Genomic DNA, 144,179 nt, shown 5'->3' with positions numbered 1-144,179 from the left:
AGCCGGATTCGGGAATGGAGAAGTGCTGCCTCCTTGTGGCCCTTTCCCACAACACCAGCTTTAAACCCAGTGCTAATGGTCACTAAATATTCACAATCATTGCAGGCATGTAAATGGCACCTGCTCAAAACAAATTCTGCCGTCGAAAATCGACCACAGAATTCAAACGAGGGCAACTTTCCAAGTAGGCAATTTCAAGAGATATATTGTACTCACACTTTTTTTTTTTAACCGAAAAGAAAGAGGCGTGGAAAGATGCTGAATATTAGGAATTTTTACACATGCAAACCCAGATTACAAAAACCTATGAGGTCACAGCAGTCAGAATGGCATTTAGCAAACATGCTGCGAACAATAAATGCTGAAGGGACTGTGAAGAAATGCGTACCCTCAGTTCTAAGGGGGACGTGGTAAGAGCCACTAATGAAAACAAAATGGAGGTGCTTTGAAAAGGTAAACATTGACCTACTAGTCAATCAGTCACACCCACTGCTGGGCCTATCACCTGAGAAAATGAGAACCAAAAAGTCACAGGCTGGCAATCTTGCACTCCAGCAATATTTAATATAGCCAACACTTGAAAGCAAGGAAAATGTCCATCAACAGAGGAATGCACCAAGAAGTGGTCCATATATATGATGGAATATTACTCCAATAAAAATATAAATTAGGGTTTTCCTTGTAGCGCAGTGGTTGAGAGTCCGCCTGCCGATGCAGGAAACACTTGTTCGTGCCCCGGTCTGGAAGGATCCCACATGCAACGGAGGGGCTTAGCCTGTGAGCCATGGCCGCTGAGCCTGCACGTCTGGAGCCTGTGCTCCGCAACGGAAGAGGCCAGAACAGTGAGAGGCCCGCGTACCGCAAAAAATTAAAAATATAAATTAAATTTAAAAAACAGGGCTCCCCTGGTGGCGCAATGGTTGAGAGTCTGCCTGCCGATGCACGGGACGCGGGTTCGTGCCCCGGTCCGGGAAGATCTCACGTGCCACGGAGCGGCTGCACCTGTGAGCCATGGCCGCTGAGCCTGCGCGCCCGGAGCCTGTTGCTCCACAGCGGGAGAGGCCACAACACTGACAGGTCTGCGTACCGCAAGAAAAAAAAATTTTTAAGAAGAAACAAAAGTAAGGAGACATCAGCTTTTGGGGGTTTATCCGGGCACATTCCAATGTAATTTATAACTGAGGAAGACCGCTGGCCGGAAGGTCTGTTTCCCTAGTACCAGCATGGGGAATGAAGAAACGCTACCACACTCTGGCCTTTACCTGCAAAAGCAGCTTTGAAGTCTGTGCTAATGGTCTCTTTATGTGAACAAGTACTACAGGGCTGTAAATGAAACCTGCCCTCAAAATGTCTTGAGGGAGGTAATGGCCAATAAATTTCAAAATGTGACACAAACTTTAAAAAAACACTTTGAAGAACTAAGCTGTAATCACAGTCTGAAAAATAAAAAGCACATGCCTTAAAGCTCAATCTCAACGGATTATGAGTCACATGAAAATTCAGCCACAAAGAGGTATCAGCTCACAACAGCCAGAATATCCATCAGCAAGAAAACTACAAACATTAAATGCTGAAGCAGTTGTGGAGAAATGCATACCCTCAACTTTAAGTGGGATGTAACCTGGAAAGAGCCACTAATGAGAACAGAATCATAGCGCCTTTAAAAGGTAAACCCTGAGAAACCATGTGATACAGGAGGTCCACTCCTGGGCCTATAACATAAAAAGACAGAACTGGAAAGACACAGGCAGGCAAATGTGCATTGCAGCAGTATTACAATAGCCAAGACATGGAAGCAACCAAAAAGTCCATCAAGAGGTGAGTGAACAAAGAAGAACTGGTACATGTACAGATGGAATATTAGCCAAGGAAAAAAATAGCACAATGCCATTTGCAGCACCATACATGAGTCTAGAGGTCATCACGCAACTTGTAGTAAGTGAGAAAGCAAAAGGCACATATCCTATCATATCACTTATAGGTGTTACCTAAAAATTGATACCAGTGAAGATATTTCCACACAGAAAGGCAATCACATATTCATTAAACAAACTTATGGTTCATCAGTGGAAAGGTGTGAGGATTGGATACATTAGGATATTGGGTTTAACAGAGATACACAAACACAGGTGAAATATATAATCACCAGAGACCTACAGAATACCAAGAGAAGACTACTCAACATTGTGTCATAACCTACATGAGAAAACGATCTGAAGAAGTACAGGTACATGTATATGTGTAAAAGAACCACATCTTGGGCTTCCCTGGTGGTGCAGTGGTTGAGAGTCCGCCTGCTGATGCAGGGGACACGGGTTCGTGCCCCGGTCTGGGAGGATCCCACATGCCGCAGAGCGGCTGGGCCCGTGAGCCATGGCCGCTGAGCCTGCGCGTCCGGAGCCTGTGCTCCGCAATGGGAGAGGCCACAGCGGTGAGAGGCCCGCGTACAGCAAAAAAAAAAAAAAAAAAAAGAACCACATCTTGCACACCTAGAACAAACAAAACATTTTAATCAAATTTGCTCTGGTAAAAAATTAAATTAAAAAATGAACAAGAAGTAATGAGACATACACTTAAGGGGCTTTTTGCTGGCACATTGCATTCTAATTTACAACCAGAACACGACTTCCATTAAAGCTCTGTCATCACTAATAAAACAGCTTTATAAGCAATGTTGAAGGTAGCTTAAAAGAAGTCTCACTAATTATTGACAGTAACAAGAAAACAAACAAAAGTAAAAATCTCACTGCAAAAAGTATACATAGAGTAAGGGTAGTAGATCAAACACTTATTAAACTTCTGTCAAGAATAAAGACAACACTAGTATGTTTTTTTAAAAAGACAGGGCCCAAATAAAACAGAAGTGAAAGAGATGATGTTACAACAGCCACCACAGAAATACAAAGTATCCTAAGATACACACAGGGTAACTCAGGGCTCAGACTGGACAGAGTCCAGTCTCCATTCCCCTGTACATGACTTACAGGAGCCTCAGGAACTGAGGAGGTGGTCCGTGAGGAGAGGCACAAAATAGAAGATGTTAGGCATTAACATGACTGCATTCATCTTAAACGTGCCTGAACTACATTCACATGAGATTATTTTGTCCATTGGCACCTCTGTACATTGGCACCTCTAGTCAGAACTGCAGATCTTTGGCTTCACCACCTCTACTGACAGCATTAGCTTCACCTGCTGTGGACAGTCTCCTATAGAATTTCTAGAACCACAAAGGATCGAAGCTTCACAGGATCCAGAGTCTGTGTGACTCCACTCTGAGTGTCAGTGTCTCAACTGCACTCAGAGACTCAGAGTCTCAACAGAGACTCCACTCTTGGAGGGCACATACAAGGTAGTCTGCACATCAGGACCTAGGGGAAGGAGCCGTCACCCCACAGGCGAAACACCAGACCTACCTGCTAGTTTTGGAGGGTCTCCTGCAGAGGTGTGGTGTGGCTGTGGCTCACCATGCGGACAACGACACTGGCAGCAGAAGTTCTGGGAAATATTTCTTGGCGTGAGCCCTCCCAGAGAGTCCGCCATTAGCCCCACCGAGAGCAAGGTAGGCTCCAGTGCTAGGTCGCCTCAGGCAAAACAACCAACAGGGAGGGAACGCAGCCCCATGAATCAGCAGATAAGTGGATTAAACATTTTATTAAAGTTTTACTTAATCCACAGACAAGCAGATTAAAGCTCTGCCCACTAGAGCAACACCCAGGTCTACCCACCACCAGTCCCTCCCGTAAGAAAGCTTGCACAAGACTCTAAGATAGATTCATCCACTGGAGAGCAGACAGCAGAAGCAAGAAGAACTACAATTCTGCAGCCTGTGGAAGGAAAACCACATTCACAGAAAGATAGAGAAAATGAAAAGGCAGAGGACTTTATACCAGATCAAGGAACAAGATAAATCCCCACAAAAACAACGAAATGAGGTGGGGATAGGCAACCTTCCAGTAAAAGAATTTGGAATAATGATAGTGAAGATGATGCAAGACCTTGAAAAAAGAATGGAGGCAAAGATCAAGAAGATGCAAGAAATGCTTAACAAAGACCTAGAAGAATTAAGGAACAAACACCTAGAAGAATTAAAGAACAAACAGAGATGAACAATACAATAACTGAAATGAAAATACACTAGAAGGAGTCAGTAGCAAAATAACTGTGGCAGAAGAATGGATAAGTGACCTGGAAGACACAAAGGTGGAAATCACTGCCATGGAACAGAATAAAGAAAAAGAATGAAAATAAATGAAGACACCCTAAGAGACATCTGGGACAACATTAAACACAACAACATTTGCATTATAGGGGTCCAGATGGAGAAGAGAGAGAGAAAGGACCCAAGAAAATATTTGAAGAGATTATGGTCGAAAACTTCCCTAGCATGGGAAAAGAAAAAGCCACTGAAGTCCACGACATGCAGAGAGTCCCAGGCAGGATAAACCAAAGGAGAAAAATGCCGAGACACATAGTAATCAAAGTGACAAAAATTAAAGACAAAGAAAAATTATTGAAAGCAACAAGGGAAAAATGACAAATAACATACAACGGAACTCCCATAAGGTTAACAGCTGATTTCTCAGCAGAAAATCTACAAGCCAGAAGGGAGTGGCATGATAAATTTAAAGTGATGAAAGGGAAGAACCTACAACCAAGAGTACTCCACCTCGCAAGGATCTGATTCAGATTTGATGGGGAAATCAAAAGCTTTACAGACAAACAAAAGCTAAGAGCATTCAACACCACGAAACCAGCTCTACAACAAATGCTAAAGGAACTTCTCTAAGTGGGAAACACAATAGAAAAGGACCCACCAAGACAAACCCATAACAATTCAGAAAATAGTAATAGGAAGATACATATTGATAATTACCTTACACGTGAATGGATTAAATGCTCCAACCAAAAGATACACGCTCGCTAAATGGATACAAACACAAGACCCATATATATGCTGTCTACAAGAGACCCATTTCAAACCTACGGACACATACAGAGAGAAAGTGAGGGGATGGAAAAATATATTCCATGCAAATGAAAATCAAAAGAAAGCTGGAGTAGCAATACTCATATCACATAAAATAGATTTTAAAATAAAGAATGTTACAAGAGACAAGGAAGGACACTACATAATGATCAATAGATCAGGAAATTTAAGAAAACTGAAATAATATCAAGCAGCTGTTCTGATCACAATACTAAGAGATTAGAAATCAATTACAGGGTAAAAAATGTAAAAAGCAGAAACACATGGAGGCTAAACAATACGTTACTAAATAACCAAGAGATCACTGAAGAAATAAAAGAGGAAATCAAAAACTACCTAGAGACAAATGACAACAAGAACACAATGATCCAAAACCTATGGGATGCAGCAACAGCAGTTCTAAGAGAGAAGTTTATACCAATACAAGCCTACCTCAAGAAACAAGAAAAATTTCAAATAAGCATCTAACCTTACACCTAAAGGAACTAGAGAAAGAAGAACAAAACCCAAAGTTAGTAGAAGGAAAGAAATCATAAAGATCAGAGCATAAATAAATGAAAAGAAACAAAGAAAACAATAGCAAAGATCAATAAAACTTAAAGCTGGTTCTTTGAGAAGATAAACAAAAATGATAAACTTTAGCCAGACGCAAGAAAAAGAGGGAGAGGGTTTCCCTGGTGGCACAGTGGTTGAGAGTCCACCTGCCAATTTGGGGACATGGGTTCCAATAAGGGACATGGGTTCGTGCCCCAGTCTGGGAAGACCCCCCATGCTGCAGAGCGGCTGAGTCTGTGAGCCATGGCCAATGAGCCTGCACGTCCAGAGCCTGTGCTCCACAATGGGAGAGGCCACAACAGTGAGAGGCCAGAGTATCCCAAAAAAAAAAAAAGAGAAAAAGGGGGAGAGAACTCAAATCAATAAAATTAGAAATGAAAAAGGAGAAGTTGCAACAGACACCACAGAAATACAAAGCATCCTAAGGGACTACTACAAGCATCTCTATGCCAGTAAAATGGACAACCTGGAAGAAATGGACAAATTCTTAGAAAGGTATAACCTTCCGAGACTGAACCAGGAAGAAGTAGAAAATATGAACAGACAAATCACAAGTAACGAAATTGAAACTGTGATTAAAAATCTCCCAACAAACAAAAGTCCAGAACCAGATTGCAACAGAGATGAATTCTATCAAACATTTAGACCAGAGCTAACACCCAACCTTCTCAAACTCTTCAAAAATTTGCAGGGGAAGGAACACTCCCAAATTCATTCTATGAGGCCACCATCACCCTGATATGAAAACCAGACAAAGATACTACAGAAAAAGAAAATTAGAGACCAATATCACTGATGAATATAGATGTAAAAATCCTCAGCAAAATACTAGGAAACAGAATTGAACAACACATTAAAAGGATCATACACCATGATCAAGTGGGATTTATCCCAGGGATGCAAGGATTCTTCAATATACACAAATCGATCAATGTGATACACCATATTAACAAATTGTAGAATAAAAATATGATCGTCCCAATAGATGCAGGAAAAGCTTTTGACAAAATTCAACCCACATTTATGATAAAAATTCTCCAAAAAGTGGGCATAGAGATAATCTACCTCAACATAATAAAGGCCATATAAGACAAACCCACAGCAAGCATCATTATCAATGGTGAAAACTAAAAGCATTTCCTCTAAGATCAGGAGCAAGACAAGGATGTCCACTCTCACCACTATTACTCAACATAGTTATGGAAGTCCTACACATAGCAATCAGAGAAGAAAAGGAAATAAAAGGAATATAAATTGGAAAAGAAGAAGTAAAATTGTCACTGTTTGCAAATGACACGATATTATACATAGTGAATCCTAAAGATGTCACCAGAAAACTACTAGAGCTAATCAATGAATTTGGTAAAGTTGCAGGATGCAAAATTAATGCACAGAAATCTCTTGCATTCCTATACACTAACAATGAAAGATCAGAAAGAGAAATTAAGGAAACAATCCCATTCACCATTGCAACAAAAAGAATAAAATACGTAGGAATGAACCTACCTAAGGAGGTAAAAGACCTGTACTCAGAAAACTATAAGACACTGCTGAAAGAAATCAAACATGATATAAACAGATGGAGGTATAAACCATGTTCCTGGGTTAGAAGTATCAATATTGTGAAAATGACTATACTACCCAAAGCAATCTACAGATTCAATGCAATCCCTATCAAATTACCAGTGGCATTCTCTACAGAACTAGAACAAAAAAACCTTAAAATTTGTATGGAGACACAAAAGATCCCAAATAGCCAAAGCAGTCTTGAGGGAAATTAAAAGAGCTGGAGGAATCAGACTTCCTGACTTCAGACTATACTACAAAGCTACAGTAATCAAGACTATATAGTAGGGCTTCCCTGGTGGCGCAGTGGTTGAGAGTCCGCCTGCTGATGCAGGGGACGCGGGTTTGTGCCCTGGTCCGGGAAGATCCCACATGCCGCGGAGCGGCTGGGCCCATGAGCCATGGCCACTGAGCCTGCGCTCCTCAACGGGAGAGGCCACAACAGTGAGAGGCCCGCGTACTGCCAAAAAAAAGACTATATAGTACTGGCACAAAAACAGTAATATAGATCAACGGAACAGCATAGAAAGCCCAGAGATAAACCTACATACCTATGGCTAACTCATCTAAGACAAAGGAGGCAAGGATATACAATGGAGAAAAGACAGCCTCTTCATTAAGTGGTGCTGGGAAAACTGGACAGCTACACGTAAAAGAATGAAACTAGAACACTCCATAACACCATACACAAAAATAAACTCAAAATGGATTAGAGATCTAAATGTAAGGCCAGACACTATAAAACTCTTAGAGGAAAACATAGGCAGAACACAACACTCTATGACATAAATCACAGAAAGATCCTTTTTGACCCACCTCCTAGAGAAATGGAAATAAAAACAAAAATAAACAAATGGCACCTAACGAAACTTAAAAGCTTTTGCACAGCAAAGGAAAACATAAACAAGATGAAAAGACAACCCTCAGAATGGGAGAAAATATTTTCAAATGACAAAGGATTAACCTCCAAAATTTACAAGCAGCTCATGTACCTCAATATCACAAAAACAGCCCAATCCAAAAATGGGCAGAAGACCTAAACAGACATTTCTCCAAATACGATATACAGATTGCCAACAAACACATGAAAGGATGCTGAACATCACTAATTATTAGAGGAATGCAAATCAAAGCTACAGTGAGGGGCTTCCCTGGTAGCGCAGTGGTTGAGAATCTGCCTGCTAATGCAGGGGACACGGGTTCAAGCCCTGGTCTGGGAGGATCCCACATGCCACCGGGCAACTAGGCCCATGAGCCACAACTACTGAGCCTGCGCATCTGGAGCCTGTGCTACTCAACAAGAAAGGGCGCGATAGTGAGAGGCCTGCGCACCGTGATGAAGAATGGCCCCCGCTTGCCACAACTGGAGATAGCCCTCGCACAGAAACAAACACCCAACACAGCAAAAATAAATTAATTAATTAATAAACTCCTACCCCCAACATCAAAAAAAAAAAGAAACAATTTCTCATGTGACTCATAAAAAAAAAAAAAAACACCTAAGTGAGCTATCACCTCACAGCAGTCAGAATGGCAACCATGAAAAAATCTACAAACAATAAATGCTGGAGAGGCATTTACTGGAGAAAAGGGAACCCTCTTACACTGTTGGTGGGAATATAAATTGATATAGCCACTAGGGAGAACAGTATGGAGGTTCCTTAAAAACCTAAAAATAGGGGCTTACCTGGTGGCGCAGTGGTTGATTGTCCACCTGCCAATGCAGGGGACACGGGTTCGTGCCCCAGTCTGGGAAGATCCCACATGCCGCAGAGCGGCTAGGTCCGTGAGCCATGGCCGCTGAGCCTGTGCATCCGGAGCCTGTGCTCTGCAATGGCAGAGGTTACAACAGTGAGAGCCCTGTGTACAGCAAAAAAAAAAAAAAAAAAAAAACAACTAAAAATAGAAGTACCATACGACCCAGCAATCCAACTACTGGGCATTTACCCTGAGAAAACCATAATTCAAAAACAGTTATATACAGAAATGTTCACTGCAGCTCTATTTACAACAGCCAGGACATGGAAGCAACCCAAGTGTCCATCGACAGATGAATGGATAAAGAAGATCTGGCACATATATAGAATGGAATATTACTCAGCCATAAAAAGAAACAAAACTGAGTTATTTGTAGTGAGGTGGATGGCCTTAGAGTCTGTCCTACACAGTGAAGTAAGTCAGAAAGAGAAAAACAAATACCGTATGCTAACAGAGATATACAGAATCTAAAGAAAAAAGAAAGTTTATGAAGAACATAGGGGCAGGACAGGATTAAGGACACAGACGTAGAGAAAAGACTTGAGGACACGGGGAGGGGGAAGTATAAGCTGGGACGAAGTGAGAGAGTGGCATGGACATATATACATTACCAAATGTAACATCAATAGCTACTGCAAAGCAGCCACATAGCACAGGGTGGTCAGCTCGGTGCTTTGTGACCACCTAAAGGGGTGGGATACGGAGGGTAGGAGGGAGATGCAAGAGGGAAGGGATATGGTGATATATGTATAGCTAATTGACTTTGTTATACAGCAGAAACTAACACTCCACTGTAAAGCAATTATACTCCAATAAAGGTGTAAAAGCAAAAAAAAAAAAAGAGAGCCCAGAGATAAACCTATACACCTATGGTCAACTAATCTATGACAAAGGAGGCAAGACTATACAATGGAGTAAAGACAGTCTCTTCAATCAGTGGTGCTGGGTAAAATGGGCAACTACATGTAAAAGAATGAAATTAGAACACTCCCTAACACCAAACACAAAAATAAATTCAAAATGGATTAGAGACCTTAATGTAATACAAGACAGTATAAAACTCTTAGAGGTAAACATAGGAAGAATACTCTGACATAAATCACAGCAAGATCTTTTTTAATCCACGTCCTAGTGTAATGCAATAAAAAGAAAAATAAACAAATGGGACCTAATGAAACGTAAAAGCTTTACAAACCAAAGGAAACTACAAACTAGACGAAAAGACAACCCTCAGAATGGGAGAAAATATTTGCAAATGAATCAATGGACAAAGGATTAATCTCCAATAAACAGCTCATGCAGCTCAATATTAAAAAAAACAAAAACCCAATACAAAAACGGGCAGAATATCTAAATAGACATTTCTTCCAAGAAGACATAAAGATGGCCAAGAAACACATGAAAAGCTGCTCAACATCACTAATTATTAGAGAAATGCAAATCAAAGCTACAATGAGATATCACCTAACACCTGTTAGAATGGGCATCATCAGAAAATCTAAAAACAACAAATGCTGGAGAGGGTGTGGAGAAAAGGAACCCTCTTCCACTATTGGTGGGAATGTAAATTGCTACAGTCACTATGGAGATCAGTATAGAGGTTCCTTAAAAAACTAAAAATAGAATTACCATATGATCCACCAATCCCACTACTGGGCATATACCCAGAGAAAACCATAAATCAAAAAGACACATTCAGAGCTTCCCTGGTGGTGCAGTGGTTGAGAGTCCGCCTGCCAATGCAGGGGACACAGGTTCGTGCCCCGGTCTGGGAAGATCCCACATGTCGCAGAGCGGCTAGGCCCGTGAGCCATGGCCGCTAATCCTGCGCGTCCAGAGCCTGTGCTCCACAACGGGAGAGGCCACAACACTGAGAGGCCCGCGTACCGCAAAAAAAAAAAAAAAAAAAAAAAAACAGACACATTCACCACAATATTCATTGCAGCACTCTTTACAATAGCCAGGTAATGGAAGCAACGTAAATGCCCACAGACAGACAGATGGAATATTACTCAGCCATAAAAAGGAATGAAATTGGGTCATTTGTAGAGATGTTGATGGGTCTAGGGACTGTCATACAGAGTGCAGTAAGTCAGAAAGAGAAAAACAAATATTGTATATTAATGCATACATGTGGAAACAAGAAAAATGGTAGAGATGAATCGGTTTGCAGGGCAGAAAAAAGAGACACAGATGTAGAGAACAAACGTATGGACCCCAAGGGGGGAAAGCTGTGGGGGGATGGTGGTGGGATGAATTGGGAGATTGGGATTGACATGTATACACTTATATGTATAAAATAGATAGCCAATAAGAACCTTCTGTATAAAAAAATAAAATAAAATTCACAAATTAAAAAATAAATAAAATTTTAAAAATAAAACAGGAAAAAAGTTCTTCCCTTTGCATAGATGTATTTATATGAATCAATTATTTCCATGCTTATATCTCTAAATACAAAAAACAGGAATAATATCTACCTTGAACCAAAAAAGAACCCACCAGTTATACAGAGGAAAACCCTATCAGGGCACTTGCTTCAGTGATAAACAATTCTGAAGTTGGTCAGAGGTAGTGAATCGTCTCCCATGCAGCCAGCAGCACCCCCGCAAGGAGCGTCCTCAGTGCAAAGCTGGGGGACCATGCCAAGGCGTTTCTGAGTAAACTTGAGCTGAGCCCCAGGCCAGCTGCTGCTGAACTTTTCCCACCCTTCCCAAGTAAAGCACCTGAATGTGTGCAAGGACTTGAAAGCCTAGAGGAAGGGCCGTGGAGCCACCCCAGCGACAGCACACAGGCCGATTTGGTGCCTGCAGGCCAGCCAGGAAGGTCCTGCCCCCGGGCGCTCTTCTGGAAGCTTTCCATTTCCCTGCCTGAGATACCCCTCCTGTTGCGGCCCCCAATGCTTTTTTCCTTCCTCACCTCTGCCCGAGGAGAAATTCCAGCAGCAGGTATGAGTGACACATCCTCTTCTTTAGCAGGTGGCAGCCTGGCAACTGCTGCAGAAAGTCCAGCAGAGCCCCACTCACACTGGGCCACCCACAAAGCCGTGGCCCCTCACTCCCTCCCACCAGCCCAGCCCCGAGACTGCTGACGGGGCAGAGAATATGGCGTCAGTCACAGCTGCAAGGGCTCTTGCTGCCTGGAGCGGTGTTTATATCTACCTCAACCCAGGCACACCTGGGGAGGGCGGGCTGGCAGGGTCAGGCTGCCCAGGTCAGGCAATACTCGCCCCTCAGGGGCTCACAGCTGCAGAAAATGTACCTTGTTGAAACGGCCAGGTCCAAGGAAAAGGTGTGGCATCCTGAGGGTCAGGATAGACAAGAGGCTGCCAGCCCTGGCTTGTTTTCTAATCATTTTATCTAGCCCATGAGTGGGGGACAATTTCAAGACCCTCTCCTAATGAGAGGACCACAGGAGTCAGGGAGAGGAGGGGTGGTGGGTGGATAGAGAGGCCTGGTGTCCCAGCTGCAGTGGAAGTCTCTGGAACACCAGGCAGAGGGGTCCGCACAGAGTGACGCCCAGGGTCACAGACCTGTCGGAGCTGCTGTTTGTTAGTTCAAGTCCTGCTCTGAGGTGCTTTGTGTCAGCTCTTACCGAAGGTGAGCTGGGGGAGCTCTGCAATGAGGGCTATGTGAACGGTTCCTGTGTGCCCAGGCTTGCTGGGTGCCTGCCCAGGTGAGCTCCATATCCTGGGAGAGGCCTGACCACGAGAGCCCCAGGGGCTGCTGGGTAGCTACACAGGTGAGCTCCATATCCTGGGAGGGTCCAGACCATGAGAGCCCCGTGGACTGCTGGGGACCTGCACAGGTGAGCTCCAAATCCTGGGAGGGGCGTGACCACAAGATCCCCATTGGCTGCTGGGGACCTGCCCAGGTGAGCTCCGTATCTTGGGAGGGGCCTGACCACGAGAGCCCCGTGGGCTGCTGGGGACCTGGTAAAGGATGTTAGGACAGTCATTGAAGCCACCGTGGATATACATCCAGTAGTTCCTAATTCCTACACCCTGCTTGTCATTCTACCATCCACCAGGACATGGTATTCTGTATTAGACTTCAATGATGCCTTCTTCTGTATTCCATTAGTCCCAAAGTCACAAGAAATTTTGGCTTGTGAGTAGCAGGACTCAACATATAACAAAAACAATACTGCTGGGACGTCCTGCCCCAAGGGTTCAAAAATTCCCACACCATCTTTGGGAAACGTTAGCTAAAGACCTAAAAGTTCTACCTCTGGAAAAGGGAACGCTCCTTCAATAAGCAGACGACATTCTGGTCTCCAGCCCTACTAGGGAGGCCTCTGAACTACCTAGCCAATAAAGGATAGAAGGTGTCCAAGAAAAATATCACAGACTAAGGTGACCTGCCTGGGCTTCATTCTCACAGAAGGTTGGAGAAGCCCATCCCAGGAAAGGGAAGAACCCATTTGCAGCCTTACCCCTTCTAAAACTTGAAGACAGCTTAAGGGTTCCTGGGGAGGCCGGGGTTTGCTGCATCTGGATCCCTAACTACAGTCTAATAGCTGGGCCTCTATATGAAACATTGAAAGGAAAAGATGATGATCCTTTCGAATAGAATCCAGAAGCGGCCTTTCAAGAATGCAAAGAGCAGTCAATTCAGACCCTTGCCCTGGAACTCCCTCATTTAGCTAAACCCTTTGACCTTTACATCCCCATAGAAGGTGAATCGCCCTTGGAGTATTAGTGCAAAAACTGGGACCACTCGAAATGGAACAACGCAAGAATGCCCTCCAGGTAGGATAAACTATGGTCACCAAGGGATTGGCCAGCCGCCCCATCTGGCCAGGGTACAGGGGGTATCTAAGAACCTGGAAATCAGCAGCCCGCAAGGCCAGCTCCCTCCTAAGGGAAAAGGACCCCACGTGGTGATCCTAACCACCCACCATGCCGTGAAGTTGCAGGGGTCGCTCCGTGGGCACGCTGACCTCGGTTGAGGAGGCCCTCCAACTCCAACCTCCAGAGAGACAACCGGGGGCAACGGGCCCCCATGATGACTCGTGTGACCATCACGTGACCTGGAGCTTCTCTGAGAAAACAGAAAGTGTGTGCCCCAAAGGAGCAGACTACTGCTTGCAGGACTTACTGCACCCAGAGGGGAGCTAATAAGCTTGGCGGGGGAACCGTATATCACGCTGTCACCATAGAAAAGCCTACAGACACCGCGGTGATGGCGGCCAATAAGACCGGCTGGACTCCTGTTTACTTCAAAAGGCCGTTGACTCAGTGGTCGTCATGGTCCTGGATCACCACCGGCCCTGGACTGTCTGGGAGTTGAGGGGGCAGGGTTCTGACACCTGGTGCTGTTTGTACATTAATTCAGGGGCCTAACTGAAGAAAGTGCAGACTACTGGTCTGAGCATCTAGGCTGGCAGAAACCATCAGGCTAAGGTGGCCGAGTAAATGTGGAGCGGGGTAAAACCGGAACCCCCAGCGTCTCTGCGCCTCTCTTTCCTGGACCCTTAAAGGTCATTAGAATGTATAACGCTTCCAATGCTGGTGCTCCGGCGGACGAGCAGGGAGGCAGGAGGCCTAGGGACAATCAACCTCACATGGAGGCTGCTGGGGAGAAGTTCTGCCCCTCCCCACCCCCCGGGTATGAGGACTCCCAACTCAGCACGAAGCAGTTACAGAAGAGGGGTCTGCACCCTCAGTGCCCCAAGAATGAGGAACGGGACAAAAGGCAGAGGAGGGGTTTGTTATCGGCAAAGCCCATGAAAACTTCCTGGGAGATAAAAATAGAATCTGGGCAAAAACATAAAGTCTAACCTTTTTTTCCTTTGTGTTTTGTCTAATTTCACGTGCTCCTAGGGTTCCGCATGCAGAGATCCCACACCTGGCACTTTAGACCCGATTTCCTAGTGCAAAATGGCTGGGTCGACACCTCCGCTCGTGGGGCCCCGTGCAGAGTCCACGACATAGAGCCTGAGCTACAGCCAACCCGGCCCTCGAGAGCTCCGCCCCCTCCCTTCCGCTGATGCTGCTGGGATCCCTACAGAGCAGTCCGGCCCACAGCCCGCGGGGGACCGCACGCTCTCACCTCTCTATTCTTTGAACCAAATATAAAGTTTCCTTTGCTTCTGAACCAAACCCAGTCTCGATCTGTTGGCTCCAATGACACTGGGCAGGGGGACCCTTGTTGGGGCCCACTCTGGAGGATCAGTAAGAGAAATTGAGAACATTGTAACTTCAATGAACAGATGTGTGAGCCAAACTGTAATTAACACAGAACAGTGTATAAGGCTCGGGTAAAATAAGATGTTTCTAACACTTCCATTTGATATTTCCATCACTTTATTATAAGCAAGTTCAGTGAAGAGATTTGTCTTATTTGTCAGGTCAACTGTAGAGAAATGAAGTGATTTCTTTCCAAGGATGTACATCTAATAATCTTGGCTAAAGCTTCAATCTTGTTTAGAATGCTTTTCCAGTGAAAATGCTACCTCTCTTTCAGCTCCCCCATTTCTGAGAAGTATAAAATCTTATAATTTATTATTACCAAAGGAGAAAGGTGGGAGGAGGGATAAATTAACAGTTTGGGATTAACACATACACACTGCTATGTATAAAATCGATCATCAACAAGGAACTACTGTATAGCACAGGGAACTACACTCAATATTTTGCAATAACCTATAAGGGGAAATAATCTGAAAAAGAATAGATATTTTTATTGACATCATCTATCAACGACAGATAAAATGTAACCTAAGGGAAGACGATGGTGAGCGCTTCTGACCCTGAACACTTCAATCATCTAACGTACGGACTCTGCCTACTTCCCAAGGCCTTTAATGAACATACGTGGAGCCGTAGCTTAAAAATTCCCCAGTTTGGGGTTCGGTGAGACACTGATATAGAAAAATCCCTGGTGTTCTCCTTACATGCACGGGACATTTCCTACAGCTAAAACATGCCTGTGACACCCAGAAGATGGTACACCGTTTGATCGGGAAGAGTTTGGAAAAGGCATCTCATCTCCTCATCTCCTGGTGCTCGGGTTCACCCCTCCAGCGTCTTTACTAACAGTCTCCCCACTTGGAGATGTCAGCACCGTCAACATCCTGTTGCACACAGTGTGGAATTTGTCCAGAGGATGAAGCGGAAGGAGGAGGAACAATGAGAGACAAGTCCTAGGTGTTCGGACAGGCACATGTCACTCTAATTTCCAATCAGGAAGACGAATTGACCAAAGGCTAGGGTTGCCCATGGAAACAGAATAGGGCTTGAGGAAATCCCGCTGCTTTGTGGCCAGTTCCCATAAACACAAGTTGAAAAATGGAACTCAGGGGCACTAAAATTCACGAAACTGAAGAGCTGAAAATATCTATCGTCGAAAAATGTCTTGAGGTAAGTCACTGAAAAGGACTTGTAAGCAAGGGAGGATGGCAGGAAAGGGATTTGAAGAGGTAGAAAGGACTCGCCATTAAAGCACAAGAAAAGGGGCTGAACATCGCCAACGATGCTGTTGGCCAAAAAGGGCGTATGCGTTTTTTCTGAATATATTCAAGAAAAGGGCATATGCCCTTTTTAGCCAACCAAGCAGGTGGGCACTGGAAATCAATACTACAAAAGGTATCACTTCACATCAGTCAGAAGAGCCATCCTCATAAAGTGTAAACACCAGAAATGCAGGACAGGGCGAGGAGAAAAGGGAGCCCTGTGAGGCTGATAGTGGAAATGTAAATTGCCAATGGCCACTCTGGAAAAGTGTATTGTGTTTACTAAAACATCTAAAAAATGAGCTACAGAGCATAGGGCACTTGCACTCATGGGCGTATATCTTGGGAAAAGCAAAAATCGACAGGACACAGGCACCCCAACATTTACTGCCTCTCTGTTTAAAAGAGCCTCAATTTGGATACAACCTAAATGTCCCTGGAAGGAAAAAATGGATAAAAGAGATGTGGCACTTATGTTGAGTGGAATATTACTCAGTCAGGAAATCAATGAAATAAAGCCAGTTGCAACAACTCGGGAGGAGTTACGTATGATCATTCTAAGTGACATAAGTAAGAAAAAAAAAGACACATATCATATCACTTAAAGGTGGAATCAAAAATGGCTACACATGAAATAAATTACAAAACAGAAACATAGTGAAATATGTAGAAAACAAGGCTGCTAAAGGGGAAAGGTGGGGAGGGGTGAGGCATTATCCAGGAGGTTGAAATTAGCGAAGATACCGTTCCAAATACCAAACTGATAATCGAAAAGGCCTACACGGTACCTCAAAGAATGGCGCTCAGCACACTCAAGTCACCGAAAAAGAATATATACGACTGTTAAGAATCTGAAGAAGAATTTATTGATGTCTCTCTGTACGTCAATCAAGTGGAAATACAGCAGCAAGAAACAGAGCACTGAAAATCAGCTGTAACCAATATAATAATAAATTAAAAAGAAAAATAAAAGACAGTGAGAGAGAGAAAAATTCTTACAACTTTTGCTCAGGGGCAGTGATGCAACATGGATTGAACACATCTAGACCGGCAGCAGGATGAGACATAAGGCTGGAAACTGTTTGGGCTAAGAGGATTAGTGAGGTTGGGTGAGCAAATGGAGACCCTTTAAAGTAATACTGCCTGGTACCCATTCCATGGGTCCCAAATCTACAGGTTCAAGGGAATCTTAATACAGCTAAAACATGCATGGGAAACCCAGAGGACTGTACACAGTGTGAGCGGAAAAGGTTTCTAAAACGCACCTCATTTTTCATCTGCTGGTGCTCGGGTTCGCCATCCCAGCCGCTTTACTAACAATCTCCCCACTTGGAGAAGCAGCACCTTTAAACTCCTGTTTCGTACAGTCTGCAAATTCTCTGGACAATGAACGGGAAGAGAGGGAACTAATGAGAGACTAGATCTAGGTGTTTGGACAGGCACATGTCACTCTAATTTCCAATCAGGAAGCAGAATTAACCAAAGACTCAGCCTGCCGCCCCGCAAACAGAAGAGGGCCTGAAGGAATCCTGCGATTTTGTGGCCAGCTCACAGAAAAGCGAGTTGAGAAATGGAGCTCAGGAGCACTGCAATTCACAAACCAGCAGGGTTATAAGTGATAACTATAGTCCAAAAATATCTTGAGGTAAGGCAACGAAGAGGATTTGAAAGGAAGGAAGAATTGCAGGAAACAGTTCTCAGGAGGTAGATGGGAGTCGCCTTTAAAGCACATGAAAAGCGGCAGACCTTCGACAATGATGCAGTTGGCCAAAAAGGGCATATGAGTTTTTTCTTAAATATAATCAGGAAAAAACGCATACAGCCCTTTCTGGCAAAGCAAACAAGCAGGAAATGCAAATCCGAACTACAAAGAAGTCTCACTACACATCAGTCAAAAGGGCCTTCCAGAAAATGTGTAAAAACCACAAATGCAGGACAAGCCATGGAGAAAAGGGCGCCGTGTTACGCTGATAGGCCGTATGTAAATTGCCAATAACCACTCTGAAAAAGTGTATGGTGTTTCCTAAAACACCTAAAAAACAGAGCTACAGAGCATAGGGTACTTCCAACATGGGCGTATACCTTGGGAAAACCAAAAAATCGACAGGACACAGGCACCCCAAAGTCTAGGGCTGCTCTGTTTACAAGAATTTCGACTCGGGTACAACTTCAATAACCCACGAAAGAGAAAAATGGATAAACAAGTTGCGGTACTTACGTACAATGGAATATCACTCAGCGAGGAAATCAATGTCATCAGGCCAGTAGCCGCATAATGTGTGGATTTAGGTGATGATTCTAAGTGAAATAAGTCACACAGAAAAAGAAACTTGTCATAAGATATCACTTATACAGGGAATGTAAACATGGCTACACATGAACTGAATTACAAAACAGAACAGAATCACACATTTAGAAATCACACTTATGGCTGCTTAAGGGGAAAGGTGAGGTGGGGTGATGCATAAAACAAGAGTTTGAAATTAGCACAGATACCATGCCATCAACCAAATATGTAATAGACGACACCTACTCATTGCTCAATGAACTGGACTCAACACACCCTATTTGCCGCAGAATAATATATATGTGTAGTAAGAATCTTAAAAATATTTATTGATATTTCTCTGTAAGTGTATCAAGTGGGTGTGAAGCAGCATAAACACAGCATCAAAAATCAGCTAAACCCCATTATAAACATAAATTACAAAAAAAAAAAGAAACATAGTGAAATAGAGAGAAACTCGTACAAAATTCTTTCAGGAGTGGTGATGCAACCTGGATTGACCACATCTACACCCACAGCTGCAAGACACATAAAGTTGGAAACTCTTGGGTCTGAGAGGATTGGTGAGGTTGGGTGAGCAAATGCCAACCCATTAAAGTAATACTGCGTGATACCCATTCCATGGGTCCCAACTCTCCAGTATGAAGGAAATCTTCCTACAGCTAAAACATGCATGGGAAACCCAAAGGATGGTACACCCTGTGATCCGGAAAGGTTTCTAAAACGCACCTCATTTTTCATCTACTGGTGCTCGGGTTCGCCATTCCAGCCGCTTTACTAACAGCCTCCCCCACTTGGAGAATCAGCACCTTTAACCTCCTGTTTCGCACAGTTTGGAATGTGTACGGAGGATGAACGGGAAGAGAGGGAACGACTGAGAGACTAGCTGTAGGTGTTTGGACAGGCACATGTCATGCTATTTCCCATCAGGAAGAAGAATTAACCAAAGGCTCAGCCTGCCACCCCTGAACCAGAATAGGGCCTGTAGCAATCCTGCGGTTTTGTGGCCAGCTCACAAAAAAGCGAGTTGAAAAATGGAGCTCAGGGGCACTGCAATTCACAAACCTGCAGAGTTATAAAGGACAACTATTGTCTTAAAATATATTGAGGTAAGGCAAAGAAGAGGCTGTGAAACCAACGCAGAATTGCAGGAAACAGGTGTCAAGAGGTAGATTGGAATCTCCTTTAAAGTACGAAAAGCAGCAGAACTTCAAAAGATTGAAAGATTGGAAAAGATTCAACCTCCTCAGGGCTTTGTGGATGCTGAGCAGGAGGCTCGTGCTGGGGTGAAGATTCAGCCTCCTCAGTGAGCTCTGGATGAGGATTTTGGCCTCCTGCTGGGATGGAGAAATTTCAGCTTCCTCTGGGGGCTCCATAGTTTTATCTGGGCTCCCGAAAAAATCCCTAGGTAGGCTCTCCTCAGGTTAAATGGCATCCATACTGGGATCTAAATAATCATCCTGAAACTGTTTTTCTAGACCCTGAGTGTATTTTTTGAAATTGGCCTGTAGTTCCAACAACTTTGGCAAGCTGTTGATGCTGAACTAGATCTTTCTTCAGGTTTGTGGGTGAACCAATAAACTTCACTGGTTTTGAGCTCTTACTACCTAGAGGTGGAAGAAGTATTTCAAATGATTGGTGACCTTCAGCCTCATCTACAGCTATGTGTTTAGTCTTACTTTTGTGTCGAGAAGGGAGAACCAAGGACTGATTCTGATCCCAGTCGAGCACTGGAACTGCCTCTGGGAGCTTTTGATGTTGGGTTTGCTTGTTATTCAGATCCTGATGTGGAACAGGAAACTGATCTGACCCTGTAGGCAGCTCTCCAACCGAATCCGTGTCCGGGTATGGAACCTCAGTCTCCGTCAACTCCTGATGAGGCGGGGCCAACATCTGCACTGGAGACACCGACGTTAAGTAGTTAAAGCCCACGGCTTCTGCCAGGGGTGTAAGAGCATGGGACTATTTGAGAGGGGTTCTGAGGCTTGTGAAGACTAAGCCTCTGTGAGCCGTGGGGGGTTGGGGGTCACCTGCACGGGGCCCAGGGCCCACTCCGGAGGCTGAACTGCCTGGACTAGAAGCCACCGTCCTTGCCATGTGAGGAAGAACCGTGGCAAACAATGGCACAGCCAGGACATAACAGGCGGCGGCTCCAGGGGCAGTGACCCAGGCCAGTGAGGAGCCGGAGCCACATCCTGCGTCCGAGCTGAACCGCTATGCCAGCGCCTACGTGACAACTCACGTTAGCAACCGCGCGCCCCGCCCCCGCCTAACGTCCCACCCGTTATTTATGAGGTCTTTAGTTATGCCACCGTTATTAGGCTCATGTGGAGATCCAATCCGCGCCACCACAGTGGAACTTTTTCGCAGATTCTCCAGGGCGCAAGCCATCCTTCCCCTTGCAAAGGTGACAATTACCTCCTGCCGGGCCCTCTTCCCAACCGCGCCCTGCGCTCCCTGGCCCCAAACAATGAGGCGGGATTTGGGCTGCAGAACCGAGTGGCCCCAAACTCCAGCATCCCAGGGGTGCAGGGGGGATGGGAAGGATTCACACCTTCCCGAGGAAACCACAGGACCTGGCATTCTGGGAAATTCAAAAGTGCTAGTCCAGTTCTGGCAATCTGAACTCTTCCTCCTCAAAGCTGAAGTCTGAGAGACATTCTTGCTCCCTTTGGCCACAGGGCTGACAAGAAAAGTAGCTGACCTGCAAAATGAGCACCAGTTAGGGTGGCGGGAGGGGAATACACCTTATAATTATTTGAAATTGTTGCCATTTCCTGCAAACTCTCAGTATTCACGTCTCATTATTCATTCCCCACTCTGTTTTTAGGGGTCACTACTGAATCAGGGATGACTCCAGAACTTCTGTAGAAGAGCTTTGGGGCAGGTGAGCAATTCATTCTGGGAAAGAGAGTCTAAAATCACGTGAATGGCCCTTTACATTAGCATGGGAAAACTTCCCCCATCCCACCTTGTCTCAACAGCGCCATTAATCTAGAAAAAACTACAGTGTCACTTTTCAGAGGTCTACCCTGTGTGCACACATGGAGAAGACACTTAGAATGTTAAAGTCAGCATGTTAAGTAATTTTCTTGAAACACTGGAACTAGCACCCAGTTTAATTTCTTCACAGTCCTTTTCATAATCTATTTAATTTTACTCCTTTTTAATTGTCTGGTACACCTTTAACACCTAAACTCCAAGAGAGAAGGAGCTTCACCTTATTTCCAGTGCCTAGCACATAATGGTTTCTAAATGGAACTGATTCCAAGATTGGCCTCATTTAAGAGTGGATCTGTTGTTATAATCAGGTTTCCAAAATCTTTACTGTCAATACGGAACCCTTTCCTCTCACATTTCATAGGAAACTAGACTTCTGAAAGCCCCAACATGGATACGTTTCAAGTTCCCTTGACTGATTTAAATTGAATTAAAATAATTATTTTGTACAGGAAAAAACTTTCAAAATTTTTCCATTTTTCAAAACATAACCACCTTTTCTTTCTCTACTTTCTTTCCTTCCAAACAAACATTGGGGTGAGTTAAGTAATCAGAAATCTAGCCAAAAATTAGCTCTCAATGACATGAAACACATATTTTGCTCCTTTTAAATAAAAATCCTATATGTAGTACATTAATGTTTTCTTTCAGAAATTACATTGACAACTTAAGCCCTAATTCGAGATATCCATATAACTGGTTTACAGAAAGGTTCTTTGGCAAAATATTTAACACAAGATATATATGAGATGCTGAGATCTGGGTAATATACCTTACTTGAAAGGCATGAATAGTTTTTAAATAGTGTAGCATAATCACACTTAAGACCATAGTCACTTTGTTTCCAAATCCCTGCAATTCTATTTGAGGGGATTTCTAAAAGTCCTGTGTCTTCTCCTGTGTCCACAACCATAGACGTACACTGGTGGCCCTCAATCCTGCTCTCCAAACTTCAAGCAAGAGGCCAGAGCCAAGGCGCTGGACTTGGAAAAGTCCTAGAAATTCCCTGCCTCAAAAGCAGTTTCAGAGTTTCACCTTTTCCTAAGGAAGACAGAACTGAATAGATATGCTGAAGTCTTCCAAATCCTGCTGGTTGTTTTGAATTATGGCTCCACTGGCTGTGTACCCCTTGAGCTTTTTTCTCCACATACTTGAAATAAATCCTGTAGTTCCTCTTCGGTTCCAGCATCTGTGACTTCTTCACAGGGTCTATATGCCACACTTCTTTTACCACTTTCTGAAATAAAGTTAACAAGGATCAATTCAGAAGTTTTTTTGTTCTAAAACTTCCTTTATACAATGGTAGCACCGAATAATTAGACATTCTTTTGATTTCTAAAAGCAGAAAATAAGAGCATTTTCCTAGAAGTTCCCTCATCTGACACTTGTTTTTCTTATAATTATTTGTGAAAACATATATAAGAAGTGTCAACTTTGGTCCAAAACCTATATGATCTTAGAAATAATAACTAAGGAATAAGGACATAGAAATTCAAAGCTGTGGAAACAAAAACATTCAATCACAATACAATTAAATAGGAAGGTATTAGGTGGGGATCAAAATGAGTTCAAACCTGGGAGAGATACCACTGGACTGTAATAGATACTTCCTATTAGAAGCAAGGCAAGTGCCTACTCCTTGGGACCAAAATTCTACCAGATACAATGAACAAAGCTTTGGAGACAGAGACAGAGAGAGTATTTGAACACTCTACTGGTAGAAACTGGCCCATGTACCATTTGGACACTACAGCTTTCCTCAAGGCAAGCTAGAGCCACCAGGCTTTTTTGTCTAAGGAATTTTGGGTACATATAAGGAGTACCTTGGCATATTAGGCACAAACAACCCAGTCATTTAGTTTGGTTCTTAAAGGTTGTTACCCAGAGTTGACAGCGGATGGAGATTGTGCCCGATGACCAGGGAAGTCAAACTTCACTTGGAAGGACTACCCAGGCTGGAAGGCCAAGACCAATCCAGGGTCAACTCTTACAAGCAAATAAGGTCTCTGACAACTTAGCTAGGATTTATCAGTCTCTAAGCCTGCAGGGCTGTGAAGCAGGGGAGCAATTCTGTTCTGGGAATCTACTAATCATAAAGTTTCCTTTGGGCACAGCCTGTGACATTCTCACTGCTGTATAACTCGATAGGGAACACAATCAACGCTATTCAATAGCGTGACCAGTTTCAAGGCTCACAAAAACGTAGCCGATTATTATATAAGAATCATATTCACCCAATATATCAGAAATGAAAACTGAAATTAAACTGATTCCAAAAACATAGTCTAATAAACTCTTCAACAAGAAAACAGCAGTAATACTAACAGTCAATATGTTTTGTCTGCTTACTATGTTTCAGGCATAGTTCTAAGCTTTTTACATTCATCATCTCATTTACTCTTATAATATCCCCCATTTGGTGGTAAGCTCAACTACTAACCCTATATGCAGATAAAGAAATTGCAGCTTAGAGATATTAAATACCTACAAATGTCTCTGGCTAGAAAAACCTAAAATTGCAACAACAACAACAACAAAATCTAAGAGACAAAGTTAGGACTCAAACACAGGTGTCCAAGGCTTATAATCACTACACTATTCTGTATGAGAAGCAAGCAATTGAGGACGAAGTGGATCAAACACTTTCTGTATGAACTAAGGCAAGTCACTCTACATCTAAACACTGGGGAAAATAACATTTGCTGTCGTTCTTCTCATAAATGTCACAAAGAACAAATTTAAGACTGCTGCTGTGAAAGCATATGGTGAATGAAAGAATATGTAATGTTTTAGATAACCATTATTTTCATCCAATTAACTTTTCAAATAAGTTTATTTGCTCACTGAAACTGAAGCACTTCAACGACAATCAAAAAGGTCTTACCTAGAACCACAATCAGCAGTTTCTGGATGCATCTGTCATAGCTTTCTGAATAGCAAGCTTCTGGGTTACTTTCCTTCCCATAAGGAATGATAATGACCCTAAATCTAACCAAAACAGATGAATTTAAAATGCCTATATGAATAACTGATTTCTAGGTTATATGTTTAAAACTAAAAATGCATCTGTGATTCTTAGATCATAACCTTAGTGATTAAGGGCAGGCACAACACTGGGGTACGGGTGAATGTCTCTGTTGTAGGTATACCCTGGAAAGGCACATTTTACTGCTCAGATCTATTCTGGAAGTTCCTAAAATACTAGACGGGAAATGCAAACCAAAAACGTGGCACAAATCTCATATTACTCACAGATTTCAAATGGACAAGCTGAGGCTACACTGCTACAGACCCTGCTCTCGTGTGTATAAAGGGCTGGATTCATACAGTGAGATACATTTGGTTGTAGTGCAGATGATCTGGCCGCTCCTCAACCATCACCCACTCAGGAGAATGGTGGAGGCTCCACCACCCCATTCGCTAACAGCCCTGCCTCTGACTTAAAACCCTAAGCCCAAGTGCCATGGATTCTAGGAATAAACTCACTACCAATCGGAATCCCCTTTCTAGGGATCTACATTTACTTTTTCCGCTGAGGCCATTCTATAAGAGGCAAAGGACTGAACATTTACACATGAGTTTTTTTCAATCTTCAGACAATGATTTTGTTGGGATAACTGAAAGCCAGAAGACATGTGTATTTGAAGGATTATTTTAGCACAAATCAAATTATTAACCAAAAAAACCACTAATTTACCCTCCTCCTAAGCTTCTTGGCAGGCAGTCAGTTCTAAAATTCTAAAGTTTAAGGTGCTGTCAGGTATTGCCTAAGATGAAAACCTATATTGTCAGGCAGAAAAATTCTGCCCAGGGCTTTAGTTGCTTAGCAAAGGTGATGATGTATCTGAAAAGTGGAGTTTCAGAAAGAAAGGAAAAAAGAGAAATCCCACTCCCTCACCTCCCCACACACATACATACTGGAAAACAGACCTTCCTCCAACTTACCCAAAGGTTCCTCAGCCATGCCAACTCCAGGACTCCTGCACTCGTGGGAGGGAAACACCACCTCTAAAGCACAAAAGAACTTCAGGCTTTGCTTCTGAAGTGGTGGCACAGTATCTTCATTTTCCCTTTCTTCAAGGTTAGAAAGTTCCTGAACCTGTTAGGATTTTGAATTAAAGGCTAGACTTCAAAATATTCTGTTGTTAGAAATAAAAACTAAACTCCAGCAATCCCAGGTAATAGTTTAGGTATGCTATAGCTTCAAAATCAAGTGAGACTTGCAAATGAATGACTAGATATGGACAACTATTTTTTATTATATGCCATACAAATACTGGAGAAAATTATGGACACCACCATCCAAGTCATTGAGATTATCACTAATTCTAGGTGGCAGGCCAATGCTCAGATACTTCTATGTGGAAGCCTCCCACATCTCCTCCCCATAGCCCTGTTCTATTCTTCTCTCTAAAGTCTAGGAGTTCAGTGTTGAAAAGAGTCTGGTTAGTCAAAGCAAATCTACAGAGTTTACCTTGATGATCCTTTGGACCACCCATGGAAACCAAAAAAGCAATTTGCCAATTCTTGGCATCTGGAGCTGTTTAGGGCAAGCGTATTATGATGAACCACCTTCTCTCTGGTGCCAAGACAAACCCAAAGACATAAAAGACCTAAAAATATCACAACGCTACATAGAGACTTATTTTGGATATACCTAAGATTTATCAATACCAATTTCATAGAGTGTTTGTGAAGATTAAGTAGGACATTTTAAGCAATGAGTTCACAGTGATCCCTAAATAAATGTTATTATTTTTTTTAACTTTCCAGGTATTTTCATTTATTAAAAGTTTCATTACAGTTCTCAGAAACTCAGACGTATTTATTCCAACATTTTAATCTCTCAGAGTCTTTGCTAGCTCACAGGATGACAATATAAGAACAGGAAAATGTTCCTGTACAGTCTTGGCAAAGGCAAAGATCTGCACATACAACATCAGAAGTCTAATTCCTCCCCAGACCATATTCAATTATAGTTGCTTGGAATTCAGCAATATCATTGTCTGCTTTTAGCAAACCTCCCTCTTTTTCTACTCTGGCCATGCGGCTGGGATGACTAAGAGTGAAAACGGCATTCCTAATCAGTTATAACATGACTGGTTGTTAAATATTTTCCTAATTGTTGTCCCCAGGAGGCAATGATGCCAGTTCTGGAATGTTTAACTTGGAGTTTATTATTTTTAAGTCAGTACTTTTCTGCATCATTTCCAGGGCCCCTGATTAACCAGAAGGTTCTCTGACCTCCGGTGGTGAAAGTGATGACGAAAGCATCCGAGGAGGCCCAGCAGAAGCCTATTATGGGGCTGAGGGTAAGCAAAGGAATGGACTGTTTTACTCGTTTCATCCTGTAGCTCCTGCTTGAAAATATGACCTGAAGAGGAGACAAGATGCACCTGCCACTGAATTAGGACGTTAATCTGTAGCAAGCCCTCCCCAAGTTACTAACCCCTGTTAGAACAGGGAATATGTATACCTCTATAAATGTAAATAAAGCAACCAAAAGAATTAGAGATTCATCTGCATTAACAAGCTTCTTTGAGAGTGCAAATATTTGCAGTCTTAACTCTCTAAAGAACTTACATAATACTGTGGATTTTTTACATCACTACTTCTTTCTTAAATGTCTATTTCCATTTTGAACAGGGTGTAGTATATAAATTTAGTCATAAAAATTCAAATAATACAAATAAAATCAAAGCATTGTTAATTCTTTATTGATTTGTTTGTGTATCTTCCTGTCACTAGTTTATGAGCTCCTTATGTGCTTGAAGGAACCATATATTATTCTTCCCTTGTTACCAGAAATAAGCATAGATCATGGCATACAATAGAGGAGTGATGGTCTGTTGACTGAGTGAATGAATGAGTACATAAGAAAATGAAATTACTTTCTCCAACTGAAGCTGCCTGCTGGGAAGGAGAAATGAAGACTAATTTTTAAATATTGAGTGTCGCATGGGAGGCTAGGTCCTGTGCGGTGAGTCATAATGGAGCTGTCCTGGACAATTAGGAAGCTTCAGAAGGGCTCTGAGCCCCTGGGTAACAGAGACATCTGGGATAACCTTGACAATTAGGAAGCTTCAGAAGGGCTCTGAGCCCCTGGGTAACAGAGACATCTGGGATAACCTTGCCACAGTTCTTGCTGGCAAACCTTTCCCTTCATGCTACTTAGAAAAATTCAGATACATTAGGCCTTTCCTTCATTTTATTTTAAGATGTTATTCTCTTTTCTGTATTTATAAAAAACATAGGGGATAAAAGATAGGAAGATACCTGCCAATGAATAAAATAACACATAATTGGAACTTCCGTGCTGGTGCAGTGGTTAACATTCCGTCATCCCAATGCAGGGGGTGCAGGTTCGATCCCTGGTCAGGGAACCAGGTCTCACGTGCATGTTGCAACTAAGAGTTCACACACCACATTTAAGGAGCCTTCAAGCCAAAACTAAAGGAGCCTGCCTGCTGCAACTGGGGAGCCCACATGCCACAACTGGCAAGCCCTTGAGCCGCAACTAAGGAGCCCACCTGCTGCAACTGAGCCCCGGTGCAAGCAAGCAAATAAATAAATAAATAAAATTGAAAAAGAACGCATAAGTAAAGTAGGGAAAAATTTCGGGGCTGTGGGTAGTAAACTAAAGCTCTGCATTAAATAAAGAAATCTAATACGAATGCCCTTTCCTATCAACTCTATAGTGACTTGGAGAACATTTTCTTCATTACTCTATCAGTGCCGGGCTTTATGCTGTGAAAATCTCACAACCTACGCTTATGGAATGGTCTTAATGTCCAATATAAGAAAAGAACGCACAACTGATACCAAGTAACTGTTTCACAATCTTTCCAGGACCATCTGTAATATCTGAGTGGTTATGTGAAATGGTCGCAGGGCCCGCAAATTAAAGAATGTCTGACACAAAATCATTTCAATCCCAGGGAGTACAGCCAGGATTGAAGAGGGTGTTAAACAGGGTACAGAAGTGGGAGGTAGTGTACCTGGAGTCCCATCTGAGGAGAGTTCTCAGATTCAATAAAGGTGAAATCAGTGAGTAAAGAAATATGGGTGAGAAGAGGCAGCAAGGTCAGTAGGAAGTAGCCAGAGCAAGAAGCCAATCAGAGAAGACACACAATTATAAAGGGAAAGGTCTGGGAAACCTAAGCCTCACTCACGTATTCAGAGGAATTGAAAATGTCCTTAACATAATGAAATGTTAATTCTGGGGAAGTAAAATTGGATGGCATGTTAATATGGAATAAGGTTTCTACAATGCATTAAAGAATATTTAACCATTTTCTGGAATCTGAAGTGAGTTCTTAATAGGCAGTTTGAGAGTGATGATGATGATGAAGCCTCCTTTATCTTACATCTGGCAAAAGTTTGTCAAGCTCGGGACTTCCCTGTTGGCCCACTGGTTAAGAGTCTGGGTGCCAATGCAGGTGACACGGGTTCTATCCTTGTCCGGGAAGATGCTACATGCCGCAGAGCAACTAAGCCCGTATGCCACAACTACTGAGCCTGTGCTCTAGAGCCCGTGAGGCACAACTACTGAAGCCCGCGTGCCTAGAACCCGTGCAACGAGAAGCCATCGCGATAAGAAGCCCACGCACCGCAACGAAGAGCAAACTCCGCACGCCGCAAATAGAGAAAGCCAGCAACAAGACCCAACGGAGCCAAAAATAAATAAATAAATTCATTAATTAATTAAAAAAAAATTTGCCACCCTCACACATTTAAAATCCACATAAATGTATATATAAGGAAGATTCTTGTGAAGATTTCTTAAATTAAGGGTCAGCATAAAATGACATGGGTTTAACATCAGTTAAGTTATGGTTTGGCCTCTAGTTTCCACATTTACTGTCATGAACCTTAAGAAAGTCACTTAACCGTCCTGAGTTCAAGTTTCTTCACCTAAAAAAAAAAGAAAGAAACAACTGGGGAAAGGGGAGTTCAGTGGAGCAGTGCACCTGAGAGGATTCGGTACACCACAGTGCTGTACAAACGGTGGCCGTTTTTTTTTGTTTTGTTTTGTTTTTTTTTTTCACCCTGGGATCTTAGTTTCCAGACCAGGGATTGAACCCGGGCCCTCAGCAGTGAAAGTGCAGAGTCCTAACCACTGGACGGCTAAGGAATTCCCGATGGCCTATTAGTTTTAAATTCAGCACTTCATCCCAGTAGAGTGAGGAATTCCACATTTAGACCCACCTTCTCTGGAGATGTGTGAAACAGCTGCTTCTGGTCGCACGCCTTTTGGGATCTGTGGGCATCCCTTGCTGAATAAAACTTGATGATGGCATAGAACCCAAGACCACCCACTGCTGCGTTTGGGAAGACTCGGACCGAATACAGAACGCAAAACTGTGAGAAGACTGTGAACAGAGAATGCTGTAGGGTGGTCCCACGCTAAGTAAGTGCAGGAAATTTCAGGCCCAGGAAACCAAACCGCCCATTCCCTTATATTCCCCCAGCCCTTTGCCACAGGTAACTGTGGTGAGGCTGCAACTCCAAACACTTCTCATTTCATGAACAAGTTTCCCTCTGAAATCCTAAGCTTCGAGAAGCATTAGGAGGCAATGCCTTTCGTTGGGGACTAACTCTCAAAAATCTATGGGGGCGAGCTGACTGCTCAGGTCGTCTCTAGAACTAAGATTCCTCTCAGCGGAGACCACAGGCAAATGAGGTACTGAAGCAGTACCCCGGGGCGCCCAGTTACTGGGGCGCGGGGCGGCTTCCTCCACCCAGCCCTCCGCTCCGGCTCGTCTCACTTGCAAGTCCTCCGCCGTGGGTCCAGAACTCAGCTCCCACACCAGCAAGGATTTGTCACCCCCGATGGTAACCGCAAAAAGTACCAACTGCACCATCCCACCGTCACCGCACGTGCGCTGCTCGGGGCGCAAGCGGACTACGCTTGCACATGCGCACCCGTGCTTTTTAAATACTTAGTGCCGATAAATCTAATATATAGAAAAATAGTTGAAAGGCCCTGAGTGTTTTGTGGATAGAAAAGCTTGACATTCAGAGCAAGTTCAGAGCTTGACAGTCAAAGAATAAACTAGCTCTCCATTCCATTAGAAGGGCTAGGTAGCAGCTTCTGGTTATGGAACCAGAAACTCTCAGGCTCCAAACAGGACATAAAACAGCATCACTTGTACTCTTTATAAAATTGCAGAAACAAACAAAATAAACAAAAATATATTTACACTTGTCCTATAAGACAAAGGGTACTTGAGACCTAATTTATATAAAATCAGTTTACAAACTGTGAGGCACTATATCAATAAGTTCTCATTTGCAGAGAGCACAGCATAGGATATGAGGCCAGTAATGTTAATTCCCTTCCCCCATCCATTCCTTTCTCTTGTTCCTTTATGTATGCGGATCAGTTACATTATTAAGCTGACAATGTAACTGAGCTATTATTAGCTTAATAATGTAACCAAGAATCTGATTTTTAGCAAGGGGGTAGTTCTTAGAAACTTAGGGAGCTGGAACTCTGAATGTATGGATTAAAATAATGCAATTACATCATGAATTTTAAAATTTATCATCATTGATTAAAAATTAAAATATTAAATTAAAAATTTATTTTCCCGCAATTGAGACTCACCACAACATGTGACGTCTGTCAGGCATTCACTGTCACAATGTAGCTTGAATGTCTTACAGACAACCTCAATAATATTTTTAAATTGGCAGAGGCAGCAGGCCATACGGCTAGGTAAGATCCTATAAATGGAAACACAGGTAATTAAATTCGTGGTAAAAGAGTTACTTGAGTATGTAGAAGAGGTAGGCCAAGGCCACCACAGACGTGTGCAAAAAGGAGTTCTTGGGGCATATGGACTGCAGAACTGGATAGGGGCCGGTTGGACAATTGCTGCTCTTGACTGTTGTAAAGAAATATAGAGGAGGAGAGAGGTGTCCAACAGAAGGATTAGAATGGCAGTAGATATGGTATGCCTAGAAAAAAGGGAATAGGGATTAGAATTGGGTGACACTGATCTGTAGTATAAATCCGAAGTATCTCCTTCCAACCCGAAAGCCTCACTTTGGGTTGAGAGTACACAGGAAGAAGGCAGACTTCTAAGAAGAGTCTGAATAAGGCCGCACCTTCTGGAATCCCTTTCTCAGTTCCTATTTGTGAGTAGTAATATATTAGAAATTATTCTAGTAATAAAAAAGCATCTTGCGGTTAAACAATAACAGAGGTCACTTTGGTCAAATATGGACAAAAGGAACATTCCAAAGAATAACATATCATTATAATAAGGTATAACAGTTAATTTTTTAAAAAAGCACATGAGTTCATAATGATACTCAAAATGAAAAGTGGGGGAGGAGCTCTTCTTTATAGAATAATGTCAGCTAATAAATGCAAAAGGAATGATAGAATTAGGAAAGTGTCATTTTGCATCTAACAATGTAATAATCGATTCAGACAAGGATTATCATTGATGCACAGTTGGGTGAAGAGTTGTTTGAAAGTAGGATCTTCACTGATCCCATACTATCACCCCACGTATTATTTTTCAATTACCAAGGGGAAAATAACTTTACAATGGAGATATATGGAAGATACCACCTTAGTCAAGTGATCAGACTTAGCACTGGGCCACCTGAAGTAATGAAGTATGAAGAATACATCACCTATATAGTATTCTTCCCCAAAATATTTACTTTGAATCTAATGAGGAAACGGACAAAACCAGATTCTGGGGCAATTTACAAGACAACTGGCTTAGACTCTTCAAAACTCCCAATGTCATAAAAGACCAAGAAAAAAAATAGCAGGGAAATACTGTAGATTAAAGGAAACAAAGATAAGACAGGCAATTGAAGGTTAAAAAAAAATCATTGGGCTTCCCTGGTGGTGCAGTAGTTGAGAGTCTGCCTGCCGATGCAGGAGACACTCAGGTTTGTGCCCCGGTCCGGGAAGATCCCACATGCTGCAGAGCGGCTGGGCCCGTGAGCCATGGCCGCTGAGCCTGCGCGTCTGGAGCCTGTGCTCTGCAACGGGAGAGGCCACAACAGTGAGAGGCCCGTACCCGGCAAAAAAAAAAAAAAAAAATCATTTTCTGTCTTTACCCATAAATCACTCTAAGAATCTGTAAAACATTCTTTCATTGGGAACTACCCAGGTCTCTAGATGATAAAGTGGAGAAGAAAAACAGACAAAAAAATAGAAAAAAAGTAGCTAGCAAAGAAAAAATATGCCAAAGAACTTTTCAGGTTAAAAACCCAAGAAGTGACTATGCTGGTAGGAAGCCCTTGCTCTGTAAAAAAAAAGTACAATTTCTAGTGTCCTCCATAATTCAAGGTGTTTTTCTTTCATCTCTACAAATTTTTTAAAATTTCATGATTTAAACTACACAGTTAAAGACAAAAATAGGGCTAATTCCTTGGTTCTGGAGCCAAAGAAGGAGAGATAAATCCAAGAGGAACTGGTGAAAGCCATACTCCCATCACATAGTACCATGTGTATTCTTCTATCATAGCCTTTGATACTGTGTATGTAATCACCTGTTTACTTGTCAGTCCCCTAGATTGTCAGCAGCTTGAGAGCAGGGACCACACTTTATTGTCATTATTATTCCTGTGCCTGACACAGTGCCTAATATTTACTAGGTATTTAATAAAGATTTGCTGAATAAATAAATAACATTTTGTTTATATATCAATAAAATAAACAAATTTTGGGGAACAAAATTTTATTCCAAAATGCTGGAATAGATTGTCTTCTTATTTCTTTCTTTCTTTCTTTTTTTTTCTTAGTTCTTTAAAACAAATAGGGGAAAAAAGACCAAAAGAAACAGGAAGGAAGAAAAGAATATCTAACTTTAGGTTAACTCTACTCAAGAATTATTAGCGTATTTTTGAAGAATATTATAAAGATAATTACCAAAACTAATATCTTTTGGGTTGCCAGGCATCTGTGATCAGCATTTAACAGTCAATCCTCACGGTAACCTTATGTGATAGATATATTACCCCATTGTACAAATGAGGAAACTGAGGCACAGAGAAGTTACATAACTTGTCCTAAGTCATCAAGCTACTAAGAAGCAGAGCTGGAATTTGAACTCAGTTCTGACTGTAAAGCCTGTGTTTAACCTGAATGAAAAAAAAAGTGGGGGTGTGTTAAACATCTGTTAATTTAACCTTAATTTTCAGAGCACTAAATATAGAAATACCTTTTCAATCTTCATCTACCCATCTGGGAAAGACTCTATGAGAATTATAATTTCTCTTTTTATTTAGTATTTATCTTTTTATTTATTTTTTTCTTAATCATCTCCCATGACAAATATTTAATTAGCCTATGGTCATTGAGACTTTAGAGATTTTAAAAAAAACATTGCAGGAAAATCAGTAAAAATGAAGGAGGAAGGACATCTGAAAATGCATCCCTCCATAGAAGCAACAATACCAGTAACAACAACTACAAAACTGGCAAAAATGGTCAGAATCAACTTCTTCTGAACTCTGGAGATTTAACCAACAGGATTATTGCACATTGGGGAGCAATTTATTCAAGGAAAACAAATTAATTTCTGTAAGAACAATGAGATCTGTGTTGCTTGAATTTGTCCTTGACCTTTGCTCTCCATGCCAGTGGTAGCCTTGAAAAACTGGCCACATCCCTGGTACCAGAAGGAGCAGCATGGACTGGGAGGGCCTTCAAAGCCTCATTACCAAAGAACTGTCATTGTTTTACATGTCTGGTGGTCCCCTGGAAGACATCACTTGAAAGGCTTGCCCTTTGACCTGAGAGCTGTCTAGTGAGAAAAGCCATTCCTCAGGTTGCATTTCTGGAAAACATTTTCAAGCAAATATTTTAACATGGCGGTTGCATGAGGCAATGGATAACAGTTTGGGGCAATAAACAGCCCAATCGAAAAGCTTAAAAAGAAAAGCTGAGGAATGAGATGTCCACAGAGACTTTGAAATGTGCCAATATATTCCTGGGAAACTGGAAGACCACAAGACATATTCCTGGGAACCTAGGAAAATAACTGTTAGCATTAATAAAAGAATTCATCAAGGTTGTAGGATATAAGATCAATATTATTTCTACACACCAGCAATGAGTAATCAAAAAATGAAAATAAGAAAACAATTCCATGTGTAACAGCATCAAAAGAAATAAAATATTTAGGGAAAAATTTAACCAAGTAAGTGCAAAATTCACACTGAAAAGTACAAAACTGTTGAAAGAAATTGAAGAAGATCTAAATAAATATAAAGACATGCTGGATTCATGGACTGGAAGTTAATCTTATTAAAATGTCACTAATTCCCTAATCAACTTATGGTTCCATTGCCAATTCCTATCAAAATCCCAGCTGATATCTTTCCAGAAATTGCCAAGCTAATTCTAAAATTCATGTGGCAATCAAGGAAACAGAATAACCAAAACAATGTTGGTAAAGAACAAAGTGGGAGGACTCACACATCCTGGTTTCAAAACTCTGTTCAAAGCTACTGCAATCACAGTGTGGTACTGGAATAAGAACAGACATGTATATCAGTGGAACAGAACTGACAGTATAGAAATTAACCCTCATATTTATGGTCTATTGATTTTCAACAAGCGTGCCAAAACAATTCAATGTGGAAAGAACAGTCTTTTTAAACGATACCGGGACAACTGTACATCCACACACAAAATAATGAAGCTGGACTCCTACACTTCACACCATATATGAAAATGAACTCCCAATGGATCAAATATCCAAATGTAAGAGCAAAGGCTATAAAACTCTTAGAAGAAAACACAGGAGTAAATCTTTATGACCTTGCATTAGACAATAATTTCTTAGATATGATTCCAGAAGTACAAACAACCAAAGGAAAATTAGATGAGTTGGATTTTATAAAAATTAAAAAGTTTGGCCTTCAAAGGACACTATCAAGCAACTGAAAAAACATACAGAATAGGAGAAAATGCTACAGTTGAGAAGAATAAGAGGCAGTTGGGAGAAGAAAAGCACAGTAGTTGCTAGGTGTGACAATCTCAAAATTTTGAACTATTACAAATAAAACAGCCACCCTGAATCACCCCAAAGGGCAGACCCAAGTTATGTTTGTTTTTAGCGTTAATGCTTTTCTAAATCTGAGAAGCTGCCAGGATTCTAGTACATAGCAAAAAGTGATGACAGCACCCTGAAGTGTGTAAAATTTGTGTGTACATAGCTATCAAAAGGAAACCAACGCTAACTGACTGGGGGAGCATTAGGGCAGCCCTGTGACCGCAACTCAATTTGCCTTCATAGTGTGGCCACACCTCCCTTACTGATATTCTCAACAATGAGGTAAATAATTCAATAGGGATAAGGCTTTGATTTTCCCCTTATTCTCTCTTAGTGCTTATGTTCTTGGTCCCATACTATTTTTACTTTTTTTTTTTTTTGCGGTACGCGGTCCTCTCACTGTTGTGGCCTCTCCCGCTGCAGAGCACAGGCTCCGGACGCGCAGGCCCAGTGGCCATGGCCCACGGGACCGGCCTCTCGGCGGCATGCGGGATCCTCCCAGACCGGGGCACGAACCTGCATCCCCGGCATCGGCAGGCGGACTCTCAACCACTGCACCACTAGGGAAGCCCTTGGTACCATATTAATGTACCACAGACAAGGCAGCATGTGAATGTGCTCTGTCTGGTTAAGTTATATAGCCTTTCTACATTGTAGAGTCCTACAGTTTCTAAAATCATGGAGCTTGTATTGTTAGAACCAATGAAATGACTAAAAGAATTTTTAAAAATAAGCCATCAGTCTGGACCTTCATAGGTGAATGAAGGAGAAACACTTTAAAGTCAGAAAAAAAAGTATACTTAACATTTAAGATTATCAACCACTGCCGGTTTTCCATAATATATTTCATTCCTGATTTTATGTGAAAGAGATATGATTACTACCAACATTCAAAAAGTGGTATTTTATTAATAAGCTCTTGGCTCATTTTCGAGGTTCATTTCCAATATAAAATAGACTACCACACTGCTAACTACTTCACCTGATGTTTGTCAACAACATAGAGGCTTCATTCAAGAAACCTATTGACTTATAATTAAGCTGCCACCCGGTGATGAATCAAGGTATTGTGGGGCCTGAAGCTCATCTACTTTGGAAAATCCTATGTAATAAAAACATGCAAAATTATGATACAAAAGTCGCTAGGACCCCTCTCAAGACCTTGGAAGGGACCTCTGCAAGTGAGGAGCCCTGAAGCCTAAGCTGCATTGAATTCATGATAAATCCACCTCAGCTGGGGCACTTTTCCAAACTTACTTAATGCAGGCAACTTATAAACACCCCAGTAATATGTCATTATAGATAATAAAATGACTTAACTCGAGGGTGGCATCTTCCCTTGGTGGCTTCCCTTTGGAAAGAGATGCAATAAAGGTTATATCTCACCATGGCAAATGTTTCCTGAAGCAAATTCGCTTTGTCTATTAGAAAGACTTATCCCAAAACAAAGACTTACTATACTGTGACAATCTTTTCTTTTTTTTTTTCTTTTTCTGTACGTGGGCCTCTCACTGTTGAGGCCTCTACCATTGCGGAGCACAGGCTCCGGACGTACAGGCTCAGCGGCCAAGGTTCACGGGCCTAGCCGCTCCGCGGCATGTGGGATCTTCCCGGACCGGGGCACGAACCCGTGTTCCCTGCATCGGCAGGCGGACTCTCAACCACTGCGCCACCAGGGAAGCCCTGTGACAATCTTTTGAAAGTAACTGTGAACAAGTTTTAGCAGTACTAATTTATTTACAACAGCAGATAGATCTGATTCTTTCACTACCTTTTTCTGTCATTTAAGAGGAACACAAATTCAAAAGGAACAAGTTGGTGTCTCTTCCATTACAAATCTTTTCTAACCTACCACGCATTTTCTACTTCATCACCCCCCTCCCTCACCTTGTTACCCTGCTGCATAGATGCTCGAATAGCTCTCACATATGTTTTCCCATCAACATCCATCTTTCTCCTTCCAGTATGAAAGCTTCTTGGGGACAAAGTCCCTGCCCTCTGCGTCTTTGTATCCCCAGCACTCAGTACAGTGCTGACACACAGTGGGCATGGCACTCAGTGAACGTTTTGGAATGAATTCATTAATTTTTAAACTGCGATCTCTTTATCTATTTATTTCCACAATGTATTGTCCTGTGTTGCCTACATAACTATAGTGAAACTCTGATTCTTATAAGGAACTCCTGCTGTTATAGGATGTTTAGGAAAGGTGGTGAGTTTAAGACGTTGTATTGTCGCTACTAAAACCTCCTGGTGAAGGGACCTCATCAGCCTGCTCTCTGGTGTGCTGGCAAAAGAAAAACTGACACTTGGTGCTCTCTCCCCAAGGTAGGCATCAGCAAACTAACAAGGGAAAGGAAGGAGGCCGCTAAAGATAGGCATCTGCAGGAATTGCTAATCCAGCTCCAGACACAGCCTCAACACCTTCATTAACCCAAAATGTGTGAACTGTGTGAAACTGGATTTCTGAACCACAAGACAGGGAAGAGAGTCTTTTCCAAAGCCAGGTGTAGAAGAGCTCATTTTTACCTTGAGTCTGAAATCACCTTCGGGCCATTGAACGTACCATCTATCATTTCCTTGTGTCATGAGAAGTCACAGAATTTTTGAGCTAAAGGGGTGTAAAACCCACACTTCTTATTGAAGAGTAGTCAGCAAAGGAAGTATATTGAATTAGGCTACAGCAATGTATTTTCTATATATTTTTCACACTACAGCTGAACACAAACAACGTCTTTTTCCATACCTCAAAGGTTTCTATTGACCACAGATAATTCACTTCAGAGATATATGCTTTTTGAACAATAATGTTCTGGTTGGCTGGGCAAGCCCTGTGGTGGGTGTTCAGGAATTCTTTCTGCTTTACCATTTAAAAGAGCTAATAATGGTTGGGGAAGCTCCCACAGCTTTCTCTCCCTGAAGAATTCGGTGCTAAACTTAGTTCTTTGCAGCTCTGTGTTGCATACATTTTAAGCAGTTAGGAACTTTGCACATGAGCAGGAATCAAAGTAAAATTCAAAAGTGGAACTTCAGGGACCATTCGCATATTGGAGAGGCATCAGTGGGAGTCCATTACAATGCTAATTTGAGTGTTTTTGCTTGGTGCCTTTTATTGCCCGGGCCAAAGATAAGTACTATGGAAAGCAGAGCATTTCATACATATGAGTTAAGCAAGTCTCTTGGCCTCTTTGTACCTTAGTTTCCTCATTTGAAAAAAAAATAAATGGCTCTAAAGACATACTTTCCAGAGTTCATACTGGGCTTACACCGAGCTAACCAATAACTGCATGATGTTTTTACACACAGTTTTTTACATGTATTCATCTTATGTTTCACTTACTACTTGTGTAAAAACTGCATTCCATGCTGGGCCTGAAACGTTCCAAAGCTCAGTTCTGTGAGTAAATTGCAACCAAGATTTCTACAAAAAAAGACACAAGCAAAAGCAGAAGAAAAATATGTATTCTTTCAGAACATTTATCCTTTGGCAATAATTCTAATTTATATATGATGAAACATAACATCACTACTCCCTCCATACACTAAAGAAATCTCACTGTGGAAGACATTATGATTTATACTTTCATGATTATATATGTGGTGCATTAGATACAAAATAGTAAATGCTTATTAACTACTTGTGTTTAAATAAATAAAGTGATCTTTATTTGTCTAGAAAGGCAGCACTCTTGGCATTGTTGGCTGGATAATTCTTTGCTGTGGGAGGCTCCCCTGAACACTGCTGGATGTTTAGTAGTATCTCTGTCCTCTGTCCACTAGATGCCAGTAGCATATACAGTTCTGACAAGCAAAAATATCTCCAGACACTACCAAATGTCACCTGCGTGCAAAAATCACCCTGGTTGAAAACCACTGCTCCATAAAGATTCCTCTGACCTGTGTAATAATTCTCACACTAATCTTTGCTACAGACAAAAAGGATTTGCTACAAAATTTTACTAGTAATTTTAATCATATTTCAAAATGAGTAACAAATTAATTTTATAAAAAATTAAGCTTTATAAAAATTCCAAATACAATGAAGTTATATTTGTAACTTAAATAAACTGCAAAAAAGGTAGTGGTTCACATGTACGCCTTTCGATAGACTGTATTTTATTGCAGGATAAATCTCTACAAAAAGTAAAAGGAAAATATTGCCTCAACTAGCTATTAGATATCTAATTAGTAGGAATAACTAGTAGAAGTTAGAAGGATAATAATAAATAAGAAGCATTGGTCTAAACTCCAAACCTTATGAATTACTATTTGAACCTTCCAGAGCCCCTAACCCTGCCTTCACCTCTCTTAAGAGTCTCACCTTCAGGACCTTCATAAATTAAATATACAACTATAGATCTTTATAGATTTTGGAGGTAACCTTTCCGGAGAGCAGAGGCATTGATTAGATTCCAACTTTTGTGGTCTCATCAAATTCTAGGTTATGAGCTCAAAGTTTTTATCTCTATATATCATTATAATTTCTAATATTAGAAGGAATATTCTTATATTTACACACTTCCCAGTATAGTTCTGTTTTTCTAGGTCAATTTATTACCAGAAGAAATAAAAGATACCCTTTCACACAACTTGAAAGGAAGTTACTCCTATCATTAATATGTAATGTTAATTCAGGATTACACTTTCTATCATATTGACTTTTATTCGAAAATACCTACTCTTGACGATAGCTATCTTATTTCCATTGATTCCAGCTTAGTCTCTCATTTCACTTGGATGGGTATAACTGTCTTCTGACTGGTGTTTCCATCTCTACCCTCTCCCTTTCTAAAACATGCTCCACGGGATCACCAGATTAACTGCTCTGTCCTTGGAATCAGCCTCACCATCAGCAGGTGATTACTGAACAGGGACTGGATGGAGCTTGGACCTACCCAACAGCAAACCTGCTCTATCAGTGAGATCAGCCTCATACACCAACAGGCACACACCAGCTCCAGGAATACCACCGTCCAGCAGGGTGTGTGACCAGAACACTCACCTGCAGGCCAGAAGCAGCCATGGACTCAGCTGGGTCCTGACCCTGCCCATCAGAATGCCAACGCAAGATTAGGGATACCCCAGACCCTGCAGATAGCTGTGTCAGGGACAGTGATCCAACACCAACTCTGCGACTGCTGGGCCCTGCAGCCAGAGCTCAGGACCTGTGTCTTCCTCCCAGTAGCCAGCATAGCCCCAGGACCAGTGACTGGGCACTAGCCCTGATATCACCTGGACTGCAACTCTACCCATAAGTGAACCAGCACTAGATGTGCTGTCCCCCAGAGTTGTGCAGCCAGCTGCCTTATGATTTAGCCTCACCAAGCAGCACAGACAGCCTCCATACAAGGCAGAGCCTGGCAAACATGCACTCTGGGGGCAGCCAAGCCTACCAGACCACCCACAGTAGTCAACCCACCACAACAGAAGAGCCCAAGCAGCCCACATAGGGGGTATACCTAGAACATATAGTTCTAGTGACCAGGGGACAGTGGGCTGCTGGGACACATAGGACCTCTCCTACAAAAGGCCACTTCTACAAGGTCAGGAAATATAACGAGCCTACTATATACAAAGCAATAAAAACAGCAAGTTAAGAAAAATGAGGTGACACAGAAACACGATCCAAATGAAGGAACAAGATAAGAACTCAGAAGAAGATCTAAGTGAAGTGGAGATGGCCAATCTCCTCAACAAAGAGTTCAAGGTAGGGCTTCCCTGGTGGCGCAGTGGTTGAGAGTCCGCCTGCCAATGCAGGGGACACGGGTTCGTGCCCCAGTCAGGGAAGATCCCACATGCCGCAGAGCGGCTGGGCCCGTGCGCCATGGCCGCTGAGCCTGCGCGTCCGGAGCCTGTGCTCCGCAACAGGAGAGGCCACAACAGTGAGAGGCCCGCGTACCAAAAAAAAAAAAAAAGAGTTCAAGGTAATGACTATAAAGAAAATGAAAGAACTCAGGAGAAGAACCGATGACCAGAGCAAGAAGTTAGAATTTTTTTTAAAAAGTAAGACCATTAAAGAAAAACAAAACAGAGATGAGGAATACAATAACTGAAATGAAAAATACACTAAAAGGAAACTACTGTAGACTAAATGATACAGAGGAATGAATCAGAAAACTGAAGGACAGAGTACTGGCAATCACTGAAGATGAACGGTAAAACAACAGATTAAAATGAAATGAGGAAAGTTGAACAGACTTGTGAAACAACATCAAGTGTACTAACATTTGCATTATACTGGTCCCAGAAGCAAAAAAGGAAAGAGAAAGCAGTGTAGAACATACCTGAAGACATAAGAGCTGAAAACTTCCATAACCTGGGAAAGAAAACAGACATCCATGTCCAGTAAACACAGTAAGGCCAAAACAGGATCAACCCAAAGAGGACCACACCAAGACTCATTGCAATTAAAATGGCAAAAAAATAAAGATAAAAAGACAATATTAAAAGGAGCCAAGGAAAAGCAACAAGTTACAAACATGGGAACTTGCATAAAGGTATCAGCTGACTTTTCAGGATAACCTCTGCATGCCAGAAAGGAGTGGCATGGCATATTCAAAGTCATGAAAGGGAAAAGCCTATAACCAAAAATACTCTACCCAGCAAGGCTCTCCTTCAGATTTGATGGTGAGATCTAAAGTTTTACAGAGAAGCAAAACTAAAAGAGCTCAGCAACGCCAAACCAGCTTTATCAGCAATGCCAAACCAGCTTTATGGGAAATCTTAAAGGGGCTTTTCTCAGTGAAAAAGGCCACGACTGAAACATAAAAATTAGGAAAGGAAACTTACTAAAGGAAAAACCTCATTGGATAAGGCAAATATTCAACAAAGGCAGTAAATTAACCATGTACACAGCTAGTAGGATGAAAGAAAACATTAATAAAATCATCTATATTCACAATAAGAAGTTAAGGGACACATAAAACAAGTAGATGTAAAATATAAGGTCAAATTCAGTAACTGTGGGGGAGCAGAGTAACAGTGCAGGGTTGTTAGTGTCCATGTGAAATTAAGAGCTCAGCAACTTAAATAATCACACACACACACACACACACACACACACAAAAACCTGAAAGAAATCCAAACGTAATATTAAAGATAGTCCTCACATCACAGATGAAGGGAATAAGAGGGGAAAAAAGGAACACTGAAGAAATTAAAGAGGGATTCTAAAAATACCCAGGACAAATGAAAATGAACACACAATGATCCAAAATCCATGGGACACAGCCAACACAGTTCACAGGGGGAAGTTATAGTGATACAAGCTTATTCTTAGGAAACAAGAAAAATATCAAATAAACAACCTAATATTACACCTGAAGGAATTAGAAGAAGAAAGACCAAAACTCAAAGCTGTCAGAAAGAAAAATTAAGAAAACAATACCATATGCAATCACACCAAAAAGAATAAGATACCTAGGAACAAACACACCTAAGCAGGTAAAAGACATGTACTCAGAAATCTACCAGCCATTGGTGAAAGAAATTGAAGGCAACAGAAAAAGATGGGAAAATATAGCAGGTGCATGGACTGGAAGAATTAATACTGTTAAAGTAACCATACTACCAAAGACAATCTACAGAGTTAATGCAATCCCTATCAGAATACCAAAGCATTTTCACAGAACTTGAAAAAATAATTTTAAAATTTGTATAGAAACACAAAGACCCCAAATAGCCAAATAATCTTGAGAAAGAAAACAGCTGGAGGCATCACGCACCTTGACTTCAGATTATACTGCAAAGTGACAGTAATCAAAGAGAATCGGACAGGAGCAAAAACAGACACAAAGATCACTGGAATAGAACAGAGATCCCAGAAAGAAGCCCACACACTTATATTTAATTGATTTATGACAAAGCAGGCAATATGGAGGGAAAACTGTCTCTTCAATAAGTGGTACTGGGAAAACGGGTCAGCAACATGGAAAAGAATAAAATTAGAGTATTTTAGCACACCATATATAAAATAAACGCAAAACTGAATAAAGACCTAAATGTAAGACAGAAACCATAAAACCCCTAAAGGAAAATACAGAACATTCTTCAACATAAATGAAAGCAACAGTTTTGGGTTCAGTCTACTAAGGCAAATGAAACAAAAGCAAAAATAAACAAATGGGACTTCATTACACTTAAAAGATTTTGCACAGCAAAGGAAACCAAAGACAAAATGAAAGGACAACCTGCTGAAGGAGAGACAATATTTGCACATCATAAGAGGTTAACACCAAAAAGATGACCAAGCAAGGGTTCATATCAAAACTACAGAAACAACACATACAACTCAATATCAGAACAACACCCAAAATCTTCTTTAAAAAAATGAGAAGACCTAAATAGACATTTTTCCAAGGAAAACATACAGCCAGAACTCACAAAGATGCTAAACATAGCTAATCGGCAATAAAATGCAAATCAAAACAATGAGATATATCACCTCAGTCTTGTCAGAATGGCTGTCATCAAAAAGGTCACAAATAACAAAGGTTAGTGAGGATGTGGAGAAAGGGAAACTCTTGTACACTCTTGATGTGAATGTGAATTAGTGCAGCTACTGTGGAAAGCAGAATGGAGGTTCCACAAAAAACTAAAAATAGAACTACCATAATATCCAGCAATTTCACTCTCGGGTGTATCAGAAGAAAACAAAAACACTATTTCAAAATAATAACTGCACACCAATGTTCATAAGAGTGTTATTTGCCATAGCCAAGATATAGAATGAAACTAAGTGTTCATCAATAAGTTAGGGGATAAAAAAGACTTTCTATGATAACTTCAGCAAAAAATGAAATTTTGCCATTTGCCAGAACATGGATGGACTTGGAGGGTATTATGCTTAGTAAAATAAAGGTTATCACACATGGCATCTAAAACATTGAATACAACAACAACAACAAAACAGACTCACAGATTTAAGAACAGATTAGTGGTTAGCAGCAGGGAGAGACAGGGTGGAGGAGCAAAATAGTGGTAGGAAATTCTAAGGAAGAATCCACTATGTATAAAACCAATAATCTACAGCGATGTACTGTATAGCATGGGGAATAGAGCCACTCATTAATAATAAGTATAAATGGAGAACAACCTCAACATTTATGAATCACTATGTTGTACCTCTGAAACTAATATAATAATGTAAATTAACTATAGATCAATAAAATATAAAGTAAGAAAGAATAAAGAGGAGATTATTAGATAGAAATCAATTAAATAAACACAAGTTTTGGAAATCAAGGAATTAAAAAACATGTAAGATACAACACTGGCATTTAAAGTGTACGATCTATTCATTTACAAGAAATCATTTAACTGGTGAAAAATGGTACCCATTCTCACAATTTTGTATATCTAGCATAAATTATTAGCTACAAATATTCACTCAAAAAGAAAGAGAAAATTTGGATTAACCCATTTTAGTATACAAATTTAATATCAAAGTCTCTGTGTAACATTGATTTGAATAAGTTGTTAGCCACTTCTAGTTTCTTTGTGATGTAAAATCTTTTAAAGCATAAAAATCAGCCTTTCTACATTATTCCATTAGACATACACAGAAGTTAAAAGAAATGAGAAGACAGAACAATCAACTAAGAAGGTGAATTTACTGAGAAACAGTCGTTCGTTCTCCCTCCTCCTTTTCTTTTCCTCCTTTTCCAGGTCTCTTTCGATTCCAATCAAGAGAAGTCTTGAGAGTTCTGGGAATATTTCTTTGAGGGCTTCAAATCACCATACCTACATCCTCTGCCACAACTACACACACAGGAACAAAAATAAACCTCTGCTATCTACTCACGTAGGAGGGATTCATGCAAAATAAACTCCTACATGGAGACCAACAGGTGAGTTTTCTACCTGTTCTTTATAATGTCCTTCCATTATAGTAAATCCCACACACATTATGAGGCAGAAGGGGTTATGTGAGCTCTTCCTTGAAGTCAAAAAACTTGCATTCATTTCAAGTACCTGGTGATCATAGGGTACAGCCAGGGAAGGTGCCATCCCCCTTGTGGGGAGGGTCGGTGAATGGGCTCCCGCAGCCATGCACCTCCTGATGTACAGATTCTGGAGAAAAAAAGGGCGGTCATACCACAGTCAGCCTGTCAGGCTGTCGGGCCGCTGGGCAACCCCACTAGCCTGGAAGTGTCCCATCAGTTGCTGAAAGCAAAACTCTGTCCCCCCTGTGAAGCCAGGCCATTTGCGCCAGAGAGTCAGAGGAGACCGGTAATCAACTCCTCCTCTCTGCTCACCTCCTTGGGGTTACAACAACCCCATCTCCAAACCCAACTGTGATCCTGGAGTGCCAAAGTGGGAGTGGCAGGTGGGCTCTGCCGGTGCTTCAGCGCCCTCTGGAGGCTGTCTGCTCTAATGGCAACCCTCAGCCCTTCTCCTTCCCTAGTCCTGGGGGCTGCCTTGCCCTCTGCAGCTGCTGGCCTGATTTCATTCTTCTTTTTTCTCCAATTACAATGAAGTGTCCTACAGAGGTTTGGAATCTCTTGAAGAAGGAAGATCTTTTAGTCCATACACCTTAACCGTGAGAAGCTGTTTTCAAGAATGAACCAGAAATACTGTATTTTTGTCCTGATGATTCCAAGGGGAGACAGCTCAAGTTTTCTAAATCATAAGAAAAACCAAGGTAAATACGATATTCTGAGCCAGAGATGAAAAAGCAGTTTTTAGCACCCACTCCTCATGTCATATAACTGGATTTAAATCAATCAGCTGCCACTGTTTTTTGTTTTTTCTTTTTTTTGCGGTACACGGGCCTCTCACTGTTGTGGCCTCTCCCATTGCGGAGCACAGGCTCCGGACGCACAGACTCAGCGGCCATGGCTCACAGGCCCAGCCGCTCAGCAGCATGTGGGATCTTCCCGGACCGGGGCATGAACCCGTGTCCCCTGCATTGGCAGGCGGACTCTCAACCACTGCGCCACCAGGGAAGCCCCGCCACTGGTTTTTAAAACATATGACCCAACTTTTAATCAATCAGCTGCTTACCTCTAACTCACGTGACTTGGCTTTGAATAGTAAGAAATGCAGAGGTATAAAAATGATGTTCTGAACAATAAATGGAAAAACAACATTTTAGAAAGTTTTTTTCTTTTCGAATGGACGATTCATTGCATACAGAGTAAAGGATTATCTTCTGGATTTCTTGAACTGTAAACACATACAATGTCTCCGTTGGCGTGGTTGACTTAGTTTTTTTCGTTGTTGCTGTTAACGTCTTTATTGGAGTATAATTGCTTTACCATGTTGTGTTAGCTTCTGCTGTATAACAAAGTGAATCAGCTATTCGTATACGTATGTCCCCATATCTCCTCCCTCTTGTGTCTCCCTCCCACCCCTCTAGGTGCTCACAAAGCACCGAGCTGATCTCCCTTGCTATATGCAGCTGCTTCCCACTGGCTATCGATTTTACATTTGGTAGTTTATATATTTCCATGCCACTCTCTCACTTCGTCCCAGCTTACCCCTCCCCCTCCCCGGGTCCTCAAGTCCAGTCTCTACGTCTGCGTCTTTATCCCTCAGCAGCGACTCCTGTGAGGGGTGGATACTTCCTTTTATGCTCGGGGGATATCTCCTAGTTTGAATATGATTTGAGTTTGATCCTGTGAAACCATCAGAACTTCCCACCGGAGATAAATGAGGAGATCCTGGCCTTTATTAGTATGCACGATGAACACGGTCGTCCTGGCTGTACTTGCCAACCCTCCTATTTTACCCATCTATTTCTATCCACCTTCCTCCCTGTGAGTACCTTTGACCAACCCTGAGCTCAGACCCCTGACTTATTAGAGTGACGTTTTCACTCTTTCTTTAAAAATAGACAGATAATAAAATGAATTTAACCTAGAAGCAGCAGCTCAGTAAGGGAAATAAAATCATCAGAAGTTATATAATCACAGCCACAGCCATCCAGGGCTCTGTCTTATCTGCTGGGGCATAAGAATGGGACCTTCCTAAACTTGAAGGGCATCCAATCAAATAAGTAAAGGTGTTGCTCACCTCTGGCTCATGGAGGGATTGCTAGGCCGTCTACCCAGTGTATACTAACTGCAAAACACTGTCATGGTTTTGAAACACCTATGTCCCAGGAAAGCTTTTTGAGGTGCATGGAGAAGTTTTATTTATTTTTTTGACATGAAGCAAAAAATAAATCACCAAGTTCTTTGTGCACAGGGCTCCTTAAGAGGGCAGTAGAAGGAAGGAATGGGCAGAAAAGACTATCTCCTCTGAAGTGAAGGTTGTCTCTCCAAAAGAGTAGGATTTAGTCTCAGTTTAAGGAGAACGCTTTTAAATAGCTGGGACAGCTCCAAACTGCAGTTTAGGGAATGAGTGCTTCAAAAGAACAGTGCTTTAAAAGTCCTGGCAAGGCAGCAAGAGGATGGAGAGTTGGTTTTGCGTAGTTTTGAACACAGGAGTAAAGAAGCAGAGGCATCTCTGACTAAAAGGCCCTGAGATCCTATGGCATCAATGGGTCAGTTGCAGGGGGCAGGGGGTGTGGGGGGCGATATTTCTCTCTCAATGTCTCCCAGGGCAGCCACCCCTCCCATCCCTACCCCCCTACTCCCTTCACCCTTCCTCCCTCCACTGTTGGGTCCCCAGGGACAGCACTTCTTAAGCGGGAGCCCTCAGGTACCATCTCTGGAGTCTGGATTCTTCCTAGAGCCTGGCAAGTTCTGGGACAGGAAGCCAGGTCCGCAAGGTCACTGGGATGCAGTCGGACCTGGAGGCCTGGAGGGGAACTGGAGCCCTGAAGCCCAACCACGTCTTTGAAGCTGAGGGTGGAACACATCCTCCTAACAGTACTTCTCAGGGCTCAGCGTGCTCCCCACCCAACAGTGATCCATACTCACTTGAGGCAGCAAGGACTGCCTCTGACTGGCCCACTCGATTCCACCTTAAGGGTCCTCACACATATGTGACAGCGCAGGCCCCGGATCTCTTTACTCAGCTAAGCCCAGTGCTGCCGGGGTCCCTCCAGTCCCATCCCCCAGCCCCTCCCTCTGGGACTGTATCTAATAGAACAAAGAGCACAGAGGAATTGGCTGAATCAAGGGACCTGGGAGCCTGGGTATGAGTTTGAAGACCGAGAACCTAAGGCGCAATTACATATTATTGGAAACTCTTGTGGGGTGTGTGGGGGGAGGTTAGGAGGCTGAGAGGCTGACTCGCCCAGGTGAGTCCAGCCCCAGGACACCACACAGCCCCGCCCCACCTTGCCTGCCATCAGAGAAGGGGTGGCGCAACTCCAGCCGGGACTCTGCACTTCCCCCTCTCTGATTCTCCTCCAGAAGAGCAGATGGCCCCCCTCTGAGGGCAGGGGCAAGACAACGGACCAAGTCCCCCTGCACTTAGGTGCTACTGGTGTGGGGCCTTTAGGGACTTTCCACCCCCTCACTTGTTCCCGTAAACCAACCTCTTGCGCCACTCCTTCTCCCTATCGAAACCAATTCTTCTCCCTATCGTGCGCCACTCCTTCTCCCTATCGAAACCAATTCTTCTCCCTATCGAAACCAATTCTTGGAGTTTTTCAGTTGACGGGGACTTTCCAGCCAGCGGGTAATTTTCCAGTTGCCCGTAACAGGTATACGCCCTAACCGCCACAATGAACAAACAACTGTAAAGGCCAGAAGGTGGGGCAAAAGTTCCTAAGCCAATGAATTCAAAAGTCACCACATTTACCCAATCATTGTGAAAATATACCCGCCCTATGAGTAAATAAACCTATAAAAAGTATGTGATTCCGCTTTTAGGGGTTCCCCATCGGCCTCCTGCGTGAGGTTCAGGGAACCCCGGTGCATCGGCTCCTAATAAACCTCTTGCGTGTTGCAGCGGCTCTCGACTCTTGGCAGTTCTTGGGCGAGTTGGAATCCCTCGTAGACCGTTTGGGTCTAACACTGGAAGCTCTTCCTGAACAGCAGTGCTGGCTTGGAGCGAACCCGTGCACCACCAAAGTTGGTCTCGTCCTGCAGCTGAGGGACGCAGGCTTTAAGTCAGCTGTCGTGGCTTTAAATCAATCAGCCCCCGCTTTAAGTCAGGTGACCCGACTTTAAATCACTGTGTGCCCAAGCCTGCAACTTCAAAAGTTGGGAACTTCACTTTGATCCCAGCACCTAACATAGCTGAATGCACACTGTAGTCACCCCCAGGCCTGGCTTAGAGGCAGGATATAAGGTAAGGGGATGGGTGTGCACTCATGGTGATGAGGATGTACTTCATGTACCAGAAGGGTCTAGGCACTCTGGGGTACATCTAGCAGTGCACGATACAGCAGCTCCCTAGCAAAGCCGGTGAGGCACAGGGAGAGCAGGCACACCCAGGCATGCCGAGGTTCCAGGGCGGGAGCTGGGGCACAGCCAGCCAGGAGGATGTGAAAGCGGAGGATCTGAGCCTTCTCGAGAAAGGCAGACACCGAGGATGGATGAGAAACAAAGACCATATGAAACATGGATTTGAAAAACACATCCTGCTCTTGAAATTGGGGTGGGGGGCACCCCAGATTTGAGTCTTCTTACTCCCCAGTTGCTAGTGCTTTGTCATTTGCCCAGTTACTTAAAAAATGTGACTGATAATATCTAACCCATAGAATACTGCATTTGTAGTGGTTTTGTGTGTTTATGTTTCTATAGTGGAATAACCTTTTCTACAAGAAAAATGTATATTTTCTGAAATAAATTAAAACACCTTTTTAAAAAGTACTATATCGGACGTCCCTGGTGGCGCAGTGGTTAAGAATCTGCCTGCCAATGCAGAGGACATGGGTTCGAGCCCTGGTCAGGGAAGATCCCATATGCCACGGATCAGCTAAGCCCATGCGCCACAACTACTGAGCCTGCAGGCCACAACTCCTGAAGCCCAAGCGCCTAGAGCCTGTGCTCCACAACAAGCGCAGCAGGAGAAGCCACCGCAATGAGAAGCCCGCGCACCGCAACAAAGAGTAGCCCCCGCTCGCTGCAACTAGAGAAAGCCCACGCGCAGCAACGAAGACAAATGCAGCCAAAAATAAATTAATTTTTTTAAAAAGTTCTATATCCTTCTGTACATGTTCTCTGGGAAGAACAGAGAGAAGGAGTGAGAGAGTGAGAAAGACCAAAACTTAGTGCACATCCCTGAGGCAGGTGCTCTGCTGGCTCAGATAGTTTTATCCCCACTTTTACAAAGGAGGAAATAAGCTCAGAGAGGTTTAGTAATTTTCCCAAAGCCAAACAGCTATTGAGTGGCAGAACCAGGATCTGAAACATGTCTGTTACCTTCAAAGCCTAAGCCCTCATCACAACAAAACTCAATTAATATTTACATTTATCGAATTACATTGCAACCTGGTGATTTCTTGGCATAATCCTGAATAAGAGTGAGAAAGAAAGAACTAGCATTGTTCCTACAGTCAACCAAAATTTTTGGAGCAGCTGCTAGATGCCTGGCCCTTTTTGGCATTCAGCAGTGATCAAGACAGGAAGAGTCCAGCTTTCATGAAGCATGTAGTGGGGAGGAGAGATGGGTGCAACTTGGGTGAGGGATATCACCTTGCTGGGCCTCTGTTTTCTCATCTGGAAAATGGGACGGGTGTTCCTCATTTTCTGGAATTGTCCAGCCCTCACATTCTCTGATTCCATAAGAAGCATTTGTTTTCCTGTTTCTTTAAAATTTATTCAGGCCGTTAGCTGTGATGAATGTCGTTAGCTGCTCCCCAAATCACTCTATTTCCACCCATTTCCTGCGATCAGGTCTTTCCCCCAACATGACTCACAATCAATCAAGTCACAGAACCTAAGGGGCACCCAGCAGAAGAATTTCAGCCCTGGCTTCTCAGGAGCTCTGCGGTCTACCTGCCAGGTAAACTTATCTCACCTGGCACAAGGTGGCCATCCCCGGTTTCACATCAACGTGATCTCAGGCACAAACCTCCTTGTTTTTCCATTTTGTCTTTACGTTACTTGTTGAAACAACTGCACAAATATGAAAAAGATATAGTATCAGGCATCCTCTGCCCCCAGTGCCTACTAATACATGATTTTCTGCCCCTTTAATGATAAAGAGAGAACATTTCAGCATTCCACTGCCTTATTATTTTTCCTTTTTGTTGATATTTGTACTGAATACATCTTTCAATATTTTAAAAACGGAACATTTATTCAGGTTGTTCCACACACAGCCTTTAGTAAGCGTTTTGTTGTTATATTTCTATTACGTTTCCTTTAAACATCATTATCCTATTTAAATGGATTAAGTCAATTCTATAGGCATTTATCTTATGATATTGATGAAATGAATACAGAGGGCAGTAGTACAAGTTGATTGGACTTGAGAGCCTCTATTAGCACAGTTAAATATAAATATTATATATATATATATATATATATAAGCTAAATTACATGCCGAGTGAGATTCTCCTACTCTTTTCACTCTGTGCCCCTCAAGCCTGTGAGAAATGGAATATTTCTTGCCAGCTCAGTAAACAAAGGACGTCCCAGTCATCAGCACCTGCAGCCCTCCCGTGTGAGCCGCGGGCCCTGAGGAGCTCAGGATATGCGAATACAGAATGCAGGCCCCAGAGAGCTGAGGTGCATATGAAAGGAAGGATTCCAGGGAGCCCAGACTCTGGCATCTTCGTATACAAAGAAAAGCGCTACATTCCTCACGTTGGGAGAGCTGGTTTTCCTTAGTTAACAATCACCTTTTAATGTTCCCCATTACCTGCGCCAGTCGCCTGCCCCGTCCCCTCCCCCCGGTGCTTTAGCTCAGGGAGGAAGGAGCGCAGAGGGACTCAGCTGAATAAGGGGCCTGCGCGCCTCGGGAGGAGTTTTCAGCCGCTTTCCCTGCAGTCGGGAGGAGGGGCGCTGACGCTGCAGCCGGACCCTGCGCCTCCCTTGCCCCGTTTCCCCTCCGGACGCTCAGGCCGACCCCCTCCCCACGCCCCCCAGACCCCGCGAGCCAGGCCAAGGGCAGGGGGTAAAAGAGGGACCGCAGTTCCCCGGGACCAGACGCTGTGGGCCGCTCTTTCTGCACAGCTGCGGCGGGTGGCAGCGAACCCCTGCCCCTCAGAAGCTGGTCTTGCGCTACCGCCCGGGCACCGGACCAGGCGGAGGGTCGGCGCCCACTTACCCGGCCCGCCGTCCCCACGGCTGTCGCGGCTTCGGCCGCCGGGGCCCCTCCACAGCCGGCAACCTCAGTGAGGCCGCCCTCCCCTCGGGCTCCGGGGCAGTTCCGTAACGGCGGAGGGAAGAGACCCCGAGCCGCGGGAGTTCCAGCTCTGCGGAAACGCGGGCTCCGTTCTGGGCTTAGGGGGGCCTTCCGGGAGGGAGGGGGAGCCGCCAGGAGCGCAGGGCCCGGTCGGGGGTCCTGGAGGGGCGGTCCGGCCTGGGAGCCCCTCCCACTATGACCGCAGCCCAGGCCTTTTTCCTGGAATCCTACACAAAAAAGGTACAAAGATGCACGGTCTATAGAAAATATTCACAAATGATTGTTGCTGCTGTGCTTACTATTCTATTAAACGTGTAAAATCCATAAAACACTTTAAGTTCAAAATTAACTATGAATTTTTACCTGTCCTTATTATGTCTCTGCTATTCCCAATTGTGGTTAATGGATCAGAGACTGTGGCATCACTAGTTAAAAATGAGCTTGTTAAAAAAATGGAACTCAAGCCCACCAAACTACTGAATCAGAATCTACACTTTTACAATCTCCCCGGTGTACTTGTATGCCCATGAATAGTTGAAAGGTACATTTCTACCTCGACATGTCTTTTCTTTCTGAGAAATACACACATTTTATCCAGTTTGATATAAATAAAACATTCAAAAATGCATATGCCTGTGTTGAAACCATCATTTTATCATTTCTTTTCCAGATAAGTATAGTCTCTATACTGGTTTTGTGGATCACATGCCACACTCTTTTCTTGTAGTTAGAAATAAGGTAGAGAAAGTTACTTTGTAATATATATATATATATATATATATATATATATATGTTTGTGATAATTGAAGACACTCTTCTAAATTAAAACCAGTTCTCTTAACTTGCTGTTTTCTTGGGTCACATTATGAACTCTTCCCGTGGCCACATGGCATGTGTACCTTTAATTTCAGGGACTGCTGACATTCCAGGATGTGCCCATAGATTTCTCTCAAGAGGACTGGGAGTGCCTAGACCAAGATCAGTGGGAATTGTACAGGGATGTGATGTTAGACAAGTATAGGAACCTGCTCTCCTTGGCTGAGGATACCTTCCTTCCAGAATTCCTTATCCAACCACAGCGTTTAGAGTCCTTCATTTGTAGAACGTCTCCGGGAATCTTCTGCTTCCTACAATAGGGTTTCAGATTGCAACGTTTCAGGAAATATTCGGAGTTTGTGGGTATAATTTATCTTATCCTTTTAAAATTGCAGCCTCCCTCAACCGCATAGCACAGGGAGAGCAGCTAGGTGCTTTGTGACCACCTAGAGGGGTGGGATAGGGAGGGTGGGAGGGAGGGAGATGCAAGAAATATGGGAACATATGCACATGTATAACTGATTCACTTTGTTATAAAGCAGAAAATAACACATCATTGTAAAGCAATTATACTCCAATAAAGATGTTAAAAAAATAATTAAAAAAATAAAATTGCAGCCTCCCTTTTAATATACTTTGTAACTAACTGCTTGGGATGTGCCTATATGAACTGTGTACTATATGCTTCTGTTATTGTCCTTACAATATTTTATTGTCTTATTTTCTGTAGCAATTTTCCATGGATTCTTTGGGCTTAAGGTATATTAAAAGGGAGACTGCGATTCTGGGACTTCCCTGGTGATGCAGTGCTTAAGAATCCGCCTGCCAATGCAGCAGGCACGGCTTCGAGCCCTGGTCTGGGAAGATCCCACGTGCCACGGAGCAACTAAGCCAGTGGGCCACAACTACTGAGCCTGCATGCCACAACTACTGAAGCCGGTGTGCCTTGAGCCCGTGCGCCATTTATTTTTTGGAGAATAAAACCACCTCTGAGTGATTAAAATTTAGTCCAGCTAGTCAAAATGCTTTATCACCTGTTCTTCTAAAACACTGATCAACGGAACAAGTTTTACTAGGGATAACAGTGTAATTGTATTCTGGAGTTCATATCGGCAATATGGTTTATGACGTTGATGCTGGATCAGGACATTTCAATGGTATAACTGCTATTAATTGTCTGTTTGTTCAACTATTAAAGTCTCACTTGATCTGAGTTCAGACTGGAGTCATCCTGGTTGGTTTCTGTCTATTGCAGATTTCTTCCAGTACAAAACGACAAGAGCAATACTGCTTATTTTATAAAATGTCTGCAAACTAAATGATGATATAATCTACATTCAATTAATTTATACATACCCTACTGTAGAACCGGGTTTGTTACCGAGGCAGAGCCCGGTAATTATGTAAAACTGAAATCTTTATCTGCACTGGTTCAAGTCCTCTTCCTAAGAATATGTTTATAATCAACATTCTTTCACAAATGACCCAATTTAATTCACCATAGCATTCCTCATATTAACTAAATGGAAAATCCTAGGCTATATACAAATCCAGAAAGGGCCAAAAATCATCAGCCCCCGTGGATTATTACAGCCCATTGCTGAGGCATTCAAATTACTTATTTAAGAACCACTATGTCCATCAACATCATCAATTTATATATTATTGCCACAATGCTAGCCTTAACCCTGGCTCTCACATCATGAATTCCTCTTCCCATATCTTATCCACTAATTCATATAAATGTAGGCATACTATTTATATTAGCCATATCACACCTAGCCATTTATTCCATCCTCAGATCTGGATGAGCTTCACATGCAAAATACTCACTCACTGGAGCCCTAGGGACAGTAGCACACACAATCTCATATGAAGTAATGTAGCAGTTATTCCATTCTCAGTCTTACTGGTAAATGGATCATTTACATTTTAAACAGTAATTATTACACGAGAACACCTATGACTAATTTTCTCCTGACCCCTACCCAGAATGTGATTATCTCCGCAGTAGCAGAAATCCAATGAAGCCCCACTTGATTTAACAGAAGTAGAATCAAAACCTGTATATGTCTTCAATGTAGAAAATGTAGCAGGCCCATTCACCCCATCATTCCTAGGGAATATGGCAATTTCCTTATAATAAACATTTCCACAACAATCTATTTTTAGGAGCATTCGACAATCCCTAGGTGCCAGAATTATATACGGCCCAAGTCATCATTAAAACACATCTAACAATCTCCTTTCTATGAATTTGGGCATCCTACCCAGAAGTTTGATATGATTAACGTATACATCTCTTATAAAAAGTTTTTTTACTGATAACATTAGCCTTATGTATATGAGAGTTTTCACTACCTGTCATCATACCAGGCAACCCACCACAAACTTAAGAAATATGTCTGACAAAAGAGTTACTTTGATAGAGTAAATCATAGAGGTTTCAATGCTCTTATTCCTGGAATTGAATTCTTCCTAAGAATCTTACATTCTCCATGCTACCACTTTACACCACATGCTATATAGTAAGGTTCTCTAAGTGAGCTTCAGGCCCATACCCCCAAAATGTTGTCGTATATCCTTCCTGTATTAATAAACTCTCATTGTTTTTACTATCGTTCTACTGACCATTTTCTCAGGAAATATAATTGTATAACAAGCTCACACTGGTTAATGGTATCCCCATTCTAACAAAAAACATGAACCCATAAGCTACAGAAGCATCCAACAAATATTTCCTTAAAAATTCCACTGCATCAATACTACTTATAATGGCTATTATCATTAATCTAATATACTCTGGTCAAAGAACACAATGAATAACAAAAATCTTTAATCCAGCAGCAGCCACCCTCGTGACAATCTCCCTTGTCACAAAAGTAGGACTTTCCCCATTTCACTTCTGAGTGTCTGAAGTCACACAAGGCATCCCATGAACAACAGGCCTGATGCTATCAGCCTGATAAAAATACACCCCTATCAGTTTTATATCACATGTCACCATCCATCAAGCTAAATATACTATTAATCATAGTGATATTATAAATCATAGCTGGAGGCTAAGACAGACTTAGCCATACTCACCTGGAAAAAATTACACCCTCCTCATCAATTGCCCATATAGGATGAATAACAGCTATTATAAAGTATATTCCAATTATAACAATCCTAAACATACTAATTTATATCATAACAACACTCTCTTATTATTATTTATGCCCAGATCATGTACTCCAAGAGTATCATTATCACACACATGAGATAAAACAGCTCCCATCAAAATCCTTTTCTTTTTTTTTTGTTTGTTTTTTACATCTTTATTGGAGTATAATTGCTTTACAATGGTGTGTTAGTTTCTGCTTTATAACAAAGTGAATCAGTTATACATATACATATGTTCCCATATCTCTTCCCTCTTGCGTCTCCCTCCCTCCCACCCTCCCTACCCACCCCTCTAGGTGGACACAAAGCACTGAGCTGATCTCCCTGTGCTATTCGGCTGCTTCCCACTAGCTATCTACCTTACGTCTGGTAGTGTATATATGTCCATGCCACTCTCTCGCTTTGTCACAGCTTACCCTTCCCCCTCCCCATATCCTCAAGTCCATTCTCTAGTAGGTCTGTGTCTTTATTCCTGTCTTACCCCCAGGTTCTTCATGACACCACTATAGTATCATTAGGACATCACCCATCACTATCAGGGTTTTTACCCAAATGAGTAATTATCCAAGAGATAACAAAAATGATAATATCATTCTACCAACACAAATAGCCATCATAGCAGTCCTCAGCATATATTTCTACTTGCAGCTAACATACTCCATATCACTAACTATGTTCCCTTCATTAAACAACACAAAAGTAAAACAATTTGAACATACAAAGAAATAACCTTCCTATCATTACGAATCATAATACCCACACGATTATTACACTAACACCCATTCTGTTGGTGCTGCACTAGGAATTTAGGTTAGTTCAGACCAAGAGCTTTCAAAACCCTAAACAAGTAAAATTTACTCAATTCCTAAAAATAAGGATTGCAAGACTTCATCCTACATCAATTGAATGCAAAGCAAGCATTGTAATTAAGCCAAATCTTTACGAGATCAATGAGTTTTAACCCCAGGAAACTTTAGTTAACAGGCAAATCCTCTAGTCAACTGGCTTCAATCTGCTTCTCCTTCATTTGAGAAAGAAAAAAAGAGAAAAAAGACAGGAAAATCTCTGGCAGAATTGAAGCTGCTTCTTTGAAACTGCAATTCAATTTGTTGATTCACCGCAGGGTTTTCAAGAAAGAGGGCTCAATCTGTCTTTAGATTTACAGTCGAATGCTAACTCAGTCTTTTTACCTCTGTTCATACACTGCTGATTATTTTCAACAATCACAAAGTTATCAGCATTTTATATTTACTATTTGGTGCTTGACCTGGGGTAGCAGGCAGCACCTTAAGTATATTAATGCAGGCTGAGCTATGCTAACCTGGAGCGCTACTTGGAGATGTCCAAATCTGTAAGGCAGTCATAACAGTCCTTGCACTTGTAATAATTTTCTTTATAGTTGTACCCATTATGATTGCAGGGTTTGAAAACTGACTTGGGCCACTAACAACTCGGACACCTGAGGTAGCATTTCCCCAAATAAATCATATAAACTTTTGACTACTTCCCCCATCATTCTTACTTCTACTCATATCACCAATAGTAGAATCTGGTTCTGATACCAGTGGAACCGTATATTCAGCTCTAGCCTGCAATCTGGCCCATGCAGGAGCCTCTGTCGACCTAACCATTTTCTTCTTACATTTAGCCCGTGTCTCTGTAACTTTTGGTATTATTACTTTTATTACTATAGTCTTTCATACAAAACCAGCAGTCATATCGCAATACCAAACACCACTATTAGTTTAATCTTCCCCAACTATAGCCATATTACTGTAATTACCAGTGTCAGTCCGAGCAGCCAGAATCGCCATATTGTTAAGAGATAGAAATCTCAGCACAACTTTCTCTGACCCTGCAGGAGGAGACCGAATCCTATACCAACACCTATTCTGATTCTTTGGTCACCCTGAAGTCTGTATTCATGGCCTACCAGGGTTTGTTATAAACTCACATATCATTACATACTATTTAGGACGAAAAGTGCCGTTCAGCTATTTGGGAATAGTATGAGTCATGTCCACTGGCTTTTTAGGATTTCTCTTATGGGCCCATCATATGTTTACCATAGGGATAGCTGTCAACTCGGGAGCATACTTTGCATCAGCTACCGTAATTATTTCTATCGCTACAGGAGTAAAGGTATCTAGCTGATTAGCAACTCTCTCTTTAATTTTTCTTTTTTTTGGCTGCGTTGGGTCTTGGTTGCTGGACGTGGGCTTTCTCTGCTTGCATTGAGCGATAGCGACTCTTCGTTGCGGTGCATGGCCTTTTCATTGCAGTGGCTTCTCTTGTTGCAGAGCACGGCCTCTAGGCTCATGGGCTTCAGTAGTTTTGGTTGCGGGCTCTAGAGGGCAGGCTCAGTAGTTGCATCGTACGGGCTTTTTGCTCCACGGCATGTGGAATCTTCCCAGACGTGGGCTCAAACCCATGTCCCCTGCATTGGCAGGTGCATTCTTAACCACTGCATCACCAGGGAAGTCCCTGGTTAGCAACTGTTCACGGAGGTAATACTATATGACCTCCCACTATATTATAAGTTTTAGGCTTCAGTTTTTCTTTTTACAGTAGGTGGTTTGACAGGAATCATCTTAGCCAATTCATCCCCAGACATTGTCCTCCAGGATACATACTACGTAGTAGCACACTTCCATGACCTAATGTCCATGGGAGCAGGCTTCACTATTAGAGGAGGCTTCCTACACTGATTCCCACGATTCACAGGTCATACAGTTAACTCAGCATGAGCAAAAATTCACTTCACAAGTACATTTATAGTAGTAAATATGACTTCCTGCAGCACTCTCTTGGCCTCTCAGGGATGTCACTACGTTAGTCTGAGTACCCTGAGGCACACACAACATGAAGTATTTTGTCTTTAGGCTCATTCATCTCTGTAGCAGCGGTAATGCTAATAATCTTCATGCTGTGAAAAACATTTATGTCCAAACCAGAAGTCTCAGCAGTGGAAACTGCTACTCCTAACCTAGAATGGTTGCACGGATGCCCTCCACATATCCTATGTTTAAAGATCCTACCTATGTAAATGTAAAATAAGGAAGGACTCAAGTCCTTTTCAACCAGTTTCAAGCCAACACAATAACAGTTATCTCTTTCTCAATAAATGAGATAAAAGTAAAAAGTGATGTAGCTTTGTCAAAGTTAAAGCATAGGCTAAAATCCTGTATATCACTAAGGTATATCAATTTCATCTAGGCTCTCAAGACACAACATCATCAATTATGGAAGAACTTATACATTTAAATCATCACACAATAGTGATTTTTAAAATAAGTTCTCTAGTCCTCTATATTATTTCACTAATATTGACATCTAAACTAACTCATATATATACAATAGATGCACAGGTAGAGAAAATGTGAACAATTTACTAGCCATTATTGTAATCTTAGCTGCTCTATCATCATTGTGAATCCTTTACATGATACATGAAAGCAATAACTCTTCCCAAACCATAAAAAACTATGGGTCATTAATGATACTGAAGCTACAAATACACAGATTATGAAGATTTAAATGTTGAATCCTCTGTAATCCCCACATCAGAGCTAAAACCAGGAGAATAATGACTAATAGAAGTCAACAACCGAGTAGTTAGAGATAGTCATTGAATATTAGTTAGTTTCATCTGAAATTGTTGTACACCCCTGAGCTTTTCCTTCTTAGGCCGAAAAAGAGCTGCTATCGCAGGACGCCTAAATTAAAGAGTCCTAATACCAACAGGACCAGGCCTATGTTGTGAAAAAGTTATTCCACCACCCCTACAGAATTTGTTCTTGTCATTGTTCACATTTGAGCCATTCTAATGGGTGTCTCCAGCAGCCCAGTGGTGAAGGGGGGTTGGGAAAGATGCAGAGCTTCCCGAGGGAACCACAGGACCTGGCATTCTGGGAAATTCAAAAGTGCTAGTCCAGTTCTGGCAATCTGAACTCTTCCTCCTCAAAGCTGAAGTCTGAGAGACATTCTTGCTCCTTTTGGCCACAGGGCTGACAAGAAAAGTAGCTGACCTGCAAAATGAGCACCAGTAAGGGTGGCGGGAGGGGAATACACCTTATAATTATTTGAAATTGTTGCCATTTCCTGCAAACTCTCAGTATTCACGTCTCATTATTCATTCCCCACTCTGTTTTTAGGGGTCACTACTGAATCAGGGATGACTCCAGAACTTCTGTAGAAGAGCTTTGGGGCAGGTGAGCAATTCATTCTGGGAAAGAGAGTCTAAAATCACGTGAATGGCCCTTTACATTAGCATGGGAAAACTTCCCCCATCCCGCCTTGTCTCAACAGAGCCATTAATCTAGAAAAAACTACAGTGTCACTTTTCAGAGGTCTACCCTGTGTGCACACATGGAGAAGACACTTAGAATGTTAAAGTCAGCATGTTAAGTAATTTTCTTGAAATACTGGAACTAGCACACAGTTTACTTGCTTCACAGTCCTTTTCATAATCTATTTAATTTTACTCCTTTTTAATTGTCTGGTACACCTTTAACACCTAAACTCCAAGAGAGAAGGAGCTTCATCTTATTTCCAGTGCCTAGCACATAATGGTTTCTAAATGGAACTGATTCCAAGATTAGCCTCATTTAGGAGTGGATCTGTTGTTATAATCAGGTTTCCAAAATCTTTAGTATAAATATGGAATCCTTTCCTCTCACATTACACAGGAAGCTAAACTTCTGAAAGTCCAAACATGGAAACGTTTAAAGTTTCCTTGACTGACTTAAATTGAATTAAAATTAAAATACTTATTTTGTACAGGAAAAACTTTCAAATTTTTTTCATTTTTCAGAACATAACCACCTTTTCTTTCTCTACTTTCGTCCCTTCAAAACACGCTTTGCAAGACTGGGGGGTAAGTTAAATAATCAGAAATCCAGCCCTAAATTAAGCTCTCAATTACATGAAACATTTTTTGCTCCTTTTAAATAAAAATCCTATATGCAGTACATTAATGTTTTCTTTCAGAAATTACGTTGACAACTTAATCTCTAATTCGAGGCATCCATATAACTGGTTTACAGAAAGGTTTTTTGGCAACTTATTTAACACAAGATATATATGAGATGGTGAGATCTGGGTAATATGCCTTACTTGAAAGGCATGAATAGTTTTTATGTAGTGTAACATAATCACAGTGTAGCATAATCACACTTAAGACCATAGTTACTTTGTTCCCAAATACTTGCAATTGTATTTGAGGGGAGTTCTAAAAGGCCTGTGTCTTCTCCTGTGTCCACTACTGTAGACATACACTGATGACTCTCAATCCTGCTCTCCAAACTTCAAATAAGGCACCAGAGACAAGGCTCGGGACTTGGAAAAGTCCTAGAAATTCCCTGCCTCAAAAGCAGTTTCAGAGTTTCACCTTTTCCTAAGGAAGACAGAGCTGAGTAGACCTGTCGAAGTCTTCCAAATCCTGCTGGTTGTTTTGAATTTTGACTACATTGGCTGTGTACCCCTTGAGGTTTTATCTCCACATACTTGAATTAAATCCTGTAGTTCCTCTTCGGTTCTACCATCTGTGACCTCTTCACAGGGTCTATATGCCACACCTGTTTTACCACTTTCTGAAATAAAGTTAACAAGGATCAATTCAGAAGTTTTTTTGTTCTAAAACTTCCTGTATACAGTGGTAGCATCGAATGATTAGACATTCTTTTGCTTTCTAAAAGCAGAAAATAAGAGCATTTTCCTAGAAATTCCCTCATCTGACACTACAGTTTTTATTATAATTATTTGTGAAAACATATATAAGAAGTGTCAACTTTGGTTCAAAAACTTTATGATCTTAGAAATAATAACAAAGGAATAAGGACATAGAAATTAAAAGCTGTGGAAACAAAAATGTTCAATCACAATACAATTATATAGGAAGGCATTAGGTGGGGGTCAAAGAGGAGTTCAAACCTGGGATAGATACCTCCAGACTATAATAGATACTTCCTATTAGAAGTAAGGCAAATGCCTACTCCTTGGGACCAATATTCTACCAAATACAATGAACAAAGCTTTGCAGACACAGACACAGAGAGAGAGCATTTGAACCCTGTACTGGTAGAAACTGGCCCATGTACCTCAAGGCAAGCAAGGGCCACCAGGCTTTTAGGTCTAAGGAGTTTCGGGTACATATAAGGAGTACCTTGGCATATTAGGCACAAACAACCAAGGCGTTTAGTTTGGTTCTTAAATGTTGTTACCCAGAGTCGACAGCTGATGGAGATTCTGCCTGCTGACCAGGGAAGTCAAACTTCACTGGAAGGACTGCCCAGGCTGGAAGGCCAAGACCAATCCAGGGTCAACTCTTACAAGCAAATAAGGTCTCTGACAACTTAGCGAGGATTTCTCAGTCCCTAAGCCTGCAGGGCTGTGAAGCAGGGGAGCAATTCTGTTCTGGGAATCTACTAATCATAAAGTTTCCTTTGGGCACAGACTGTGATATTCTCACCGCTGTATAACTCGATAGGGAACACAATCAACACTCTTCAGTAGCATGACCACTTTCAAGGCTCACAAAAACGTAGCCGATTATTATATAAGAATCATATTCACCCAATATATCAGAAATGAAGACTGATATTAAACTGATTCCAAAAACATAATCTAATAAACTTTTCAACAAGAAAAAAACAATGATAATAATAATAGTCAATATATTTTGTCTGCTTACTATGTTTCAGGCATAGTTCTAAGCTTTTTACATTCATCATCTCATTTACTCTTACAATATCTCCATTAGGTGGTAAGCTCAATTACTAACCCTATTTGCAGATAAAGAAATTGCAGCTTAGAGATATTAAATACTTTCAAATGTCTCTGGCTACAAAAACCTAAAATTGAAACAACAACAACAAAAAATGTAAGAGACAAAGTTAGGCCTCAAACACAGGTGTCCAAGGCTTATAATCACTACACTACTCTGTATGATAAGCAAGCAATTGAGGAAGAAGTGGATCAAACACTTTCTCAGATCAAATGAACTGAGGCAAGTCATTCTACATCTAAACACTGGGGACAATAATATTTGCTGTCATTTTTCTCATAAATGACACAAAGAACAAATTTAAGATTGCTGCTGTGAAAGCATCTGGTGATTGAAAGAATATGTAATGTTGTAGATAAACATTATTTTCATCCAATTAACTTTTCAAATAAGTTTATTTCCTCACTGAAACTGAAGCACTTTAAGGACAATCAAAAAGGTCTTACCTAAAACCACAATCAGCAGTTTCTGGATGCATCTGTCATAGCTTTCCGAATAACAAGCTTCCGGGTTACCTTACTTTTCATAAGGAATGATAACGACCCTAAATACAACCAAAAGAGTTGAATTTAAAATGTCTATCTGAAAAACTGATTTCTAGGTAGTATGTTTAAAACTAAAAATGCATCTGTGATTCTTAGAACATTATCTTAGTGATTAAGGGCAGGAACAACACTGGGGTATGGGTGAATGTCTCTGTTGCAGGTATACCCTGGCATGGCACATTTTTACTGCTCAGATGTATTCTGGAAGTTCCTAAAATACTCCATGGCAAATGCAAACCAAGAACGTGCCACAAATCTCATACTACTCACAGATTTCAAATGGACAAGCTGAGACTACACTGCTACAGACCCTGCTCTCGTGTGCGTAAAGGGCTGGATTCATACAGTGAGAAAGATTTGGTGGTAGTGCAGATGATCTGGCCTCTCCTCAACCACCACCCACTCAGGTGGATGGTGGAGCCTCCTCCACTCCATTCGCTAACAGCCCTGCTGCTGACTTAAAATCCTAAGCCCAAGTGCCAGGGATTCTAGGAAACAACTCAGCACCAATTGGAATCCCCTTTCTAGGGATCTACATTTACTTTTACCGCTCAGGCCCTTCTATAGGAGGCAAAAGACTGAACATTTACACAAGAGTTTATTTCAATCTTCAGACAATGATTTTGTTGGGATAACTGAAGGCCAGAAGACATCTGTATATGAAGGACTATTTTAGCACAAAACAAATTATTAACCAAAAAAAAAACAAAACAACTAACTAATTTACCCTCCTCCTAAGCTTCTTGGCAGGCAGTTCTAAAATTCTAAAGTTTAAGGTGCTGTCAGGTATCGCCTAAGACAAAAACCTATATTGTCGAGCAGAAAAATTCTGCCCAGGGTTTTACTTGCTTAGAAAAGGTGATGATGTATCTGAAAAGTGGAGTTTCAGAAAGAAAGGAAAAAAGAGAAATCCCACTCCCTCACCTCCCCACACACACACATACTGGAAAACAGACCTTCCTCCAACTTATCCAAAGTTTCCTCAACCATGTCAACTCTGGGACTCCTGCACTCGTGGGAGGTCAACACCACCTCTAAAGCACAGAAGAACTTCAGGCTTTGCTTCTGAAGTGGTGTCACAATATCTGTATTTTCCCTTTCTTCAAGGTTAGAAAGATCCTGAAGCTGTTAGGACTTTGAATTAAAGGCTAGACTTTAACATATACTGTTGTTAGAAATAAAAACTAAACTCCAGCAATCCCAGGTAATAGTTTAGGTATGCTATAGCTTCAAAATCAACTGAAACTTGCAAATGAATGACTAGATATGGACAACTATTTTTTATTATATGCCATACAAATACTGGAGAAAATTATGGACACCACCATCCAAGTCATTGAGATTATCACTAATTCTAGGTGGCAGGCCAATGCTCAGATACTTCCATGTGGAAACCTCTCACATCTCCTCCCCATAGCCCTGTTCTATTCTTCTCTCTAAAGTCTAGGAGTTCAATGTTGAAAAGAGTCTGGTTAGTCAAAGAAAATCTGCAGAGTTTACCCTGATGATCCTTTTTGACCACCCATGGAAACCAAAGTAGTAATTTGTCAATTCTTGGCATCTGGAGCTGTTTAGGGCAAGCCGAGATGAACCTAAAGACATAAAAGACCTAAAAATATCACTACCCTACGTAGAGATTTATTTGGGATACACCTGAGATTTATCAATACCAATTTCATAGAGTGGTTGTGAAGATTAAGTAGGACATTTTAAGCAATGAGTTCACAGTGAGCCCTAAATACATGTTATTTATTATTTTTAAGTCAGTACTTTTCTGCATCATTTACAGGGCCCCTGATTAACCGGAAGGTTCGCTGACCTCTCGTGGTGAAAGTGATGATGAAAGCAACCAAGGAAACCCAGCAGAAGCCTATTATGGGGCTGGGGGTAAGCAAAGGAAGTGAACTGTTTTAGTCGTCTCATCCTGTAGCTCCTGCTTGAGAATATGACCTGAAGAGGAGATAAGATGGACCTGCCACTGAATTCGGACCTTAACCTGTAGCACCCCCTCCCCACGTTACTAACCGCTGTTAGAAGAGGGAATACATATACCTCTATAAATGCAAAAAAGCATCCAAAAGAATTAGAGGTTCATCTGCATTAACAAGCTTCTTTGAGAGTGCAAATATTTCCAGTCTTAACTCTCTAAAGAACTTACATATTACTGTGGATTTTTTACATCACTACTTCTTTAAATGTCCATTTCCATTTTGAACAGGCTATAGTACATAAATATAGCCATAAAAATTCAAATAACACAAATAAAGTCAAAGCATTGTTAATTCGTTATTGATTTGTTTGTGCATCTTCCTCTGTCACTAGTTTATGAGCTCCTTAAGTGCTTGAAGGAACCATATATTATGCTTTCCTTGTTACCAGAAACAAGCATAGATCTTGGCATACAATAAAATAGAGGAGTGATGGTCTGTTGACTGAGTGAAGGAATGAGTACATAAGAAAATGAAATTACTTTCTCCAACTGAAGCTGCCTGCTGGGAATGAGAAATGAAGACTAATTTTTAAATATTGAGTGTCACATGGGAGGCTAGGCCCTGTACCGTGAGTCATAATGGAGCTGTCCTGGATAATTAGCAGTCTTCAGAAGGGCTCTGAGCCCCTCGGTAGTAGAGACAGTTCATATCTGGGATAACCTTGCCACAGCTCTTGCTGGAAAACATTTCCCTTCGTGCTACTGAGAAAAACTCAGATACATTAGGCCTTTCCTTCATTTTATTTTAAAATGTTATTCTCTTTTCTGTATTTATAAAAAACACAGGGGAAAATAGATAAGTATGTATACCTGCCAATGAATAAAATAATACATAATTGGAATGTCCGTGCGGGTGCAGTGATTAAGACTCCGTGGTCCCAATGCAGGGGCCCCGGGCTCTATCCCTGGTCAGAGAACTAGATCTCACATGCATGCTGCAACTAAGAGTTCTCATGCCACATTTAAGGAGCCTGCGAGCCACAACTAAAGGAGCTTGCCTGTTGCAACTGGGGAGCCCACATGCCACAACAGGGGAGTCCTTGAGCCGCAACTAAGGAGCCCACCTGCTGCAACTGAACCCCGGTGCAAACAAATAAAATTGAAAAAGAATGCATAAGTAAAGTAGGAAACAATTTCAGGGGTGTGGGTAGTAAACTAAGGCTCTGAATTAAATAAGGAAATCTAATACAAATGCCCTTTCCTCTCAACTCTATAGTGACTTGGAGAACATTTTCTTCATTACTCTATCAGTGCCGGGCTTTATGCTGTGAAAATCTCACAACCTACGCTTATGGAATGGTCTTAATGTCCAATATAAGAAAAGAACTCATTACTCACAACTGATACCAAGTAACTGTTTCACAATCTTTCCAGGACCATCTGTAATATCTGAGTCGTTATGTGAAATGGTCGTATGGTCCGCAAATTTAAGAATGTCTGACACAAAATCATTTCAATCCCAGGGAGTACAGCCAGGATTGAAGAGGGTGTTAAACAGGGTACAGAAGTGGGAGGTAGTGTACCTAGAGTCACATCTGAGGAGAGTTCTCAGATTCAATAAAGGTGAAATCAGTGAGTAAAGAAATATGGGTGAGAAGAGGCAGCAAGGTCAGTAGAAAGTAGCCAGAGCAAGAAGCCAATCCGAGAAGACACACAATTATAAAGGGAAAGGTCTGGGAAACCTAAGTCTCACTCACTTATTCAGAGGAATTGAAAAGGTCCTTGAAAAAGGAATGGTGGCTGAATGGAGGCACATAATGAAATGTTAATTCTGGGAAAGTAAAATTGGATGGTATGCTCATATGGAATAAGGTTTCTACAATGCATTAAAGAATACTTTAACCATTTTCTGGAATCTTAAGGGACTTTTGAATAGGCAGTTTGAGAATGATGATGATGATGAAGCCTCCCTTATGTTACATCTGACAAAAGTTTGTCAAACTCGGGACTTCCCTGGTGGCACAGTGATTAATAAGAGTCCGCCTGCCAGTGCAGGGCATACGGGTTCGATCCCTGGTCCAGGAAGATGCCACATGCCGCAGAGCAACTAAGCCCGTGTGCCACAACTACTGAGCCTGTGCTTTAGAGCCTGTGAGCCACAACTACTGAAATCCATGTGCCTAGAACCCGTGCTCCGCAAGAAGAGAAGCCGTCGCGATGAGAAGCCCACGCATGGCAATGAAGAGCAACCCCCGCTCGCCGCAAATAGAGAAAGCCGGCGCTCAGCAACAAGACCCAACGCAGCCAGAAATAAATAAATAATTCATTAATTTAAAAAAATTGTCACCCTCACACATTTAAAATCCACATAAAAGTAAATATAAGGAAGACTCTTGTGAAGATTTCTTAAATTAAGGGTGAGCATAAAATGACATGGGGTTTAACATCAGTTAAGTTATGGTTTGGCCTCTAGTTTCCACATTTACTGTAATGATCCTTAAGTAAGTCACTTAACCATCATGAGTTCGAGTTTCTTCATCTAAGAAAAAAGAAACAACTGTGGAACTGGGAGATCAGTGGAGCAGTGCATCTGAGTGTACTCTGTACACCACAGTGCTGTACAAACGGTGGCCTTTCCACCCTCGACCCCCGCCCCAGGTCTTAGTTCCCAGACCTGGGATTCAATCCGGGCCCTCAGCAGTGAAAGTGCAGAGTCCTAACCACTGGACCTCCAGGGAATTCCTGATGGCCTATTAGTTTTAAATTCAGCACTTCATCCCAGTAGAGCGAAGAATTCCACATTTGGACCCACCTTCACTGGACATGTATGAAAAAGCTGCTTCTGGTCGCATGCCTTTTGGACTCTGTGGGCATCCACTGCTGAATAAAACTTGATGATGGCATAGAACCCAGGACCACCCACTGCTGTGTTTGTGAAGACTCAGACAGAATACAGAAGGCCAAACTGGGAGAAGACTGTGAACAGAGAATGCTGTAGGGTGATCCCACGCTAACTAAGTGCAGGAAATTTCAGGCCCAGGAAACCAAACCGCCCATTCCCTTATATTCCCCCAGCCCTTTGCCACAGGTAACTGTGGTGAGGCTGCAACTCCAAACACTTCTCATTTCATGAACAAGTTTCCCTCTGAAATCCTAAGCTTCGAGAAGCATTAGGAGGCAATGCCTTTCGTTGGGGACTATCTCTCAAAAGTCTATGGGGGCTTCCCTGGTGGCACAGTGGTTGGGAGTCCGCCTGCCGATGCAGGGGATGGGGGTTCGTGCCCCGGTCCGGGAGGATCCCACATGCCGCGGAGCGGCTGGGCCCGTGAACCATGGCCGCTGGGCCTGCGCGTCCGGAGCCTGTGCTCCGCGGCGGGGGAGGCCACAGCAGTGAGAGGCCCGCGTACCTAAAAATTAAAAAAAAAAAAAAAAAAAAAAGTCTATGGGGGCGAGCTGACTGCTCAGGTCGTCTCTAGAACTAAGATTCCTATCAGCGGAGACCACAGGCAAATGAGGTACTGAAGCAGTACCTCGGGGCGCCCAGTTACTGGGGCGCGGGGCGGCTTCCTCCACCCAGCCCTCCGCTCCGGCTCGTCTCACTTGCAAGTCCTCCGCCGTGGGTCCAGAGCTCAGCTCCCACACCAGCAAGGTTTTGTCACCCGCGATTGGAACGCAAAAGGTACCAAGTGCAGCATCCTACAGTCACCGCGTGTATGCAGCCCAGGGCGCAAGCGGACTGCGCCAGGAAACGCGAGCCTGCACTTTTTAAAAAGTTAGTGCCGATAAATCTAATATATAGAAAAATAGTTGAAAGCCCCTGAGTGTTTTGTGGATAGAAAAGCTTGAGATTCGGAGCAAGGTCAGACCTGGACAGTCTAAGAATAAACTAGCTCTCCATTCCATTAGAAGGGCTAGGTAGCAGCTTCTGGTTATGGAACCAGAAACTCTCAGGCTCCAAACAGGACATAAAACAGCATCACTTGTACTCTTTACAAAATTGCAGAAACAAACAAAATAAACAAAAATGTATTTACACCTGTTGTATACGACAAAGGATACTTGAGACCAAATGTATATAAAACCAGTTTACAAACTGTGAGGCACTATATCAATGTGTTCTCATTTGCAGAGGGCACAGCATAGGATATGAGGCCAGTAATGTTAATTCCCTTCCCCCAACCATTCCTTTCTCTTGTTCCTTTATGTATGCGGATCAGTTACATTATTAAGCTGACAATGTAACTGAGCTATTATTAGCTTAATAATGTAACCAAGAATCTGATTTTTAGCAAGGGGGTAGTTCTTAGAAACTTAGGGAGCTGGAACTCTGAATGTATGGATTAAAATAATGCAATTACATCATGAATTTTAAAATATATCATCATGGATTAGAAATTAAAGTATTAAATTAAAAATTTATTATCCCACAGTTGAGACTCACCGCAACGTGTGACGTCTGTCAGGCATTCACTGTCACAACACAGCTTGACTGTCTTATAGACAACCTCAATAATATTTTTAAATTGGCAGAGGCAGCAGGCCATACGTCTAGGTAAGATCCTATAAATGGAAACACAGGTAATTAAATTCGTGGTAAAAGAGTTACTTGAGTAGGTAGAAGAGGTAGGCCAAGGCCACCACAGACCCGTGCAAAAAGGAGTTCTTGGGGCATATGGACTGAAGAACTGGATAGGGGCCGGTTGGCCAATTGCTGCTCTTGACTGTTGTAAATAAATATAGAGGAGGACAGAGGTGCCCAACAGAAGGATGAGGATGGCAGTAGGTATGGTATGCCTAGAAAAAAGGGAATAGGGATTAGAATTGGGTGACACTGATCTGTAGTTTAATTCAGAACTATCTCCTTCCAACCCGAAAGCCTCACTTTGGGTTGAGAGTACACAGGAAGAAGGCAGACTTCTAAGAAGAGTCTGAATAAGACCGCACCTTCTGTAGTCCCTTTCTCAGGTCCTATCTGTGAGTAGTAATATATTACAAGTTATTCTAGTCATAAAAAAGCATCGTGTGGTTTAACAATAACAGAGATCGCATTGGCCAAATCTGGACAAAAGGAACATTCTAAAGAATAACATTATCGGGCTTCCCTGGTGGCACAGTGGTTAGGAGTCTGCCTGCTGATGCAGGGGACGTGGGTTTGGGCCCTGGTCCGGGAAGATCCCACGTGTCGTGGAGCGGCTGGGCCCGTGCGCCACGGCTGCTGAGCCTGCGCTCCGGAGCCCGGGAGCCATGGTTACTGAAGCCCACGTTCCTAGAGCCCGTGCTCTGCGGCAGGAGAAGCCACCGCAATGAGAGGACTGCGCACTGCAGTGAAGAGTAGCCCCCGCCCACCTCAACTGGAGAGAGCCCGCGCACAGCAACGAAAACGCAACAGAGCCAAAAATAAATAAATTAAAAAAAAAAAAAAAGAATAACATTATCATTATAATAAGGTATAACATAGTTAATTTTTAAAAAAGCACATGAGTTCATAATGATACTCAAATGAAAATTGGGGAGCTCTTCTTTATAGAATAATGTCAGCTAATAAATGCACAGGGAATGACAGAATAAGAAAAGTGTCATTTTGCAACTATCAATGTAATAATCGATTCAGACAAGGATTATCATTGATGCACAGTTGGGTGAAGAGTTGTTTGAAAGTAGGATCTTCACTGATCCCAAAGTATCACTCCACATATTATTTATCAACTACCAAGGGGAAAAATAACTTTACAATGGAGAGATATGGAAGATACCACATTAATCAAGTGATCAAACTTAGCACTGGGCCACCTGAAGTGCTGAAGTATGAAGAATACATCACCTATATAGTATTCTTCCACAAAATGTTTACTTTGAATCTAATGAGGAAACAGACAAATCCAGATTGTGGGGAAATATACAAGACAACTGGCTTAGACTCTTCAAAAATTCCAATGTCATAAAGACCAAAAAAAAAAAAATGGTAGGGAAATATTCTAGATTAAAGGAAACAAAGACGTAACATGCAATGCCTAATCTTTAATTGGATGCTGTATCAAAACAAAACAGACTTAAAAGAATATTATTGGCTTCTGGCCAAGATGAAGTAACAAGGACCAATTTAACCTCCCACCCGAAACAATGAAAACATCAAACAGAACATATGAAACAAAAGTTTTCAAGAAACTGGACCTCAGGCAATAAAGTTCAGTGATTCCACAAGAGATGGGAAATAAATGACTTGATCCCTATAATTGCCCTAATTTACTTCTCTGAGAGAGTTTCCAGGTCATGGTACAGGGAAGAGAAGTCCAGGCAGAGACTGGTGGACTCCATGACTGAGGAAATGGAGCTAAGAGTTTGGGAAAACCAAGGTAACTAGAGCTCACAAAGCAGACTATCAGACAGAAAAGAAGTGCACAGAAAAAGAAGTCTGGAGATATGCAGAGGGATCTCTTGAGAATTCAACAAAGTATTAGTCAGTACATTTGTGTGAGGAATTACTTGATGCCAGGAAAAGAACCACATGAAAGGATTAATAATAACTGGATATCACACAGGGTTGTAGGAATAGTACCTGTTCCTACAAGTCAGACTGTAAAACCTCATGATACTCAGAAAGGACTTGTCTCAGTAGTTGCAAATAATGAGCTCCAGACTAAAGGCTACTTGGACTCCTACCCAACGAGTCTTAAAAGCTAGACCTAAAAGAATAAAACTGTTTTGAGTAAATTAATTTCACCCAAAACAAAACCCAAGCATTTTACAGGAATATAAATATATATAGCACCCAAGAAACTAAAACTCACAATATCGGGGATCATACGAAGTATTGCCAAGCATGCAAAGAAGTAGGAAAATATGACCCATAGTGAGGGAAAAAGGCAATCAATCAAAACTAACCCATAATCTATACAGATGTTAGAATTGGCAGAAAAGAACATTTTAAAAGTTATTATACCTGAAGAAAAGTTACTATAACTGTATTTCATATGTTAAAAAACCCAGACTAAATGCTGAAAATGTTATGTACAGGCATGGAAAATGTAAAACAGACCTAAATTGAGCTTCTAGAAATTAAAATCTATGTCTAAATTAAAAAGACATTGAACGAGGTTAATGGCAGATTAGACACTTCAGAAGAAAGTGTCAGTGAACATTAAGGCATAGTATTAGAAACAGTCCAAAATGAAACAAAAAGAGTAACAAAACAAAACAACAACAAAAATGAATACAGCATCAGTGAGTTGTGCAACAACTTCAAGTGGCCTAATACATGAGTACTTAGAGTCCATGAAGGAGAGGAAAAATACAACAACTTGAAGAAATAATATCCAAAATTTTTCCAAATTCGTAAACACTATAATCCCACTAAGTTAACAAGATCAATGAACTTAAAGCATAATAAACATGGAAAAAACTACACCAAGGCACAAAAAATAATCGAATTGCTCAAAACATGCAATAAGGAAAAAAAATTAAAAGCAGCCAGAGGAAAAAATTATACACTACATACAGAGGAACAAAGATAACAATAACAGCAGAATTCTTGTTGGAAACAGTGTAAATGAGAACTCAGCTGAATCACATCTTTAAAGTAGTGAATTGAATTCTATCAAGCTAGAATTCTATACCCAGATGTGTCAAAACAAAAGCAAAATAAAGACTATTTCAGACATACAAAAGCTGAAAGAATTCATTACTAGTAGACTTTCACTATAAGAAATGTTAAAAGAAGTATTTTTAAGCAGAAGGAAAATGACACCAGATTGGAATATGGATCTACACAAAAGATTAAGAATATGGGAATTGGGAATTCCATAGTGGTTCAGTGGTTAAGAATCTGCCTGCCAATGCAGGGGACATGGGTTCAATCCCTGGTCCGGGAAGATCCCACATGCTGCGGAGCAACTACGCCCGTATACGTCACAACTACTGAGCCCACACTCTAGAGCCTGTGTGCCACAACTATGAAGCCCATGCACCTAGAGCCTGTGCTCTGCAACAAGAGAAGCCATCCAATTAGAAGCTGGAGCACCTCAATGAAGAGTAGCCCTTGCTTGCCGCAACTAGAGAAAGCGCAGGTGAAGCAAAAGAGACTCAACGCAGCAAGAATAAATTTAAAAATTATACTTAAAAAAATTTTTAAAGGATTTTAGGCATTCAATATATGTCTCTGACCAAAATGAAATTAAATTAGATATTAACAAACTCGAAAAATCTCCAAATATTTGGAAACTAAACAACACACTTCTGAGTAACTTTTTGGTCAAAGAAGAAATCAAAAGGGAAATCAGAAACTATTTTGAACTCACTGAAACTGAAAACATAATATGTCAACATGTGGGATATTGCTAATGCTGTACTCAGCTTCCTCAACTTCCACCTTAAACTGGAAAAACGTGAGCAAATTTATCACAGAGTAAGAGAAGAAAGAACACAATAAAGATCAAAGTAGAAATAAATAAAATGGAAAACAGAAAAATACTATAGATAGTAAAAGGATAATAAGAGAATATTATAGAATACTTTATACCAAGAAATTCAAGATGAAATGGAAAAAATTCCTTAAAGACATGCACTACTGAAGTTTATTAAAGAATAAAGATATTAAAGAAATTGGATGTGCAGTGTAAAACCTTCCAACAAAGAAAGCTTCAAGTCCAGGTGGCTTAACTGATAAATTCTACTGAACATTTAAGGAACAAAATAATGCCAATTCTACACAAGCTCTACCAGAAAGTTGAAGCGAAGGGAATACTTCCCAACTTTTTTATAAGGCTAACTTTCACTGTATCAAGATTAGACAATGACATTACAAGAAATCTATAGACCAATATCTCACATGAACACACAGACAAAAATTCTTAATAAAATTTTAGTATATCAAATACAATAATATATAAAAAGATGATACATCATGACCAAGTAGGGTTTATCTCAAGAATGAAAGGTTGGCTTAATATTTGAAAATCAATTTACCCAACTTATTACAATAAAAAAGAAAAATCAGGACAACACTGGTGGGGCAGTGGTTAAGAATACACCTGCCAGTGCAGGGGACATGAGTTTGAGCCCAGGTCCGGGAAGATCCCACGTGCAACGGAGCATCTAAACCCGTGCACCACAACTACTGAGCCTGTGCTCTAGAGTGCATGAGCCACAACTTCTGAGCCCATGTGCCACAACTAGTGAAGCCCGTGCACCTACAGCCCATGCTCTGCAGCAAGAGAAGCCACTGCAATAAGAAGCCTGCATACTCCAATGAAGAGTAGTCCCTGCTTGCCAGAACCAGAGAATGCCTGCGTGCAGCAATGAAGACCCAATTCACCCCAAAATAAATAAACAAATTAAGTAAAGAAAAGAGAAAAATCTTATAATCATTGCAATAGACGAAGGAAAAGAATGAAAAAATCTAACATCCATTCCTGATTAAAGGAAAAAACAGCCCTCAGTAGACTAGGAATGGAAGGAGACGTCCTCAACTTGATAAATGGCTTCTACAAAAACCCTAACATCATATTTAATGCTGAAGGACAAAGTACTTTCTCTCCAGGATCAGGACAAAGGCAAGGATGTCTGCTCTCATTACTTCTATTTGACATTGCACTGAAGGTTCTAGCCAGTGCAATAGGGCAACAAAAAGAAAAGAGATATTCAGAATGGAAAGAAAGAAGTAAAACTATATTTGCAGATAACATGATTATGTAGAAAACCTGACAGAATATACAAAAATGCTACTGGAACTCATAAATGAGTTTATCAAGTTTGCAGGGTACAAGATCAACATACGAAAAGATTAATTTATCTCAACAAACAATCAGAGAGCAAAGTTTTAAAATACTACTTATAACAGAATCAAACATATAAAATACTTAGAATAAATCTGACAAAAGATGTAAAAGACTTGCAAACTGAAAACTGTAAAATATTGCTGGGGGAAATTAAGGAAGACCTAAATAAATGGAGAGATATAATGTATTCATGGATCAGAAGATTTAATATTGTTAAGACATCAATTCTCGCCAAATTGATTTATAGATCAAACTCCCAGTAGGCTTTTCTATAGAAATTGACAAGCCAATTCTAAAATTCATATGGAAATAAAATTTAGAATAACTAAAACAACTTTAAAAAAGAACAAAGTTGAAGAACTAAGTAACTGATTTCAATGCTTATGAAGCTACACTTTCAAGACATTGTGATAGTAGTGTAAAGATAGACAAAAAGATCAAAGGAACAGAATAGAAACTTCAGAAGTAGAGAGATGTGGACAACTGACTTTCAGGTTCAAAGGCATTTAGTGGAGAAACGATAGGATTTTCTACAAATGGTGTGGAACAACTGAACATCCAGGTTCAAAAAATAAATAAATAAAAGAACTTCCATCCAAATCGTAATACAGAAATATACTATTCAGCAATAAACAGAAATTAATTACTGATATCTACAACAATATGGATGAAGATTAAAATAATCATGCTGAGATAGAAACCAGTTAGAAAAAAGTATAAACTGTATATTCCATTAACAAAAAATTCTAGAAAATGCAAACAAAAAACAGATCAATGGTTGCACGGCGATTGGGAAGGGCAAGGAACGATGGGTAGAAAGAATTACAAAGAGACATTATGGAACTTTCTGAGGTGATGGACATTTTGATTTTGGTGATGTCTTCCTGCTGTGTATGTGTGTGTGTGTGTGTGAACAGCGATTATTATATGTCAATTATACCTCAAAAAGCTGTTAAAAGAAAAATTATATGAGAGAGACAACTGGGGAAATTTGAATAGCAACTCTTTATTAGGTAATATTGTGTAGGAATTTAATTTCTTCAATACTGTGTGTTAACAGTATTGTAGTTACATAGGGAAATAATTTTTAATATCCAGAGAGAAGGGCCTCTAGCTGACAAGAGAGGGATCGCAATTGTGGCAGACGCTTTTGGAGGCTGAGGAAGACGAGGCTAGAGCAGTGACCAATGTGTGACAGCGTGGTGAAGAGAGTCATTTGTCAGCTGACCTGACAAAGACGGTTGGAACAGACTGCTAAATGCAGGGTCCTTTCCCCATACTAATCTCGTGCAATCCCCTCATCTAGCCTTGGTATAACAGAAAGTTTCTACTAGCTTGCCATATTGGAGGAGGGATGGCACAGTATAAGGTGCAGTAAGTTGTGTAATAAACTGTCACAATAGGGTCCTACAGAAATAGTTTTTAAACTGCAAAAAAATGAGACTTGATCCTTCCCTCACAACATATAAGAAAATTAACTCAAAATGAATCACAGATCTAAATGGAACTACACAACTTCTGGAAGAAAACATAGGAGAAAATCTTTGTGATTTTGGGTTACACAGTGGGGTCTCACAAAAAGATTTCTTAGATAAGACACAAAAAAGCACAAGCCATCTAAGAAAAATTGCTAAGGGACTTCCCTGGAGGTTAAGACCCTGAGTTCCCAATGTAGGGGGGCACGGGTTCCATCCCTCGTCAGGGAACTAGATCCCACGTGCATGTCGCAACTAAGAGTTTGCATGCCACAACTAAGAAGCCCATGAGCCGCAACTAAGGAGCTCACCTGCCGCAACCAAGACCCAGAACAACCAAATAAATTAATTAAATAAATATGAAAAAAAGAAAAATTGCTAAATTAGAGTTCATCAAAAATTTAAAACTTCTAGTCTTCAGAGACACTTTAATACAATGAAGATAAGTCACAATCTGGAAGAAGATATTTACTAAACACATATCTTAGAGAAAGGACTTTTTCCATTGCTTTTTATATAAAGCACTCTTAAAACTCAATATAAATATCCAATTAAAAAATGGATTTGAACAGACACTTCATTTAAAAAGATATTTCCACATGAATAGACACTCAACATCATCAGCTATTACAGAAATGCAAAATCTGGCAAAAACTATGAGATACAACTGCACACCTACTAGAAAGGCTAAATTTTTTTTAAAAACAAATATAAGGATCAAGTGATGATGTGGAGCAACTGAAACGCGCATAGACTGCTAGTGGGAAACCAAAATGGCACAGGCACTTTAGAAAACAGTTCAGCAGTTTCTTAAAAAGTTAAATATGCACTTAGCATATGATGAAGCAATCCCACCCTTAGGTATTTTACCCCAAAGAAATGAAAACATACGATCGCACAAAACATTTGTTCACACACACATGTGAGTGTTTTCAGAGGCTTTGTTCATAATAGCCAAAAATCTAGAAACAACTCAAATGTTCATCAAATGATGAATGCATAAACAAACTGTATCCACACAACTAGAATACTCCTCAGCAGTAAAGAGGAATGAACTACTGACAGTGGAACAAAACAGATGAAGCTCCAAAGAGACTGGTAAGTGAAAGAAGCCAAAAACAAAAGGGTATATAACACATGCTTTCAGTTATAAGATATTCTGGAAAACGCAACATTATACAGAAAAAAATCAGATTGGTGGTTGCCAGGGCCTGGTAGTGGGAGGAGGATGGATTGACTACAAAGGGACATGACGGGTCTTTTGGGAGGGCAGAAGTTTTCTTGACCTCAAATGTGGTGGTGGCTACAGAACTATACGTTTGTCAAAACACATCACACCGTATATTTAAAAATAGTGAATTTTGTTAAATGAAAATTATACATAAATAAATTTGACTTAAGAAAATAATAAAACAAACGTAAAAAAACAATTGAGTGAAAATAAATTAAGAAAAATCAACTTACAGTTTTTCCAAATCAAGGGTCATCATGAGGATGCTTTCAATTGTTGTAAGTGACACTTGTGTTGTTCCCATGTCTCTGAAGGAGAAGCCCAAACATGCATGATATAAAACCCAGACAAAAATTCTAAACTTAAAAAGATACTTAACATGTGATTACTTCAGTTCTGGCTTCTTACTTGCCATGGATGATAATTCTAAAGGGCTCTTACTGAAGAAATTTAAATTTGCATCATCAAATGAATGACCTTGGTGTTGAACAGTACAATCATTTTTTATTATCCTAACTTCTCATTTTCAATTGCATCTACCTCTTTTGATCACTCTTTTAAAAAAAAATAATGTACCCCTTATTCCTTTTTGCTTTCTGGAATAAATACATTCCTACATGCATCTACATCTTCCATAACTATATGTGTTCTTCAACACTGTTCTCATTCTCTGCTGGCTGTCTTACCCATATATATATATATATATATTTTTAACCGTTTTCTTTGCCAATAAGTCTTATTTTCAGTAACCCAGTTAAAACCTAAATTATGACTTTTTAGCCAGAGTACTCAATCTTTGACAAAACTCAAAAAGAGCAGAAATTGTCTCATGAGCCATGAAACTGCTGCAATACTTACAAATATTTTAATGCTGGCAATTTAAAAAGATAAGAATCTTCAACTGTTGTCAAAGGATTCTGATTGAGAATTCTGAAAAATGGGATGGAATTAAAATTATCTGCATTTTCAATTACTTCCATGAAAGCTTATATTCATTTTTTTTTGGTATGGAACTTGAAAGTTAAAAAAAATCATTTTCTGTCTTTACCTATAAATCACCCTTAGAATCTATAAAACACTCTTTCATTGGGAACTACCCAGGACTCTAGATGATAAAGTTGAGAAGAGGAACAAACAAAAAAATAGAAAAAAAGTGGCTAGCATAGAACAATATGCCAAAGAACTTTTCAGGTTAAAAACCCAAGAAGTGACTATGCTGGTAGGAAACCCCTGCTCTGTAAAAAAAAGTACTATTTCTACTGTCCTCCATAATTCAAGGTATTTTTCTTTCATCTCTACAAATTCCTTAAAATTTCATGATTTAAACTACCCAGTAAAAGATAAAAATAGGGCTAATTCCTTGGTTCTGGATCGAAAGAAGAAGAGACAAATCCAAGAGGAACTGGTGAAAGCCATACTCCCATCACAGAGTCCCATGTGTATTCTTGTATCATAGCTTTGTTACTGTGTATGTAATCACCTGTTTACTTGTCACTGTCCTAGACTGTCAGCAACTTCAGAGCAGGAACCACACTTTATTGTCATTATTATTTTTGTACCTGACATAGTGCCTAATATTTGCTAGGTATTAATAAAGATTTGCTGAATAAATAACATTTTGTTTATATATGAATAAAATAAATTAATTTTGGGGAACAAAATTTTATTCCAAAATGCTGGAATAGATTTTCTTCTTAATTCTTTCTTTTTTTTTTCTCAGTTCTTTAAAACAAATAAGGGGGAAAAAGAAACCCAGAAAAAACAGAAAGCAAGGAAAGAATATCTGATTTTAGGTTAACTCTACTCAAGAATTATTAACGTATTTTTGCAGAATATTATAAAGATAATTATCAAAACTAATATCTCTTGGGTTGCCAGTCATCTGTGATCAGCATTTAACATTTAATCCTCATAGTAACCTTATGTGATAGACATATTACCCCATTGTACAAATGAGGAAACTGAGGCCCAAAGAAGTTACATAACTTGTCCTAAGTCATCAAGCTAGTAAGAAGCAGAGCTGCAATTTGAACTCACTTCTGACTCTAAAGCCTGTGTTTAACCTGAATGAAAAAAAGGGGGGGTTTTAAAACATCTGTTACTTTAACCTTAATTTTGCAAGCACTAAATATAGAAATACCTTTTCAAACTTCATCTACCCATCTGGGAAAGCCTCTATAAGAATTATATTTTCTCTTTTTATTTATTTATTTCTCTTTTTATTTCTTTTTTCCTTAATCATCTCCCATGATAAATATTTAATTAGCCTATGGTCATTGTGACTTTAGAGATTTTTAAAAATATTGCAGGAAAATCAGTAAAAATGAAGGAGGAAGGACATCTGAAAATTCATCCCTCCATAGAAGCAACAATACCAGTAACAACAACAACAAAACTGGCAAAAATGGTCAGAATCAACTTCTTCTGAACTCTGGAGATTTAACCAACAGGATTACTGCACATTGGGGAGCAATTTATTCAAGGAAAACAAATTAATTTCTGTAAGAACAATGAGATCTGTGTTGCTTGAATTTGTCCTTGACCTTTGCTCTCCATGCCAGTGGTAGCCTTGAAAAACAGCCCACATTCCTGGTACCAGAAGGAGCAGCAAGGACTGGAAGGGCCTTCAAAGGCTCATTCCCAAAGAACTGTCATTGTTTTACATGTCTGGTGGTCCCCTGGAAGACCTCACTTGAAAGGCTTGCCTTTGACCTGACTGAGAGCTGCCTAGTAAGAAAAGCCACACCTCACGGGTAATTTCTGGAAAACATTATCAGGCAAATATTTTAACATGGCAGTTGCATTGGGCAATGGTTAACAGTTTGGGGCAAAAAACAGCCCAACCGAAAAGCTTAAAAAGAAAAGCTTAGGAATGAGATGTCCACAGAGACTTTGAAATGTTCCAATGTATTCCTGGGAAACTGGAAGACCACAAGACATATTCCTGGGAATCTAGGAAAATAACTGTTAGCATTAATAAATGAGTTCAGCAAGGTTGTAGGATATAAGATCAATATTATTTCTACATACCAGCAATGAGTAATCTAAAAATGAAATTAAGAAAACAATTCCATGTGTAACAGCATCAAAACAAATAAAATATTTAGGGAAAAATTTAACCAAGTAAGTGCAAGATTCACACTGAAAAGTACAAAATTGTTGAAAGAAATTGAAGAAGATCTAAATAAATATAAAGACATGCTGGATTCATGGACTGGAAGATAATCTTATTAAAATGTCACTACTTGCCAAATCGACCTATGGTTCCACTGCAATTCCTATCAAAATCCCAGCTGATATCCTTCCAGAAATTGCCAAGCTAATTCTAAAATTCATGTGGCAATCAAGGAAACAGAATAACCAAAACAATGTTGGTAAAGAACAAAGTGGGAGGACTCACACATCCTGGTTTCAAAACTCCGTTCAAAGCTACTGCAATCACAGTGTGGTACTGGAATAAGAACAGACATGTAAATCAATGGAACAGAATTGACAGTATAGAAATACACCCTCATAATTATGGTCGATTGATTTTCAACAAGGGTGCCAAAACAGTTCAATGTGGATAGAACAGTCTTTTCAAATGATACTGGGACAACTGTACATCCACACATGAAACAATGAAGCTGGACTCCTACATTCACACCATATATGAAAATGAACTCCAAATGGTACAAATATCCAAATGTAAGGGCTAAGGCTATAAAACTCCTAGAAGAAAACACAGGAGTAAATCTTTATGACCTTGCATTAGACAACAGTTTCTTAGATATGATCCAGAAGCACAAACAACCAAAAGAAAAATAGATGAATTGGATTTTATAAAAATTTTGTTCTTCAAAGGACACTATCAAGAAAGTGAAAAAAACATGTAGAATGGGAGAAAATACTACAGGTGGGAAGAATAAGATGCAGTTGGCAGAAGAAAGGTATAGTAGTTGCTAGGTGTGACAATCTCAAAATTTTGAACTATTACAAATAAAACAGCCACCCTGAATCACCCCAAAGGGCAGACCCAAGTTATGTTTGTTTTTAGCGTTAATGCTTTTCTAAATCTGAGAAGCTGCCAGGATTCTAGTACATAGCAAAAAGTGATGACAACATCCTGAAGTATGTAAGCTTTTGTGTGTACATAGCTATCTAAAGGAAACCAATGATAGTTGACTGGGGGAGCATTAGGGCGGCTCTGTGACCACAGCTCAGTTCAATTTGCCTTCATAGGGTGGCCACACCTCCCTCATTGATATTCTCAACAATGGGGTAAATAATTCAGTAGGGATAAGGCTTTGATTTTCCTCTTATTCTCTCCTAGTGCTTATGTTCTTGTTACAATATTGATGTACCACACAGAAGCCAGCATATGAATGTGCTCTGTTTGGTTAAGTTATATAGCCTTTATACACTGTAGAGTCCTTCACTTTCTAAAATCATGGAGCTTGTATTGTTAGAACCAATGAAGTGACTAAAAGAATTTTAAAAATAAGCCATCAGTGTGGACCTGCATAGGGGGATGAAGGAGAAACACTTTAAAGTCAGAAAAAAAGGTATACTTAATATTTAGGATTGTCAACCACTGCTGGTTTTCCATAATATATTTCATTCCTGATTTTATCTGAAAGAGATATGATTACTACCAACATTCAAAAAGTGGTACTTTAGTAATTAATAAGCTCTTGGCTCATCTTTGAGGTAGATTTCGGATTTAAAATAGACTACCACACTGCTAACTACTTCACCTGATATTTGTCAATAACATAGAGGCTTCATTCAGGAAACCTACTGACTTATAATTACCTGAAACCCGGTGATGACTCAAGGTTTTGTGGGGCCTGACCTCATCTACTTTGGGAAATCCTATCTAATAAAAACATGCAATGTTATGAATACAAAAATCGCTAGGACCCTTCCCAAGACCTTGGAAGGGACCTATGCAAGTGAGGAGCCCTGAAGCCTAAGCTTCACTGAATTCATGATAAATCCACCTAAGCTGGGGCCCTTTTCCAAACTTTTTTAATGCAGGCAACTTATAAACACCCCAGTAATATGTCATTATAGGTAGTAAAATGACTTAACTTGAGGGTGGTGTCTTCCCTTGGTGGCTTGCCTTTGGAAAGAGATGCAGTAAAGCTTATGTCTCACCATGGCAAACGTTTCCTGAAGCAAATTAGCTTTGTCTATTAGAAAGACTTAGCCCAAAACCAAGACTTACTATACTGTGACAACCATTTGAAAGTAACTGTGAATGAGTTTTAGGAGTCCAGTACTGATTTATTTCCAACTCCAGATAGTTCTGATCCTTTCACTACCTTTTTCTGTCATTTAAGAGGAACACATATTCAAAAGGTACAAGTTGGTGCCTCTTCCATTACAAATCTTTTCTAACCTACCACTCATTTTCTACTTCATCACACCCTTACCTCACCTTGTTACGCTGCTGCATAGATGCTAGAAGGCTCTCATATAAGTTTTCCCATGAACATCCATCTTTTTCCTTCCAGTATGAAAGCTTCTTGGGGACAAAGTCCTTGCCCTATGCGTCTTTGTATCCCCAGCACTTAATAGAGTACTGACACACAGTGGGCATGGCACTCAGTGAATGTTTTGGAATGAATTCATTAATTTTTAAACTGTGATTGATTGATTGATTGATTTCCACAATGTATTTTCCTGTGTTGCCTACATAACTATAGTGAAACTCTGATTCTTATAAGGAACTCTTGCTGTTATAGGATGTTTAGGAAAGGTGGTGAGTTTAAGACGTTGTATTGATGCTACTAAAACCTCCTGGTGAAGGGACCTCATCAGCCTGCTCTCCGATGTGCTGGCAAAAGAAAAACTGACCCTTGGTGCTCTCTCCCAAAGGTAGACATCAGCAAACTAACAAGGGAAAGCAAGAGGGCCCCCCTCCTCGCTAATGATAGGCATCTGCAGGAATTGCTAATCCAGCTCCAGACACAGCCTCAACACCTTCATTAACCCAAAATGTGTGAACTGTGTGAAACTGGATTTCTGAACCACAAGACAGGGAAGAGAGTCTTTTCGAAAGCCAGGTGTAGGAGAGCTCTTTACCTTGAGTCTAAAATCGCCTTCGGGCCATTGAACGTACCCACTATCAATTCCTTGTGTCATGAGAAATCACAGAATTTTTGAGCTGTAGGTGTGTAAAGCCCACACTTCTTATTGAAGAGTTGTCAGCAAAGGAAGTATATTGAATTAGGCTACAGCAATGTATTTTCTTTATATTTTCACACTATAGCTGAACACAAACAACGTCTTTTTCCATACCTCAAAGGTTCCTACTGGCCACAAATATTTCACTTCAGAGATATATGCTTTTTCAAAAATAATGTTCTGGGTGGATGAGGAGAGCCCTGTGGTGGATGTTCAGGAATTTGTTCTGCTTTACCATTTAAAAGAGCTAATAATGGCTGGGGAAGCACGCACACCTTTTGCTCCTTGAAGAATTCGGTGCTAAACTTAGTTCTTTGCAGCTCTGTGTTGCATACATTTTAAGCAGTTAGGAACTTTGCACATGAGCAGGAATCAAAGTTAAATTCAAAAGTGGAACTTCAGGGACCATTTGCATATTGGAGAGGCATCAGTGGGTTTCCATGACAATGCTAATTTGAGTGTTTTTGCTTGGTGCCTTTTATTGCCCGGGCCAAAGATCAGTACTATGGAAAGCAGAGCGTTTCATATATATGAGTTACACAAATCTCTTGGCCTCTTTGTACATTAGTTTCCTCATTTAAAAAAATAATAAATGGCTCTCAAGACATACTTTCCAGAACTCATACTGGGCCTACTTACACCCCAGCTAACCAATAACTGCATGATTGCTTTTACACACAGTTTTTTACATGTATTCATCTTCTATTTCACTTACAACTTGTGTAAAAACTGCATTCCATGCCGGGCCTGAAACGTTCCAAAGCTCAGTTCTGTGAGTAAATTGCAACCAAGATTTCTACAAAAAAAGACACAAGCAAAAGCAGAAGAAAAATATGTATTCTTTCACAACATTTATCCTTTGGCAATAATTCTAATTTATATATGATGAAACATAACATCACTACTCCCTCCATACACTAAAGAAATCTCACTGTGGAAGACATTATGATTTATACTTTCATGATTATATATGTGGTGCATTAGATACCAAATAGTAAATGCTCATTAAATACTTGTGTTAAGTGATCTTTATTTCTCTAGAAAGGCAGCACTATTGACATTTTGGGCTGGATAATTCTTTGCTGTGGGAGGCTCCCCTGAACACTATTGGATGTTCAGTAGCATCTCTGGCCTCTGTCCACTAGATACCAGTAGCATATACAGTTCTGACAAGCAAAAATGTCTCCAGACACTACCAAATGTCACCTGCGTGCAAAAATCACCCTTGTTGAGAACCACTGCTCTATAATTATTCACTCTGATCTGTGTAATAATTTTCACACTAATCTTTGCTAGAGACAAAAAGGATTTGCTTACAAAATATTAGTAGTAATTTTAATCATATTTCAAAATGAGTAACAAATTAATTTTATAAAATATTAAGCTTTATAAAAATTCCAAATATAATGAAGTTATATTTGTAACTTAAACTGCAAAACAGGTAGTGGTTCAAATGTATGTCTTTCGATAGACTGTATTTTATTGCAGGATAAATCTCTACAAAAAGTAAAAGGAAAATATTGCCTCAATTAGCTATTAGATATCTAATTAGTAGGAATAACTAGTAGAAGTCAGAAGGATAATAATAAATAAGAAGCATTGGTCTAAACTCCAAACCTTATGAATTACTATTTGAACCTTCCAGAGCCCCTAACCCTGTCTTCACCTCTCTTAAGAGTCTCACCTTCATGGGCTTCCCTGGTGGCGCAGTGGTTGGGAGTCCACCTGCCGATGCAGGGGACGCGGGTTCGTGCCCGGTCCGGGAGGATCCCGCATGCCGCGGGGCGGCTGGGCCCGTGGGCCATGGCCGCTGGGCCTGCGCGTCCGCAGCCTGTGCTCCGTGATGGGAGAGGCCGCGGCAGTGAGAGGCCCATGTACTGCAAAAAAAAAAAAAAAAAAAAAAAGTCTCACCTTCAGGATCTTCATAAATTAAATATACAACTATAGATCTTTATAGATTTTGGAGTTCATCTTTCCTGAGAGCAGAAGCATTGATTAGATTCCACCTTTTGTGGTCTCATCAAATTCTAGATTATGAGCTCAAAATTTTTATCGCTATATATCATAATTTCTAATATTACAAGGAATATTTACACACTTCCCAGTATAGTTCTGTTTTTCTAGGCCAATTCATTACAAGAAATAAAAGATACCCTTTCAAACAACTTGAAAGGAAGTTACTCCTATCATTAATATGTAATGTTAATTCAGTATTACAGTTTCTATCATATTGACTTTTCTTCGAAAATACCTACTCTTGACTATAGCTGACTATATTATTTCCATTGATTCCAGCTTAGTCTCTCATTTCACTGGATGGGTATAACTGTCTTTTGACTGGTGTTTCCATCTCTACCCTCTCCCTTAAAAGCCATCCTCCACGCGATCCCCAGATTAACTCTCCGGAAGTGGTTCTGAAATACCAGCATCACTTGTGACGTTATTGAAGATACGTATACTCAGCCCTACTCTGGACCTCTTGAATCAGTAACTGTGGGGGTGGAGCTTGTGTTTTCACAATCCCTCTAAGTGGTTGGTTCTGTTGCAGGCTAAAACTTGTCCTAAAGCACTGCTGTGGTAACATGGTAGCTTGGCATGTTATCCTTGGCTTGGCCTCCAAAGCCCTAGATGATCTGGCTCTAATCTCCTACTCTTCCCACTTGTACTCTACAGGTACTCAGAGTATTTTTCCTGTGTTTTGCCTTTCTCCCACTTTCCTTTCGCAGGGTTATTGTTCCCAAGATGTCTGTCACTGATACCCAATGGCCCTTCGAGGTCCCATTTAAACAGCATTGCTCTACTAATATCTTCCCTGATCCAATTTGAAGTCTTTTTTCCCTCTTTTGTGCTCTAATACCAACTTATAGCTCTCATTGTCCATATTCACTTCTTCCTTTAAATATAGCTCTTTTTGCAACCCATTTCCTCTGAGAAAAAACTCCTTCAAAGTATGGACTACATCCTGCTTATGTGCATCGTCTATCATGTTTAAAGCCAACGTGTGGACATATAGCAAACTCAAATATTTATAAAATCATCAAATAGCTGGGGAGTGGATAGAAGGAGGAAATGCCTGTTTTGTAGTTTTATTACTTCATGGTGCCTCTACAGCACTTTGTCATTATGGTTTGAGCTTATTTATATCTTTATTTTCCCTGTAAGATCATGAGTTGCTAAAAGGAATCCTGTCTTACCCATCTTCATGTTTACAACACTAGGCATAGTGCTTATTAGCATATTCTTTTTTCGCTTTTTTACTGATTGGCTTTTTTTTATTTAAAGAATGAGAATACTTATTCTGACATGAAATAATCAGATTATAAAGTATTTCATAGTAGAAGTAATGAAGGGCCTAGTCCCCTGAGCAGTCATCTTATTTGATTTTCTGCAAACTGTGTTTGTAAGGTTTGGAGCCCAGATGGCAGAGAAGAGACTAATATAAAGGTGATTGCCCCTTAAGGCTCGGAAGGTTTGATAATTAAAAGAACTATTTTTCGGGTCATGTGAGGCTCTTTATACCCACTTCCCTTAAGCCTTTTATATTTGCAAGAAGAATCTATTTGCTAAAGATGATCATAAATTGGCTTAATAAGTATTAATGATATACACAGCTTTGGATGCCATGGACAAAGGACAAAAACTGAGCTTGTATAGCAAAAACGCAGTTATCTCTATATCCCTAAATTAAAAGAAATACTAGGTAAGCATTTCTTCTGTGATAAAGAAGCTGGAGAGGGAATACCCTGGCGGTCCAGGGGTTAGGACTCGACACTTCCACTGCTGGGGACTTGGGTTCAATCCCTGGTCAGGGAACTAAGATCCCGCAAGTTGTTTGGCTTGGCCCAAAAAACAAAACAAACAAACAAAAAAACAGAAATAAAAGGATGCAGAGATTTTTCTTAGGAGCATTTCTGATATGCTTATTTAGTGTAAACATTTCTAAATATACCACTTAACCATCATCTTAAACATTCTTAATATTGGTATCACAATTCCTGCATTGAAATCCTTAACAACAGTTTATTCTTTTGGTAACTTAATGTGTTCTTGACAATACTGATTTAAAAAAAAAATTTTTTTTTTAATGTGGACCATTTTTAAAGTCTTTATTGAATTTGTTACAATATTGCTTATTTTTTTTAATGTTTTGGATTTTTTGGCCATGAGGCATGTGAGATCTTAGCTCCCTGACCAGGGATCGAACCCGCACCCCCTGCACTGGAAGGCAAAGTCTTAACTACTAGACCACCAGGGAAGTCCCTTGACAATACTGTTTACATAATTCATCTCCTTAAATATTTAATATTTAAATGTTAATTTAATTTAGATTAAATTATCAATGTTAGGAGTTAATGGCCTTCATATTAATGTAAGTGTTCTAGATTTTCTTGTCCTACAGGTGACAATTTGAGGTTAACTTTAATTCCTCTCATTTCACTAAACCAACTTTTTCAAACCTTTTCTGTAAAGGCCAGATAAGTAAATATTTTAGGCTTTGCAGGCCACATACAGTCTCTGTCACATATTTTTCTTCGTTTCTTTTTTTTTTCATTTACAGCCCTTTAAAAATCACTTTTAACTTATGGGCTGTATAAAAACGGACTGTGGGCCAGATTTGATCCATAGGTCATAAACAAAATATAAATACAGATGGAGAGTATATGAACACTTATATAACAATGTTCATATGGGGTTCTATAATTGCTGAGACCTCATTACCACTTTTCCTCTACAACTAAAGGGTATTTTTCTATCTATACCTTGTCTATATATAGTTTAAAAATTAAAAATGAATAGGAGATATTTAGTGCTAGTGATGGACTGGGGCCCTACACAGACTTACAGAATTGTAGAATTTAACTGCTAGAAGAAATTGAAGACATTATCTCATTGAACCCCTTAATTACTTTATAGATAATCTACTTTATAGGTAAGAACTCATAAGTAAATATGATTAACTTACAAATATCGGAGGGATAGCAAGCCTTCGAATGAGTCCTTATGTAATTCAGTCAAATAATTTTCACTGAGAATTCTGAAAAATGAAAAGGTTATTTCTGGAACAAAATGCAAAATAACTACAACTGTATACTACATAGGACTAACTCCTATATGTGGAGGAAAGCTGGGTAATGGTGCCACCTAAACAACCTAATTCTTATTTAATTTACGGATGGTGATTTCTGCTCTGTTTTCATTTAAACCTCCTTATCACATCCTCCTTTGTGTCCATCTCTCTCCATCACGCATGTGCGCATGTGTGTGCGCGCGCGCACACACACACACACACACACACACACACACACACACACACACACCATCCACTCTTCCCACCAAATCATATAGTTAAAGCCTACTCTCTAGATCACGAAGTCTCTGTTAGAACCCAGCTCTGCGTGGCACCAATGTTGCTGAGCTGCTCTTCCCTCCTCTCTTTCCCCAAGCCTTATTGGGAAGTCCCACACACAACTGTATCAGGGCAAATGAAGCCATCTGATTTTTTCCCCCATTAAAAATTTTTTGAAAACTAAAATGTGCATGAAATATACATAACTGTTCAGTAATTCAATTGAACAACTGTTCAACGGTTTAATAATTACAAAACAGATCCCCACGTAACACCACTCATGTCAAGAAAGAATCCTGCCAGCATCCCAGAAGCCCCCCGTGTGCCCTTTTCCAATCACAACCCTCTCTCTGACTTACTAGAGGGAACCACTATCCTGACTTTAAGAATAATTTCCTTTTTAAACGTAGTTTTGCCTTTTGTCTATCAGCTATAAACAACACAGTTTAGTCTTCCTTCTTCTTGAACTTTATATAAGTGGAATCATATTATATGTATTATTCTCCACATTGCTTCTTTCATTCAACATTATTTTGTAAAATTATTTTATTTTCGCCTGTAGTATGTAGTGTTGCATGTCCAACTACATGAGGCTTCTGAGTATTTGAAAGTGGCTAATGTGACTATGGAGTTGAATTTTTAATTAATTTCAATTGCTTTAAAATGAAAATTTAAAAAACTGATACACAATGTAATTATTGGAAAATGTTTATGTTAGCAACCATTTGCATATGTGATACTTTTTCGACTGTAAATTTTATGAAATCTAAATACCGATTAAGTATTTGTAATAAAATTTAGCAACCAAACTGTGATTTCAAAGAGTTAGTATGGGAAAAAAATGTAGATACTCTCATTAATTTTTATACTGATTACATGTAGATATGATAATATTTTGGATATTTTTAAATACCTAGTATGAAAAAATGTAGAATATCTTATTAATAATGTATATAATGATTACATGTTAAAATGATAATATTTTGGATATAAGGGTTAAGTAAAAGATATTAACATTTATTTCATCTGTTTCATTTTACTTTTATTTTTAAGTGGCTACCAGAGAAATTAAGATTACTTGTGTGGCTTGCATTATGTTTCTGATGAAGTCTATGACTTCTAAGTGTGATTATATCTCACTTTATTCATTCATCTGTTGGTGTATACTGAGACTTTTTCTAGTTTTTAATTAAAAACAATACTGCTTTGAATATTCTTATATTTGTATCCTGATACATATTTGCCTGAGTTTGTCTAGGATGTAATAGGGATACAAAATTATTTCCAAAAAGTTGTGCTATTTCAAGTTGGCAGATTGAAACATGTCAAGTCTCCACCCCTTCAACGTCCACCAAAATCCCTAAGAATGATAGAAAAGATTGAACTCAAATATCACAACCTTAGCTCAATGTGTGGGAGCAGCTCCACAAATGCTCCCCTACCAGAAACGTCCCGGAGCTGCCTACAGGGTGATCAGTTGGAATAGTGCGGTAGGAGCAGCCGACAGCACACATCAACCCCACATCTTCCCTCCTTGATCCAGGCAGCAAAAGGTGTCTTCCTCTAGACAGGAGCAAGTGGTGTTAGAAAGGGGGCAAGGTCCCAGAACCCTGGAAGAAAGGTATGCACCCCCTGACTAGCCACCAGAAAGCACCTCCCACCTCTGCCTTATTCTCAGGGGAACCCATTGGGTGTAATAAGCCCCAACAGCTCATTTCACTTCTCCCCTAAAGCTGGGAAAGAAACTCAACTGCAAAGATGAATTACACTCAGGAACGACCAAACAATGTGAGAAAGCCAACTCCATTAAGGACAGAAAACAAAAACAAACATAAGCGCTTATAGCCAATGAATCAGAGTTAACAAAGCACAAGAGGACCTTAGGATAGCACAATTATTACCCTCTGACAGATGTAAGCAGATAGTGCCTCCATTAATCAACTCAGGAATATACGAATGGTTCAGTGGGTTGTGTAGGCTTCCTGGTGGAGGGGACTAGTGCCTGTGTTCTGGTGGATGAGGCTGGATCTTGTCTCTCTGGTGAGCAGGTCCATGTCTGGTGGTGTGTTTTGGAGTGTCTATGGACTTATTATGATTTTAGGCAGCCTCTCTGCTAGTGGGTGGGGTTGTGTTCCTGTTTTGCTAGTTGTTTGGCATAGGGTATCCAGCACTGTAGCTTGCTGGTCGTTGAGTGAAGCTGGGTGCTGGCGTTGAGATGGAGATCTCTGGGAGATTTTCGCCGTTTGATATTATGTGGAGCTGGGAGGTCTCTCGTTGACTAGTGTCCTGAAGTTGGCTCTCCCACCTCAGAGGCACAGCATTGACTCCTGGCTGCAGCACCAAGAGCCTTTCATCCACACGGCTCAGAATAAAAGGGAGAAAGAGTAGAGAGAAAGAATTAGTAGAAGTAGGAAGAAAAGAAAGAAGGAAAGAAAGAGACAGAGAAAGAAAGAAAGAAATGAAGGAAGCAAGGAAGGAAGAAAGAAAGAAAAGAAGGAAAAAAAGAAAGAAATGAGGGAGGGAGGGAGGGACGGTGGGAGGAAGGAAGGAGGGAAGGAAGGAAGGAAAAAAGAAAGAAAGAAAGAAAATAAAGTAAAATAAAATAAAATGTAATAAAGTTATTAAATTAAAAAGTAATTATTAAGAAAAAAATTTTTAAAAAACCGGACGGATAGAACCTTAGGACAAATGGTGGAATCAAAGCTATACAGACAAAATCTCACACAGAAGCATACACGTACACACAAAAAGAGGAAAAGGGGAAAAAATCATAAATCTTGCTCTCTAAGTCCACCTCCTCAATTTGGGATGATTCGTTGTCTATTCAGGTATTCCACAGATGCAGGGTACATCAAGTTGATTGTGGAGCTTTAACCCGCTGCTCCTGAGGCTGCTGGGAGAGATTTCCCATTCACTTCTTTGTTCGCACAGCTCCTGAGGTTCAGCTTTGGATTTGGCCCCGCCTCTGCGTGTAGGTCGCCGGAGGGCGTCTGTTTTTCGCTCAGACAGGACGGGGTTAAAGGAGCCGCTGATTCGGGGGCTCTGGCTCACTCAGGCTGGGGGGAGGGAGGGGTACGGAGTGCGGGGCGAGCCTGCGGCGGCAGAGGCCAGCGTGACGTTGCACCAGCCTGAGGCGCGCCGTGCGTTCTCCCGGGGAAGTTGTCCCTGGATCCCGGGACCCTGGCAGTGGCGGGCTGCACAGGCTCCCAGGAGGGGCGGTGTGCAGAGTGACCTGTGCTTGCACACAGGCGTCTTGGTGGCTGCATCAGCAGCCCTAGCGTCTCCTGCCCCTCTGGGGTCCGCGCTTTTAGACGCGGTTCGCGCCCTTCTCTGGAGCTCCTTTAAGCAGCGCTCTTAATCCCCTCTCCTCGCGCACCTGTAAACAAAGAGGGAAGAAAAAGTCTCTTGCCTCTTCGGCAACTCCAGACCTTTTCCCGGACTCCCTCCCGGCTAGCCGTGGTGCACTAACCCTTTCAGGCTGTGTTCACGCCGCCAACCCCAGTCCTCTCCCTGCGTTCCGACCCAAAGCCCGAGCCTCAGCTCGCATCCCCGCCCGCCCCGGCGGGTGAGCAGACAAGCCTCTCGGGCTAGTGAGTGCCGGTCGGCACCGATCCTCCGTGCGGGAATCTCCCCGCTTTGCCCTCCGCACCCCTGTTACTGCGCTCTCCTCCGCGGCTCCGAAGCTCCCCCCCTCCGCCACCCGCAGTCTCCGCCCGCGAAGGGGCTTCCTAGTGTGTGAAAACCTTTCCTCCTTCACAGCTCCCTCCCACTGGTGCAGGTCCCGTCCCTATTCTTTTGTCTGTTTTTTCTTTTGCCCTACCCAGGTACGCGGGGGAGTTTCTTGCCTTTTGGGAGGTCTGAGGTCTTCTGCCAGCGTTCAGTAGGTGTTCTGTAGGAGTTGTTCCACGTGTAGATGTATTTCTGATGTATTTGTAGGAAGGAAGGTGATCTCCGCGTCTTACTCTTCCGCCACTTGAAGCTCCTCCGGACATTTTAAATATGGACTGGTTGGAGTAGCAAATGCCCAAAGAAAAAGCAGAAACCACAGATGTTCTTTAAATATCACTCTTGGCATATTGTAAATGCTCAGTACATATTAGGTGTTACTACCTTGTTCTTTAATGTTGTTGTTGCCATGATGGTTAATAATAATAAACCATCTTGTTACAAAGCTGTCAGTTACTGACAATATAAGCTCATTAAAAAATATCTTCCACTGTTAGAAAAACCAAATATATCAGGGAGAAATGTCACAGATGTAAATTTAAGAGCTATCAGATTTTTTTCAATGTTAAGTTTACATTAGTCTAGCAACCAGTGGGTGTATAGGCCTTGACTGACAATTTGTCTTCAATTTGATAAGAAAATGAAGAATGTAACCCCTTGATTAGGAGTACAGACTCTATAGCTGCTTTGAATCTCAGCCTACCCACTTCCTTATTATTTGATTCTGGGAAATTAGATTAGTCTCTACATTTCAGTTCTCTCATATTTAATTCATTGAGTTAACTGAAGTAGACAATCCACTTAAGGCATTCACAGAGTCCCTGACACTTAGTACATGCTCAGTAAATATTAACTATGACTCTTATTCAGTGAGTGGCAGAAGTTCGTGACTTCACTCTTTTACCTGCCTGCCCACAGCATATAAATGATAGATCTGCAAAATCAGACATGGCCTCTATAGGACATTTTTATAAACAAAAATAGGCAAACAATTATGAATACTCTGCATGCTGAAGATAAAGACTTAATCTGGCAAATATTTTTCTGAGGAAAAAGAAAGATTCACTAAGATTTTAAATTTGCTTGTATAGAAAAGAAAGTACACTTAAAAAGAGATTTAATTATTTGGCAATAAAATTCTCTTTTATTGTGATTTCAGTGTGCAGTTTAACCACACTTTTTGATCTCATGTGTGTGTACATTGTAATAATCATTCAACTGTCTTAATTTAGCTATTTGTCTACTTTGTCTTATAATTGCTTTATTTTTGCACTGAAACAAGCTTTTTAAAATTATCACAAATATTTGTTTTACATAACCACTGTTGAGGAAAAAAGAAAAGCTTGTTGGGACTTCGCTCATGGCGCAGTGGTTAGGAGTCTGCCTGCCAATGCAGGGGACACGGGTTCAAGTCCTCATCCGGGAAGATCCCACATGCCGTGAAGCAACTAAGCCTGTGCGCCACAACTACTGAGCCTGTGCTCTAGAGCCACAACTACTGAGCCCGCGTGCTACAACTACCAAAGCTCGCATGCCTTCAGCCCGTGCTCCGCAACAAGAGAAGCCCCAGCTCAATGCAACTAGAGAGAGTCCACGTACAGCAATGAAGACCCAATGTAGCCAAAAATAAAATAAATAAATAAATATATAAACAAATTTATAAAAAAAAGAAAGAAAAACTTGTTCATTTCCATGTAATTCTAAAGGGTACAGAAAATGATACTTTCTTACTCCCTGCATTGTCAGGCTATAGTTATGTAAATGGGATCTGTGACCAAGTATTTACTGCACTTGCATTCACTGAACACTGCAGCTGAGCAGGACCCAGGAATTATAAAACGTGTAGATTTACTGATCTATAGCATCTCTTCCTTGTTTAATCTATGGCTTTTTAAAGATGCAGAAGAATATAACTAGGGGTTTACCAAAATGTTAGTTCCATAATAGCTGCTGACCTCAATGGCTGGGCATGACTTCTAAAGAAAAGGAAAAAAAATCATCATTTTCACATCTCTCACTAGTGGGTTTTTGCTTTGGAAGTCCCCATTCTTATGGACGTGAATCCAGACAAACCTAGGCCCAAGCTCTGTCTTTGCCATTTACTCCCTATGTAACTTCATATTTCAGTTAACTTTGCTGAGCCCTGGTTCCTAGGAATCCTGGTCTTTATCTTATTGGGTCTGTGGAAAAATCAGAATAATATTTCTGAGTTTGTATTTGTAGTCCCAATTATTTCAGAATGGTCCTCCCTCTCAGAGGTGACTTCATTCTTCACAATGACCTTGGCTTGCATATTCCTCAACCTTGATAATCCTGACCAAAGAATTAGATTCCCAGAACAAATTCCTGTTCTGCTTTTCTTTCTGCCTCTTTACTCTTTTGTCCCCATTGGCATCTCTTCTTCTTCCTACTACTCCACGCATGGAGAGGCCCATAACACAACTGAGTCCTTGGCCCCATGTTCCCTTATAACTTCATTCCTAGAAACTTTAAAAAATTCTTATTCCGCTAATAATTGGCATCAACTAGTAATTCTTGCAACAATTCTACAAGTTGCTTCTAATATTTGCCACTTTTACACATTGGTTTTATTCCTAGCCTTCAAAAGAAAACTTAAAACCAGATTTGCCTGACCCAAATGATCATACTCTTTCAGATATACATGCTACTTCTTTATTTACACCTCGGCTCTAGACTTGGCCACCTGAGTCCTTGGCTTATATATACAACTAATTAGGTCTGAGTGTTTTTAACTGGAGGGTAATCGATCTCCCATAGGCATGCTCCTCTATGCGCATCCCAGTTTCTGTCCATTAGAATTACCACTATCCTCATAATTTCCTCAATGGCTGGGATCTTATAGTACCTACATCAAAGGGTCAGTTGTAAGGACAAAACATGTGAATAGGTATAGATGGGGTAGTATCTGAAACATGATCCATTCTCAATAAGTTGTTGTTCTTGTTATTACTAATACTAATACTATTACTTCGAAAGTGCTCTAAAAGCTTAAGATCTAGAAAATGAGTAGATATATAAGGAGTAACAACTCAGTTAAGTGCTCTGATAGATATTTGTATAAGATGCTCTATGATCACAGCAGAGAGTGTCTAAATGTACAATGCCTGCACTTTTTAATATTTAGTCACTAAACACACACACAGACACACAAGCACACACACTGACTATATGTGCACCCCATATTTTGGAAAAGGAAAGTATATTGTTAGATTCCTCTGGACTATCCCCCATAGAATGAAATTCTTAGTGAATGCCACTCTGAAGTGAGACTTTCTATCTTCAGTTACCAGATTGTCTCCTGAAGTAACTGAAACTCATGAGCCTTGAATATAAAGCTGCTCAGTGCCATTGATCATAATAGAGCAATGCGAGCTGAGGTGACAATACTGTTTTTGAAATGGGAGGGTTAGCTTAGCCAATATAAAATATATAAACATATATTTATTTAAATACATATTTTTTAAAGGATTTGTGCCTGAGTGGTGCAGCTCCTAAATCTCTAATTACATTTAATATAGTAAGGAAGCCTAGTCATTGCTTCCTGGCCCTTCCAACAAGAGTCAGGATAACATCCAGGGAACTTCATGAAGCAAAAGCCCAGTGACCTTCTCGCTCTTTGGAGAAGCCTAAAGCAACAGAGCCTGGACTTGGTCCATGTTGCTACTGATAGGACGGTTCCTTGCTAGCCATTACCTGAAGGGATGAGAAAGTAACCATTAAATTCCTACATCTCTTAACTTACTGAGATCTGAAGAGGAAAAGGATAGGAGATGGCATTAAAGCTTACCTCCACTTACTTCTACTTTTGCCTCTGTGAAAATTAGAAAATTAATCCTTACTTGGACTAAGTCAGAGGAGGAAGTTAGATGGGTAGAAAAGGAACCATATGCTTCTTAATGACCTCACTGTCACTAATGCACCCTGAGGAAGGTACCAGTGCCCAGCAGTCATGTGAGAAGCAAGGGAGATAGTTGTTTTATTCAGAAGCACAGTGATTGAGTAGGGTGGTGTTCCAAAGAAAGACAAATGGAGGAACTCTTGAAACAGAATTGCTCGTGTTTAAATCCTGTATCATAATTGCCAGCTGTGTGACTTTGGGCAAATGATTCTAACCCTCTGAATTCCAGTCGTCTCATTTGTATAATGGGGACAAAACTTATGTTAAAAACCCGTTGATAGAATTTAAGATGATGCAGGTAAATGGTGTAGCATGTAATAAATATCCAATCAATTACGGTTTCCTTCTTTGTTTTGCCTACCAATTCTATTTCCTCCAATACCACATTTAAGAGCAGTACATCAACTGATATAAAAGTCAAATCATTAAGAAAATTTAAATTATTTTCTGATTAAAAAGAGGAAAGAAGTTGGGAAAATCTTTTTGAAATTTGTGTTGAAAAATATTCTGAGGTCAAGTTAGGACCTAAGTGGGTAGAGTGTTCTGATTGGTTAACAATATCTACACAGAGAGAGGAGGGGAGAGTAGTTACTTGCATACAATATAGTTATGATCTCTCAGCTAACATGTCTTAGAGATATTTGCAGCATTTGAATCACAAAGTCCTAAATATCCAACTACAAAGAAACTAAATTATGACTGACTTTTGCCTTTTATTAAATTTTATTGGGAGTATAAAGAGGAATGACATAGTCCTTGTCCTCCATTAACCAGGTAAATAAGGATATAAAAGATATTCTACAGAAATAAATTACATTTACAATCAAATAAATAAAGGACGTAGGAATAAATTTAACCAAGGAGGTAAAAGATGTGTACACTGGAAACTATAAGACACTGATGAAAGAAACTGAAGAAGACACAAATAAGTAGAAAGATATCCCATGCTCATTGACTGGAAGAATTAATATTGTTAAAATGTCCATACTACCCAAAGCAATCTACAGATGTAATGAAATCCCTAACAAATTCTTAATGGCATTTCTTACAGAAATAGAGCTAACATTCCTAAAATTTGTATGGAACCACAAAAGACTCCAAATAGCCAAAGCAACCTTGAGAAAGAAGAACAAAGCTGGGGTTATCATGCTTTATGATTCAAACTATATTACAGAGCGATAGTAATCAAAACAGTATGGTATTGGCATAAAAACAGACACATAGATCAAGAGAACAGAATAGAGAGCCCAGATATAAACCATGCACATATGGTCGGTTAATCTACAAGAAAGGAGCCAAGAATATACAATGGGGAAAGGATAGTCTCTACAATAAACAGTGTTGAGAAAACTAGATAGTCACATACAAAAGAATGAAACTGGACTACTATCTCACACCATATACAGAAATCAACTCAAAAATGAATTATACTTGAACGTAAGACCTGAAACCATAAAACTACTAGAAGAAAACATATGGGTAAGCTCCTTGACACTGGTCTTAGCAATGATTTTGATTTGACATTAAAAGCAAAGGCAACAAAAGCAAAAGTAAACAAGTGAGACTGCAACAAACTAAAAAGCTTCTGCACAGCAAAGGAAATTATCAACAAAATGAAAAAGCAACCTGTGAAATGGGATAAAAATTGCAAACCACATATCTGATAAGCAGTTAATATCCAAAATATACCTGGAACTCACACAACTCAACAGCAAGAAAAAACAAATAACCTAATTTAAAAATGGGCAAATGGGTTTCCCTGGTGGCGCGGTGGTTGAGAGTCCGCCTGCCGATGCAGGGGACGCGGGTTCGTGCCCCGGTCCGGGAAGATCCCACGTGCCGCGGAGTGGCTGGGCCCGTGAGCCATGGCCGCTGAGCCTGCGCGTCCGGAGCCTGTGCTCCTCAACGGGAGAGGCCACAACAGTGAGAGGCCCGCGTACCACAAAATAAATAAATAAATAAAATAAAAATAAAAATGGGCAAAGGACCTGAATAGACATTTTTCCAAGGAAGACATGAAAATGACCAACAGCTACAAAAAGGTGCTCAACATCACTAATAACAGGGAAATGCAAATCAAAGCCACAAATGGTATCACCTCATACCTCTTAGGATGGCTATCATCAAAAACACAAGAGCGAAATCATGGTAAGAATGTAGAGAAAAGGGAATGCTTGTACACTGTTGATGGAAATGTAAACTGATACAGCCACTATGGAAAACAGTATAAAGGTTCCTCAAATTAAAAATAAAAATAAAACTACCACATGATCCAGCAATCCCACTCCTGGATATATATCCAAAGGAAAGAAAATTACTATTTTGAAGAGAGTTGTACTCCAATGTTCATTGCAGCATTACTCACAATAGCCAAGGTATGGAAACAACATAAGTTTGTCAGCATATCAGTGGATACAGAAAAAGTGATTGATACACACACACACACACACACACACACACACAGAGGAATACTCTTCAGCCTTGAAAAAGAAGGGAATCCTGCCATTTGTATGAACCTGAAGGTCATTATGCTAAGTGAAATAACCCACAACAGAAAAATGAACACTGTGTGGTATCACGTATGTGTAGAACCTGGGGGAAAAAAGTTGAACTCATACAGAGAGTAGAATGGTGGTTGCCAGGAGATGGGGAATAGGAGAAAGAGGGAGAGGTGGTAAAAGGGTACAAACTTTCAGTTATAAAATGAATAAGATCTGAGGACCTAATGTATAACATTGTGATTAGAGTTGATAATACAGTATTGTATAAATGAAATTTGCTAAGAGAGTGGAACTTAAGTGTTCTCACCAAAAGAAAAAAAAAGTGAATAAATATGTGAGGTGATAGATGTGTTAATTAATGTGATGGTAGGAATTCTTTTACAATATATACGTATATCAAATTATCACATTGTACACTTTATAAATTGTAATACAATTTGTCAATAAAGCTGGAAAAACATATGAGGAGTATTCATACTCGTCTTATCAAAAGGTGGGAGTCTATGTCCCCTACTGTGAATCTGGATAGGGTTGCACTTTCCAACATCAATTTTCTAAAACCAACGAGGTGTCCTACAATTCAAATGAATTCTGATACTAACTACCCAGATATAGCACAGACCCCATAGGCTAAAAGGCTCAGTGCTATGAGACGGCCCCTACTTTGGGCCCCAGCTACAGGTGCTAGAGACTACTATACTTTTGACCAATAGGCTTGGCTACAAATTCAGGGGTTGCCCTGATCCCCTACAGTTTCAATAATTTTCTAGAACAACTCACAAAACTCAAGGAAGTGCTATATTTAAATTTCCATTTTATTATAAAGGATATAAATGAACAGCCAGTTGAACAGGTACATGGGGCAAAGGTCCCAAGCACTGGAGCTTCCCGTCCCATGAAATCAGAGTATGTCGCCCTCCCAGTACATCAATATGCTCACCAACCAAGAAGCTCTCTAGTCCCTCTACCCTCCAAGAGGGACTAGACAGGTCTGGGGATGGGGCCGAAATTTCCAACCCTCTCATCACATGGTTGGTTTTGCTGTCAATCAGCCCCCATGCTAAAGCTATCTAGAGGCCCCACTATGAGTTAACTCACTGCATAAGTTCAGATATGGTTGAAGAGGGGTCATTATGAATAACAAAAGACACTCTAATCCCTCAGAAAATTCCAAGGATTCTTGAAACTCTGCCAGGAACCAGGGACAAAGACCAGATATATTCTTTATTATACCAGACCTTGTGATTGCTTTCACAAAGAGAGAACTGCTAAAGTGATTCTGTGTGATGCACAAAGCTGCGTCATAAAAGGCCATGCAGCTTCCACCTTGTTCAATGGGCCATTCATACTCAGAGCCCTGAACCATACTCTAAGAAACCTAACTCCACGAGGCCTCCATGCCATAAACCAATCAAACCACATGTAGGCACTCTGATTTGAGTCATTCTAACAGATGAGACTCTTTAGAAGTTTCCAGCCACCAGCCTTCTTGTCAACATAGCCAGTGAGTCATCCCAACTGAATTCCCAGAATGTGGATCAGAGAAAAGCAATCCCTGTTGGGTCCTATCTGAATTCCTGACCCGTAGAATCTGTAAGCATAATAAGAGGGCTATTTTAAGCTGTTAAATTATAGGGTACCTTGTTACACAGCAATAGTAACTGGAACAAGTCATAACAAGTGAGGCTGGAGAAGTAGAATGGGGCCAGGTCGTGCCATGTGAAGAGCATTGAGCTTTATTCCACAGACAATCAGTTTTTAGAGTGGAGAGGAACGCATCAGAGTTGGACTTACTTTTTAGATAACTCATTCTGGCTGCAGTGAGAAGGTTAAATTTAAGGCAGGCAAGACCGGAGTCAGGGAGATGGTAAGAGACTATTGAAAGATGAGGAGGACATTTACTAGGACAGTAATGATACAAATAGAGAAGGGAGGATAGCCTTGATAAAAAAAACCAAAGCAAAACAAAACAAAATTTAGAAGGTAAAAGCAGCAGAATTTGGCGGAAAATCCAGTACAGAATTCAGGAAGAGGAGGGAGAAGGTGACCCACATGTTTCTGGACTGAATGGCTAGGAAGCTGATAGGGCTATCAATTGAGATTTAATACTAAAGAAGTTAACTACAGTTGATGAAAAGATAATATCCACCAAGTTTTGAATGTGTTAAACTGAAATTTCTTTGGAACGCTAGGTGGATATACCCAGCAAAGCGCTCACAAGCCTAAAGCTTGGGAAGGAAGTTAGGACAGATGGTAGTAGATTTGAGAATCAACAGTCTCTACAGTTAGACCAATGAAAACAGATTAGATCATTTAGGGGAATTATTCAAAATAAGTAAAATGGAGAATCAAAGATAAATCTCTATAGGTCCAGTATCTAAGAGTCTTATAGGGTAGGAATGACCAAGGAAACAAAGATAAAAGGAAAGTAAGGCCAGAGAGGAAAGCAGGAGTGACACTGACTCCAAGGAGTAAAGAGTTTCGGAAAGACTTTATTGCTCTCTGCCATTAAACAGAGCAGAGAGTGCCGCTAACCCCATGCCAAGACCTTTCCAAGACACTGAGAATATAAATCTGAATACATCATCACTCTAGCCATCAGAGACATAGACAGGTAAACAAATATGTGACAGTAGAGTGGGAACAGTGCAAGATAGAACTGTTATTCAGCACAGAATTACCTCAAGGAAGGAGAAACTGAGTTAGTGAAAATAAAATCTTCAGAGGATATAATACATCAGGTTTTTGTCTTCTAAAATGGTGTGCAAGCCACTTGAATTCAAGAATCAGAACTTTTTTCATACTCAAGCCTTGAGGACCGCTACGTGTTCAGTAAGTGAGTACACATGATGGGCCTGAAATTCTGTAACTTCTGGGAAAGTCACACATTCTGAAATGATAATTTGCATTAAAGTGTAAAAAAAAATCCCACCCAGAGAAGGAAGAGGGTTGCCATTCACACCAGACCCCAAGGGAAGCCGGACCCTTCTTCCTGTCTGGCATCAGTACAACTAATCTGTAAACTGCCTTTCTGGACCCTGGACCTCCCTGTTGGTATCCTGACCCTGTGCCATTATGTGGGGTGGAGAGCACCTGAAAGAAGCATTTATTACTGCCTTGAATTGAAATCTAGAAGCCAGAATTGTTTGGGAGCTAAAAGCAATTTATTCCTAAGCTTTCATGTTTATAAAGTTGAGACGATTCCCATGTCCAGTCCCTCTTCCCCCCATGCTTTCCATCTGCAAGTTCCAGGGCAGGTGAGTTAGGCTTTGGGGCTGGTTCAACTCCAGATGGTTTCAAACTTTTGCACAGGCCTAAGGATTTACACAAGCTCAAGTTTTACCTTTAAAGAAACAGCTAGCCATGTATTTTTGGATGTAGAAGAATTTCTTCCATAGTCAAATGCACAAAACCATGTAAGTACCACACATACAACTGGTAATTTTAGCATGAAACCTGTCCCTTCAAAGTGCTGGCGTGTGTGTGCATGTGTGCGTGCATGTGAGTGTGTGTGTGAGAGAGAGACAGAGAGAGAGAGAAGAGGGAGAAAAAAGAGGGGACCATGATTTCAACCAGGGACTACTTTACCTTCCAGGAAACACTTGACAATATGTGGAGATATTTCTGGTTGTCACAACTGAGGGGGGCGGGTGTTACCTGGATCATAGCCCAGGGATGCTGCTAAACACCCTACAAGGCACAGGGCGGCCCTTCACGACAAGGAATTTTCCAGCCCAAAATGTCAATAGTGCCACTGTTGAGAAATCTTGAGAGAGAAAGACAGGAAGAGGAATCAAGTAGTTATTCCAGTGTTTTTTCTACACAAATCAAACCTAGTCACAGAACCATCAAGTCTTCGGGTTGGGAGGATATTCTAGTCATCACGCAGTCTCGTGTACCATGAAGTACAGCATCAGGATGGCAAGACTGGTTTGTGTATTATAATTCTATTAGACAGACTTGTTGGATGAAAGAGAAAACATGGAACACAATTCCATAATAAGGCTACAAAAACATTGCCCTGTGCTGTGACTAAAGAGAGATAACTCCTCAAGCTAGCAACAGAAGGAAGCTGACTGCATGAGGAGACAACAAGAGAGAAAATATGTTTAATGTTCCAATTGCAAAGAGGCGCCGGCTAGATACAGCGTTGAGATGGTCTTGTAGATTTAGGAACCAGAAGGGAAAATGGTCTTTGACCTCGAGGAGTTGCTGGGAAACAGATGCCTGAAGAGCCCAGGGAAGAATTTTTGACCCAACAACAGGCTTCTTTCATGTGTCAAATGGTATTTCTTTGTGTGTGAAAATTTGCTGTTTCTTGCTAAAATATGAGAAAATGTCCAAATTCTCATGCAGCCTCCCTGAGGCTTCAGCTCATCTGGTTGGCCACACTCCCAGCTGGAATTTCTGATACCCAAATTCTTTCACTGCATGTTACTTAAGGATCTGCTGTTCTAAGAAATAGTGTGGGGTTTTCCCCTTGTCTCATGGCTCGCTGGGCAGCACAAGTCTTTGTAGAGATTTCAGGAAGTTAGAGGTATATTCACAGTGTAAAAACATGAGCTTGAGGAACAGACAAGCTTGAGTTTGAATCCTGGTTAGATTCCTATCTGAGCCTGTGATGTTGGTAACTTCTCCAAATCTCAATTTATAAGTAAGTCAATGAGGAAACATGATTGTTGTGAGAATTAGGTGTGACAACATATTTAATTCTGCCAGGACACTGCCTAGTTTATGGTGGGTGTGCATTCAGATGGCTATTATTGAGATAGGTATTATTTCTGAAACATAAGATTTAAAAATACTTTTCTACCTATATTATTTTGTGTTTCTGCTTACAATCTAGCTGAGACAAATACAAAGTTGAATGATGTTCCTTGTACTTCTTACTAATCATGCTGGTGACAAAGGTACAGGCCACACAGGCTGGAAATATAGGTACTAGAAATTGAGAGAGAGACAGCTTTTCCTTTCGAAATAAATTTGAGTCTGCACGTATCTGTCCATATTTTTCCTGAACTTCTTCACAATGAAGAAATACAGTAGAATGTCTAATTAGAGTAGATGGAGAGAGGTGATTCATATGAATGCATGGCCTCTTAAAAGAAAACATTTTCTTATACTCAAGTACTTTTAACACCTAAAGAGATATAGTGTGTATCATTTTTCCCTTCATGTGCACACTTCCCACAATCTTCTAGAAGGCAGTGGAAGGGAACGGATATACTGCTCTGAAATACAGTACATGAAATTTCATGCAGTCAGAGATTTCAATTGTGAAAAATCATTCTAGATGTTATGTCCACTTGATAATACTAATCATTTCAAAAATGAAGGCACTAAAAATATGAAACATAGTTTTGTTTTAATCCAAGGATCCAGTGCTTCCATACGACCTTCTAAGTTCTGAAGTTCTACCAACGCCTACCCTCAAGTGTCTTTCAGAGCCAATGCGCTAAAGGAAACACCACAGCAGGCCAAGACAGATGCTAGAAACAGCATGCTTGGGTGTGAGTCCTGTCACCAGCACCTACCAGCTATGTGAATTTGGCAAAGTAATTTCACTCTTCTGAGGCTGTTTTCTCACTTGTAATACAGGAATATTCTCATCTACCCTGAAGGCTTGCTTGAGGGTATTAAGTAAGATAATGCATATAAAGCATGTGAGATAGCCCCTGATGATAGCCTTATCTTTGATACTACAGATTCCCATTTCATCTTTCCTCAGAAAAGTTGCACAGTGTTATCTGTGGTGTCCTATCAACTCCATCTGATGGCTTGCTGCTTACTTTTTCTGCCCATTCTCTAAGTGGAAGCTTTTTTGGCACACTTCCAAGCCACTAAGGGAAATACTACTTTATTTGGACAGATTCCCAGGTATGACCACTATCCTACTGGACTTCAAGATGGAAACACCCCAGCCGATGTCTCACCAACTGTGATAAGCCTTCTGCTATGATTATTGCAATTATCTCTAACCTCTCAGTGCCTTTTGGATCCTTCACCCCAGTATCCTTGTATTTTTCAGGGTTCTCCAGAGAAAAAGAACAAATAGAACGTGTATAGAGATTTATTTTAAGGAATTGGCTCACGTGATTATGGAGTCTAGCAAGTCCAAAATCTGCAGGGTAGGCCAGTAGGCTGGAGACTCAGGGAAGAGCCCAATGTTTCAGTTCAAGCCCAAAGGCTGTCTGCTAGCAGAATTCCCATTTACTCAGGGGAGGTCAGTCTTTTGTTCTATTCACACCTTCATTTATTGGATGGGGCCCACCCACATTTAGGAGGGCAATCTGCTTTACTTAAAGTTCACCAATGTAGGGCTTCCCTGGTGGCGCAGTGGTTGAGAGTCTGCCTGCCGATGCAGGGGACACGGCTTCGTTCCCCCGTCCGGGAAGATTCCACACACCGCAGAGCGGCTGGGCCTGTGAGCCACGGCCGCTGAGCCTGCGTGTCCAGAGCCTGTGCCCCATAACGGGAGAGGCCACAACAGTGAGAGGCCCGCGTACCGCCAAAGAAAAAAAAAAGGTGCATACAAATAAGGCACAAGTAGAATCCTTTAGGTTTGACCCCAAAAGAATGTTGATCACTTTTCTGCACAGGTTAAGTGTAGAACGCGAAAAACATTTTATACAAGATTTGGGAAGCAGAAATGAAGCATCAGCCATGTTCTTTTTACACTCAGAAGGCTGATGCTAAACACCAAGAGTCATGGCAGCTCACACATGCTGCTATCTATTTGCTGGCTCAACCTGGTAGGTTGGTGAAGCAACTAAGTCAATAACTCTTCCAGCTCATCTTGTCCAATAGATCTCATCTTTATCTGACTTTTGGGTCAGGTGTGTGTTTAGCTTTTTGATGAAAGGCACCATGTTCTCTGGTAGGTCACCCCCAGTGTTGGAGTTGGAGGCTTGGATTTCAGCCCATCCTCATGGGTTTCTGCTTGTACTTGCAGATCCCTGTTTGTTCTTGATCATTCCCCTTACCCGTTTCTCATTCATCTCTCCTTCCCAACTTCTCGTCCTGCCTCAGGCCCCAGAACCAGAAACATGAGCAACAGCATCATAGAAAGTGTTTAGCCTTAGCTTTACTTCTTTTCACTCTTTAAGTCAGCTCCTTTAGCAGTTTACCTACGCTTATTTTTTTTCCAAAATAGAAACAGGGTTTTTTCCTAATTATTTAATATACATAATGTATGCTCATTGTAAAATACTCAGACAATACAAAAATGTGTAAAGATAAAAGGGAACCTACCCATAACCCCGCTACAAAGAAATAACCACTGTTTCCAGTTTTGGATATGGACTGACATTGTTTCCTTTTTCTATTTACACATATACAAATTTGTATTTTCCAACATGGGTATTATACTCTATCCCCAATTTTTCACTTAAAATATTTTAGACATTTTTTTCAGGTCAAGAAGCATAAATCTATATCACAACTACATAATATTTCTATATAATATTTCATAATACTATATAATATTTTATAGTGACTGTTTTCCAACATTAACTTACTGACACATTTTTTTGCTGTTATAAAAAAAAAAGTTCAGTGAGCATCCTTGTTAAAGCATCTGTGCCCTGATCATTTCTTTCATATACTTTCTTAGATGAAAAACTTTCAAAAATCTTAGATTTGTTGATACATACTTCTTGATTTCCCTCCAGAAAGATGTTCCAATTATACTCCTTCTAAGTGCTAACAGGTTAATTGCCAGGAAACCTGTGGATTTTGCATCAACCCTCTCCTGCGCCCCTCTTCCCCCAACCATAATCATCGTATTGAGAAGCCCTATAGTATTAATCAAACCAATATAACATGGCTCTTTCCCCTCAGAGTGAAAAGCCTTAAACAGATGATACAATTTGCAAGTAACACATGGAAACATATATCCAAGTGCTAAATTACATGTAGTACAGATGCTAAGCACCCTGGGAGGCTCAACTTATTTTCTTCTGATTTTAGTCCGCAAACAGGATTGAACTGAAACCGATCCATGAGTTGTAATGTGTTCACTGTAATGTACTAAAGGAATACTTAATCTGGCTCAACTTTAGAGAAACTGATGAAAAAATAGCCCCCATCAACCACTCTCTACCTTCACTTGGTACCATGATTACCTTAACCACTAAACACGAGCCACATTGGTTTTCATGTTTCTCTAATATCAAGTTCATTCCTGACCAAAAGGCTTTCCACTTGCTCTCAAATGCTCCTCCCCGGGTCATCCCCCAATGGTTTCTTCTCACGATTCAGCTGTCAATGTCATTCATCTCACTCATGACATCTTCAGAAAGGCCAACACATCATTCTTTCTTTTTTCATAGTATATACCATGGGCAAGAATTACCTTGCTTATTTTGTACTCGTTTCATATTGGCCTTTACATACTAGAATGTAAGGTCAATGTAGGCAGTAATCTTGGCTGTTTCATCCATCACTGAATAGAATCCTATACTTCTTATCTAATATATACCATATTTCTTAGACTTTAAGAGGTGTTTTTTTTTCACATTTTAACATCAAGGTGTGTGTTACACTTAGTGTCATTGAGACTGCAATCAGATATAATTGGCATTGCCTGGACATGCTCAAACTTGGTCATATCTGCTCATGTTGTTATTTCTTCATTGGAGTTTGTATACTGCTGAAACTACATGTGTGAAGTTTAACTGCCATGTAAAATATCTTTGAAAATCATGTTATAATTTAGCATTGAACTGAATACACAGAAAGTCACAGAAACACAGTACTAGACACAGAGTATATGTTTGATGTTAGTGAGACAAGTAATCATAGCAAGAGATGTAATCATATTTTCCTTCCAAACAAAAAGAAATGCATTATTGGGCCTATAAAATGAAAATTTATCCAAGAAGATTAAGCTGTGTTACATTTTGTTACTAAGACACATGCAAAAATGGTGTCCATGCCAAGCAAAAGATTTAAAACTCATAAACACTTACACACCTAATAACAGAGCTTCAAAATACATGAAGCAAAAATAAATGTTAAAACGTCAAGTAAAAATAGAAAAATCCACAACTACAATCAGATATAATTAATAGAACAAGTAGACAGAATATTAGTAAAGATATATATGGCTTGAAAACCACAAACAAATTTGACTTAACTGACATTTATAGAACATTCCTCCCAGTAACAGCAGAATACAGTCTTTTCAAGTACACATGGAATACTGCAAAGACAGAGCATAATCTGGGCCATAAATTAAGTCTCAGTAAATGTAAAATAATTCAGGACATACAAAGTATAGTCTCTGTACATAATGAAATTAAAATAGAAATCAACAGAAATATCTCTAGGAGATCCCAAAATATTTGGAAATGAAATAACAGCCTTACAAATAACCCATAAATCAAAGAAAAAAATTAACAGAAAAATTAGAAAGTTTTTCAATTGAATAAACATAAAAGTACAGCATATTAAAATTTTAAGGATGCTTTCAAAGCAGCAGTGGGGATGAAATTTATAGCACTGAACACCTATGTTTTTTTAAAAAGGAGGAGGAGGAAGAGAACAAGAAGGAGGATCGGGAGAAAGGTCTCAAATCAATGACCTTAGCATCTATCTTGAGAAATGAAAAAAAGATCAAATTAAACCCAAAGTTAGCAAAAGAGACAAAATAATTAAGATTAAAGTGGAAGTCAGTGGGGCTTCCCTGGTGGCGCAGTGACTGAGAATCTGCCTGCTAATGCAGGGGACACGGGTTCGAGCCCTGGTCTGGGAGGTTCCCACATGCCGCGGAGCAACTAAGCCCGTGAGCCACAACTACTGAGCCTGTGCATCTGGAGCCTGTGCTCCGCAACGGGAGAGGCCGCAATAGTGAGAGGCCCGCACACAGCGATGAAGAGTGGCCCCCCCCCCCGCTTGCCACAACTAGAGAAAGCCCTTGCACAGAAACGAAGACCCAACACAGCCAAAAATAAATATAAAAATAAATAAATAAAAGGTTACTATTAAAAAAAAAAAGTGGAAGTCAATGAAATAGACAAACAAGAGAGAAAATCAACAAAACCAAAACTGGGCTGTTTGGGAAAACCAAAAATACTGATAAACCTCTACCAAGATTTTTCACAAAAAGAGAGAGAGAACAAATTACCTATACCAGGAATGAGAGAAGTAAAATCACTACAGATTCTAAAGATAATGAAATATTATGAATAATTTTATATCAATAAATTAACAACTTACATGAAATGGAAAAATTTCTTGAAAGACACAAAATACCACTCACTTGAGAAGGAATAACCTGAATAGTCCATATCTATTAAATAAATTGTATCTGCAGTTAAAATCTTTTCCACACACACACACACACACACACACACACACACACACACACACACAGACACACACACAGACACACAGGAAAAAAAAAGAAAAAATATATTCCAGGCCCAGATAGCTTCACTGGTGCAATCTGCCAAATATTTAACAAAGAAATAATACCAATTCTACACAATTCTTGCAGAAATTTGAAAATGAGGGAATACTTCCTAAACCATTACACAAGACTAGCATTATCCTAATACAAAAATAAAAGATATTACAAGAAAACTATGCCAATAACTCTCCTGATCATGAATACAAAAATTCTAAGCAAAATTTCAGCAAAATAATTCCAACATTTACAAGGATAATACATCATGACTAACTTGAGTTTAATCCCAAAAAGGTACAGTTGGCTCAACATTCAAAAATCAATGTAAGGGACTTCCCTGGTGGCACAGTGGTTAAGAATCTGCCTGCAAATGCAGGGAGCATGGGTTCGATCCCTGGTCCAGGAAGATCCCACATGCCGCAGAGCAACTAGGCCCATGCGCCACAACTGCTGAGCCTGTGCTCTGGAGTCTGGGTCCACAACTACTAAGCCTGCGTGCCTAGAGCCCGTGCTCTGCAGCGGGAGAGGCCACTGCGATGAGAAGCCCATGCACTGCAACGAAGAGTGGCCCCCGCTCGCCATAAATAGAGAAAGCCCACATACAGCCACAAAGACCCAATGCAGCCAAAAAATAAAATAAAATTAAAAAAAATAATAAATGTAATTCACCTTATTAACACACTAAAAAAAAAACCTATATGATTGTCTCAGCAGATACAGAAAATAAATTTGACAAAATCCAACATCAATCCCTGATGTAAAAAAAAAAAAAAAAAACTCTCAGCAAACTACAAACAGAACTTTCTCAATGCAATAAAAACAGTCTACCTAAAATGTACAGATACCATCAAAATTAATGGTAAGAGGGCTTCTCTGGTGGCGCAGGGGTTGAGAATCCACCTGCCGATGCAGGGTACACGGGTTCAAGCCCAGGTCCAGGAAGATCCCACATGCCATGGAGAGTCACAACTACTGAGCCTGCACTCTACAGCCCGCAAGCCGCAATTACTGAGTCCGCATGCCACAGCTACTGAAGCCTGCATGCCTAGACCCGTGCTCCGCAACAAGAGAAGACACGATAATGAGAAGCCCGTGCACCACAACTCACTGCAACTAGAGAAAGCCCACGTGCAGCAGAGAAGACCCAAAGCAGCCTAAAATAAATACATTTTTTAAAAACAAAATTTTTAAATAATAATAATAATGGTAGGAGACTGAATATCTTCCCCCTAAGAACAGGAAGAAGACAAGGATGTCCATTCTCATCAGTTCTAGTCAGCACTGTACTAGAGACTCTGGTCAGGGCAATAAGGCAAGGAAAACAAATAAAGGGTATCCAGTTTGGAACAAAAGAAGTAAAACGGTCTTTATTCATAGAAGACACGGTTGTCTATGTAAAAAACATAGACAACATGATGGAATGTGCAATAAAGCAACTAGACCTGGTACGTGGATTTAGAAAGGTTGCAGGATACAATATCAACATACAAAAATCAATTATATTTCAATTTACCAGCAACAAACTATTGAAAGTGGAAATTTTTTAATATATCATTTTCAATAGCATCAAAAATATTAAATTATTAGGGACAAATTGGATAAAGTATGTGCAAGATGTGAACACAGAAAACTACAAAATACTGTTGAGAGAAACTGAAGACCTAAATAAATGAAGTGATAAACCATGTTTATGAGTCAGAAGACTCAAAATCATTAAAATATCAATTCTCCCCAAACCGATCACATAAAATCACAATCAAAATCCAGACAGACCATTTTTTGTAGAAATTGACAACATGATTCTAACACTTATACAGAAATACAAAGGAACTAGGATATCCAAAACAACTTTGAAAAAGAAGGGAAAAGTTGGATTAGCATTATTATTACAAAAGATATGGCAATCAAGAGGGAGCTCTTGTCAAAAAAAATTAACAAATCGATCAACCTAATAGAATAACGAATTCAGAAATCAGATTCAAACATATATAAACAACTGGTTTTCAACAAAGGCACAAAGACAATTCAGCAGAGAAAGAATAATCTTTTAAACAGATGGTGGTGCAACAATTGGATATCCATATGCAAAGGCAGAAAAAAATTATCTGATATATCCTCATATCACATAGAAAAATTAATTCAAAGTGGGTCATAGACCCATTGTAAAAACTGAAAATTATAAATTTCTAGAATAAATCATGGCAGAAAACTTTTGTAATTTGAATTAGGGGGAAATTTCTAAGATATGACATCAAAATAATGGTCCATAAAAAAAAGTGATATATTGGACTTCGTACTAGTCAGCATTCTCCAGAGAAACAGAGCCAATAAGATGTAGAGAGAGAGAGAGGGAGAGGGAGGGAGAGGGAGGGAGAGAGAGAGAGAGAAAGAAACTTACTGTAAGGAATTGGTTCATCACCAGGAAAGACTGAAGTCCCAGCTCAAAGCAGTCAGGCAGGAGTTTCCTCTTATTAGAGCAGGAAATGGGCTTTTTTGTTCTATTCAGGCTTTCAATTGATTGGATGAGGGCCATCCAAATTAGGGAGGGCAATCTGCCTTACTTAGTCTACTGATTCAAATGTTAATCTCAACTAAAAACATCCTCACACAGGACCTCCCTGGCGGTACAGTGGTTAAGACTCTGTGCTTCCACTGCAAAGGGCACAGTTCTATCCCTGGTTGGGAAACTAAGATCCTCCATGCTATGTGGTGCAGCCAAAAACAAACAAAAAAATCCTCACAGACACACCCCTAATAATGTGGGTCCAAATATTTGGGCACCCCATGGTCTAGTAAAGATGACCCATCAAATTAACTATCACAGACCTCATCAAAATTTTAAACTACTCCTCCTTGAAAGACGCTCTTAAGACAATGAAAAGGGCTTCCCTGGTGGCGCAGTGGTTGAGAGTCCGCCTGCCGATGCAGGGGACACGGGTTCGTGCCCCGGTCCGCGAAGATCCCACGTGCCGAGGAGTGGCTGGGCCCGTGAGCCATGGCTGCTGAGCCTGTGTGTCCGGAGCCTGTGCTCCGCAGCGGGAGAGGCCACAACAGTGAGAGGCCCACGTACCGCCAAAAAAAAAAAAAAAAAAAAAAAAAAAACAATGAAAAGACAAGCAAAAGACTGAGAGAAAACATTTGCAAAGCATATACCTGGTAAGGGACTCTTATTCGGAATATATTAAGAACTCTCAAAATTCAACAATAAGAAACCAAACAATCCAGTTTGTAAAAATGAGCAAAAGATTTGAACATACGGTTCAACAGAGAAGATGTATGAATGGCAAATAAGTATATGAAACAATTCAAAAACATTACTCATTAGGAAAATGCAAATTCAAACCACAACAAATCTATTTAAATAGTCAATTTTTTTTTAAAATGACCATACCAAGTATTGGCAAAGACGTGGAGGAACTGGAACTTTCAAACATTGTTAATGGGAAAGTAAAATGGTAGAATTGCTTTCAAAAATGTTGGGCATTTTCTTTAAAAAGTTAAACCTACCATATGATCCAACCATTCCTCTCCTAGTTATTTTTTCTAATAAATTTATTTATTTATTTATTTTTGGCTGCATTGGGTCTTTGTTGCTGCACACAGGCTTTCTCTAGTTGCAGCGAGCGGGGGCTACTATTCGTTGTGGTGTGTGGGTTTCTCATTGCAGTGGCTTCTCTTGTTGTGGAGCACGGGCTCCAGGCATGCGGGCTTCAGTAGCTGTGGCTCGCGGGCTCTAGAGCGCAGGCTTAGTAGTTGTGGTGCACAGGTTTAGTTGTTCTGCGGCATGTGGGATCTTTCCGGACCAGGGCTCGAACCCGTGTCCCCTGCATTGGCAGGCGGATTCTTAACCACTGCGCCACCAGGGGAACCCCTCTCCTAGTTATATACCTAAGAGAAAGAAAGCATATGTCCACACAATGACTTGTGCACAAATATTCATAACAGATATATTTGTAATGTCAAAACTTGGAAACAACCGAAAGGTCCATCAATGGGTAAATGAATGAATAAATTGCTATATCACACAAAGGAATACTACTCAGCAATAGAAAGAAATGAATTATTAATAAACACTACAAACATCAATGTATCTCAAAATAACTAAGGTGAATGAAAGAAGCCAGATCAAAAATAGAAATTATTATGTACTACAATGAATGTTAAATTATAGAAAATATTAAAATAATCCATATCGATAGAAAGCAGATCAGTGGTGGCCTAAGACATGGCTGGAGTGAAGGGGAGGTTTGTGCAAGCTTGGGAGACCGGGATTACAAAGGGGCATGAGGAAACTTTTGGGGGATAGTGGATGTGATCATGATCCTCACTGTGGTGATGATTTCCTGGGTGTAGTATACATCAAAACTTATACACCTTAGGTATGTGTAGTTTATTATATTTGTTTAAACCTCAATAAATCTACTACCAAAAAGAGCCTGCATCCCTAACATGACAATTTTTTAAAAAGAGCAAATAAGAACAGGAAAGAAAGTATAGGTTAGTTCTCCTATATTATGTATAAAAATATTTAATGAGGAAAAATAAAGTTTACCTATAGAGATGCAAATAATATCTTATACAAAATACCCCCACTATATCATTGTCCTATGATACAAATTTCTCTATTTAAAATTAAAGATCCTGTTCATAGATTAGCAAAAGAAGAGTTTCTAATTTCTGATTTTGTAAATAAAAATATTTTTTAATTAATAAAATTAAAAACACATTAAATATATATTTTATAAAAAGTAAAGAATAAGGAATTATATATGAAGCTACCTAAATATGTTTAACAGTGAACTTTTTCAAATAATTAACACATAGTCATGTCAATTTTATGTAAAATATATAAATTTTAGGGCTTCCCTGCTGGCGCAGTGGTTGAGAGTCTGACTGCCGATGCAGGGGACACGGGTTCGTGCCCCGGTCCGGGAAGATCCCACATGCTGCGGAGCGGCTGGGCCCGTGAGCCATGGCCGCTGAGCCTGCGTGTCCGGAGCCTGTGCTCCACAGCGGGAGAGGCCACAACAGTAAGAGGCCCACGTACCACAAAAAAAAAAAAAAAAAAAATATATATATATATATATATATATATATATAAATTTTAAAAGGAGAAAAATAATAATATATAAATCCATATCCCCAAAGCAACTATTCTTTGTTTCAAAATAAAACTAGAAAGATATCAAAATGTATTTAAACAGATGATTGAAATCGTAAGCATTATGCAGTTTTGTGTTATGATTTTTTTCTTAATATTGAATCAAAGTCATGGGGATGTAATGTACAGCATGGTTATTATAGTTAACACTATATCAAATATTTGAAGAAAGAAAGTAGACCTTAACATTTCTCATCACAAGAAAAAATTTGTAATTATGTGTGGTGATGGATGACTTCCTGTGGTGATCATTTCACAATATATGCAAATATCAAATTATTATGTTGAACACCTGAAACTAATATAATGTTATATTTCAATCGCAATTTTTTAAAAAACTGAGTCAAGTATTTTCTCAATCACAGTATAAACTCTACAATAAATTAGTTTAATTTTGGATGGTTTTAGTAAATCCTAGGTGTGTGGCTATTGTTCTTTGACCTCTTTAAAGCCTTGCCTGCTCTTTATATAATAAGTATTGAAAAGATACAGGCATGATCTTAATTCCACATTCTGTATACCCCTCACCATTCGGTAGGACTAGAGAAAGTTTCCAGTATTTTCTCTGCAATTTGAAGTCTTTGGGGGTTTAAATAGTTGTAGGTCAGCTCAGCAACTTGTCTATAAAACACAAAATTGAATATGTCCAAATGCTGTATTTTTCAGGACTATTAATTTCCAATGTTATTAAACTCAAACTTGAACTAGCCCTGTAGGGTGAAATGCAAAAAACACACTCATAAATTCTCTGTGAATTCAGTAGCATTCTCTTGGACAGTCTGCATACTTCTTCAATATTCTCAACAGGCTTGTTCCTGCTTTGGATTTTTCCAATATATGTATACTTACTTATAAATTTTATGTATATGCAAGTCTACTCATATAATATACATCTTAAATACCAGAAAAAAAGATGTTTTTAAAACATGAAATAAGGATGAAATCAGCCACGTTTTTAAAAATAATTATTTTATGTATTATTGGAACAAGTAACCTTGTTATTGTCACTAAAAATGTATCACTATGATTCAAAGGTCTGGCTCTTAGTTGAACTTATTTCAACACTGGGTTTTAGTCACCAGTATAACTAAACAAGCTACCTCTCACAACACAGAATTCTAAAAGGGGGAGAAAATATATCATCAGCTTGCTAAGTAAGTCATGATGTTCATTTACTAATCACATAGGGTTCACTTCATGTCTCGGATGTATCATTTTTAAATATCTTGCTAAAGGGATGATTTCATACAAGCTTTAGTCAATATCTCAAGGCAAAATAAACAGAATGTGGTATATTAATAACCGTACCTGTTAATCATATACCAAGTAGTTTCCTAGAAATTTTCTTTTTTTTTTTCCAGTTTACTTCTTCTTTGACTTGATTAGCTTGTTGTTTTTGACCTCACCGTGTACTCCAACAGGCTTGTACTGGAGGCGGAAGGAATGCGGCTCTATCATTTTCTAGTGTTTGCTTTTCTCTTGCATTACTGATATAACTTAAAATTCACGATTTCTTTGCAGTAATCACCTTTAACAGCTTTACTGAGGTATAATTGACATACGGTAAATTGCACATATTTAAAAGTGTACAATTTGATTAGTTTTAACATATGTATACACTCGGGAAACCATCATCACACTGTCTTGATTATGCAACTTTATATTAAGTCTTGAAATCAGGTAGGATAAGTCCTGCAACTTTATTCTTTCTCAAAAAAGTTTTGGCTATGCTGAGTCCTTTGCATTTCCATGTGAATTTTAGAATCAGTTTGTCTATTTTGACACACAAAGACCACTGGGGGTTTTGGCTGGGACTGCATTGCATCTATTAGATAAATTGGGGATAATTTACATCTTAATTTTGAGTCTTCTTTACCAGAATTCTGTCTATTCTCCTATCAAGTATTAAGAGAGATGTATTCAAATCTATAACTAAGGGACTTCCCTGGTGGTGCAGTGGTTAAGAATCCGCCTGCCAATGCAGGGGACACGGGTTCGATCCCTGGTCTGGAAAGATCCCACATGCCATGGAGCAACTAAGCCCATGTGCCACAACTACTGAGTCCTGCGCACCTAGAGCCTGTGCTCTGCAACAAGAGAAGCCACTTCAGTGAGAAGCCTGTGCACCACAAGGAAGAGTAGCCCCCACTCGCCACAACTAGAGAAAGCCCGTGTGCAGCAATGAAGACCCAAAGCAGCAAAAAATAAATAAATTTATTTATTTTTTAAAAATCTATAACTAAAATTGTGGATTTGTCTATTAGTTACAATTATATCAGTTTGTAGTGACATGTATTCTGAAAATCTGTTATTAGGTGCATAAACATTTAGAATTATTATGTCCTCTTGATAAACTGACCCCTTTATCATTATGAAATCACCTTTTACCCTGGTAAAGTCTTTTCTCTGAAATTTACTTTGTCTGATATTAAAATAGTCACTCCAGATTTCTTTTAATCAATGTTAGCATGGTATATGTTTCCATTCTTTTACTTTTAACCTACTTGTTACTTGAGATATTTACATCTAATGCTATTATTCATATGATTCGGTTTCAGTCTTACTATTTGTTTTCTATTAGTTCTATTTTTTTTTTTTTTTTTTTGTGGTACGTGGGCCTCTCACTGTTGTGGCCTCTCCCGTTGCGGAGCACAGGCTCCGGACGCACAGGCTCAGTGGCCATGGCTCACGGGCCTAGCCGCTCCGCGGCATGTGGGATCTTCCCGGACCGGGGCATGAACCCATGTCCCCTGCATCGGCAGGCGGACTCTCAACCACTGCGCCACCAGGGAAGCCCAGTCCTATTTTTTATGTTCCTTTTCTTCTGCCTTCTTTTGTAAAAATTATTATTATTATTTTTTTTTCTCCTGCTGTACGGGCCTCTCACGGTTGTGGCCTATCCCATTGCGGAGCACAGGCTCCAGACGCACAGGCTCATCGGCCATGGCTCACGGGCCCAGCCGCTCCGCGGCATGTGGGATCTTCCCGGACCGGGGCACGAACCCTTGTCCCCTGCATCGGCAGGCGGACTCTCAACCACTGCACCACCAGGGAAGCCCGTAAAAATTATTTTTATTAATCTATTTTATCCCCTTTACTGTTTTATTAGCCATAATTTTGTTTTGTTATTTTAGTGGGTTTTTTTTTTATTGCTTTGAGGTTTATGGTATTCATCTTTATCACAGTTTACTTGCAAGTGATATTATACTCTCTATATAGTATAATATTCTTACAATAGTATACTTTCATTTCTTCACTTCCCCTTTTACACTATTGTTACCATATTTTTATACTTTTACATGTATATTATAAACCCATATACAATTCAACTCATTCCTTCCCCAGGGAGAAGCTGGGATCTGGGGTTTTTCACCTGCTTGCTCTGTGTGGAGCCTGAGGGAGGGGCTATGGTGACTGCTTGCTTTTACTTCAAACCACCATTTTTGTTCCCCCTGGCCCCCAGGGCACCTAGAATATGCCAGGTCCCATGAGCACTCCAAGAACAGAGGTGAGATAGAAGCCGGTACCTTGGGAAGCCCCCCAAAAAAGCAGGAGTGTTGGACACATCGTCCAACTCTTTTCCCTCTCCACGAAGAAGTGGGCACTAGGGGTTTCCTTCTGATTGTATGGTGCTGTGCCAGGGGTAGGGATTATGGTTAGAGGATTCTCTGCTTTTCCTACTGACTTCAAAGTGGGTGCAGGAGCCTCTAGATTTGTTTCTGGATTTCTCATAAGGGGGTTTGTCCATTTACTGTTGTTGAATCAATGTGTTCATGGGGGAAAGGAGGGTCCAGGGATTCCAATTCCACCATCTTGCTGACGTCACCCCTCCTTTTCTCTTAAATGGTAATGTGAATCTTTGGGTGATGGTCAAAAAATGTACAGAAAACATTATGAACTGAGTTAAATGTTATGAAGCAATACAGTGAACCACTTAGAGCATTTAACCAAGGAAACTGTTGACTATATGAGAAGGAAACACTTTCTTGAGAAAGTTAATAGATAAGTAGTGGAAAACTTCTCCAAGCAAAAGAAGTGTTCCTTTATAGCAGGGGTCCCCAAGCCCTGCAGTACTGGTCCACAGCCTGTTAGGAACCGGGTCACACAACAGGAGGTGAGCAGTGGGCGAGTGAGCGAAGCTTCATCTGCTGCTTGCTCCCCATCTCTCGCATTGCTGCCTGAACCATTGCTCGCATTACATCCTGAACCATCCCCCCCCAGCGCCCGCCCATGGAAAAATTGTCTTCCACGAAACCAGCCCCCAGTGCCAAAAAGGTAGGGGACCGCTGCTTTATAGGACCTATAACAAGAAGAAGTGTGGAGCACTGGAACAAGAGCAAGTTTGAGGCCAGGGAGGTGTCAGGGGTCTGATCATGCAAAGTTTGAAAACCTTAATAAGTCATTTTAGACTTTATTCTGAGAGCAATCAGAAACCACTAAATGACTTTAAGCAGAAAATAACACAATAAGATATGTGTTTTGAAGAGACTTTTTTTTTCAATTACTTCCAGAAAATCAAAAAGAAAGGGAAGAAGCAGTATGAAGATCTAGTTGTCCTTGACCTAGATTAGTATGTTGGAAAGATTCTCAAACAAATATGGGAAGGGAGAAGAAAGAATGCACCAAGTATCAGTCCACAGAATACACAGGGTTGGGAGGCCCTGACCATGGAAGGGTAAGGGAGAAAATCGACATGAGGAAGTATTGTATGGGGTTAAAAGTGCCCTAGACTGTAGGGTACAACAGATTTGAATTCAATTCCTGACTTGGCCACTTACTAGTCATGAAATTCTAGGCAATTATCCCCATTCTACAGATTAAGAAGTTTAAACTCAAAGAGGCTAATCGTACCTACCTCATACAGTTGTAGTATGACATGTAAACCTCTCAGTATAATGCTAGCCCCATAATAAGTGCACAAAAAAATGTTAACTCTTAGGTGTGGTGGTATTGTAACTAAATTGACTTAAAAAGATTAAGTGATGTATGCTCTAGGTCACACAGCTGGTAGCTATAAAATTGTTTTTTAAAAAATTACTTTTCAATTCACATAGATTATTTGGCATAAGAATTATACTGACAGCCTTGCAAAAAATGCCAATTTCCCACTCTGATTACCAATGTTAAAAACTGTCATTTTAAAAAAAAGTTATTTTATTTGACAAGATTTTAAATGATTGTGTTCTATTTCTGGATTTCCTAACAAAAAAGATTTATTTCATACACAAATGTTAATTTCTGTTGTATTATATAAGTGTAAAATTCTAGATCAAAGGTTATGCTAAGAAACAGAATGTAGACTACAATATTGTAAAGTCAAAATATTCTGTTATAATGTGTTTTATTATCTATTGTTATTTTGCTTTCATTCTTTGACTTGAGTTGGTAAGGGCTGTATTTTTATTCAAAATAATACATATTTGCAACGTTAAATAGGAAACATGGAGATTACACATATATAACATCCTTAAGGTATCATTTATATGTGGAATCTAAAAATAAAATGATACAAATGAACTTATTTACAAAAGAGAAACAGGCTCACAGACCTCGAAAACAAACTTATGGTTACCAAAGGGGATAATGGAGCGTATGGAGAGATAAATGAGGAGTTTGGGATTAACAAATAACAAATTAACACTACTATTATATAAAATAGATAATCAACAAGGACCCACTGTATAGCACAAGGAACTCAATATCCTGTAATAACCTATATGGGAAAAGAATCTGAAAAAGAATGGATATATGTACATGTATAGCTGAGTCACTTGGCTGTACACCTGAAACTAACACAACATTGTAAATCAACTATACTCCAATATAAAATAAAAATTCACACACAAAAATAAACTCAAAATGGATTAGAGACCTAAATGTAAGACCAGACACTATAAAACTCTTAGAGGAAAACATAGGAAGAACACTCTAACATAAATCACTGCAAGATCTTTTTTGATCCACCTCTTAGAGTAACAGAAATAAAAACAAAAATAAACAAATGGGACCTAATGAAACTTCAAAGGGTTTGCACAGCAAAGGAAACCATAAACAAGACGAAAAGACAACCTTGAGAATGGCGGAAAATATTTGCAAACCAATCAACGGACAAAGGATTAATCTCCAAAATATATAAACGGCTCATGCAGCTCAACATTAAAAAAACAGGCTGGGAGCTGAGGCTCGGGCTTCAGTCGGAGCGCAGGGAGAGGACTGGGGTTGGTGGCGTGAACACAGCCTGCAGGGGTTTAGTGTACCACGGCTAGCCGGGAGGGAGGCCGGAGAAAAGTCTGGAAGAGGCAAGAGACTTTTTCTTCCCTCTTTGTTTCTTGGCGCGCGACGAGGAAAGGGGATTAAGAGCGTTGCTTAAAGGAGCTCCAGAGAAGGGCGCGAACCGCGTCTAAAAGCGCGGACCCCAGAGACGGGCATGAGACGCTAGGGCTGCTGCTGCTGCCACCAAGAAGCCTGTGTGTGACCACAGGTCACTATCCACAACCCACCTCCGCGGAGCCTGTGCAGCCTGCCACTGCCAGGGTCCCGAGATCCAGGGACAACTACCCTGGGAGAACGCACGGCGCGCCTCAGGCTGGTGCAACGTCAGGCCGGCCTCTGCCGCCGCAGGCTTGCCCCACACTCCGTGCCCCTCCCTCCCCCAGGCCTGAGTGAGCCAGAGTCCCCGAATGAGCTGCTCCTATAACCCCGTCCGGTCTGAGTGAAAAACAGACGCCCTCTGGCGACCTACATGCAGAGGCGGGGCCAAATCCAAAGCTGAACCCCGGCAACTGTGCGAACAAAGAAGAGAAAGGGAAATCTCTCCCAGCAGCCTCAGAAGCAGTGGATTAAAGCTCCACAATAAACTTGATGTGCCCTGCATCTGTGGAATACCTGAATAGACAACGAACCATCCCAAATTGAGGAGGTGGACTTTGAGAGCAAGATTTATGATTTTTTCCCCTTTTCCTTTTTTGGTGTGTATGTGTATGCTTCTGTGTGAGATTTTGTCTGTATAGCTTTGCTTCCACCATTTGTCCTAGGATTCTATCTGTCCGTTTTTTTTGTTGTTGTTGTTATTTGTTTTTTCTTTAAAAATTTTTTTCCTTAATAATTATTTTTTATTTTAATAACTTTATTTTATCTTTATTTTATTTTATTTTATTTCTTTCTTCCCTCCCTCCTTTCTTCCTTCCTTTCTTTCTTTCTTTCTCTCTTTCTTTCTTTCTTTCTTCTTTTTCTCCCTTTTATTCTGAGCCGTGTGGATGAAAGGCTCTTGGTGCTGCAGCCAGGAGTCAGTGCTGTGCCTCTGAGGTGGGAGAGCCAACTTCAGGACACTGGTCCACAAGAGACCTCCCAGCTCCACATAATATCAAATGGCGAAAATCTCCCAGAGATCTCCATCTCAACACCAGCATCCAGCTTCACTCAACGGCCAGCAAGCTACAGTGCTGGTCACCCTATGCCAAACAACTAGCAAGACAGGAACACAGCCCCACCCATTAGCAGACAGGCTGCCTAAAATCATAATAAGTCCACAGACACCTCAAAACACCACCAGACGTGGACCTGCCCACCAGAAAGACAAGATCCAGCCTCATCCACCAGAACACAGGCACTAGTCCCCTCCACCACGCAGCCTACACAACCCACTGAACCAACTTTAGCCACTGGGGACAGACAGCAAAAACAATGGAAACTACGAACCTGCAGCCTGCAAAAAGGAGACCCCAAACACAGTAAAATAAGCAAAATGAGAAGACAGAAAAACACACAGCAGATGAAGGAGCAAGATAAAAATGCACCAGACCTAACAAATGAAGAGGAAATAGGCAGTCTACCTGAAAAAGAATTCAGAATAATGATAGTAAAGATGATCCAAAATCTTGGAAATAGAACAGGGAAAATGCAAGAAACATTTAACAAGGACCTAGAAGATATAAAGAAGAAACAAGCAATGATGAACACCACAATAAATGAAATTAAAAGTACTCTAGGGCTTCCCTGGTGGTGCAGTGGTTGAGAGTCCGCCTGCTGATGCAGGGGACACGGGTTCATGCCCTGGCCTGGGAAGATCCTACATGCCGCAGAGCGGCTGGGCCCATGAGCCATGGCCGCTGAGCCTGCATGTCTGAAGCCTGTGCTCCGCAACGGGAGAGGCCACAGCAGTGAGAGGCCTGCATACCGCAAAAAATAAAAATAAAAAAAAATACTCTAGATGGGATCAATAGCAGAATAACTGAGGCAGAAGAATGGATAAGTGACCTGGAAGATAAAATAGTGGAAATAACTACTGCAGAGAAGAATAAAGAATAAAGAATGAAAAGAACTGAGGACAGTCTGAGAGACCTCTGGGACAATATTAAACATACCAATATTCGAATTATAGGGGTTCCAGAAGAAGAGGAAAAGAAAGGGACTGAGAAAATATTTGAAGAGATTATAGTTGAAAACTTCCCTAGTATGGGAAAGGAAATAGTTAATCAAGTCCAGGAAGCACAGAGAGTCCCATACAAGATAAATCCAAGGAGAAATATGCCAAGACACATAATAATCAAACTGTCAAAAATGAAATACAAAGCAAACATATTAAAAGCAGCAAGGGAAAAACAACAAATAACACACAAGGGAATCCCCATAAGGTTAACAGCTGATCTTTCAGCAGAAACTCTGCAAGCCAGAAGGGACTGGCAGGACATATTTAAAGCGATGAAGGAGAAAAACCTGCAACCAAGATTACTCTACCCAGCAAGGATATCATTCAGATTTGATGGAGAAATTAAAACCTTTACAGACAAGCAAAAGCTGAGAGAGCTCAACACCACGAAACCAGCTTTACAACAAATGCTAAAGGAAATTCTGTAGGCAAGAAACACGAGAGAAGGAAAAGACCTGCACTAACGAACCCAAAACAATTAAGAAAATGGGAAAAGGAACATACATATCGATAATTACCTTAAATGTAAATGGACAAATGCTCCCACCAAAAGATACAGATTGGCTGAATGGATACAAAAACGAGACCCATATATATGCTGTCTACAAGAGACCCACTTCAGACCTAGAGACACATACAGACTGAAAGTAAGGGGATGGAAAAAGATATTCCATGCAAATGGAAACCAAAAGAAAGTTGAAGTAGCAATTCTCATATCAGACAAAATAGACTTTAAAATAAAGACTATTAGAAGAGGCAAAGAAGGACACTAAATAATGATCAAGGGATCGATCCAAGAAGAAGGTATAACAATTGTAAATATTTATGCACCCAACATAGAAGCACCTCAATACATAAGGCAAATACTAAAAGCCATAAAAGGGGAAATCGACAGTAACACATTCATAGTTGGGGACTTTAACACCTCACTTTCACAAATGGAAAGATCATCCAAAATGAAAATAAATAAGGAAACACAAGCTTTAAATGATACATTAAACAAGATGGACTTAATTGATATTTATAGGACATTCCACCCAAAAACAACAGAATACACATTTCTCTCAAGTGCTCATGGAACATTCTCCAGGATAGATCATATCTTGGGTCACAAATCAAGCCTTGGTAAATTTAAGAAAATTGAAATTGTATCAATTATCTTTTCTGACCACAACACTATGAGACTAGATATCAATTACAGGAAAACATCTGTAAAAAATACAAACACATGGAGGCTAAACAATACACTCCTTAATAACGAAGTGATCACTGAAGAAATCAAAGAGGAAATAAAAAAATACCTAGAGAAAAATGACAATGGAGACACGATGACCCAAAACCTATGGCATGCAGCAAAAGCAGTTCTAAGAGAGAAGTTTATAGCAATACAATCCTACCTTAAGAAACAGGAAACATCTCGAATAAACAACCTAACCTTGCACCTAAAGCAATTAGAGAAAGAAGAAAAAAAAAAACCCCAAAGTTAGCAGAAGGAAAGAAATTATAAAAATCAGATCAGAAATAAATGAAAAAGAAATGAAGGAAATGATAGCAAAGATCAATAAAACTAAAAGCTGGTTCTTTGAGAAGGTAAATAAAATTGATAAACCATTAGCCAGACTCATCAAGAAAGAAAGGGAGAAGACTCAAATCAATAGAATTAGAAATGAAAAAGGAGAAGTAACAACTGACACTGCAGAAATACAAAAGATAATCAGAGATGACTACAAGCAACACTATGCCAATAATATGGACAAACTGGAAGAAATGGACAAATTCTTAGAAATGCACAGCCTACCAAGACTGAATCAGGAAGAAATAGAAAATATAACCAGACCAATCACAAGCACTGAAATTGAGACTGTGACTAAAAATCTTCCAACAAACAAAAGCCCAGGACCAGAGGGCTTCACAGGAGAATTCTATCAAACATTTAGAGAAGAGTTAACACCTATCCTTATCAAACTCTTCCAAAATACAGCAGAGGGAGGAACGCTCCCAAACTCATTCTACCAGGCCACCATCACCTTGATACCAAAACCAGACAAGGATGTCACAAAGAAAGAAAACCACAGGCCAATATCACTGATGAACATAGATGCAAAAATCCTCAACAAAATACTAGCAAACAGAATCCAACAGCACATTAAAAGGATCAGATACCATGATCAAGTGGGGTTTATTCCAGGAATGCAAGGATTCTTCAATATACACAAATCAATCAACACGACACACCATATTAACAAATTGAAGGAGAAAAGCCATATGATCATCTCAATAGATGCAGAGAAAGCTTTTGACAAAATTCAACACCCATTTATGATAAAAACCCTGCAGAAACTAGGCACAGGGGGAACTTTCCTCAACATAATAAAGGCCATATATAACAAACCCACAGCCAACATCGTCCTCAATGGTGAAAAACTGAAAGCATTTCCACTAAGATCAGGAATAAGATAAGGTTGCCCACCTTCACCACACTTATTCAACATAGTTTTGGACGTTTTAGCCACAGCAGTCAGAGAAGAAAAGGAAACAAAAGGAATCCAAATCAGAAAAGAAGAAGTAAAGCTGTCACTGTTTGCAGATGATATGATACTATACATAGAGAATCCTAAAGATGCTACCAGAAAACTACCAGAGCTAATCAATGAATTTGGTAAAGTAGCAGGATACAAAATTAATGCACAGAAATCTCTTGCATTCCTATACACTAATGATGAAAAATCTGAACGTGAAATCAAGAAAACACTCCCATTTACCACTGCAACAGAATAAAATATAAATAAAATAAACTATCTAGGAGTAAACCTACCTAAGGAGACAAAAGACCTGTATGCAGAAAATTATAAGACACTGATGAAAGAAATTAAAGATGATACAAATAGCTGGAGAGATATACCATGTTCCTGGACTGGAAGAATCAACATTGTGAAAATGACTATACTACCCAAAGCAATCTACATATTCAATGCAATCCCTATCAAACTACCACCGGTATTTTTCACAGAACTAGAACAAAAAATTTCACAATTTGTATGGAAACACAAAACACACCGAATAACCAAAGCAATCGTGAGAATGAAAAATGGAGCTGGAGGAATCAGGCTCCCTGACTTCAGACTATACTACAAAGCTACTGTAGTCAAGACAGTATGGTAGGGGCTTCCCTGGTGGCACAGTGGTTGACAGTCCGCCTGCCAATGCAGGGGGCACGGGTTCGTACCCCAGTCCAGGGGGATCCCACATGCTGCGGAGAGGCTGGGCCCGTGAGCCACGGCCGCTGAGCCTGCGCTTCCGGAGTCTGTGCTCCATGACGGGAGAGGCCACAACAGTGACAGGCCCACATACCACAAAAAAAAAAAAAAAAAAAAAAAAAAAAAAAGACAGTATGGTACTGGCACAGAAACAGAAAGATAGATCAATGGAACAGGATACAAAGCCCAGAGATAAACCCACGCACATATGGTCACCTTATCTTTGATAAAGGAGGCAAGAATGTACAGTGGAGAAAGGACAGTCTTTTCAATAAGTGGTGCTGGGAAAATTGGACAGGTACATGTAAAAGTATGAGATTAGATCACTCCCTAACACCATACACAAAAATAAGCTCAAAATGGATTAAAGACCTAAATGTAAGGCCAGAAACTATCAAACTCTTAGAGGAAAACATAGGCAGAACACTCTGTGACATAAATCACACCAAAATTCTTTTTGATCCACCTCCTACAGAAATAAAAACAAAAATAAACAAATGGGACCTAATGAAACCTCAAAGCTTTTGCACAGCAAATGAAACCATAAACAAGACCAAAAGACAACCCTCAGAATGGGAGAAAATATTTGCAAATGAAGCAACTGACAAGGGATTAATCTCCAAAATTTATAAGCAGCTCATGCAGCTCAATAATAAAAAAAAAAACCCAATCCAAAAATGGGCAGAAGACCTAAATAGACATTTCTCCAAAGAAGATATACAGACTGCCAACAAACACAAGAAAGAATGCTCAACATCATTAATCATTAGAGAAATGCAAATCAAAACTACAATGAGATATCATCTCACACCAGTCAGAATGCCATCATCAAAAAATCTAGAAACAATAAATTCTGGAGAGGGTGTGGAGAAAAGGGAACACACTTGCACTGCTGGTGGGAATGTGAATTGGTACAGCCACTATGGAGAACAGTATGGAGGTTCCTTAAAAAACTACAAACAGAACTACCATATGACCCAGCAATCCCACTACTGGGCATATATCCTGAGAAAACTATAATTCAAAAAGAGTCATGTACCAAAATGTTCATTGCAGCTCTATTTACAATAGCCGGGAGATGGAAACAACGTAAGTGTCCATCATCGGATGAATGGATAAAGAAGATGTGGCACATATATACAATGGAGTATTACTCAGCCATAAAAAGAAATGAAATTGAACTATTTGTAATGAGGTGGATAGACCTAGAGTCTGTCATACAGAGTGAAGTAAGTCAGAAAGAGAAAGACAAATACCGTAAGCTAACACATGTATATGGAATTTAAGAAATAAAACGTCATGAAGAACCTAAGGGTAAGACAGGGATAAAGATACAGACCTACTCGAAAATGGACTTGAGGATATGGGGAGGGGGAAGGGTAAGCTGTGACTAAGCGAGAGAGAGGCATGGACATATATACACTACCAAACGTAAGGTAGATAGCTAGTGGGAAGCAGCCGCATAGCACAGGGAGATCAGCTTGGTGCTTTGTGACCACCTGGAAGGGTGGGATAGGGAGGGTGGGAGGGAGGGAGACGCAAGATGGAAGAGATATGGGAACATATGCATATGTATAATTGATTCACTTCGTTTTAAAGCAGAAACTAACACACCATTGTAAAGCAATTATACTCTAATAAAGATGTAAAACAAACAAACAAGCAAACAAACAACCTAATCCAAAAATGGGCGGAAGACCTAAACAGATATTTCTCCAAAGAAGACATAGAGATGGCCAAGACGCACATGAAAAGCTGCTCAACATCACTAATTATTAGAGAAATGCAAATCAAAACTACAATGAGGTATCTCACCTCACACCAGTTAGAATGGGCATCATCAAAAAATCTACAAACAACAAATGCTGGAGAGGGTGTGCAGAAAAGGGAACCCTCTTGCACTGTTGGTGGGAATATAAATTGATACAGACATTATGGAGAACAGTATGGATGTTCCTTAAAAAATTAAAAATAGAATTACCATATGACCCAGCAATCCCACTACTGGGCATATACCCTGAGAAAACCATAATTCAAAAAGACACATGCACTCCAACATTCACTTCAGCTCTATTTACAATAGCCAGGTCATGGAAGCAACCTAAATGCCCATCGACAGACGAATGGATAAAGTAGATGTGGTACATATATACAGTGGAATATTACTCAGCCATAAAAAGAAAAGAAATTGAGTTATTTGTAGTGAGGTGGATGGACCTAGAGTCTGTCGTACAGAGTGAAGTAAGTTAGAAAGAGAAAAACAAACATCGTATATTAACGCATATATGTGGAACCTAGAAAAATGGTATAGATGAACCGGATTGCAGGGCAGAAATTGAGACACAGTTGTAGAGAACAAATGTATGGACACCAAGTGGGGAAAGCGGTGGGGGGGTGGGGTGGTGGTGTGATGAATTGGGCGATTGGGATTGACATGTATACACTGATGTGTATAAAGTGGATGACTAATAAGAACCCGCTGTATAAAAAAATATATATATATAAAATTTAATTTAAAAATATCCTTAAAAAGCATATGCATGTTTAATTGACCTACTAAGTGCACATTACAATTTTTCCTACTAACATGCTGCCCATCATCGAATAGACCTTCAGTGGAAGATTTGGGGGGAAGAGCAGTTTCAGGCAGTGATGCTCCCAACTTTCAATCTATCTCACCTCTATACAGTATGTCAAGTTCCTTGGAGATATTCCAGAAATTGAATACTATAAAAAATGCTTAGAATGAAAATGACTGTCATCTCTGATTAAAATCTCAGTAGATGTGCCTTTTAGGGAGAAAAATTTTTTGAGTGCAGTTATAATTGGACATGGTTTAAGTTTCTTAATAATTTACATTTCCTATGCTTTAACCAATGTAATGACAAAACTGAATGACAGCTAAACAGCTCCTTTTTATTTGAGTGTAAGGATCAAATTCCATGAGGATGAACAGGGCCCACATAGTGCCCTGTGAAAGTTTCTACTTCAACTCATTTTGCTGCCTCTTTAGACAAATCACATAAAGCCAAAATTTCACCCTGTTTGTAATCAACAGCTCAGTCTCTAATAACATCACAGTTTTCTCTGCAAATGTTGCCTGGGTACTTGAAAAATCATCTTAAAATATATTTCTTCAAGAGTCAAGCATAATTGGTGAAACATAAATTAGTCCGACTAATATTCAGACAGATGATGTTTATTTTGATCTCGTTCAGGCAGTCATCACACACTTCTGTGTAACAGGGATGTGGAAAAAGAGCTGATTAGTGGTAATGGGAGATCTAACTTTCAAAGTTCAATGCTGACCCTGACCCTTGAATTTTTCTTTTAGTTCAAAAAAGTGACTTCATCTCTTTGAGTCAAGTTAAGTAAATGAGGTTATTATTTGGACCAGGTGTGGTCTAGGGAAGTTTTCAGTTGATATTTTATGAATCCCTGACCAAGGTCATGTTGATAATAAGAGCTATGTCCCTACAATGGGGGTAATATAGGCCTATGCAAAGGTGAACCTATCCTTAAAGATTTTTGGAAGCAAGTATGGGAGATACAAGTATATTAAAATGGATATGTCTCAAGGTGGTTTCTGAATTGTACAGGTGATTTTTTTCTTTTAATGTTCTTTATTGCCGCAGAATTAAACATGCTCCTCAATTGTTCTATGCAAAGCCCTTCTCTTGTTTTACTTTATTTTTGTTTTCCCTTTTATCTTCAGTGCTCATTTTCTTTCTCCTCCCTACCCACAGTCTTGCCTATATATGTAACTTTGTAAAACATATGTTATTTGATGTGTCTTTGTGTTTTCAGCTTATGTAAAGGATGCTTAATCTCCTTAATTTATAATTTAAAACTATGTATTTAAAATCTATCTCCAAGTTTTACTATATATATCCCATTCAATGATTGTGATACTTTACTTATTTTACCAGAAATAGACATATAGGTTACCTCAGATTTTTCACTGTCACAAGTCCTCTGAAACCCAATTAAAATCTAAAAAAGATCAACAGAAAAATCATGTTAGCAGGACTTGGAGAAGGGACAGTATGCCAGTGTTGGGCATATACCCTTTATAGACCTCTGTGACATTTTCAATGGGGTAGATTCCTAGTCCATAGATCATGTCCTTCTTAATTTCATTACTAACTTCCAAATTGCTCTCCAAAATTACTTTATCATCTTTTAGTATCTCTGCCAGCAATGCAAGAATATTTGTGCTTGTCCACATCTTATCAAAGTTTGGTATTTTCTGACTTTTCTTTTTTTTTTCAACAATAATAAGTGAAACTGTAATAGGTGAAATGGTAACTCATTGTTTTAATTTACCTTTTTTCCCATTATCATAAGCTTGTGTATCTTTTCTTATACTTGTTTATCATTATAATAGGATAAGCTAGGCGATGCTGAAACATCAGTGGCAAAATTCAACAAACTTCTACCTTTTATGTTGGGCAAGGCTCCAGGGCAACTCTCCTTGTGGTTGCTATAGGCAGCTCCCATCTCATGACTCACTATCTCAGCTGACAGCCTCCAATGCTGACACTGAGCGGGAGAGAGGATGCAGGAGGCATCACAGATCTTTCCCACCTTAGCCTAGAGGTGGCTTTGTCACTCAGAGACTGTCGGCCAGAACAAGTTATATAACTCCAAGGATGCCTAGGAAATGTAGAGGACTGGATGTACTGTCTGCCACAGTGATTTAACTTTCCAACAAGTCTGTGTGCTTTGGGTTGTTAGAATACTTTTTATGCCTTTATAATAAAGAAAAAAAAACATGTAAGCAATGATCAAGAAATCAATTTTGTATGTCACTGTCAGTTGTAATCATGTCAGTCCTCTGTTCACAAGCTTTCAATGGAGCCCCACTGCCTAAAAGGCTAAATAAACTTCTTGGCCTAGGTTTCTCTCCAGTAATAGCAGACAAAATTTAGGATGACCATTCAATCCCATAAATGTTTGATCAGTTTTTATTCAATCTTTGTGTAAATTGGAAGATAGTGATGGTCCCTTAAGAATTGGTATAGATCTGAATGAAATTAAATAAGGTGCTTGAGGGCTTCCCTGGTGGCGCAGTGGTTGGGAGTCCACCTACTGATGCAGGGTATGCGAGTTCGTGCCCCAGTCCGGGAGGATCCCGCATGCTGCGGGGCGGCTGGGCCCATGGTCCATGGCCGCTGGGCCTGCGCGTTCGGAGCCTGTGCTCCGCGTTGGGAGAGGCTGCAGCAGTGCTTGACAGTTATGTGATTGTGACTTGTAGAGCTTTCATTTTATAACCTTGAGCAATATTTACCTCAGAGAAGACTAGACAGAATGAGGGACAAAACAAATGAATACGTTATTCATCTTTGTTCTAATACTGCTACTTGCTAACTGCCCCAATAAACTCTAAATTAATTTCTGAATTACCATTGCCAATACGTTTCATACACAGTATGCAAGAACAGATGATGGGTAAATGGATTTTACAATGAGCACATTGACAGATGCTATGAAGGTATAGAAATGAACAAAAAATAAGTGTCACTGGGTGATTCTCAAAGGACAGCCTACGGGATTTGGGAGGTCCCTTTAACATACCTGGGTTTACTTTGAACACCAAGAGATGGCCTTGATTCTCTCAAGCAGAAAGAACACATTTTGAAACTATGTTCTTCAATTATTTCAGTAGCGCAAATAGCTCTTAGGGTGAGCTGAAGTATCTGGAAGCTTGCAAGCCTGTTTTTAAAAAATTTACCTCTGCTAGATTTTTTTTTTTTTTTTTTTTCCTCTGCTAGATTTTGTGAAATGTCATTTCAATTATTTTTGCACAGAAGCACTGGAGAAACAACATTTCCTATGATTAGCTTGACACGTGGTAATTTGGGTAGAGTTTAACTTTATTTATCTTTGACTAGAACAAATTGTCTCTCTGCCCTTGTTTATACAAAATGCTGTTATTTTTCCTCCTTTCATTTGTATAATCTGTGGCTTGGTTTCATCTTAAACGTTTATAATTGGTACGCTGAGGCAGGCTTTCATGGCATCAAACTCATAGCTAAGAAAGCAAAATGATGTGCAGAGGAGAGGTGGGGGAAGTTTCAGCACAAACATAAGACTTGTTAACCAAAAGCCAAGGATAATTTTTTTTAATCCTCTGACAGAACAATGAACTAGCAAGGAGTTTCCAACTTAAAAAAAAAAAAAAAAAACAGGAAAAAGGAAAACTGAAGAGGAAGCATTTCCATTGCAACTTGGTTTCAGTTCTACTTTACATTGAAGAGTGTTTCCTTACTCTCAAATTTACATCTATAAGTTTAGATCAGGAAGACTTTAATAATTTGGTCTCATCCTAACAGGAAAAGTTCACATGGGAAGTTATAAGGCCTCTTTAAAGAGTGTTGGCACATTAAATGATGTTCAGAAATGGCAATTAGCCTTGAGAACATGTAAACATGTACACTATTATGAATATGTGTAGTATATTCCCTTAATTATGCTACATTTAATTGGATGATTCTGGAGTAGATCATAGAATCAGACAAAACCTAGAGTTTAAATGTCGTCTCAGAGGCTACTTCAACCCACAAAGCCTATTTATTTTCTCTCTCCAACACACTTTATTTTGATTCTGTTGACTTAAATTTTATTCAATGTCAATTTGGCCTTTGTATTTAATATCCAGACAAATTATTTTCATATAAGGGCTCAGCACTGAACATAGAAAAAAGGAAACATTGAGCACCTAAAACTGGCCACTCTTTTGAGCCTTTTATATGTATTAACTCTCACAACTATCACAATCTTCATAATTATCAAAATTTATACCTATTTAATTGAATAATTTTATATTTATTGCTTTTACATATTATTTTTTTATAAAATTAATAATGTTCCTCATAGAAACTGTGGAAAGATGTTCAGAGGAAACTACAAATCATTCATAATCTACAGTCTAGATATTATCACTATTAAGCTTCTATTCATTTTCCACATGGAAGTCTTAGTTTTTAATGTAATTGGAATAACACAGGTTATATAGTTTCTTGCACTTCAATTTTTACTGAAATTATATCATCAACATTTTCCTATGTCATTATAAACTCTCCAACCATGACTTCGAAGGGCCCATTATGTTTCATCATTGAATGCACCATAATTAGTCTAACCTCTTTGATATTGCGGGGATTGTGGGGGGGTGGGTAATTTGCTTAGAATCTTACTTTCTATGAAACCAGGTTGCATCTACAATAGTAATACCATGAATTACTGTGGCCACAGCCTCCCTCTGAGGTTACTGCTGTAACACATTTGAAATCTAAAGGTCGGCTCAAAAAGTATGTTAGCAGGAGATGAAGAGCTAGGGATAGTTTGGAGAGATATTTAAGAGTCAGCAGGATATACTGTGCTCTGCTCTCTTATTTACTCCATTATTTCAGCCAGAATCTAAAAGGGTTAGGTTCAAGATATTTAGGCATTTGCATTGGGCTCCAGATCTTCCTGAAGCCTAGTCAAATTGTGTACACCTCAGTAAACTCCTAATATAAATTCTTCTTTTTTGGTTGTTGTTTTTTTTTTAGTTAGTTTTTTAGTTAGACTGTTTTACAACTGTCAACCAAAAGAGGTCTAATACATATTTACTAATGAACAAACACATTTAGTGTCTATAACAAAAGTGGTAATGGTCCCATTCTCTTCTGAGCAGACCACACTGGGATTAAAATAAGTTAGTTCATTTAAAACAAATATTGAAAAAGTAGGGTCCCTCTACCCCAGCAAGAGACAAGCACATGATAGTTTCCAACCCAGTTCCTACAAGGAATGGTAAAAATAAATGGGATAGTTAGCATAGTGAGAATTATCCATAAATGTTGAAATGTCTTAGGAGATAGATTTCTCTGTGTGGGTGCATGGCTTACAATTTAAACCAATGAAATATAATTTTGTTTAATAGAAGCAAGAACATTCCAAAAGAGTGGAATAAAAATGGACTGGGATACCTTAGGAAGTACTTAGTTCTCTGTAACTGGAAAACGTATATACTTAATAACCATTTGATGGATATGTTAAGAAGAGAAATCAAAATTTTGGCTTCTTAAAAAACTGCTCGGGCTTCCCTGATGGTGCAGTGGTTAAGAATCTGCTGCCAATGCAGGGGACACAGGTTCAAGCCCTGGTCCACGAAGATCCCACCTGCCGCAGAGCAACTAAGCCCGTGCACCACAACTACTGAGCCTGTGTGCCACAACTACTGAAGCCCACATGCCTAGAGCCCGTGCTCCACAACGAGAAGCCACCGCGATGGGAAGCCCGTGCACCGCAATGAAGAGTAGCCCCCCCTCGTCGCAACTAGAGAAAGCCCCTGCGCAGCAACGAAGACCCAACGCACCCAAAAATAAAATTAATTAATTAATTAAAAAAAAACTGCTCTAGGGACTTCCCTGGTGGTCCAGTGGGCTAAGACTCCATGCTCCCAATACAGGGGGTCTGGGTTCGATCCCTGGTCAGGGAGCTAGATCTCACATACCACAACTAAGAGGAGTTCGCATGCTGCAACTAAAGATTCCTCATGCTGCAACTAAAAAGATCCTGCATTCCATAGCTAAACATCTTGCGTGCTGCAACTAAGACTTGGCACAGCCAAATGAATGACTGAATGAATGAATAAGTATTTTTTTAAACTGCTCTATTATTGACATTCCAATTGACATACAAATTTGATGTTTGTTTCCTTTCCTTATTATACTATAGGTTATTATAATAAGAAGTTACCTTCTTAAAGCTAAAAATTGTTTTTTATTTTTTACTTTTTTTCAGATTGACTTTTCTTTGAGGGTCCAGGACAAAAGCTTGGTAGGAATGTTACCTACTGATGTGCCACCAAGATTATTTTTCCAAGAAAGTATGAGAAAGTGTCACTGAGTGAACACAAATTACAGTTTAGAGGGAAGGAAGTCAGTATCCAGGGAAACAGTGTCAAGTCTGAGGGTGAGAAGAAGCAAGAAATGTGAGAACTAATAACACGATCAGGAAACTTTGAGAGAAAGTCAGAAAACAGTGAAGGGAATGGGACAAAGTAAGTGGGTCAGAAATCGCATAGTGAACAGTGAGCAAGTGTTACCTTCCATGGTGCTTTAAGCCAGGCATGGGTCTTAATGGAAGAGTGATGGCCTCGAAAAAGAGGAAACGTGTTTATGGAGACCCTAGGTTGGTTGTATTTTCATCTCAAGCATTTACATAAAAGAAAACTTTAAGAAATTTGATATATCAATAAAGACAGAATATGTGACAGAAGTTCAAAATGCTCAAGAAAAAAACAACTGAATTTCTTAAAATTTCAATGTAAGTGCAAACTTACAGAAATAAAAACCTGGATGAGAAAAAACAATCACTGCAGTATTTGTCTTTTGTAGTATTTAATGCTTGAGCTCTCAATTAGAGAATCTCTTGCTAGAAGACATTTCATGCTTCTTTCAGTCAAATTGAACCCACACAACAGTCATGGGTTCATGACACGGAGGCAAAGAGCATGAGCTTTGCAAATATACAGGCATGAGGTCAAAATTCATCTTGGCTTTTACTAAATTACCTTGTGGAAAATGGCATGACTTCTCTTGTGTTTCAACTTGCCCATTTGTAAATTGAGAGTTGTTCTGAGGGTTAAATGAGAAAATACATTTGATGTGTCTTGCATAGTTCTTGGAAAATTGTAAGTATACATTATAAGTGTAGCTATAGTTATGAGTTCTTTAAAGGTCTGATGCATACATCTGTTCATTAATTAAAAGTTTACTGGCTCTCAAAGTTTGGCCTCATCTATTCAACCATCACCATTACAAAGGCTAGAGATTTTCACAAAATTCAAGCAAAAGGTGAACTCAATGATGGCATCCAAATAAGAAGCAACATCCCAAGTTAGAATTTGGAGCTGTGATGAACTTTTAATTCTGCCTTCTGAGGAGTAAAACCAAAATGGTCTTTGTTGTAAACAGATCTCTGTGTGTTGCAATGTTGCAGTGTCAAGTGAGTGATGGTGTTGTCCTAGGGTTCATTGGTATAAACCAAGAGCCCAACAGAATTTGGGTTTCTCTGGACCAGCTGAGTTTCCTCTAAACCTATTACCTACAACTGAGTTAAAGAGCAGCCACAATTTTTTAATTCAGATAATTTATTTTGATAAAATGTCTTCTAAATTCAGCTTCCTGGGGTTAAGACAGTCACTTTACCTAATTTACAACTCTGTTAGCTTGACAGCATACCAAAGAGAGAGCAAGACTTGGCAGGCGACCAGGGAAACTGTGCACATGCTGGGTCAATTATCAAAAAATGTTTTCAAATTGCAGTGAATCCGTGTTGTACTTCCTGGCATATAATGATTGCAATGGACTCATAAACAGGAAATTTGGGAGGGGAGAAAGATGGAAAATGTAGGATTTGAGAGAAAATTCTTAACCTTCCACAGAAGGGCGGGATGAAAGAGTAGGAGATGTAAAAGAGGCACTTCAGCCAGAGAAAGAAGTGCACAGCCAAAATCCGAGACCCTCAACCACCATATAATCTATAAATTACTAGAATGACAGTGGTGTAAATAAGTTGTTTAAATATCTACTTCAATTTCTATATGACAGATAAGCAAAAGGAAATCCCAAGAAGTAAAATGGCTCACTGTTTTCCAAAGTATATATCTTCTTGCAGTACCAGAGACAGAACTATAGTTTCCTCAATTTTATGCTATTTCCATGTTACATCTTAAAAGTGATATTACATCATGAAGACCATACCTTAGAAATGCACCTTCAGAAAAAAATATAGCATAGACAGAGACGTAGTAGAAAGTAGAGTCTACTGGTTAAAGCATTAATACCAGCAACAAACCAACCTAGATCTGATTTTTTTTAACATTGCTAGTTGTATGGTCTTGAGTAGTTTGCTTACTTTTTCTGAATGCTGCTTTGGTTTTATTTTTCTCGTTATTTCTAAAAGATTTGTGTATTAGTTGGTTGGACGGTAATGAGATATAAATACACCCATCTCATCCAGTTTTTGTTGTTATACTATTAAATTATATAACAAATGTAAAGTACTTAGCATAATCCCTGGCACATATGGGGTATTTTGCAAAAGGAAGGTCTTACTGTGATGGTCAGAGTTTTGAATATAATCTTCCTAATCAGACTGTTAGAGTTAACAGATCCACTTTACTCTGAGATAAACACTGAAATCTTTAACAATACAAGAAGGTAAAATCTGATTATATTCATCAATTAACTATAAAGGGCATCACATACATCAATACAATATATTCATTTTCATACACAGATGAGGTGCTGAAGCTGACTGAATCAACTTTTAGGTGAAGACTTGGTTTTATTTCTTTTAAAGTACATAAAAGCAAAGGTTTGAGAAACCAACTGAGGAAACATGCAGGAAAGTGATGGAGCAGAACATGACCCATCCAGGCCTACCTGTTAGAAGAGATCTTAGTCATGCTTGCCGATGACCATGGAGAAAACTGAAGGTCAGGAATCTTTTGGCCTCCTTTTGGGTATCCATAGCTAAACTACTTGTTTTTAATGTCAAATAAGACAATAGGGGGACTTCCCTGGTGGTCCAGTGGGTAATACTCCGTGCTCCCAATGCAGAGGGCCTGGGTTCAACCCCTGGTCGAGGAACTAGATCTCACATGCATGCCACAACTAAGAAGCCCACATGCTGCAACTAAAAGATCCCACATGTTGCAACTAAAAGATCCCGCATGTTGCAACGAAGATCTCACGTGCCACAACTGAGACCCAGTGCAGCCAAAATAAATAAATACATAGATACATAAATAAATACAGTAGGAGTTAAATATTCAAGTAAAAAGAGCCTCTGTCAATTAACACACTCTTGGAGGAAGTGTTATTAAATCCGACCATTGCAATTTTTGCCCATCTAGACCCTAAATCTGAATCAAGTGTTTGCCAGGGAAGCATAGGCTTTTGTTATTATTGTTGACGATTTTTTTTCTTTCAGTACAAACTTGGAAAAACAAAAGGAAGTGGGAAAAAAATGTTCCTTTTTTTTTTTTTGAGTTACATTCCTGCTCCTCATTTGGAGAATGATCCTGAAGGAACGATGTCAATGTGTTCTCCAGAGCTAAGCCATGGAATTACCATGATCAAAACTAAGTTTTAAAAGCCTGTATACTGGGACTTCACTAGTGACGCAATGGTTAAGAATCCGCCTGCCAATGCAAGGGACACGGGTTCGAGCCCTGGTCTGGGAAGATCCCACATGCCTCGGAGCAACTAAGCCCGTGCACCACAACTACTGAGCCTGCGCTCTAGAGCCCGTGAACCACAATTACTGAGCCCACATGCCACAACTACTGAAATCCGTGCACCTAGAGCTCGTGCTCTGCAACAAGGTAAGCCACCGCAATGAGAAGCCCACATGCCACAACAAAGAGTAGCCCCCACTCACCACAACTAGAGGAAGCCCACATGCAGCAACAAAGACCCAATGCAGCCAAAAATAAATAAATAAATAAATTTATTTATTTTTTTTAAAAAAATGCCTATATACCGAAGAGAGGTTTAGAGGAATCACTCTTGATAGGTGTGGAATTTTCTCTTTTTACTATTTTGGAGCTGATAGGTAAAAGGGAGGAAAAAGTATATACAACCTTTGTTTTCTTAATATTCTACATTTTCAGAAGTCAAGACGGAAACATAGGCAGGGGCAACAAATTGGTCAATGGCTCTGTTTTAGATGACATTACATAGTGACTTCTGAATTCCCTCACCTCTTTGTCTGTCCCAGCCACCAAAGTCAAAAATCCATTCTCTGAACCTCCCATCTGTGTCTCTCTAGCTTAACCCCTCATAATATTCATTTTAAAGGCTACTGACAGAAAAAAAAAAGAAAAATTAAAAACCTCACCTCTTATTTAAAGTGGGGTTCTTAAAAATTTTTTTAAATAAAAATAAAGTGGGGTTCTTGCTTGTACATTGTTGGTTGGGAATGTAAATTGGTGCAGCCGCTATGGAAAACAGCCCAGAGGTTCCTCAAAAGACTAACAGTAGAGCTACCATATGATTCAGCAATTCCACACCTGGGTATATATCTGGAAAAAATGAAAACACTAATTCAAAAAGACACATGCACCCCAATGTTCAAAGCAGCACTATTTATAATAGCCAAGACATAGACGTGTGTGCGCGCACACACACACACACATGCACACGCACAATGGAATATTACTCAGCCATAAAAAAGAATGAAATTATGCCATTTGCAGCAATATGGATGGACCTAAAGAATGTTATGCTTAGTGAAATAAGCCAGCCAGAGAAAGACAAATATGGTATGACATCACTTATATGTGGAATCTAAAAAATAATACAAATGAATGTATATGCAAAATAGAAACAGACTCACAGATATAGAAAACAAACTTGTGGTTACCAAACGGGAGAGGGAAGGGGGGAAAGGACAAATTAGGGGTATGGGATTAACAGATACAAGCTACTCTATATAGAACAGATAAACAACAAGGATATGCTATACAGCACAGGGAATTATACCCATTATCTTGTAATAGCCTATAATGGAGTATAATCTGCAAAAATACTAAATCACTATGCTGTACACCTGCAACTAACACCATATTATAAATCAACTATACTTCAATTAAATAAATAAATAAATTTGGCAAATTTTAATTAATTAAGGTGGGTTTCTTGGAATTAATTGGCAGCTTGCTAGAAATACAGATTCTTGGGCCCCACTCAGAATCTGGATTTTAACAAGATCCCCAGGTGATCCCATGGACATGAAAGATTGAATAGCCCTATTCTAGATATTTCCATCATCCAGAGAAACACAGCAAAGTCTTCTGCCTGTGCGTCTATTATGTCCAAACAGAGCGCTGGCAGCCCAAATTGCAAAATGATTATGTGTTAATCGTGCAGGCATTAGACAAGCCCAGCAAGCATCCTGATTCAAATGCATCCAAAATGACTCTGCTCATCAGTAAGAGCACAATTTGTGAATTTACACCTGGCTTGTGGAAACCGTAACCATTAATCATTTGCACATCTCTCCTATGTGGAGAGCCCTGCAAATGAGAGGCTGTGCATTCATGATGATCATGGTCTGATGGTCTGTTAACATCCGTATTCTGAATTCTGAACTGACCTTACAATAGCAGGCCTATTTTTCCCAGAGTCAAGCTTGTGCCAGCAACCATCATTCTTACCCACTAACCTAGTACCTCACTTCTCGAAACATCTATCTTATGTGATACAGGATATGTCTAGGATTTGCTCACAAGCTTCGATCATGCATATGTTGTAGGTGTCTATGAAAAGGCACTCTGGAAAAAATTCCAATGCTTATAGAAGAGAAAAGGTATTACTCATACATCCCTACATTTGTTTCTTTTTTTCAATATTTACTTATTTATTTTGGCTTCACTGGGTCTTAGTTGCAGCACGCAGGATCTTCATTGCAGCATGGGGATCTTTAGTTGCGGCATGCGGACTTCTTAGTGGTGGCATGCAGACTCTTAGATGCAGCATGCAGGTTTCTTAGTTATGGTATGCATGCAGGATCTATTTCCCCAACCGGGGATCGAACCCGGGCCCCCTGCATTGGGAGCACAGAGTGTTTCCCACTCTACCACCAGGGAAGTTCCCCTACATTTGTTTCTTGAATAGTAAATGTTTCTTTTTCTCTCTCTCTTTTTTTTCTCTTTCTAGCTTACTTTGAATGGTAAATATTTCTTGAGTGGTTTTTATATGCCATATTGGTGACAAAACACATCCAGGCTTACAATTAACCTCGGGGAGAATAGGATAAACTAACAGACATTATGATGCTCAATTATATGCATTAACTAGGGAAAACTCAGGGTAATGTAAGTACAAAAAAAGATTCCCTAATAAAATCCTGAGAGATCAGAGCGTGTTACCTAGAGAAGAAGACATTTAGGTCAATGTGGACAAATAGCAACTATTTGATGAACACAGAGAGGAGAGAAAAGAATGTACCAGATTGGGGGGTGGGAGGCAGAATGTACAAAGGCCTAGAAGGAAGAGGGAACATTAAACAACTGGGGGAATCCCTGGCGGTCCAGTGGTTAAGACTTCATACTTTCACAGTCAAGGGTGCGGGTTCAAACCCTGGTCAGGGAACTAAGATACTGCAAGCCACATGGCACAGCCAAAAAATAATAATAACAACTGGGAAGCTAAATGGAGTAATCCACTATGTCTACAGTATAGGAAGGGGTCACAGACAAGGGGCACAAAGGATGAAATCAGAGGAGTAAGCAGGAGACACATCATGAAGAACCTCCCAAGCCATATTAATGAGTTTGGATATTGAATGCAATGGGAGTTGGAGCCTCAGACTAATTTCTTGGGTTTCTTTGGTTGCTGTTTGGGGAATATATTGAATAAGGGTAGGACTAGAGGTAGGGAGACTAGATAAGAGACACACAGGTTCAGAGGTAAGGAGGGGCCCCTGACATCTGTCTGCAGAGCTCTACAGAAGGCTCAAGAGATAAGATCAGTAATAAGGAAATGAAGCAGAGATTCTGAAGCCCAGAGGGATCTGATTAGTTCATCCCATGAAGAGATTAGGCAAAGTCAGAATGGAAAGGGAGAAAGACCAACAATGAAGATGGTGAAGAAAAGGGAGAAGTTGGTGAAACAAGGCAACAGACACTAGCTGTTTTTTCAGGGCAATATGCACTTCTCCATGCCACAGAAACCTTCCAAGAGGACAAAGAGGGATGAAGAGGGAGCCTAATAAATTTTTTAAAATACCACCTGTCATCATTACCACAGGGTAATTTGAAGCATTTAGTAAAGTATACACACATACACACAAACACACTGCACTTTGGATGTAATACCAAAGCTGATGAAAATATGTTAATCTACTATGGATTAGTCTGTCATGGAACACATAGGCAAATACAAAGTATTGAATAGCCAAGGCTGAGGAAAGTTTCAGTTCCAAATATCCAAATATTTGAACCTTGCATCTTAATGGAAAGTGGAAAAAATAAAATCCAAGCAAATTCAGCATGTGGATGGACACATGTGATTTGTTAAGGTGCGCCTGATTTTCCACAGTATAAGTTGTCTGTGAACTGAATTTAGGGTTATTGTCCAAATATTAAATACATCTTATTGGCATAAAAAACTTTGCTCATTTATTAACCTTTTGGTATTATGAATTCTCTCCAATCACACCCTCCCGCACAGACTGGTCAGACCAACATACGTCGTGTGTGTGTGTGTGTGTGTGCACGTACGCGCCCTGTTCTGTTTGTCTTTATAGAGCAGAGAATATCTGCCTTGGAACAGTTCTTGTGATGGCAGGGAGGTAAGTAGTAACTTCCAAATCCAACATTCTATAACTCTAAACTAGTCACTATCTCCTTTGGTAACATAATAAAACCAAAATTTTTGTTCTATTGCCTTAAAATATTATGAAATATTTCAGTAAGGTTTGAGAGTTAAATCTCATCCATTTTGGCTTAGTACCACATAGACAAAAACCATACATTAGGTGTTTAACTGAGGAAACCACCATGAATTTGGATAATATTTTGAAGTTTCCTTAGATGCCTTATCTTTCCAAACCTACAGTAAGAACCAAACAACACATCTGTACTGGGTTGAATAGGGTCCCCCCAAAATTCATGCCCATCCAGAACCTCAGAATGTGACCT

At 40.1% G+C, this 144,179-nt stretch overlaps 2 protein-coding genes across 2 annotated transcripts; both read right to left on the bottom strand.

Annotated features, from left to right (window-relative positions):
• Positions 1-20,429: 20,429 nt before the first annotated feature.
• Positions 20,430-30,475, bottom strand: LOC116756857 (RAD52 motif-containing protein 1-like). Its single transcript, XM_032637892.1, is given in 10 exon segments — positions 20,430-20,509; positions 21,188-21,315; positions 22,763-22,848; positions 24,496-24,522; positions 24,525-24,593; positions 25,542-25,704; positions 25,832-25,859; positions 26,107-26,224; positions 29,816-29,999; positions 30,380-30,475. Coding segments are annotated over 9 exon segments (873 nt in total). The 3' UTR covers positions 20,430-20,509; positions 21,188-21,213.
• Positions 30,476-60,744: 30,269 nt separating this feature from the next.
• LOC116756386 (RAD52 motif-containing protein 1-like) lies at positions 60,745-131,702 on the bottom strand. The gene is given in 11 exon segments (XM_032636638.1): positions 60,745-60,846; positions 62,324-62,409; positions 64,049-64,075; positions 64,078-64,146; positions 65,104-65,272; positions 65,648-65,773; positions 68,890-69,069; positions 69,678-69,773; positions 81,957-82,007; positions 119,864-120,089; positions 131,542-131,702. Coding segments are annotated over 11 exon segments (1,293 nt in total).
• Positions 131,703-144,179: the final 12,477 nt, after the last annotated feature.

Source organism: Phocoena sinus, chromosome 7 (assembly GCF_008692025.1).
Source record: "Phocoena sinus isolate mPhoSin1 chromosome 7, mPhoSin1.pri, whole genome shotgun sequence".
NCBI lineage: Eukaryota > Metazoa > Chordata > Mammalia > Artiodactyla > Phocoenidae > Phocoena > Phocoena sinus.
This window is presented reverse-complemented; position numbering and strand designations above follow the sequence as displayed.